Source organism: Sciurus vulgaris (assembly GCF_902686455.1).
Source record: "Sciurus vulgaris genome assembly, chromosome: 6".
In the NCBI taxonomy this organism is placed as follows: Eukaryota; Metazoa; Chordata; class Mammalia; order Rodentia; family Sciuridae; genus Sciurus; species Sciurus vulgaris.
Genome location: NC_136466.1, coordinates 36903947 through 37042259, shown reverse-complemented (window position 1 = coordinate 37042259; position 138313 = coordinate 36903947). Strand labels below are relative to the sequence as shown.

Genomic DNA, 138313 nt, shown 5'->3' with positions numbered 1-138313 from the left:
ATAACAGGGGAACTATTCCTAAGTAGTGGAAGTTCACGGGTTAATCAGACCAATGACTGAGGAGGAAGTTAACAATCTAGATTGTGAAAGGGTGTGGTGGGGGAGCAGAATCGGGAGAAATGGCTGCAGTCTTGTTCCCTTCAATAAGAATGGAATCAATTATTTTTTGCTTAATAGTTTGTAGCACATTGAGTGTATCATTTTCAATAAACTGCTAATACTTTCATTTTTTTGTAATAGGAAAAATAAGGTCACTAACATTTTAATGATGAAAGAAAATTGTGCTTAGTAGTCATAATTAGCTCACAATTCCTGACTTGGTAACAGCTAAAAGGAAAGGAAAAAAAAAAAAAAAAAAAAGCTAAGAACCTTTCTGATTACACTAATTTCCTGGTTGTGTTGATCTTTTTGACAAAGGCTAAGCAGCAAGAAGTGACCACTTTCATATTTGTAAACCTACTAAATGAACTCTATCATTCTGGCTCTCATTTAGACCATCTTATAAGAGCAAGGGAAAGGAGCACCACAAGAAAAATAGAGGCATTATTTCACAATTCTTTTTATGAAATCAAGAAAATCAAAACCCTCAGTTCTTAAAAAGTTCTTCCTCTTTGGATGCAGAAGTAAGCAACAGAAAGTAAGCCCAGGATGGGAAGGCATTCTAACTTGAATCTTACAAAGTTTGTTGATGAGAAGGTGATCACAAGGTTTGGATTCAGTTCCCCAACACAGGTTATGCATTGAGCCTAGAATTCAGAGTCCTGGAACAGTGAAAGTTAGGGCTGGGCTTTTGGCCCAGAAGTGCCTTCCTGGTCCCGTTGGGAGGTGGGAATAGGCCCCTTTCCCTGGTCAGTTGGATCAGAAATGTGAGTGGCATGAAAAATACACAACTCTAATGACACATCCAGTGTATAACCATTTATACATATTGAACATGAACATTTGGAGGATATAAAAGCAACTGAGTGGCTCAAGCTAACTTTTTAAATGAGAGAGTGAACTGAAATATAGATTATGCCAAATATACTGATGGCAAATGCAGTTTTAGAAAATTTTGCTTGTGTGTATATAAGTATGTGTTGCATGTGTGCATACCTAAGCACCTATGCATGTCCCCTAACCCAAGATCAGTGACAATGCTTTATTTGTAAGGTTTAATACAAGGGCAGTGAGAGTGAGGGGAAGGATGAGAGGCATGTAAATTTTGATGGTTTATAACGCTTGTCACTGCATCAAAATGAGTCACAGAAACAGTCCCAAGACTCAGCAAGTGCACATTCTTTTTTTAAAATATTTTTAAGTTGTAGATGGACACAATATCTTTATTTATATTTTTATGTGGTGCTGAGAATCAAACCCAGTGCCTCACATATGATAGGCAAGTGTTCTACCAGTGAGCCACAACCCCCACCCAGCAAATGAACATTCTTGGTCATGTGGTACATCTTTACAGAGGTTTGGTGGACAACATATTATGCCTTAGAGATTTCTATTGAGTGAAAAAAGAAAGGGAATCACCAGTGTTTGCTATTAAAGTGTTAAAGAGGTATGTAAGCATCTGCTATTATTTTATTTGAGTAAATATTCATAATACAGAAACAAAAGACAAGTCAATTGAAGAAGAATCAATCTGCATCTGACAAAAATATAAGCTTATAAGTAGCTAATATGCCAAATGTATTTCATGATGGAAATATGTATTCACTGTTTGCCCAGTATGGAACCTGACCTGCCATCATGCACCAGAGCAATGCAGATAATAAAGTCAGAATCCCTGTCCTATGAGATCACTGTCTAATGCTGCTATTCATCCTCAGCTATGAAGAACATTAGTCCATGATTTCTTTTTTATTTATTTATTTATTTATTTATTTTTTAGCAAACAAACTGGTGAAACCCTCTTTTTCAGGTACAGAGAGCCTGGCCTACACAGGGGACAGATAAGCTCAGTCACAATACCCAAGGACAGAGACGTCTGCAGGAATACTGTCCTGCAGAGACAGGCCTCACCCTCTGCAGCCTGGTTATCCCCTATACCACATTTCCAGGGGGTGGGGGATATGTGAATCTAAATATTTGTCTATTTTCCCTTTCCTCATCTTTCCATTTACTCTAGCTGATTTTTTGATTTTGTTGTTTTGTTTTGCTTTTTGTCACAGGTTAATTAATCAAAATAATAATGCTACAGACAACTGCTCTATCATGTTTTGCAAAATTCACCTACTGGAGAAAATAGGAAGCGAGAAAAAGCCATCAATACAATGAGGTAAAACACCATGGTGGTGGGCCTGTAGATGCCTGGAGGGGAGAGAGCCCCTTACTGGTTCACTTTATCCTGAGAAATAGGACACCTTCTAGGATGGCTGGGAAGAAGAATATGGGAGGTTTGGGGGGGCTCTTAGCATCAGAAGGAGAAATGAAATGAGATGAAGAAATGAAATAAAGGCATAAACCTGGAGAAAGGGAGGTGAGAAAAAGAGGGGAAGTGAGAGAGTTACAAGAATAAAGCACAGCAAGACCATGAGGTATTGCCAGTTTTTGTCTCCAAAGCCTGGGTCTTTTTTCCTTCTCAGAATTGTGGAAACAATAGTAAGACAGAGCGTCAACTGAGCAGTGAAAATTTTTATTCTTAACTCAATCTATAGAAATTCCATCACTCATATCTACCTGCTGTTGAACATCCCCTTCCTGCCCCTGCCCCACCTGTCTCCAGGAACTGGAAAACCTGAAGTCTCTTAGAGAAATGGACATTGTTGAGGTCTTTCTTCACCTTCTTTCTGCTGGTGAGGGCCGACAGCCTGGGCTGATTGAGAGAAACAATGAACAAAGAGGTGAATTCACAGTGTCACAGTAATATATAAGACAGCAGAGTATGATTTTTTTCAAATAATTATTTCCAGAAAGATTAATAACTTTTTTTTAACCAAGATGCAAGAGGTTAGCAGATCTCTTAGATCAGGCTCAAATTGACTCAGGACAAACTTATGATTTTGGCAGAATTTTTGTGATAGTTATTATGAGGCATGAAAACCTAAGAATCCTTCCTTTATAACCTCCTGATTTATTTAGTTTTGGATAGGGCTGACATAGTGACTCCATCTTTTTTTTATTTGGTTCTTTTTAGTTATACATAAAGGTAGAATCCATTTTGACGTAATCATACAAGCATGGACTACTTTAAGTCAGACCACAGAAACTCTCCTTCCCCTTCCCTTTCCCCTCCCCCTGCTCCCTTCCCCCTATTGATCTTTCTGCCATTTACAAATAGTTATTATTTTTTAAATTAATTTCTTGTGGGTGTACATGATGGTGAGATTCACTGTGGTATATATATACATAGGAAATTTATTTCAGATTTATTCCACTATCTTTCCTTTTCCTATCCTCCCTCCCTTCCATTCATTCTCCTTTGTCTAATCCATTGAATTTATATTCCCACACCCTACTTTTTTGTGGGTTAGCTTCCACTTATCATAAGAAACATTTGACCTTTGGTTTTTGGGAGATTAGCTTATTTCACTTAGCACAATAGGTTTCAGATCCATTCATTTACAGGCAATAGTCATATAGTCATTCTTCTTTATGGCTGAGTAATATTCCACTGTATGTATGAGTGTGTATATATATATATGTGTATATATATATACACACCACATTTTCTTTATCCATTCATCTCTTGAAGGGCACCTTGGTTGACTCCATAGCTTAACTATTGCGAATTGACCAGCTATAAATATTGATGTGGTTGCATCACTACGGGATACTGATTTTAAATACTTTGGATGTATACAGTGGAGTGGGATAACTGAGTCAAATGGTGCTTCCATTTCTAATTTTTTGAGAAATCGCCATACTGCTTTCTAGAGTTGTTACACTAATTTGCAGTCCCACCAGCAAGGTATGAATGTACCTTTTTCCCCACATACTCACCAAAAACATTTATTATAATTTGTACTCTTGATAATTGCCATTCTGGCTGAAGTAAGATGAAATCTCAGTGTCATATTTTTGTTGTTGTTGTTCAAATTAGTTATACATGACAGTAGAATGCATTTTAACACATCATATATAATGGAATACAACTACTCATTCTTCTGGTTGTAAATGAAATAGAATCGCCCTGGTCACATAATCATATATGCACATAGGGTAATAATATTCCATTCATTCTACCATCCTTCCTACCCCCATATCCCCTCCATTCCCTTCATTCCCCTCTGTCTAACCCCAAGTACATCTATTTTTCTCTTACCCCACCCCCTTACTGTGAATTAGCATCTACATATCAGAGAAAACTCAGTCTTTGGTTTTGGGGGATTGGCTTATATCACTTAGTATGATATTCTCCAGCTCCATCCATTTACTGGCAAATTCCATCATTTCATTCTTCTTTAAGACTTGGTAATATTCCATTATGCATATATACCACATTTTCTTTAAAGGGCATCTGGGTTGGTTCCATAGTTTGGCTATTGTGAATTGAGCTGCTACAAACCTTGATGTCACTGTGTCACTATAGTATGCTAATTTTAAGTCCTTTGGGTATAAACTAAGGAGTGGGATATCTGGGTCAAATGATGGTTCCATTCCAAGTTTTCTGCGGAATCTCCATACTGCTTTCATAATGGTTGCACCAATTTTCAGTCCCACCAGCAATACATGAGTGTATCTTTTTCATCACATCCTCGCAAACACTTACCACTTGTATTCTTGATAATTGCCATTCTGACAAAGTAGTTTCTCTAATTGCTAGAGATGTTGAACATATTTTCATATATTTGTTGATCAATTATATTTTTATTCTGTGAAGTGTCTGTTCAGTTCCTTAGCCCACTTATTAATTGGGTTTTTGGTTTTTTGGTGTTAAGTTTGTTGAGTTCTTTATATATCCTGGAGATTAGTGCTCTATCTGAGGTGCATGTGCTGCCTATCCAAGAACATGGGAGATCTTTCCATCTTCTAAGGTCTTCTTCATTGCCTTTTTTCTTTTTTTAATTTCTTTTAAGTTGTCAGTGGATCTTTAATTTAATTTATTTATTTATATAGGGCACTGAGAATTGAACCCAGGGCCTAACACATGCCAGGCAAGTACTCTACCACAATTCTAGCTTCAATTCTTCATTTTCTTTCTTTAGTGTTCTGCAATTTTCATTTTGTTAGATTGATTCCCAAGTTTGTTTGTTTGTTCAGGCTATTGTGAATTGATAGTTAGTTTTTCTAATTTGTTTCAGCTAATTCATCATTGATGTATAGGAACACAATTGATTCTGAGGTGCTAGTTTTGTAGTGGTAGTAGTATCCTACTACTTTGCTGAGTTCATTTATGAGTTCTAGAAGGTTCTGGTGGGGTTTTTGGGTCTCCTAAATATAGGATCATGTCATCAGCAGAGATAGTTTGAGCTTTTTTTTTTTTTTTTTTTCCTATTCATATCCCTTTAATTTCTTTCTTTTGCCTAATTGCTTTGCCCAGAGTTTCAAGGACTATGTTGAATAGAAGTGATGAAAATGGGCATCCCTGTCTTGTTTCTGTTTTTAGAGGGAATGCTTTCAGTTTTCTCTATTTAGAGTGATGTTGACCTTGAGTTTGTAGAATATAGTCTTTATAATGTTGAGGTATTTTTCTTCTATCCCTTGTTTTTCTAGTGTTTTAAACATGAATGAAAGCTGTATTTTGTCAAATGCTTTTTCTGCATTTATTGAGAAAAACATGTGATTGTCTTTAAGTCCATTTGTTACACCAAAAATTTTTTAAAAAAGTAATAGACCCAAAGATGTTATCACATAAACTTTTTAAGAAGTCAAGAGTACTTCATATTTAGCAAATCAATGTAGTATTTTAATTTGCTTATAAATTGTTTAGATGTTTTACTTTAACATAATTTTTAGATTACCCATGAAAATAAAGATATTAGACAAGCATAGTTAATATTTTAAGACTTTTTTTTCTATCAGTGAAAAACTTCATAAGCTATGGACATTAAATTTTAAACATCTTAAAAGAGACAAACCAAATCCTGTTTGCCTGCCACCTAAAAATAAAATATGTGGGTTAAAAATTTCAATAATTTTAAAGTGATCATTACTGTTATTTTACCAACAAATTCAAATTAACTTATTTGTCAAAGATTTAAGTCACATGAATTAAAAAGCATCTAATTTTATGTCCCTTTAAATTTATAATTGCTCAGTTATCTATAAGCCAGTTTGGTACCTAGTGAGCACAACATCCAATCCATGGGTACACAAACATACATAAAAATAGGCAGAAAACAAAGATTTTATAGTTTGTTTACCAGGTATTATATCCCCACAGGTACAGATGCTACTTCACAGGGTGACTGCCAGTGACATTGAGCCCTCAGGAAAAGGGAAACTTTAAGTCCCATCACCTCCTGAACTAGCAAGTATGCAGAGAATGAAGTTAGTGAGGCAGCAGACATTTTTGGCTGTACCTTGAGCTATGATTACCTTTATACAAAGAAGGAGTTGGATCTGAGTCAGGGAACCAAGATGATAAGGGAGAAGAGATCATCCCTGAAATAAGATCTTACCGTACATTGTATTGTGTTCTTGGCTTTTGTGTTGTGCATGAGAGGATCACAGACATGGAACTCATGAAAGTTTATTATTATAATAAACATAATAATAAAGATTATTATAAAAATTATTAAAGTTTAACTTTATAAATAAAGTTGTTTATAAATAAAGTATGTTATTATAATGAACTCATGAAAATTTATTATAAGAAAAGGAAAATGGTAGGAAACAACCTTAAGGGAAAGAGTTGATGGACAACTCACTTTTTTGTGAGCTCTGTCCGCCCCCCCCCACGCCCCCACACCCCCCGCACCCCCGCACCCCCCGCACCCGCCCCCGCAGTGCTGGAGATTGAACCCAGGGCCTTGTGCTTAGGAGGCAAGCACTCTATCAACTGAGCTGTCTCCCCAGCCCCAAGCTCAGTTTTATCATAGTAAGAGGGGAGGTTTCTAGAGAACCCTGCCCAATCTTAACTTTTGACTGACAATAAGATTGCATCAGATTTTGAAGTCACTATTTTGCATGTGTCTACCTAAAGGCAATTCTTGATCATTTTCATTTGTGTAAAGGTCCTCTTTCATCTGGTCCAGCACAGATCAGTGTAACTTTTGCTTTTTTTGTTTGTTTGTTTGTTTGTTCATTGGTTTGGTTTGGTTTGGTTTAGTTTTTGATTGTTTTAGTCAGTGAAATTTTTGGACACACATCTTCAACCCTAATAAGGAAGAACAGCCCTGGAAATAACAAGCTCATTAGTCAAGGACTATGATATACTGCCATCTTTTTAAACCACATCTGTGTCAGATGGCCTCTTATAAGCTGCTTTAAGGAAGATGTGCTCAACACATTCTTAGCAATCTAGGAAATGCAAATCAAAGCCGCACTGATATTTCATTTCACTTCAAAATCAAAAGCATCAAAAATGCAAATAACAATAAATTCTGGCCAGGATGTGGGGGAAAGGGTGCAACTATACATTAAGAATACCAAACAACCTTTTATTTGGGGAATACTTCCTCACTTTGCAGGGGAGTATACTTATACATTGTTGGTGGGACTGCAAATTACTACAACCACATTGGAAGGCAGTATGTAGATTCCTCAAAAAATTAAGAATGTAAATACCATAAGACTCAGTTTTCCCATTTCTTGGGAAACCTCATAAGCCATGGACATTGAATTTTAAACATCTTAACACTAGACAAACACAATCCTGTTTACCTGCCACCTAAAAATAAAATATGTGGGTTAATAATTCCAATAATTTTAAAGTCATCATTACTGTTAGTTCTCCAAAAGAGAACTAAAATCATTATACTTTAGCAATAGAGTCACATCAATGTTTATAGCAGTACGATTCACAATAGTCAAGTAATAGAACCAGCCTAACTCTGTCCCTCAATAGACAATTGGATAAATAAAATGTGGTATGTGTACACAATGGATTTTTACTCAGTCTTAAAGGAGAATGAAACTATGGCATTTGTGGTTAAATGGATGGAATTGGAGAATACCATGCAAGGGAAATAAGTCAGATTCAGATATTTGAGGGTCAAATATTTTCTCTCATACATAGAACCTAGAGAGAAAAAAAGAATTTAAAGGGGGAATCTCATGAAAATAGAAGGGAGAATAGTGGAGTATAGAAAGGGGAATGAGGAGGAGGGGAAAGGAATGGGAAAGAGAAGAAACAACAAAATTAAATTAACCAACTATGCCATGTGCGTGTATGAACATATCACAATGAGTTACATACACTGTTATGTATAAATACAATGCACCGATTAAAAGATAAATAAGGGAGATGCAGAGTGGATCCAGTCAGCAACCCTCTACCACTCCCATAGCCCAAAAAGAAGGCAGTGAAAGAATAGCTGAGCAGAGAGGTGGGTGACAAAGTAATACTCTAAAATTCAATATTAGATAATGTGAGACTTGGAGGAACTTGGAATTTGGTTATTGGAGCAGAAAATAAAGACAGAATCCCTTGATCCCCAAACCCTGACCAGGGTGGGGTCAGGGTGGAGGGTAACAGAGAGAAAGAGGGAGAGGAACAGCCCAACAACAGCTGGGGGGAAAAAAAAAACAAAGCAGACCAAGTTAATGCAGGACAGAAGCAGCAAAGAGAGTCAAGAATTCATGGTTCAACCCAAATGTGGACTGAACACTATGCCAGGCAGGGCAGCCACTTTGTAGAGTTCACAGCAGCCAGTCTGCCTAGAGTAAATTAAATCAACACAGGTTCTCCTCACCTTCAGATCATAAAAAATAAAACCAGAGGGAATATCTCTGAAGCAGGTTCTGTCTAGAAGGACTTTGTAGAGAGATCACTGCTAGATGAAAGTTTACTGAAACCCCCTCCCCCTCACTGTATAAGGGGACTAGGGTAGAGCTAATCCCACAGCAAATCACTCCTGGGGAGAACTAGCCCCAACCTCCACAGGAGCTCAGGCAAAAGACTGCCCAACTGACATCCTACCTCCATCACAGTGAGCTTCACAAGCCAGAGCAGAGGCTTCTGTGCCACAGATGGCCCACAGAGAACCTGCACCCATAGGCCCCACAATTGCAGATAACCACCAAGTGCATATATTGTGCTGCTCTGTAGAAGTCACAGCAGAATGGAGTGGTCACCCAGGATTCACAACCACCACAGGCAGTAGGAGCTCAGGCGCAGGCAAGCTAACAAGGCCCTATCCCAGTCACAAGGATGGTACTCGACATCAGCCAGGGTGGAGGTTTCTGCCCCACAAACCACCCACAGGGAGACCACAATCACAGGTCCCACACTTGCAGACAATGACCAAGTTCTGTGCCACTTTAAAGAAAGCTCTGTGGAAGAGAATGGGCACATGGCATTCCACAGCACTTGCAAAAAACCCTGAGTCCTGCATCCTGTGCCTCCACACCCAGCAGAAGCAGCCAGCAGATGCAGCATAGGCCCCTCGAAGCAAGCAGATTTGGATCCTTGGGCTGATAAACAAGAACTGACTGGTGAGAAATTCATAGCAACTAGGGAAGTAGTTCCTGTGCCCCAACACTTCTAGGAGGATCCACTGCTGGGATTCCCAGAGTTTCCAGTTAACTCAAATCTCATTCAGAAGCATGGAAGCACATAAGGCAATTCCCAAGGATAAATTCAAGCTTCCAGCAGAGAACCATGCACATACACAATTGCAGTAGACCCCATAAAAGGCTTACAGAGGAGTACCCCACAGACACCAGTCACCAACTAGTGTGCCCAGAAACAAGCCCACAGATAGGGATTAACTTGGTGTAACTGTAGGCAAGTAGAGTGTGACTAGAGATGGGTGAGTGGGGACATGCCTTTCGGGTTTATATTTTGTCTATGGCGAGGGGACCTTAGTATCTGTCTCTTTTTCTCTCTCTCTCTCCTTCCTAATTATTATGTCCTGAACTGCTTTTCACCATCATCCTCTGCCTGTCCTCAGGCCCAGAGCACTGGAATTGGCCACCTATGAACTGAGACCTCTGAAACCATGAGCACCAAAACTTTTTCTCCTCTAAAATTGTTCTTGTCAGATCTTCTGGTCACAGCATAAAAAAAAAAAAAAAAAAAAAAGAAAGAAAAAAAAAAAAAAAAAGATATACATTGTAGTTGAGGGGGACTGACCTGAGTGATTCAGCAGAGAACTGATGGACTCCAACAATTCCATGCTGTCCCACAAATTGCCTATGGTACCTTCAGTTCCTGAGAGGCTGTCCTTATGAAGAAAATCGACAGATTGGCTTAGAATATGAATGGCACATCTTGCCTTTTTTCTCCAAGATTGGTCCCCAACAGAAGACCCACAATGCCAGCAATGTGAAGGTGAAAAAGAGGCACATTTCCTCTACACTGGTGAGTTGGATGGGTTCAGAACAGTTTAATTATTGGGGTGCTGTGTGGTGCTGAAGAAGGTCAGAGAGAGAACCTACTGTGAATACTCCCCGAGTGGAATAAGCTAGGGCCCAAGTATTTCTTCCCTGTTGTTAGGGTTCTCCTTCAATGTCATTACATGAGCAGGATTATTAACCAAGTTACATTTAGAAGCCTGTCCCTTACCTGCTCCAGAAGGGTGATTGTGTTCAGATGTCAGTGACCCTCCTGGTATGTTACCCCCCAACCACAAGGGTCCCAGCCCTCAGGCCCTCTGTGGTACTCACATTCAGCTACTCAAGCCTAACCCCTCAGATGCCTGCAAACCCTCATCACAAATGGTTGTATGACTCTACCCAGTTCTGGGACTCCCCGCCTCTACCAAACAGCTGATATGCAGAAGCTCCACACAGAACAGAGCTCCTCTGTCCAATACTCAGTGCTATTCTCTACCCTGGGCCAATGCACTAGTTTCCTCCAGAATATTTGGGCTCTAATTGCTGTCTTCTTCAGATCTCAGATTCCTCTGAGTTCAGGAGAGTATCACGGATCTTGGGGTCACCCTTTTCATCTCCACGGAATTAACTGACACTGTCCTGGATGATGTACTCATTTGGAGGAGCAGGCCTAATGTCCCTGGGCATGAGAGAAGATGAGTTCCTGGTCTGTATTACCAGTTCACCCTAAGGCTAGAACAATGCTCTGATTACCAGGGCAAGGCAGGGTGGCTGGATAAAGTATGAAATCCTGAGCATCGCCTGAGGACCACAGGTGGTCTGGCTATCTTCTGAATGCCCTGTCTCTGCATTCCATCCACAGGGCTCACCCCAATCTCTGGGCTGCCCTGTGCTTCCTGCAGAGTACCTACCTTCACACAGGGTATTCCCACTGTTGCAAGAACCCTTTCCTTGGATGTACCTCTTCACCCTCCTCTTCAGCACTACAGCCTAGTAAGAACTTCATGACAGAGCTTCACTGTCCAGGATCCTGCTAGCCACTCTTGGGATTCCCCATCCCTGCTCATCTCAGTATGACTCAGGTTCCCAATTACCCTGTCCAGCACTTAAGTGATTTCTCGAATGTCCATGATCCTCACTATGCTGCATGTTCAGAAAGCTCCTATCACAAACAGGGACAATAGTGGCACATCCCAGTAACTCTAGCCACTCCAGAGGCTGAGACAGGAGGATTGAAAGTTCTAGGCTAACCTGGGCAATTTAGTGAGACCCAGTCTCAAAATAAAATGAGTCAATTAAAAGGCTTGGGATGTAGCTCAGTGGTTAAGAACCCCTGCATTCAATCCCCAGTCCTGAAAGAAGGAGGAAGAGGGGGGGGAGGAGGGGGAGGAGCGGGAGGAGGGGGAGAAGATAGAAGGAAGGAGAGAGAGGGAAAAGAAAGAAGAAAGAGAAAGGAAAAAAGGAAGGAAGGAAGGAAGGAAGGAAGGAAGGAAGGAAGGAAGGAAGGAAGGAAGGAAGGAAGAAGGAAGGAAGGAAGGAAAAGAAAAAAGGGAATCCCCACCACACAAACAGGAATCCACTTCATGCTTTGACTCTAACACTTGCTGCTCTGCCTCTGCAGCTTATTTTAAAACACGTTTTCTTTCCTTTCTCTTCTCCCCCTCCCTAATCACTGGGGAATCAAGATTAGCCTTCTTCCTCTCCTAGGCTGAATTATTTGTCCATCAACTCACAGACCAAAGGAGTGAAGGAATCCAGACTTTGTCACTGGCACCTGCAGATCTAAGAAATGACTATTTCCACTCTCTCTCAAGGCTACAATTGAATTGTGACCTCTGACAGGGCACACCTGGAGTGTAGTCTTTGCATCTCCTCTTTAAAAGCTCACTGTTCCACTGGTGCTTAGAATCACAACCTCTGAGACAGGAATCTGCTCTATATTCTCCTTTGCTAGCAAAACAATAAAACTTCTTTTTCCTTTTTCTCAAAACTTTGTTCTTGTTATTGGATCATTGTTGGGGGAAAAGAATTGAGCTTTCAGTAACAATACCATGTCATGATTCACCACTATTCTCAGGTTTTGGATCTGTGCTGGACTGACTGACCTACCAGCACACATGAGGAGGTGAAAAGTTAAGTTTCTACGGTGGCCACGACTGGCTGTGTGGTCATAGGCAGTGTAATGTATAAAGCTGCTTCCCCGCCCATCAGGTACAGGCATTTTGCCCGCCTCCCAACCACTTGTCAATCTGTGAACATCCTAGCTAGCTATTGGTTCATCAGTCAGCTTGCAAGTATCCTTCTCCGATATTGGTCTCCTGTTAGCCCGGCAGAATTCAACTGTTTTACTGTAGCTTCCTTGCCATCTTTTTCCATTCTTCTTCTGTCTGTCCTACACACTTTTCTTTGTCCTCCTGGCTCTCCACTCTCTCTAGCACGCACCCTTTTCTTTTCCTTTCTCTTTTCCTCTCATTTTCTCTCTTACCCTGCAAGGAGACACTGTTTGCTTAATAAATTCCCTTATGTGATTTCCCGTGTCCAGCATGGTTTTCGTGGGATTTCTTACGGTGTGGTTTTCGTGGGCAGCCCTTTAACTTCTGGATGTATTTCATATCCTCCTTCTAACAAGGTGTCTGGGAAGTATTTCCCGTTGCTGTGCACAGACTTATAATTTATATGGGCCAATCCGCTGAATGTACCACCACAAGCCATATAGGAAAAGATAGTATTTATTAAGACATATAAAGTATATACAAAAGGAAAACCATCCCAGGTAGCATACCAACTCAGCACCAGAGAGACATCACGGAAAGAAAGCAGTCTTGTCACCTTTGAGTTCTTCTCATCTCTCTTAAATACCCTGGAGTAAACATACAAAGTTATTGTCTGGAGCCATTGGGCTCAGTGCTATCAGTATATTTGGTCTCCAGACCTGGATCTGGCCAGGAGCCAGGCCTTGAGAGCAGAAACCAGATGTCTTTAAGTTTTTTTTTTGTTGTTGTTGTTGTTGTTTTGTTCTCGGGCAGAGAGCTTATCTGTCCTTGAATGGGGGCACTGCCAGACCACTGTTTCTTATGCAAGTTGTTTACTCCTTGCCCTGATTTCACTTTTTTAAAGCTCTCTTAAACAAGACTCCATTTTTCTCTACACAAGGCAGGTTTTATAGATCAACCAGATTTCTGTTTACCTTAGTGAAACCAGCCATTTCTTCCCTTCTACAACCATAAAATGTTTGCTTCATCTATGAATAATTTCAGAGATACTATTGACATCCAGAAAGAAAAGCTCTTGCCAGGCACAGTGGTGCATACCTGTAATCCCAGCAGCTCGGGAGGCTGAGGAAGGAGGATTTCAAGTTCAAAGCCAGCCTCAGCAAAAGTGAGGTGCTAAGCAACTCAGTGAGACCCTGTCTCTAAATAAAATACAAAATAGGGCTGGGGATGTGGCTCAGTAGTCAAGTGCCCCTGAGTTCAATCCCCTATAACCAAAAAAGGAAGAAAGGAAAAAAGAAAGAAAAGAAAGAAGAGCAAGCATTCCAGGGCATTTGTGGATTTGTGGTCAGGGGACAGTCCCAAGGCAGAGATCATTTTCTGGGCCTTTGGCCAAAGAATGCTAACTAATACCAAGTTATGAAATTCTTCTGCCAATGAGAGATTTTGAAACTGCTTTTCCATCTTTGAGTCCTCCTGGGGTCAGAAGACAACAGCCGAAAACCCTTTGCTGAAAACCCTTTGCAATGGGATATGTTTTCACCTTGGGCTAACAGTGAGTATTCCACATGGGTCTTCCTGAATAAGATGAAGGGAAGAGAAAGAGAATCCAGTTGCCCACCACTTGCAGACACAAAGGAGGGAGTAGGCATCCCACAAATCCACATTGTTTCTGTCCCCAAGATCTCAACTGAGCTGTCTGAGTAAGCCACACATGGTCCCTCTATGTGAGAGAGAGTTACCACACTAGGGACCATTAGGATTGCCAATGTCTCACCTGAGTGTGCCATTTCCTAACCTTGATAGTTTCCCTCACTCACCCCCACCATTCTCACAGCAGGGACAGTTGAAGGAAAGAGAAAAGGCCAAGAGTCTCCTGTCCCTACTGAGAAAGAATTCAAAAAAGATAATAGATTTCTATTTTATAAGAATCAGGGGTTCATTCCTGCTGATGGGCAGAATCACAGCCTTTGAGATAGGAGTTCCTGTGTTTCTCCTTTGCTAGCAAAGCAATAAACCTTTTTCCTTTTTCTCAAAAAAGAAAAAAAAAAAAAAAAAGAATCTGAGGTTCATTGACTGATCACAGCAGTGCATGCTTATAAACCCAGTATTCAGGAGGCTGAGACAAGAGAATTGCAATTTTGGAGGCAGCCTCAGCAACTTGGTGATTTGTTTTTAAATTTTAAAATAAAAATGACTGGGGATGTAGATCAGTGATAAAATGCCCCTGGATTCAATTCCCAGTACTGCCACAAAAAAAGAAAATTATGGACATTATGGACATAAACACTGTGCATAAGAATGGGGGAGAAAGGGATGATTGTCAGGGACCTAGTTCCCGGCCACATCTGTCCACTTATGCAGTAATTCATCACCTGGACAAGCATGCAGTGGTAGCTTGTGCTCTCTGTGCTTAATCTAATCCACTTTCTCATGTTCCAAGATCCAGAGGGGAACTCACATCCCTGTGGTACAGAAGTAGTAATTAACTTTTAGCCTTCTGTGGTAATCTATTTCTGTTGTCATTGTCCTTATTTTCCTGTGTGTAGTTGCACCTCTCATAGTTGCCTCAGGGTAGCCGTAACAGTTGATCAACATTTCAAGTGTTTAGGGAACCCTGGTTCAAGTCCATTCTGCACTTGCAGTTGTCTGGAAAACCTGTTTCACTAGCACACCACTCATGGCTGAGGCCGTGCTGCCCAGAGGGGAGCTGTGGGGCCTCCCCTCCTCTCCTGCAAAAAGAAGCAGACTCCAGTCAGATGCAGTGGTGCACACCTGTAATACCAGTGGCTCCGGAGGCTGAGGCAAGAGGATTACAAGTTCAAAGCAGCCTCAGAAAAAGCAAGGTGCTAAGCAATTCCATGAAACCCTACCTCTAAATGAAATACAAAATAGGGCTGAGGATGTGACTCAGTGGCAGAGCACTCCTGAGTTCAATCCCTGGTACCCAAAAAAGAGTGCGCAGGCTCCTCTCTGCTTCCAAAGTTTGGGTAGGGGATCAAGTTTCAAGTACAACAGAGACTGTAGAGAAAGACCTAGGTAAATCTAAATAATTCTGAACAGTTCCTCTGCTTGATGCTAATTGTATTTCCATTTATCTGTAGAAGAAATCACTCTGCTTAACTCAAATTCTTGCAGACTTTCCTCTACAGCTATACCTTTCACTCTCTACCCTTCTTAGAGGACTCCTGGAGAAGGGGCCAATCTTAAATGTGATGTGCATTGTATAGTGTGAGATGTTCTTGCAAACCTATGTGTTGTCCTTGAGCATGTGGTCTTCTAAGTCTTGGGACTAGAGGATATCAAGAGAGAACAAAGCATATGGGGAAAAAAAAAAAAGATTTGTTATGATTATGACTTCTCTGGAGTCTTAGCAAACCTTCACTTTTGGATGCTCTTTAGTTCTCCCAAGTGGAGACCATAATTATAAAGGGTTGTGGATTCAACTCTCACCAATTAGACATGAATAAGTTTAGTAGGTCCTTTAAGAGCAATGGACAGGGCTGGGGATATAGCTCAGTTGGTAGACTACTTGCCTCACAAGCATAAGGCTCTAGGTTCAATCCCCAGCACCACCAACAAAAAACAAGAACACAACAGGCATGTGTCACCTGTATGTCAGGTATGTTAGGGTCTTGCTCACCAGGTGGGAAGGATTACTATAAGAAACACTTCTTTCTTTTCATATGATAATCTCTCATATTGAATTTGTTACTGTGCATGACCATTATTTTAGTAAAAATTAATTTATTAAAGACAATTTAAATGAGGTAACACATGAGCAATCACTGAAGTGGAGTGATTGAGCATTAAATTTGGTCTGAAGAATAGAAAGTATTTAAAAGCAGGAGATTGGTAAAGATAAAAGAGCCTGAGCTGGGGCAAATTTTACATCTTGTCTAGAAGTCCTGGCAATACCCACATCTAGAAAGGAAGAGGTACCTGTCTGGCTCTAACCTGGGGCAGCATCTGAGGTTCTGTTTTTCCTTAACATCAAATCCCAGCCCTTCCCTGGGATACTAACTTTTTGTCCTTTCCTCTCCTGACTTCTAGTGCCTTCTACTGTTCACAGCCATGATCTTCCACAACCCCTAATACAAAAGACTTATAATTTGGCCTCCAGTTTTGACAAGTTTTGTAAAACATCCAAGATGGAAATCATTGTCCTCTCTATAGAAACCATCATTTTGATTCAATCGCATCTGGAGGAAGGGGACATTCAGGACACAGTTTCTGCAATCAGTGATGTATTGAAAGACATCAAGAATGCCCCTCCAAATGACGGGAGAGTAAGACAGAGAAGCCCAGTTTTATCAATGCTCTGAGGGGTGTGGGAAAAGAAGAAGGTGCAATTGCCACTGGGACAGTGGAGAAAGCCATGGGAGAATTCCTTATGAACACCCAAAGTTTCCTAGTGTGATGATATCAGACCTACCTGGGATTGGGACCCACTAACTTCTAAGCACTAAAGTATCCAAAGAAAATTATGTTTGGTGAGCATAACTTTTTCCTTATCATCTCTGCTATATGGGTCAGATAAAACGATGCACAGCTGGTCAAAGCCTTTGCAAAAATGAAGAATTTCTACTTTGACCAAAAATTCACAGGGACATATACATACAATGAAAAAATGTGTAAAACTAAGACCTTCAGTTAGAACAATTTCCTAGAAGAGTTATCTGAGATGACTAACACAGCTGCAAAAGGCCAATGCGAATGGTGCTCCAGTCTTCTTAGTCTCCAGTATTCATGTGTCTAACTATGACTTTCCTATGCTAGGGAACTCCCTTCTGAGGGATCATCCCGCTCACGGCATCACAACTTTTTGCAATGCCTGTCCAGTGTTACTGAGGACACCACTGACCTAACAAGGGAGTCCCTAAAACAGAAGTTGTGACTGGAAGTTTCAGATGCTGGAGCATCAGCCCCCACCCCTTTTGTGAGATTCATCAGTAATAATGATGGAAAAGCTGGAGGGCACCTTAACCTTCTACAGGTCTTACTTTGGGGTGGATGATGCATGACTGGAAAAACACAGCTAAGGATGTGTATGTGTCAGTGCAAGAACTCCAACACTATGTTGAGAGGGATGAGTCTTTACGGGAAAAACTGATTCAATGTATTGAGAAAGTTTACTGTCATATATAGGTAAAAATAACAAATTAAAAAAGTGAAAAATATGTATGCAAATCAATGGGGACCAAATGGATTAGCTTCTCTTTCAGGTCACTTATTTTCCTGAAATAATTGGCAATAGTTTTACAGACTGCTGCTTACTGATGATCTAATTCTCTAATCCTTATTTTCTCTGCATCAATGGGACTATTGGATTCTAACTGAGTGATTCAAAAAATAATCAAGATAATAAATAGCATGTCTTGACCCCCCCAAAAAAAATGTATTGAGAAAGTTTGCTCAGTCACTAGATGACTCATTGCCATGGGGCTCAACTTTAGAAAGACCTTCTGTATGTAAAATCATTTCCTTGAACCGTGGCAAAAGATGCCATAGTTCTTCTTTAAAAAAGAAGAGATTTCCACCACATGTCTGTAACCTCAGAAACTTGGGGGCCTGAAGCAGGATGATCACACCTCCAAGATTGGCACCAGCAATTTAGCAAGACCCACAACAACTTAACAAGATCCTGTCTCAAAAAAAAAAAAAAAAAAAAAAAAAAAAGAAAAGGAAAAAGGACTGTGGCAAAACACCCCTGGGTTCAATCCCCAGTTTCAAAAAAGAAGAGCTTTGCACATTTGCACAGAAAAGGTGGGCTCTCTACAGGTCTAACACTACTGGTTATTGAAGGAAAATGGGAACAGTGAGACACCTGACCCCAGTGGACCCTATCATTCAGTCTGGGACCAGGTGCCCCAGTGGTGTTAGACCACTGTTCAGCAGGTCTGGTCCTTTTGCCCTCAGAAGAGATCCCAGATATATATATATATATATATTTTTTTTTTTTAAATCCAGGGGCACTTTATCACTGAACTATACCCCACCCCAAGACCCTTTTTATTTCTTATTTTTTATTTTTTGAGACAGAGTCTCGCTCAATTGCTAAGGGCCTCACTAATTTGCTGAGGCTGGCCTCAAACTTGTGATTCTCCTGCCTCAACCTCCTAAGGCACTAGAATTACAGGCATGTTCCACTGCACACAGCGACCCCAGATATTTTATGCTCCTACTCCTGGATCAATCCTCACCTTATTGCCTTACATTTGAATCAGTTATAAAGACTCAGACTGAATCTCCCTCAGGAATATAAATGAAGGGGATGTGTAATTTGATGCTGAGAAGTGAGATTCTCTCTCACTGATACTGCTACCCTGAATCCAGAGCTGATTTTACAGCAGTTATAATTTTGAAAAGTTGTTATTCTGAATTCCTAGCACCCAGTAGACACAATAAATGTTTGACGCATGCACAAATCCACAGTAAATGGTAATCATTCCTGATGGTCCCTCATCATGTTCCTATCTCATGGTTCTTCTCTCTTCTTCCTGAGCTTGTCATGTTATTTGACAAGACTCTAAAACTTAAAAAATGAGTAAGACATCAGGTCAGAAGTAAAAAAGAATATGTAGAGCTGAGAGAAAGCTTTCAATTCTGTGAATTTTCCAAATTAGAACCTAGAAGTTATGTGCATGCCTTTAACCACTGCTTCAGGTGACTGATACGTGGAGATATCTTGTGATGGAGAGTTGTAATGACTTGCTGATTCCTAGGAGACCCCTTCAGTTTACTGGTTCACCCTTTGGGTCCTGCACACACTGTTCTCTGTGCCGAAGACTCTCCCCAAACCCCTTCATTTTTTTCCCTATCTCTCAAGCCTGTGCTCAATGACCCATCACCAGGGCAGCTTTCCCTGGCATCAACCACCAACCCTGAGAGCAAAAGCAAATGACCACTATGAGGCTCCCCCTTGCTCCTCTAGCTTCCTCCGTTCTTTAATCAACCTGGTAATGCTTTTGGCACAGAACATTCTGTGGGACTAGGTGTGCAGATGTAGGTATATCATGCTCATCAAGTTCCACACTCCAGGAAATGAAACAAACTGAGAATACAATGTGAAGGAGTCCCCTGGATTGTGCAGAGTAACTGGATGCCCATAGTTGTAGAAGAATATAGAAGAAAATCTGGGTGGAAAAATTGACTAAGTATCCAAGTTATGAATAGATATCCATATATATCTGGGAATGATACATATTTTGTCAGGAAAAAAAGAAAAGAATTGGAAAGGTATTCAAGTTTGTCCCTTATGGAGTAAATGTTCTATGAGTTAGAAATGTGACTAGCTCTTCAGATGGCACAGTGGGAACATTCATAACATACCTGTTCTTCAACCCCAGCACTGCAAATGCCCCAGTGTACTGTTTTCCAAACTGAAAGATAAAACTTTGAGGATTCGGCGGAGAAGTTTGGACATTTTATTACTTATCCACTCCTCTATGGTGGCAGACCAGGATAAAATGGAAGATTACCTTATGCCTACCGGCAGGGGGAATATACAGGAAAGATTGCATGCAAAGAGCACAGGTGGATTTTTTCCAGTATTTTATAAGTACATTTCCTTTACAACCAGAGTCACTCTGCTTAGATCTTCTCCCAAAGATTGTAGACAAGGGAAGTGGACAGTTCCTGCTCTCCATTTCCCTCCTCACCACTTTGTTTTAGAAAACTTATCTCACTGCAAGCTTTCCTAGGCACTGATTAGTGTTTAGCCCAACACCTGTGAAGGTGGAAGCTGGAGACCCTGAGGACAGTAGAGCAGCTGGAAACTACACAGTTTATACTTCAGGCAAGTATAAATGTAGGCCACCTTATGAACTTCATGTCCTGGGGAGAGTTCTATGCACTGATAAAGATTCCTGGAGACAGGGGGATGCAGGGTGGGGTAGATCTTAGCATGCCAAAGGTATGCTTTTCAGTACCTTATTGTAGAAGTAATATACCCTGATGCTTCTCTGACTAAGGAGGGTGTCTTAGGAAGTACAATTTTCTGCCCAGCATCATACTCTAGAACTGGTCATGCTGAGTGATTTCGGGTAGGGTACTGTGGAGCTGGGAGGTGACAGTCATAGTCAGGGAATAATTGATGATGATGGGGGCTGTATTCTCTGAGTAGATTCTCTCCAGTATCCCACCTGCCCTGGCATGTATTTCCCTACTGCTGTTCATAGCCTTGGCCACGGAATTTGCATTGGCCACGGGACTTGGTGGAATGGCAGAGAATTGAAGAGCAAAGTGAAAGAGTGAAATAGGCCCCAGTGGCATTAGCAATGGGGTAGTTGCATTTGGCAAGTGAGATTTCTTCTTGTTTCGCTCTGAGGGTTAGATGGGGGCCATGGTAAAGTGTATTTTATTTGTGTCTTCTAAATTGAGAATATGGTCAGGCCAGGCTCTTCATGACCAGAACTTGGTGGAATGGCAATCAGATTCAGCAGCACTACCAGAAACTTCCCTGGAGATACAAATGAACCTCCATTATCTCACTAACAGACTGGATATTTCCAGATGTTTCTATTTACAAAACACTTCCTTGGCTATTCTCTTTGTATGGGCAAAAACATGGTGCCCTTTACCAACCTAGCCTGGGCTCCTGGATCCCTCTCTCAGTCTGCCTCTTCTGATTAGAGTCCCCAGTCATTCCTCCATCCCCCTTCAATATGTGTAAGGCAGGTGGTAGACAGCAGCCTTAACTTGAGTATTGGCCTCAGATTCCTAAATAACAGCCCCAAACATTTATTGAACACCTACTGTGTACCCTGCATTATACCAGACTTTCACATTATATGTGTCATCTCAGCTAATCATCCCTCCTTCCTGTTAGGTCGGAATTTGAGCAACTATATGAGGGAGTGCGGAGCAACTGAGGCAAAGGGTAGCATGCCACATGGCGACCAATCAAACAGGGTTAGAAAAACTCCACTGACCCTTACCTCCCCCTATCACTCAGCAAAGACCTATAAACATTCCATCCTATAAAGATGCCAGGGAGCAGAGCCACCGGATTTTCTCCAGCTCCCTACCCTGACCTGTACCCCAGGGGCTGGGAATGTCGCCTGAGAGCCAAATTTCAATAAAGCTTGCTTCGGCTGCTTTCTGTCCGATTGTATTTGGCCACTAGCTGTGCCCCCAAGTTTACACTTCCTTTCATTTTTTAATGTTTTCTTTGCTAAAGTCCTAGTAGTTTACAATTCATAGCTGTGAATAGTAAATTTCCAGGAATTCAAAGATCAGATGTACAAAGGAGTTGTTTTTCATAAGCAACTGAATAGCTCTTTGTGAATAATCTAGCACCCTCATCTAACCCTCAGAGCATCCTCCTAAAGCCTTAGCAGGCAATTTGGGTGCTCCCCACCTTACAGAGATGGTTGGGGCCCCAACTGGCTGGTGGGAGTGCTGGTTGAGTGCCCAGGTGCTCTGGGTTCACAGCCCTCATAGCAGAAACTCCCGGGTGTGTAATTATTCCCTGCTAAAGTTTTGCCCCCAGAAACCAGGGAGAGGACAGGGACAGGGAAAGAGTCTTCTTATTCTAGAAGAGGATCATAGGTCTAATCAAGGCTAGGAATGAGGTGAATGAGAAGGTATGCCCACTCACTCTTGCACCCCATGAACGCAGAGAGAGGGTGGGAAAAGACCCTCTTCAGGAAGATCCAGCACCCTGCATATAATGTCCTCTTCCCTTCCCCTAGCACCTTTCTTCATGTGGGTAAACCACACTGTGAGCATCCCACAGGGAGACAACGCTGAAGTTCTGGGCTCATGGCTTCCTACAAGGGACTTCTCAGTGATCTGGCTCTACTACAGAGTCCCTGGTCAAGGATGTGGAACATGTAGGAGACAGCACGTGCAGAAATGGGAGGTTCTGGAGGTGTCCTGGAGGAGCTGAGATACACCTACCAGGTAGAAGCGCAGAACTGAATAAGACCTTCATTATGGCCTCAGGAGAGATGACAATGGCAGAATAAACACTCTCAGTTCTGTCATATATAGGGGCTTCTTGGGACACAGTGTGTAGTTAGAGGAGCCCCTTCCTGGACTGACTGGGAAAACCTCCACAATGTTGGGTCCCCCTCTTATTCCACAAGCCTAGCCATGCACTCAGCTGTATGCCTGATTCTACACCAGTGGGGGTCTCTAGGGCTTCTGAGGTTAAGAATTTGGTCCTGGGGATGGGATAACTGGCTTGTTCCTCCTGCCTGGGAGAAACTGACTCAGAATGACATTGTTCAACTTCTGGTTGGCTTTAGAGCATGTGTCCTCCTCATCTTCCTAATCCTCCTTTCGACTGCGAAGTTTTGAAATGTATGGGAAGGTGGGTTTCACATAGAAGGGAAGAGCAGCATCCTGCTAGTGAAGCCAGAATCAGGGACAGGAAATAAGTGTAGGAATAGGGGATCAGGTCAAATCGAGAAAATGGAGGCCATGAGAGTCATCTGCCTCTGAAGTTGGAGACTGCCCCTGAGAGAATGGAATGTCAAGGATCTTCGGAGCCCATTAATTACCAAATTTACCCTTGCTTGCCAGGGACTACAGGCAAAGAGCTGCTAATTAATGCCCCCTGGGCCCTTACCTGACTGAATCACTTTGTTCCTCCCCCTGTCCATTCGCTTCTCACTCTATGCATTTCACCTGCAAAACCAGGCCTAGTCAGGTAGGCAGGAAGGAGAGATAAGGGGGGAGAGAACTGGAGAACAAAAGAGACCTTAACATATAAAAGATATAGGACGTGCTCACTTCTTGGGATTCTAGAAGATCAACCATGGCCCCCTTCTCCCTCCCAGGAGAAGTCTATTATTATGCTTTTAAATAAAACCTGCTTAATATGCTTGCCTTGGCGTGCATCACCGGTAAACAGCGGTAGCACTAGGAGGCAATGACCTCCTAGTGAAGACAGTCTGTGACCACAGTCAGCAGGTCCTCTCTGACCAGTGAGCTTCCTCCCAAGAGAAGCTGGAAACAGCTCCTCCTCTCTTTCTTCCCATCATCTCACCTTCTAGCCCCCAATCCTCTCCCTAGCATTAAGGGAAGCAGGTATGGGCTTTATCACAGGAGTAGCCAAGTAGCGTCACTGTTTAGAGTCAAATGATGATCTTCCTGGATTGGAGATACTTGGGACCATCTGCTCACAGGTTATAAGTCCTCTTTGTAAGAAAAATGTGGCTCAGTTCGGGTCCCAAGACAGCTCAGACCCTTAAATCCAGGGAAGCAGGAACTCTGGGTACTGTCGGGCCACTCTGGACATGGGAACTCGCACTAGAGATTTTATTAGGCGGATGACTACAGCCTCCAACAGGGGCTGGAAAGAAAGGAAAAGAATGGCGGACGAGCTTCTCCCAGATATTGGAATCTCGCGCGTGCTGGCAGGAACCAATAGTGGAGAAGAATACTTGCAAGCTGACTGATGAACCAATGGCTAGCTAGGATGTTCACACCCTGACAAGTTAGGTTGTAAGTTGGGCGGCAGGGAAATGACTGCCGCATGAAGGGCGGGGGAGCAGCTTTATATTATATTATACTTGTCTCTTCCATTTTCTCTGTCCTCTCTTCTGGGTCAGAGAGAAATGTCCAGTTCCTGACACAGGTGCTTAAAGACCACACTGTAGGCAGAGGCAGGAACAGTGGATGACACCTCTCTGGTCACACAAAGCAGGAGGAACAGATGTGCTGGCTTGCTCTTTAGTACAGAGCTGGCCCTTTCTAAAAGACCTGCCAGTTCTGAAAGGCTATCTGCCCACAGACTTGACAGGTCCCAGCTATGCCCTTTGTTATACAGGGGACAGGTTTGTGCCATAAAACATGTTTCTCAAGTATGAGGTTGCCATGTTTTTGTCAGCTTCAGGGTCACAATAACTTTTCATTTTCACCAGCCAGGAGCCCTCATCTATTTATATTCCTCTCTCTCCTTCTATACCCACCCAACACCCAACATCCCTCCTGTCTGTGAACCTGGATAAACTTCTCTTGCCTCATCCTTCTCAAAAGGTGAACTAAGCAGACTCAGAGAGATGAGGGAGGCATGAGAGAAGTCAAAAACTTCAACCCAGAATATAGGTCCAGGATGGAGAGAAAATTTTCTTTGTGACTTTCCCTGAAGACACAGTGCATTAGAGCCACTTTACATTATTCAGCAGAAACACGCCCTATACCATCTTTCTTCCTTCCTTCACCCCTCAAAAATCTGGGGACTAGAGAAATGAGGAACCGTGGACGGGGACCCTATCATTAGTAGATAACACCTTTGCAAAAGATTATAGAGAATGATAATTTTAAAATTCCCACACTCCTAGCTAGGCATGGTGGCACACACCTGTAATCCCAGCAACTCAGGATCCTGAGGCAGGAAAATCTCAAGTTTGAGGCCAGCCTCACCAACTTAGCAAAACCCTGTCTCAAAATTAAAAAATAAACTGGGCACAGTGGCGTATACTTGTAATTCCAGCAGTTTGGGAGGCTGAAGCAGGAGGATTGCAAGTTCAAAGTCAGTCTCAGAAACTTAGGGAGGCCCTAAGCACCTTAGTGAGAGACTGTCTCTAAATAAAATATTTTTTTAAAGGGTTGGGGATGTAGTTCAGTGGTTAAGCCCCTCTGCATTCAATCAATAGTACCAAAAATTAAAATTAAAATTAAATGTGAAAAGGGTTAGGGATGTAGTTCAGTGACAAAGTCCTTCTGAATTCAATCCCAAGTAACAAAAAAATTAAAAATTAAAGAAAAAGTTCCCACACTCCTAATGTTAAATTCCATAATGTAGTCATTATGGAAAATTGTACAGAAGTTCTTAAAAATAGAACTACTGGGGGCTGGAGGCAAAGCTTGTGCTTAGAGTTTGCAAGGGTTCAATCCCTAGCACCAAGAATTAAATTAAATTAAAATAGATTCTCCGTTGCTGGGTATATATGCAAAGGAAATGAAACAAACACCTCATAAAGGTATCTGAATCCTCAGACTCACTGGAGCATTATTCATACTAGCCAAGATTTACAGTCAACCTAGGTGTCCATCAAGGGACAAATGGATAGAGATATTGTGGCAAATACACATGATGGAATACTATTCCGTTTTTAAAAAGAAGATACTGCTATTTATAGCAAAATGGATATAAGTAGAGGACATGATGCTAAGTGAAAAAATTAGACACAGACAGAAAAATATTGTAGGATTCACTTATATGTGGAACCTTTAAAAATCTGAATACATAGACACACAGAATAGAATCATGGTTACCAGGAGTGAGGAGGAAATGAGATACAAGCTAAAGGATACAAACGTGCAGTTACATAAGTCTAGAGATTATTATATTATATACTGAAAATTTGCTAAGAGATTTTAGATGCTCTGAACACACAAAATAACTAATATGGTGGTGATGTCTATAATCTCAATGACTTGGTAGGCTGAGACAAGAAGATCACAAGTTCAAGGCCAGTCTGAGCAACTTAGCAAGACTGTCTCAAAACAAAAAATAAAAAGGACTGGAGATATAGCTCAGTGGTAGATCACCCATAATTGCAATTCCCAGTACCACAAAAAGAAAAAAGTAACTATTTGAGGTGATGGATATGTTAATTTTCTTGACAGCATTAATAATTTCATTCTATATATCAAGACATCATGGCATGGACAGGGGTTGTGGCTCAATGGTAGAGCACTTGCCTAGCATGTGTGAGAAACTAGGTTCAATTCTCAGCACCACAAATAAGTAAATAAAATAAAATAAAGGTCTATCAACATCTAAAAATTATTTTTTAAAAAAGGCATCATGTCATATGTACAATGAGAAATAATAGAGGCAGAGGGGACAAATGGGTAAGGAGAGGCAATGCAGAATAAATTCTTTAAAACTTCTGATATGTGCATATACTACAGGGAATTTTGCCTTTATTCATAAGTAAAATGAGGCAATCAAATATGAATAAATAGATGGGCAAATAGAAGTCTAGTAGAAGAGAGGAAGGAGAATGGGCAGGGGGAGAAAGGGAGGGAAAGGGATCATGAACTGAAATCAAATTCCATGCATGCATAAGTTTGTTGGCATGAAACCAACTACTAAGTATAATTGTAAAGCTCTAATTTAAAAAAAATCAGAAAATAACTTATAAAAAAATGATAGAATAGGCTGGCATGGTAGTGCATACCTACCTGAAATCTCAGCTACTTTGGAATTTGAGGCAGGAGGACTGTGCAAGTATAAAGGCCAGCAATTCAGCAATGCCGCCATCTTAAAATATAAAGGAGGGGGCTGGGGATGTAGCTCAGTTGGTAGAGTGATTGCCCTGCAAGCACAAGGCCCTAGGTTCAATCCCTAGCACCACAAAAAAATAAAATAAAATAATAAAAAGGAGGCCTCCCAAGGGATATAGTATCCCTAGGTTTAATTCCCAGTACCAAAATAAAAAGAAAGAAATAAGAGAATAAAGCTCCCACATGCCTAAGAAAAGACAGATTGTTCTGTAGCCATAGAAACAAGGAACCACCAGAACCTGTTTTCAACCTGTGCAGAGTTGATTTGCCTGAGTGACCTTACTTCTGAAAGTCAGCTCATTAGCAACCAATGTACATCAGCCACTACCTTCAAGCAGAAAGTAATCAAGTTTCCTAAACACTTTTAGCTTTCAAAATCCCCCAATACCCCCTATGTAAAATTATGATTTTTAATTTAAAAAGAAAAATGAAAAAAAAAAATCCCCCAATACTAAGTATTGTGAGCCAGCAGGGTGGTGCATGCCTGTAAATCCAGTTACTTAGGAGGCTGAGGTAAGAGGATCACAATTTGGAGGCCAGTCTGGGAAACTTAGTGAGACTTTGTCTCAAAAATTAAAAATAAAAAGGTCTGGGGCATGGTTCAGTGGTACAGAACTTTCACTAGCATGCCCAATGTCCTGGGTTTAATTCCCAGTTCTGCCCCCCTCCCCACCTCACACACACACACACACACACACACACACACACACACACAAATTAAGCATTGTGATTCCCAAAAATCTTTATTAGGTCAGTTTCAGCTTTGCTCAAAGAGACTGTCTTAAAAGCACAGTATCAAATGAGATCCCTTCAATGAGAGTCTAGGTTCCTGCTGTGTTCTCTCTGCATATACTACAGAAGCCTGTGGAAGTCCTGGCCAACAGGAAGCTTGGCCCAATGTTCAAGTGGAAGTAATTAATGTTGCTGGTACTAACATTACTGATTTCAGAATTGTTGACTTTGGAGGATGGGGGGTAGGGGGGTGGCTGATACTGGAGAATAAACCCAGGTATGTGCAACCACTTAGCCACAACCCCAGCACTTTTATATTTTAAGAAAGGATCTTGCTAAGGCCTGGATAAGTTGCTAAGGCTGGCTTTGAATGCACAATCCTCCTGCCTCAGCCTCCCAAGTCACTACAGGAGTACGCTACCTCACCCAGCTGTTGACTGTCTTATTAACTGACTTGTTTTTACTGTTTTAGCTATGAGGCAATTAACTCTATTTTGATGAGGAGCTTCCCCATCCTGCTAACAGCAGACTAGAGATTCTGCCCAAGTTACTGGGTCCTCAGCCCAGATAGGTAAGGCATCCACATCTTGGGATCTGAGAGTCTTAGATGCAGCTACAGGTGAATTCAGTCTTCAGTTTCCAGTGGAAAACACTTGTAGGAGAATTACCCTGGATATTTGGATAGAAGCACAGTGGTGAGAATACAGCCAAGGCTGGGGGAGAGTTGGCCAAATCCCTGGAACAGGAGCCCTAGAGAAGTGTCTCTCAGCTAAGACTGTGAAACCAGACAAAACACAAGGGGCCTAGTGGCAACTTCAGAGGAAACTTCCCTCCATGGAGATGCAGGAGTGCACAGGCAAGATGCCTGGGTGGTGCCAGACCTGTCATAAAGTCCTTCATAAGAAGTGCTGGGTGAGGCTGGCCTCACAGATCTTTTTCTCTTCTTCTCTCACAAAGTCAGTCTACCATTGCTATCACTTAAATGTCTTCTGGACTTGATCATCACAGTGGGGCTCCTTCCGTTCCCTGGTGAACACTAATCCACCTCACTACTTTTTAAATGGCATTAGCGGGATCGTCTCGTTTCAAGAGGTAGTGAAGCATGTAAGCTTTATTTCTCAATTATCAATACTATTGGTTTCTCGTTTTCTTGGGTTTCTACTTCCAAGGACCAACGGAGGGAAACGCAAAATGGAAGAATACTGCGACCGGCAGCTGGGCCAAACCCTGGGGGCATTCTCTACTATTCTGGTCCGCACCCCTCCCTGGCCAGCTCCTGGGCGTTCAACGAGCCGCGAAATTGACAGCGAAAGGGCGCCAGGGGCGCTGCGGTGTGGAAACTCAAACCCCACAGCACCAAACTGTAGGGTTGGGCCCTCCCAGTGCTGAGCTTCTGTGCTTCTGCCTATTTCTCCTGAGGCAGGTCCTGCGGTGAGACGTCAGCTGTACTCGCCGCCAGGCCTGGTGCCCCAAGGTCTAGGACAGGACCCGCGGCCCAGAGAGCACGCGATGCTAGAGGCCCGAGGCTACGAGGTCCCAGGAGCGCACAAGTCTAGCCGGGCCCGGCGCTGCTGCTGCTGCTGCTGCTGCTGCTGCTGCTGCTGCTGCTGTCTGAGGTGGTGCCAGAGCGCACAGCAGGTCAGAGGGGGAGACCGAGACAAATGAGGAGAGGAGCAGGGGTCAGGGACCTCCGATCCTTTCCCATCCCGGGTTTGGGTAATGATGACTTGGACACCCCATCCCCAGTCTGAGAGGAGACGACGGCCTGGAGCCGGCTCCTCTTTGCCACCTCCCACTCTGTCTTCCCGAGCCCGAAACATCCCTGTGGGTGGGGGCCACAGGAGGCTGGAGAGGAACGTTGAATAGGTGCAGACGGTGACCCCATCCCTTCTGTAACTTAGCCCGGGACATAACTTCCTGAGCAGTTAGTGGATCCCCCTCGGATAACGTTGCCAGTGCTTGACTACTGAGGCGGGTGCTCCTGGAAGGCCCTGGGGGAAACTTTGTTGGGAGGCGGTAAGGGTGAATTAAGGGCAGCTGGCACTTTCCCTTCCACCGGCCTAAAGCAAGGACCGGTCCAGAGCGGTGGGGCTTCCAGGCCCCCTGTCCGAAATTAAGGTCTTAAGGAAAAAGCCCTCTTTTGCGTTCCCTGGGCGCTGGAAAGTGAGAAGGAACATCAGGGGTTTTTCTGACCTCCTCTGGAATTTCCATTCTTTCCCAGTTTCAGTTTTGTGTGCAGAGCTGGCCGACCCAGCGCGCAGGCATGACCACATCCTGGATTCCCTGCCGCACCCACAAGACATACCCACCTCAACCGCACAGATAACACAGGCCTGGAGAGAAGTCCTAGCTGGTGTCCTTTATGCCAGGTTCTCTCCTAAGTATTTTGCCATTTCTCTCGTGGAACATAAAGTCATCCCTCGATATTTTGAGGAGAGCTGGTGTCAGGACGGCCCAGGAATACCAAAATCCATGGATGCTCAAGTCCCTTAAGTAAAACGAGGTAGTATCTGTATATAACCTCCCTTATATTTTAAATCATCTGATTATAACACCTAACATAATGCAAATGCCACGTAAATAGTCCTGCTGTATTGTTTAGGAATTGAAATTTTATATATATACATGTTTAGTACTGATGCGATTTTTTTTCCCAAATATTTTCCATCTATGGTTGGTTGGTCAAATCCCAGGATACAGAACCCTTGGATACCCGCCGACTTGTCTGTTTACAGATGACTAAAGCGGGGCCCAGTGCAGACGCTAGGTGGCAGCACGAGTATTTGGAGTCGGAATGTCTACCTGTTTCTGTGCGGTGGAACTTTTTCTCAGACTGTTTTAGCGTTTAATATGTAAAGTAAAATACACAGGATTTCCAAGGAGCCCAATTACGTTGCAATGATGCTATTTAAATTTTTTAGCTAAAAAAGATAATTTTTAATTAAAAAAATAAATGTGTGATAAGTAATACATGTTACTCTAAGTGAGCACATTAAATAATGCATTAAATTAGCAATTTTTCACCATTTGGAAGCTGTGAGAGGGTGAAGTGTATTTCCAGATGTATACAATAACTGTCATGTGTTTCAAAAGCACTCTGGTTTCTACCCAAGATCACTGCACAGGTTCTACTTGTCCTACTGTGCTTTCTTGTCTTGGTTCATCATGGGATGTGTGAAAGAGTAGAGAACCCCTTATAAAAAGAAAACGGTAGAGACCCTCTGATATAGAACAAATATATCTACTTAAGATTGACCAAACCAAAATGAGTGTGAATAAAATCTTTGAGTTGTGCTGACTGTGGTAAATACAAAGACAATACCCGAGATAAAATAATGTGGCCATCAGTTAAGGACATTGTGACCATTTCTGTGAAGCAACCCATCCCTTCTGGGGCCCCAGAAGCTGCTGGTTTCAGACATGGGTAGTCTGGCTCCCCCCAGCCTAGCTCACCCTGCTAACCCGCCAGGTGCAGCCTGAAATAGATAAGCTGGAGCTGGATGCTTGCATTCCTTGGTGGGGGGGAAGGCCTGCCAAAATATTTTTTATGGTTTTTCACTTTAAAAACCAGCTTGCTGAAGTCACTCACTATGACTGCTCCAGTTGGAGTAGTGGTCCTGACATGTCAGTTCGTTTCTTTCTTTCTTTCTTTCTTTCTTTCTTTCTTTCTTTCTTTCTTTCTTTCTTTCTTTCCTTTTCTTTTCTTTTCTTTTCTTTTCTCTTTCTCCAAAATAAACTTTTTTCCTATTTTAGTTTCTGGTGGTCTCACTACGCGTCGATGACAGGACCCCACAACAGAGGAAAGGCTAAATTTCAACTAGAGATTAGTGAAAACAAAGAGGTTATCTTTTCCTATCCAAGCTGACTCTCTTAAGATTTCAAGTTAACACAACCCCAGAGATCCTGGATCCCTCTCTCTTATGGTCCCTCCCTAGGATGCACACTCAGGTGATGCCAGTTCTGTGCAGTAGAGATACACACAGGCCCTGTAGCCTTACTGGGGCATTGGTCAGGGCTGCCCACTCCCCCAAATCAAGGAGGAGAAAAAGAGTAAAGATCTAAAACCAGCCTTGTGTCAAAGTATAGGAGTGAAATGGAAGGAAAGTGGCTAAGGTTCCCATCAGGGACTCCGATGCCAGAACAGAAAAGCCAAGCTTTTTTCTTTAGGAGGTGGGGAGTGAAGAAGTGACATGGGGAGATCTACAGAGTGGACGGTGGCTTTAGGGGAGCAGATATCATGAGTGCAGCATTAGGGAAGTTCTAAGCCTCATAGCACCCTGTGGCAGGGATTTGGCTATTATCCCCATGATAAGATGGGGACACTGAGGCTCAGTGAAGTTACCAAAAGCTACCAAAAGCTGAGCAGTCACATCATTGATTAGGATATGAACTCTAGCATGCTGACTCAGGATCCCTAGCTTCCCTCCTCTTTGACTAATAAATATCAGAGTTACTTCATCAGACTGCACTGCAAATGCCATGAATCTATAAGGTATTTCCCCTTTTTCTGTGGTTTTGCTTTCCGTGGTCAACTACAGTCCAAAAATATCAAATGGAATATTACAGAAATAAACCATAAGTTTTTAATTGTGCAATGTTCTGAGTGAGAGGGAAACCTTAACCTTTTCTTCCCAAAATGTGTTTCCCCCAGCCAAGATCAGGGTGTTGGTAGAGATGCACACCCTCTGGAGGCTGTAAGGGAGAATCCATTTCCTTGACTTCCAGCTTCTAAAATTGCATTCCTTGTTATGTTATTGGAATTAAAGGTCCTTGGTGCTTACAATTCCACCGTAATGGTGAGACATGAACTACAGGAAGAAAACAGGTTTATTCAAGGGTGACCCTGAGGAAGATAGAGACATTTTCATCTTAAATCTTCATCTTCAGGTAACTCAAAAGGCTTTTATTGAAAAAAAAAAAAAAAAAGAGGGTACTTTGAGACTATGGGCAGGAAATCTATAGTGCTAGGTAGGGGTCTTCTGTTTCTATGGTTCTATTGACTTTTCTTCCTCCTCAGAACATCAAAAGGAAATTGGACCTCTGGGGGGGCGGGCAGTATCTGCATTCTCTTTTCAGACAGAGTTCGTCTGTCTTCAAGTCAATTCATGAGCTAAGGAAATGAGTAGAGAAGAGGCCATTACCTGAAGCCTCTGTTCAGAATTCAAAATGCCATGTGAAAGGGATGGGTCATCAAAAGATCTGGGGAAAGATTAGGGAAAAGGTTGGGGTGGTAACAATTGTTAAAACATCTTACAGAGGGAACTCTGTTTCAGCCACAGGGTTCCTCTCCTTGAGGACCAGTAGTCTTCAATCGCAAAAGCCTTAAATTAATCATATCTGTAAAATTCCTATTACTGTATAAGGTAATAATCACAGGCTCCAGGGATATCTTGGAGGGAAATCATTATTCAATCTACCACACTATGAACATGAAACCCAAAATGCACAGACATCTCACTGCTTGGGAGGTTCAGCAGCAATCCAAGGACACAGGGTCATTTGCTCTCCCTCCTATCCAGGGCAGGCAGGGTTGCTAGAGATAGGAACCAAGGAATGGGAGATCTAATGTACAGTATGGTGACTATGAAAGAATGGACATTTTTTTAAGCTGTCTATTTTATCTCAACTCCCTAAGGTCTCCCTCCCAGTGACGGGAACAAAGCCCTTAAAGCTGTTCCAGGAAACAGCCCCAAACAGAGAGTAGAAGAGTAATTGGAGCAAGATAGTATTCAGGCAGTTAAGACACCAGAATCTACACCCTGTTGTAAAACATTGTGAAACATGTTGTATGTTATCAGCAAACCCAGACCCCCTTTGAATTTTCCCGGCAGCATTGTTCCCCTTTTCCCTTTCATGTGCGACCCCTCCCGATGTGTGGTTTCTGCCTTCATAAACCTACAAGATTTTCTGCTAGGGACTCAACTCCTCGACTCCTGCATGTGAGTCACAAGTTTGGTCCCAGCGCGCTGGAATAAACACCTCTTGCGGTTTGCATCAAGTGACGCCTCCTGCGGTTGATTGGGGTTGCCGTGGATCCATGGGACAGAGTTGGGGTTTCCTTTTTGGGGGCCTTACAACTATAGTTAATAATATTGTATTGCAAACTTGAAATTTGCTAAGAGGGTAGATCTTAAAGTAAAAACCAAAGGTAACTATAGGGAATAATGCATATGTTAATTGTGATAATCAGTTCTATTGTGTCACAACATCACATATATATATATATATTACATTTAATGTAATCCTTAAATATACAGTTTTTTGTCAATTATACCTCAATAAATCGGGGTGGGGGAAGTCAAAACAAAAATAAAAACAATTTAACACGTGTGCCCAGGACTAGGTAGGTGACCATAGAGGAAGAAAAAATAAAAGGAGCTGCAAGTAGCTCAGTAGGAGAGCTCTTGCTTAGCATATGTGAAAGCCTGGGTTTAATCCCCAGCACTGCAACAACAACAACAAAAGCCAAGAAATGGGTCATGGTGACAAAAAGCCCCAGACTTGGTTCCTCCCAAGTTCATCAGGTGCATGACACACTGATCTTAACTCTTGTTTTTTACAAAAATAGCACCATGAGATAGATCCCAGTCATTTTGTTACTGGAATCAAAGGTTCTGCTGCTCACTGCTCAACCAAAATTAAAAAACAAAAAACAACAACAAAAAAAACCAAACAGAGATTGATGCAGGGAAACAGGTTTATTCAAAGCCAGACTTGAGGAAGGCAGAAATATTTTCTATCTCAAATCTCCAAGGGAAGGCCGGGAGGTCAGTGAGGGAACAGCATTTTGTGAGGGGAGAAAAGGAGGTATAATGGAATAAAAGTCAGGAAATCCCTGTGCTGGGTGGGGGTTGCCTTCTTCTAAGAGTATCATGTCTTTAGTCTCTGTTTCCTCTTCATCACACCAAAGGGAACCTCAACCTCCTGGGGCCAGCATCTTTCCCAAAGAGGAGAGGGTGTTACAGAGGGCTCTACTTAGAATTTAGAATATTATGTGAAAGAGAAGGGTTATTAAAGATCTATAAAAGATCAAGGGAGGGGGAAAGTTGGGAAGAGAGCAGAGGAGGAAGAAATAGAATTAAAAATCATATTCCTGAGGGAAATGAAGAAAATAATTTCGCTTAAAAAGTGAATTACTCTGTTAAAATTTCACATTCAGGCTGGCCCATGCTGATGGCAACTATTCACTCAAATACCCCTCCGCCTTGACCCCTCTTCCCCACATGAGGTTTCTCCAGCCCTGAGGAGGCAGTTCCTCTTTTCCTGCTTACAAAAAGGCAGCAGGATCTGGGAAGAGAATTCAGGCATTGCCCCACCTCTTTCTTGTGCATGCCTTTGAATACTCTACTCGATTTCCATTAGTGTTCTGAAAAAACCTGGGTATGAATGAAGGGTTATGGAAAATAATATTCCTGCAAGATAGCCTCCTCCCACAAGAAAAATGGAGAAAGGTGCAGCTTGGGAGGAGAAATTATCCAAGGAACAATGGATCCTGAGGGAAAGGGGCAGATATTGAATGCTGGGCCCTAAACCTTGACCTTCCCCCATGGCTAATTAGTCCTAAATGGAGGCACAGCAAATACCAATGGACAAGATTTAAGTACTCATCCCTCAGAGTCTAAATTCTTATCTCCCCAGTCAACGAGTTTCAACCTAAATTAAGGTTTTAACCTGTTCAACTAGTCCCTGATGGTCAAATCTGCACATATGCAGCTTCCAATGATTACATCATTGTACCCATCTGTAACTGATGGCCATTTTTAAAACGCATTCAGAAAATGTGTCCTGACGGTGCCCAAGTCCGCGAAGCAATAAAGGCTTCTCTGAATCATTTGAGGTCTGTTTCCCGTTCCTGTGAGCTTACCATGAGGACCAGCCTCAAGGTGCCATGAGACTGAAGAAAGTTACACAGATCTAGGATTGCATTGATTGTAACTTATTGGGAGACACACTGACTAAATCCTGGTCCTCAGTGGTAGCAATACTGTAACCAAAAACCAATATTGTCCCCAGTGCCAATTCAATAACGAGGACACCGTTTTGAGAAAAATAAAATGAAGTTTTATTGCTTTGCTAGCAAAGGAGAAGCAAATGGGACTCCTGTCCCAGAAGTTGTGATTCTGCCCATCAGGAGGAATCCCTTCAAAGGCTACATTCCAAGTGTGCCCTAACAGGGGGTCCCAGAGCATCCTGATGGTGTTAACTTTCACTTATTAACTTGGGAGATACTCACTTTCTAGATCCTGAGGCAGATATCTTCTTCCTGTGGAGCACAGATAACTCAAGGTAATCTCGTTCCCCGCCCCCAGGTTAGGGAGGGGGAGAGGGATAAAAGGAAAAGGAAAACCTGTCCCTTTTAAAGATAAGCTTCAGAGCTATCTTCAAAAGGTGAAGTGGACCACCTTTTGAATTCCAGCAATTTGGGTCAGAAAAGGGAGACATATTTATGAGTTAGGACAAAAGTAATTTCATCTTGGCTAAAATGTACCTGATTTATCTTAGGATAATATCAAAGTCAGGTGCATCCCTGTGTTACAGAGGTAGGGCATTCTGGAAAACTGAAGCATCGCAAAGACCCCTCCTTCAAACCCTAATTCTTGCAATCAAGTCAAAAGATTTCAGACATGTTGCTCAGATTTACAAGAATGAGTTTATTGAAGGGATAGGAAAAGGGAAGGGGGACACTCTCCAGGGAATGAGTGAGTCCTCTCAGAGAGGAGAGAGATAACTTGCCTCTCCTGTGCTCCATTTTTATTGGGGGTCCCAGGGAAATTTCCAGAGTTCCACCCAAGTCCACCTCTTGACTTTTGACTGACAGAGTGACTACAGACTTTCAAGTACTTATTGCCATGACAATGTTAGGTTCCCTTGGTCCATGCTAAGCAGTTCTAATTAGATACTTAATCATTTTTACAGGTTTTGTGCGTAGGAGGAAGTCTCCTTATCTTCTAGTCTCTGGTCTGTGAAAAGGGTCACAAATGATTCTCCCTTCAAAGTAACTTGGGTTCCTCTTATCGATGTTTTTTTCTGCCTAAATTTTTTTGCAGATAACAGGAAGTTTTGTGACGTATCCTGTCCACTTAGGCCAAGCAGGTAAATTGCTTTTTGGCAAAGAAAGCATGTGGAGGTCAGCACAATGGGTCCATTTTATAGAATTATTCTCTTAACCTCATTTTCCCACCATTCTTATCTGTCTGTCCTCTAACACCTGCAGCCAGGATCTGGTTGTAAAGCCCTACCTACACAGGACTCTTAATGGTCCTATCTATCTATCTATTTTCCTTCAGGAAAACCACTAGGGTTACTCAAAAACAATTATGGCAGTTATGACCCAAAGTGGCTGCAGTCATGAGAAACTGAATCATAACAACTAAGCCTCAGTTTCCTCTTCTGTAAAATGAAGCCAATCACACCATCCTCCTAAGTTCCTTGCGAAGAGTAACTGAGATAGTGAATAAAAAGCAGAGCAGTGTAGGACACATAGCTATCACTCAAAAATTAGCACTTGTGATTTTCGTCACTTCCATTTATGCCTTTTTTCCCCCCACTTCAACGAATGCAGAAAATAACTTCTCACTATATGCCAAGTATGATTTAAGGGGAAACAGCAATTATAGTCAGATGTATTGCCCACTGTTGATCCCAGATCTGCAAATGCCCCAAGCATACTAATTACCAATCCCAAAAAAAGAACTTGGAGGACTCAACAGATAAGTTTTGGACATTTTATTATTCAGGCACTCCTTGGTGGCTATAGGATGGATGGCCTACATGCCTTCATGGAGATGCTACCCCACACCTCAAGCAGGAGTATATGGGATAGGTTGCATGCCTACTGCACAGATGGATTTCTTCAGATGTTTGTAAGTACATTTTTTTTTTACTTTACAACAAAGGTCACACTGCTTTGTTCCTCACCGAAAGATTGGAGACAAGGTGAGCAGCCAGTTCCCTTTTCCATTTCCTTCATTATCATATTTTGTCTTATTCTTTTGCCCAGAAGGAGGTGCTTTCTCAGGCACTGACTAGTGTTTACGCTAACACCCCCCCTCACAGAGGCCATAATCTTTACAGAAAGCACAGAGCACTCACTGTTAAGGCCCCTCTGAGGGATGTCAGATTGGAATCAGTAGAACTTCCTGAAGGAAAGGACACTTGAGCTGTAAAGAGAAGGAAGAAAAGAAATTGGCTGAGGCAAGAGAGGAAGGAAAATTCTTGGGGCAGAAGAAATAGCAGGTTCAGAGGGCCTGGGTGGTGTTTGGTGTGGCCAGAACACAACAAAGAGGCAGTAAATAGAGAGTCTTAAGTGTGGAGATGTGTCTGACTTCTGCCACATGTGACTGTTTACACATGGGCACCAACTGTGTGCCCAGTGCTATTCTGGGCAAAACATGAGAGATTTTATAATGTCCTAACCTTGAGTAGCTGACATTGCAGGGGAAAGCCTGACCATTAACAAGATAAAGTGCATATCTGAGATGGGGTTTTAGTACTCTGAAAAAAAATAATGCAGAGATGGGAGGGCAAGTATTAAATAGAGTAGGCAAGGAATGCCTCACTGAGAAAGAGACATTCAAGTAAAAACTGTTTAATTAGGTAGGGGAGTGAGCCTGGGATATTTCTGAGAAAACTGAATTTTTTTCCTTTTTCAGGTGAGCCTTGATGCCTGCTAAGCATGTACTCCACCACTGAGCTACACCTTCAGCCCAGTGCAGTGATTTTTTTTTTTTTAAAGATATAGCATTGTTTTAGTAGCTGGAGTCAAGACTGGCTGCGAATAGATTTCATCTCTAGAAACACTGAATGGATGTATTGGGGTTTCTTAGAGACATGGTAGTCTTGAGGCAGCATTTGAAGTTCAGAAAAGATGGAGTAGCAATGTCTGCTGTGGGAGATGGAAAAAACAGGGAGTGGAAATTAAGATGCCACCAACTTGGGCTGGGGATGTAGCTCAGTGGTGGAACCCCCACCTAGCATGGGAGAGGTCCTGGGTTTAATCCCTGGGACTATTTTAAAAATAATAAACCACCAACTTGGCAAGATGATTCTAGCTAAGAATGATGAATGACCTTGATCAAATTTCTCTGGAGAATGTTTAAGTAGGCAAACACTCTACTACTAAGCTACCCTTAAAATTCCCAGTTTTTTATCTTGCTGACAGAATACTCTTTAGATAGGTTTCTACCCTTCACTCCATCTTATTACAAACCTCATGCAGGTCCCAGCTATGCATTGAGACCATTTTGATATTTCTACAGGGACCCATTCTCTTCACTACCACTACCTAGCCCTGTCAGAGACAGGCCCAGGCCTCACCAAGTTTCTGGCTGTAGGCTATGTGGATGACTAGCCCTTCATCTGGTATGACAGTCACCGAGGGAGGGCTGAGCCTCAGGCCCTGTGGATGGCACCAGTAGATGCCCAGTACAGGGAGACAGAAACCCAGAGGCAAAGGGCCTGGGAGATGTGGACGGTGATGGGCTACCACAAACCCAGTGGCAGTACATGGATAACCTGGTTGCTCATGGGAATTATCTGGGTAGCTTTTTTTTTTTTTTTTTTTTTTCTTTTAATGCCAATGCCCACCCCACCATTTGGAGGCCCCATAGGTGGCAGGCTTTTCCTAGCTCTTATGGACTCTGCCCTGTGGCTCTCAATAACCAGGGACTTTTGGCCTGCATGCACAGGCACATAGAGTGCTCAGCGTGTGTTTGGCTATATGATACATGAAGATGGCAAGTCCTGCAACTTCTGGCATTTTTGGCTTCGATGGGCAGTTCCACCTGTCTCTGGACCTAGAGACACTGGGTTGGGTGTCAGCAGAGCCGGTGGCTGTGTGGACCAAGTGGTGGTGGCAGACAGAGTGCTGCTATGCAGAGTTATGACAAAGCCTACCTGGAAGGCCTCTTCCTCACCTCCCTGCACAGGTACCTGGAGCTGGGAAGTCAGAGACTTACTTGGAGAGGAAAGGCCCAGTCAGCAGCAGCCATGCAGAGAGAGTCATATACTCCGATTCACAAGAGCTGTCCCACTTCACAGAGAAGCCTGGGAGGGAAAGGCTGTGTCCTCTGGGAGGAGCCCACCAGGGCCCAGAAGGAGGCCCAATTAGCCAACAGCTTCCTCACATGGAACAGGACCTTAAGTCCTTGCTCCAGGTGTGATAGAATGAGGAATTCTGTATCTTCTGCCCCACAGCATTGTCTTGGGCAATGAACTCCTGTCTGTAGGCATCCTCTAATCCACCTCAGTTCTGATGCTGTCTACCTTGAAATAGTGCCAGACTGAAGGCTCAGTCTCCAGGACTATTTTCCCCACCCCTATTTCAGATGCCAGACTCAAGTTCTGTATTTTTTTTACCTGTGCTTCTGACTGACAAACCAGCTATAAATTAGGTTTCTCACAACCCACTCCTTGGGTCTCATTAATTTGCTTGGGTGGCTCACAGAACTCAGGGAAACATTTATGTTTATGGATTTATTACAAAGGCTGTTACAAAGGATAAAGATGACGATATGTTTAGAATACAGAATGAGAGCGGGGTATGGAGTTCCCATGATCTCTCCAGGCCTGCTACCCTCTGGGAGCCTTTATGTGTTCAGCAATGTGGAATCACTCCAAATCCTGTCCTTTTGGGTACATGTGGAGACTTCCATTGCATAGGAACTGTTGATAATAGACTGGATGGGGAAACCCATCATGGCATGTCTGCTGCAGCATTTTTCTTGGCCTCTCTGTGTAACACTCTTCCCTCCAGTATATGAGGCAGACCCCTTCTGGAATGACAAAGGTAGGTCAGAGAATTTCTTTATAGCCAGCTTCAAGAAAGATGGAGAAAGATTACAGTTTCTATAACCAGCTGTAGGGAAAAGAAATTCTAGGCAATCCTGGGGTGTTGGTCCTTGGACATCTCATTAAGGTAGTGGCTAGAAGGAGCTGGCCCTGGAGGCTGAGCACATGGAGAAACACCCCAGTGGGGATGTCTTGGGAAGGGAGTTATGAGCAGGACATGCAGATGAAAACCAAATATATATTTCAGAATAGCATATAATAACAATGCCCACTTCCCCAAAGCTCCATGTCATTGTGTGTTACACAAGTGATTGTTGAATTCTCACTTAGCACAAGACATGTTCTAGACCCTTTAACAGGATCATCTTATTGAATCCTCAGAACAACCCTGAAAGGAAAGAATGATTAATCCCCCATTACGCTTTAGGAAACAGAAGAGTTAGAGGGCTTCCCTCAGGTCACCATGCTGGAAAGAGTTCATGCTGGGCTTCAAACTTCTCCCCATCCTAGTTCTAAGGTGAGGAAGGTATTATCATCCTTGCCTTTATTTAACAACCACTTGTTAGGTACCTACTATGTGCTGGAAGTCAAGAATAGGTATATAAAGTCTCTGGAAAAAAATTCTAGGATCTCTGAGTGAAAAAGGTTGTGGGTATGTCCACTCAGAGGTTGAGAGTAGGAAGTCACATCCCCTTTGGGAATTTTCAGGGCAGTGCCCCTTTAGGATGAGTAGTAATGGGTCATCTGTGCCTGCAAAGTTCCAACATGAGTGCCTGTCCCCACCTTCTTCCTGTCCTCCACACTTAGAAGATATCAAAGGCATAGAGATAAAGCATGAGGAATAGGCAGAGTAGGTGCTCACCAGCCTTGTTCTCTCCTTTTCCTGCAGAGACTCCTGTGGTGCAGATGAGACCACCCAGGATGGGACCCTACTGAGGTGCTGGGCCTTGGGCTTCTACCCACCAGATATCTCATTGAGCTGGTGGCTGGGTAGGAAGGAGCTGGTCCTGGAGACTGAGCGTGTGCAGACATGCCCCAGTAGGGATGGCACCGGGTGCCACTTGGGGAGGAGGCCTGGTACACCTGCCATGTGCAGCACCCAGGCTTGTGCTGAGGCTTGGGGTGAGGAGCTGGGCTTAATGAAGAGTCAAGGAGGGGAGGGTGCCAGAACACCTGTAGACAGCTCCATGGTCTTGGGGAACACACCCTTTTCTCTGCCTTCCTTAGACTCATCCTCTCATGGCAATGGCATAGTAGTTGGTGGGATTATCTGCATGGTCCTGGTCACTGCTGGGCTGGTAGCTGTGATACTGAAAAAGAAGTGTATTCAAGGTAAATGGAAGAAACAAAGGTGTAGGAGGTCCTCCTGGCTGATCCAGCCCTGTAAGGACAAATGAGACCACTGAGTCTGATCTTATAAAGGGCCCAAAAAGAGAGCAAAGAACAAAGGTGGGAACTCAGGGACACCTTGCCTCCTTTCTCCCACACCTGCCCACCACCCACCTCATCTGTTTTGTGTTCTTTTTCCCCACAGCCAGAGATAAAAAGTTTTATAGGCAAGCCCCAGTGTATTTGTAGGCTGGATGAGTTATGGGGAGGAAGCCCCACATACTCTCAAGCAAAGCTAAGATGCCTTAGAACCAAAGATGTTGGGGGCATTGAGAGAGGCACTTCCTCATCTCTAGCCCTCACCTCAGTCTCTGAACCCTCCCACTATCCTAGACTACTCCTGACAGGAGCCAGCAATTCTAAGCATTGTTAGGGAGAGAGCAACTTGTGTCATTTCCTTCCTTCCTCCCTGCAGGTGGGACAGGATATTCTTAAATCCCAAAGCCAAGCAAGGGCAGAAATTGCTCAGACTCTCTGCTGATTCCAATTCACCATTACGAAATCAAGGAAGTATTTTGTAGGGGCGTTTGGGGTTCCCTGGAGGCCTCCTAAACTGGCTGACAGCTGTGATCTGACCACAAAGAGCTCACCCTCTTCTCACTTCTGTCAGCCTCCTTATACATGATCTCTGCCACTGAGATGGTTTTGCCATTCCTGAAGTCCTTCTAAAAGTCTAATCATTTCAGGTCTCCGGATGTAGCTTAATGATAGAACATTTGCCTAGCATGTGTAAAACCCTGGGCTCCATCCCCAGCACTGCAAAAAATAACAACAAAAATCATTTCCTGACAGGATTGGAGGGTAAAAGGACAATAATAACAATTCCTCTGATCTGCTTCCTACTTGAAAATTTGTAGAATGGTTTCATGTTACATGTATATCACACTTGAGCCTCATGGGCATCCTGTGAATCCATGTTATTCTTATCTCCACTTCCCTGACTTGGAAACTGAGGCTCTAGGCAGTTAAGGGAAAACTGGAACAACTGTTAGTAGGAATTATGGGGACAGTGTCGTGGCATCCATCTCTTAACACTAAGAAATCTAGGAATATGTGCTTATTTTTAGAAATTTCTTGTATGCATATATGACCCCCTTTTGTAAAGAAAATAGAGTGGTCAAGGTGAGAGTGTCTTGTTTACATGAAAAATTCAGATGCACAAATGCACAGGAGCAGGGCTGGGGATATAGCTCAGTTGGCAGAGTGCTTACCTCCCAAGCACAAGGCCCTGGGTTCAATCCCCAGCACCACAAAAAAAAAAAAACAAAAGCAAAACAGATGCATAGGTACCTGTAGGTAGCTGGAGGATGGAAAACAACACACAGTCCTATTTCCTGTAGTTTTGAATGTCTTGAGTTTTACAGTGAGCACATTACTTTCTATAATAAGGAAAATATCTGTTGTTGCTGTGTTATGTGGAAATGCTTGTTAAGTATGTGACCCAGGAAAGGCTCAGCCCCACCTTCCAGTGGATCAAAACCCTCATGTCTCCTTTGATTATTTAACAACAGTTAGGTGTTGTCGCTGGCTCTTTGCGGTTCCAAAATCCGTGGATATTTGTCACCGCTTGCAGCAACAACTTGCATGGGTCTTATGGGTGGTGGAGTGGAAACTGAGGCACTTCTATCTTTCTCTTTAGTGCGCTGCTTTCTTGCTTGTTTGTTTATAGAGGATAGAGGAAATGAGGTTCACTTGCTTTGAGAGGAGAGAGACTTTGCTTAAGAGAGACTTTGAGAGGACAGACTTTGCTTAGAGGAAGAGAGATTTGCTACGCCTCACTTAAGGTCTGCTGCTTACTGGTGCGTCCTGCATCCTGTGAACTAAGGGTGTGTCTACCTAAGGTGCCCTAGCGATGCATCTCAGTTCTCTGTTCTGCGATCTGCCTTCCGCCGCTTTCCCTACTCGCTGCTGCCACGCCTGTGTCTAGCTGCTTCCATGTGTTTTTTTCTAGCTGCTGTGTGTGTCTTCTTCTCTGGCTACTGCCGCACTGCGTGTCTTCTGCTACTGCTTTTCTGCTAATGGCTGTTATTCGCTGTCTCGCTCCGCCTACGCTTCTATCACCTCCAGGAGGCGGAGAGCAGGGCCACGCCTCTTACGCAAAGATTAGGCGAGATGCTTGAGCAGGCAATTAGTGCTCGAGGGCACATGCGCATACATTGTGTGCGTGGACGATAAAATCACCTGAGTGTGCTTATGTCAATTAACCTCCTCGCTGCCGATGTGATCAACATGGCACAGCCCCCAACAAGGTGTGGTGGCATACACCTGTCATTCCAGCTACCCATAATGGCCAGCTACTCAGGAGGCTGAGACAGGAGAATCACAAGTTCAAAGTCAGACTGGGCACCTTTCTGGTGAGATCCTTTCTCAAAATAATTTTTAAGAAGGGCTGAGGATGTAGCCCAGTGGTAGAGCCCTTGCCTAGCATGCACAAGGCCCTGGGTTCAATCCCCAGTACCAAGAAAACAAAAAGTTATATAGTCTCACAGGCTTTGTGATATGCAAGGGGCTAGTGGGCTGGAACAGAAAGGATGCCAGGGACCAGACAAGTGCCCCATTGTTATAGGTCTGCTGGATTTCAGTGGATAATGGACTCATGGAGGAGCCTCCTCTGCCTCTTCTTCATCATGTTCCTTCCTCCAGCTGGAAGCCTACCAGACCCACCTGTGTGACAGAGCCTTTTTTCAGGAATTTCTGAAACCTCTGTGTTTCACTTCTCTAGGAAACCAAAGCCCAAGAATGTGAAAGATTTTGATACTAGAAAAAAGTTTCAGTCTGTGCCATGGCTGGCAGGGCCTCAGCAGTGAGCTAGTAAGTTAGAACTTATTGAAGGATGGCACTAAAATGTCTGTCTCGGTGACACCAAGGTGTTCTATGTATATTCTGGGATTGAACCCAGGGCCTTTTACTTTCAAGGCAAGCACTCTACCAACTGAGCTATATCCCCAGTCCACTTTACTTTCATTAAGTTGTTTAACCCTTCTAACATGCCACGTGGAAGAATAATCCTGTGCTACAGGTGAAAAACCAAACGTTCAGAGAGGCTGAGCCATGGGCAGAGCTGTAATGAGACCAGGCAGTCTAACTGCCATCTGTATGATTCACCACTGCACCAAGTCTTAATGACAACTATGCTGTTCTATAAATGTGCAGTTAAGGACAGGTCTCCAATCCTGTACTTGCAACTCTAAAATGTAAAAACATCCAAAAGCCAAGGGTTTCTTCTTAAATTGGGCAGCAAACCTGACCTGAATAGAAGTGAGATTATTTATACTCTTTATTTCCTCTAGTGTGTCTTTTTGCAATTCTTTACAGAAATGCTGGTGTATTTGATCATGGGGTGTCAACCCAGACCCCTCTGGGGATGTTTCATAATATTCGGCATTTATACCTGATACCTTTCTAATATGCAAAGAATTAGAAATACATCTGGTCCAAAGGTTTCAAGTAAGGGATTATGGATCTGTATTAATAAAGTTTTGCAGTAATAAACATATTTTATTTTTACTGGTAGAAACATAGTAGTCTGGCTGGATGGTAGGAGTGGAGTCCAGCTCAAAGACGAGTCTGGGAATGAGTAACCTGGTAGACCCATGGAAATCCCTCAGCCCGATAAGCACTTTAGGACTTCCTGAATAGAAGCTGAGTCTTCTTCCCTGATTAGAAAGAGTGGGGAAGCAGTGTCTTAAGAGAGAAGCAGGTTGGAGGAAACTGCTGGCTGACCAGTCTTACTTCACACTGATACAGCTGTGTCACTTTTCTGTGCCTTCCTCCCAAGACTTCAGACCCCTCTGAACCCCTAGACCTGCAGCTGCTTTAATCTACCCAACCTAAAAACCCTAACCCCTGGGTCCTTTATAGGTAAGCATAGACCTCAGACTGGCATCTTGCATGGCTTCTTTCAGTGCAGGGGGTTTATAGAAGGTCAGGGAGTTTTTGGACCATGGTGGGCCTGACCCCTATGATTGGCTTATATAAGTGAGAGCCCTGGGAAGGACCTGGAAGTTTCTGTCCAGTTCTGCACTTTTCCATGTCCAGGACCCTGAATGCCTCTAGTGCTGAGGGTTCCCAATAAGGAAAAAAGGCAGAAAGGCCATGGCTGTACAGTCCCATGATGGCCTCTGCAGGACTGTAAGGATAAGGTCACTTCAGTCTTCTGAATGGCCTTATTGGCTACTTATTTTAGAAACTGCCTGAACAAATCTACAACTATCCTGGATATCCATCAGCAACCCTTGCTTTGGCACCTCACTGCCTTTTCATGCTGACTTTCCCACCTTGGTAGTCAGTGCAGGCCCTTCAGCCCACAAGGCCTCCTGCCTTCTCATCTAGGCATGACATTTGCATGGAAGCCACAGGACCTCAAGGCAGGGGGATGGTGGACAGAAGGAGGGCTGTGATCAGAAGGAGAGGGGATGGTCACTATAGTGCCCTCCTGGCCTAAGGAATTTTCTTCCACTTAATCTTCAGTCTTATCCTTCCCCTCCTGGAACGTCCCTAATCCCAACTTCTTGTCCCCAAGAGTTCCCAAGGCACCCTAAACAACATCTGCAGATAGAATCCACCACTCCTGCTGCTAAGGGGATTGCTGTCCTCAGCTTCAGGCAGTGTCTACTCCTCAACTAAATTATGAGACCCTTAGCAACTGGATATCACTTTGACTATTTTTTTTTTTTTTAATTGTAACTTTACTTAGAGATTAGTTCAGTGCCTTACCATGGACCTATTAAATCCATTTTGGGTTTCAAGGAATCCTAGAACATCTCTATAAGACTCTGATAACTTTGCACACTGATGTCCCTCAACTCCCACCCAATTATCATGCTGCCTCCCTCCCACAGTGTCATGGTTTGGATGTGAGGTGTCCCCCAAAAGCTCACATGTGACACAATGCAAGAAGGTTCAAAGGAGAAATGATTGGGTTGTAAGAGTCTTAACCCAATCAGTGATTTAATCCCTTGATCGGGTTTAACTGAATGGTAACTGAAGTGGTAGGGTGTGGCTGGAGGAGATTGGAATTGGGGCATGGCCTTGTTGTATATAATTTGTATCTGGAGAGTGGAGACTCTGTCTCTCTGCTTCCTGATGATGCAAGCTGCTTCCTTCTGCCACACTCCCTTGCTGTGATGTTCAGCCTCACCTTAAGCCTCTAAGTAATGGAGTTGGCCTTCTATGGACCAAGACCTCTGAATCTGTGAGGCCTCAGATAAATTCTTCCTCCTCTACAGTTGTGCTGGTCAGGTCATTTAGTCACAGCGGCAAAAAAAGCTGACTAAAACACACAGGTTTTGCAGCTTTTTTTCTCCCTGTGTTTTTGTGAGCTTTTCATCGCTGGGAAAATATTTGAGAAAGACAACTTAAAAGGAGGATTTGTTTTTGGCTCATAGTTCCAGAGGTTTCAGTCCATAGTCACTTGGCACCATTGTTTTGAGGCCTGTGGCATGGCAGAACAACACAGTGGAAGCATGTGGTGGAGGAAATCTCATGGCAGCCAGGAAGCAAAAAGAGGAAGGGGTTGGGGTCCCCATATCCCTTCCAGCAGCTACACATCCAATCACCTAACTTCTTTCCACCAGGCCTCACCTCCCAAAGGTTCCACCACTTTCCAATAGCACCACAAGCTGGCAACTAAGCCTTCAACACATAGGTCTTTGCGGGTGCCTAAGATCCAAACCATAGAATTATGTTAACACGTCCCTGCAGGGAATGTTCAAAGACCCTAGCTTAAACATCGTCAGCTTGCTGGGGAAATAATCTGCTGCAGACTGGGACACAGAATGTCAAAGGTACTCTGTGTTTTGGTCAGGACACAGAAAGAAATTGGGGCAAACTAGAGGACACCACAGGACCCCCAGAGTATCTATAATTTCAGGAATAGGAGGCAGGAGGGCAAGTGAGATCTCTGAGCACCTTTGGAAGCACAGAAGAGGCCTGCAAATCTGGCAAGGTCGTGATGCAAGTTTTCAAGAATTTCTTCCCCAAAATCACAGACCCTGAAAATAACAATCCTCCCACGCAGCAGGATACCACCAATTGGTCACTGCTGGCACTGCTTCCCTCCCTTGACCCAGACTGGACTGGCCTTGGGATCTCACTGTAGGGAGAACAGGGGTTCTCCTCCATTAGTGGAGTGCCAAGTCCTTAGGCAGCCCTGAGATCCACCTGCTATTGACACGAATCTCTCCTGCTAACCACTCTGGAGTTTAGTTTACAGCAACTTTTTGGGCCATCATATTCAGAGCAGTTTCTTGCTGCTCTGGTAGCTGGATGATTTGTGGTTATGTGAATGAATTAAAATTCTTTTTAGTTATACATGACAGTAGAATTGTATTTTGACATATACATACATGGATTATAACCTCCCATTCCTGTGGCTGTACATGATGTGGAATTACACTGGCTGTATATTCATATATGTCTCTGTGTGTGTGTGTGTGTGTGTGTGTGTGTAGTGCTAGGGATTGAACCCAGGGCCTTGTGTAGGCAAGGCAAGCACTCTACCAACTAAGCTATATCCCCAGCCTGTCTATTCATATAAGAACATAGGAAAGTAATGTCCAATTTATTCTTTCTGAATGAATGTATTTATTCATGAATAAAAGTGAATTGTGGACATTCAATGGATAATATTAGAATCCATATCCACTAAATGGAAGGCTTTCTTACATTCCTACTGTTTCCTACCCTGGAACAAACACCTGCCCTCCCTGTAGCCTTCTGGAATTCTCCAAGTTCAGCTTCTGATCACCCTCCAAGATGTCTGCTCAAGTAGTCTTCCTGGATGTCCTGAGATTCTCCATTGCCCACAACCATGTCCATCATGGTGCCATCATGAACCCATTCACCCAAGTCAGGCAATAAAAGCAGGGCCTTGGCCAGGTAGAGAGACAAGCACAAAGGCCAGCAGAATCCCTGGGCTTTCTTCCTTCTCTTAACTACTTAGTAAAGCTCAAAGACTGTGGTGAAAATGGAAGAGTTACTGAGAACACAGGCTCTCTCACCTGTGTCTTTTTATTCTCTTTGCTCCTATACAGGCCCATCATCAAATACAATTGGTCCTCAATTGGAACCACAAGTTCCACACCCATGGATTCAGCCAACCACAGATCTAATATTCAGGATGGATACTGAATTGGTACAGAATATGTACAGATTTTTTTTTCTGTTCTTTAATCCCTAAACTACATAGTACAACAATTATTTGCCTAGCATTTACAATGTATTAGGTGTTGACAGCAACGTAGAGATGACTTAAAGTATTTGAGAGTATGTGTTTAGGTTATATGCAAATGCTATGCCACTTCATATAAAGGACTTGAGCATCTGACAATTTTGGTATCAGTGAGTGGTCCTGAAACCAATTCCCCCTGGATACAGAGGGATGACTGTAGTAAGATCCAGAACAGAGCTCACCTTAAGGCAAACAGCTGGGGAGGTGAGGGTCAGCCTACCAGCTGCCCACACCTAAGGTTGAACCTCCTTAGCCAGAAATCTTTGGACCCCCCTCTTCCACAGTAATAGAACTATGTGCATTCCCATATTGTCCCTAGTAATGTGCATAATTATAAAATGGTGATTCAAAAGATTTGATCTGCAGCATCACACACACACACACACACACACAAAAGATGGTGATTCTGAAACAGAACCAACCACTGACCAGGTCTGAGCATCAGGCATGAACACTTTTCACCCCTCCTTTCTCTCAGTGCCTCCAATCAAGGTGCCCCAGGACAGGATATGGGGGGGCACCATACTCCCAGTGTATCTTAGGTATTCTCTTTGAAGGACGGACACACACACACACACACACACACACACACACACACACACACATACACACAGAGTGACATTTATGTGAGAAGGGTGCCATCCCTACCATACCTTCTCAACTTCCATTTTCTGGCTGTTCTATCCATAGCCTGCCAAACAAGAAGTCCTAAAGCCTAATTCCTAAGAGTTGTGAGGGTCTTACCAAAGGGGAGCATGTTAGAAAACTAAGATGAGGAATGGGACCTTTCTTCTAGGCTGTTCCCTAAATCCACAATTAAAGGCATAGAAAAACAGAAACACCCAGTACCATTCTTTGGAAGAGAAAATAAACATCATCTTCATTAACCTCCTCATCATCCCAGCAACTGGGATAAAAGCTATTGTTAAAGTCTTCCTATTTTTATTTTCTTCCATGCTGGGGATTGAACCTGCACATTCTAGGCAAGCAATTAACCACTGAACTCCATCCCGACCCCCTAACCTTTCTCATTGTGAGCTGTCTTGCATTGAGCAAATATGACAAGAAAAGCTAATGCTTATATAGTTCCAGTATGTGAAATTGTAATAAGTGGGTTTCATATTAACTCATTTTACATTCACAACAACTTGGTAAGTATCATTCTTATTTCTATTTTAGGATGAGGCAACTATAAGACAGAGTGGCCACAGGGCCAGGGGTGTAGCTCAGTGGTTAAGTCCTGTCCTAGCATGCACAAGGCCCTGAATTTGATCCCCAGCACTGCAGAGAGAGAGAGAGAGAGAGAGAGAGAGAGAGAGAGAGAGAGAGAGAGAGAGAGGAGAGAAAGAGAAAGAGAGAGAGAGACAGACAGACAAGTGCATGCCCAGAGTCCCACAGCTAGGGAGCATCAAGGCAAACAGCTAAGGTTGCATCCCCAGTGTCTCAGAACCTTGGTAGAAAACATCGGGTGCTCAAAACATGCTAGCCAAGATACACAAATAAGATAGATGAGAGGGAGAGGCAGAAATAAATGAATGAGTTGATGCATATATATTAGATACATAAAGGCCTCAAAGCATCTATGTAACTCCCAGGGTTCAGCTCCCAGTTCTGTCACCCACCTGATTGTGTCACTTTGGGTCAGTCACCTAATCATTTTGTTCCTCATTTTGTTTCTACATCTGTAAGATGGAGTAATAATGTCATAAAGTTATGGGAGGATTTTATGCCTTGATAACTGCAAAAGTGCCTAAAAGTTTTTAACACAAAGCTATATGAATATGTAAATTAAAACTACATTTCATCATTGGAAATAAAGTCGTATAGAGAGGTTTTTCTACTGGGAATAAAATGTGGTGAGTGAACTACCACTTTCAGTCAAGATGGACCAACAGATCAGATTTCACCTGAAAAAACAACAAAAAAAAAAAACTTTTGGTTTTCAAGACACTTGATATCAAGCAAGGAAAACTGATCTGAGAGAGGCAACAAGGTAAGTACTATAATTGTCCCAACTTAGTGCCTCAAATAAATGTAGGAAGGGGAAACCCAGGCAGAATCAGGCAGGCTCCTGAGTTGAGATGGAGCTGAAACTGGGTGACCAAGACAGCTGGAGTTCATAGGACAGGGTAACAGAGGAAAGAACTGCAGGATTCAGAGAATCTGAGAGGCCACTGAACTCTAGTCCTGAATATATCTCACTGCTGCTTTTTTCCCAGTGTCTCTTGGATAGTGGGCACAGGTGGCCCTGAGTGTGCCAGGTGTACCCTAAGGGCCTGCTCCAAGAGCACCTTCAGCAGAGCTCCCAGCTGGGTTCAGGAGAAGGCTAATAGTCTTTCTGCAAATAGAACAGCTGCCTGATTGTGAGATGCCAAGGTTGCAAGAGGACTGAAAAATACGCCCCTCTTCCATGCTGGAAAAGCTCATCAAAGCTTCACAAATATAAGAGGGAATCTAAATGAAATCCCTCTAAAGCTGACACTCAGATTTATAAAGGAAAGAGGTTTAGTTGGCTCATGGCTCTGGAGGATGGAACGTCCAAGAGGACATGCCAGCATCTGCTCAGCATCTGGTGAGGAGCGCGTTCTAGCTGTATCTAAAATAGTAGAAGGCATCAGATGGCAACAAGGAGCAAGAAGGCTGGAGAAAGATCACTTTTTTCCTGTTGGTGCATTATAAGTATACATAATAGTGGGATTAATTGTGCCATATTCATACATGTACATGATATAATTTGCTTAGTCTCCTTTGCCAGTACTTTGCTTTTCCCTACCCTCTTCCCTCTCTCTGTTCCGCTTGCTCTGCTGCTTCAAAAATAATCCATCAATCCATTAGTCTATGAATGGGTTCATCCAGAGCCCTCAAAAACCAATCACCTTCAAAAGGTCTTCCCACATATCAACACGGCTATATTGGGACCAAGTTTCCAATAATGCACTTTTGCGGGGGACACATTTGAACCACAAGAGGTAGTAATTCAGGAAGTAAAAGGAAGATGAAAAAATAGGCACTCAACTTTACAGATCCTCATTCGCCTAGATATTCTTCTTTTAAATACTTTCTTAGAAATTGATGGACCTTTATTTTATTCATTTGTTTATATGTGGTGCTGAGAATCAAACCCAGTGCTTCACACACACTAGGCAAGTGCTGTACCACTGAGCCACAACCCCAGCTCTGCCTAGGTATTCTTGAGAATGAATGTCTACTTTATGTTCCTTTTAGGTCCCTCTATCTTCCATTCTTATGCTTCCTCTATCCTTTTCTCATTCCTACCTGAGCTCAGCACCTGCCTCTTCCCTCAGTCTTCTCCCTAGCTCCTTCTCCTACTTCATTCACCTCACATATAACCCCTCTGTGAAAGTTGGAAGCTGAACCCAGGGCACTTTACCACTGAGCTACATTCCCAAACCTTTTTAATTTTCTATTTTGTGGAGGGTCTTGCTAAGTTGTCTAGGGATTGCTAAATTGCTGAGGCTGGCCTCAAACTTGTGATCCTCCTGCTTTAGGCTCCCAAGCTGCTGGGATTATAAGCATGTGCCACCACAACTGGCTCAGTTTCAATTCCTGTTGTTCAGATTCTGCCCCCACCTCACCTCCATGTCTACTTGGGCTCAGTCCTGACCTCCAGGAAGGCTCCCTGATTGCATAGAAATATTTTTAAAATAACATGAATAGGTAGGTATTCCATCTTAGGCAGATCAAGTCTGGGTTTAATTCCTTTTTCTCCAGATACCTGGAGATACCTAAAATAACGTGGTAAGCTATATACTACCCCAATATCCAGATTACTTCACTCTATTCTAAGTGGGAGTCTCTGAAGCTGATTCATTACAGAAAAGAAATACAGCACTAGGTCATGAGGATATGGAGATAAGCCCAGAGGGCACTGTTCACTTTATGGATGTCAATTAATCCTACTGCACAACAACCCATGAGGTGTGTTACGGGGGTTTCAGTCACAGCCCAACTGGATAAGAGACGGGCTAACTACTGGAGGACATCATGCCAGCAATAAATCAATTACCTATAAACTTATCTAGTCAATAAACACACAACAGCCAATACTCTTTTCAACTGGGAGGGTGTCGCTGGCTCTTTGTGGTTCCAAAATCCATGGATATTTGTCACCGCCTGCAGCAACAACTTGCACGGGTCTTATGGGTGGTGGAGTGGAAACTGAGGCACTTCTATCTTTCTCTTTGGTGCACTGCTTTCTTGCTTGTTTATAGAGGATAGAGGAAATGAGGTTTACTTGCTTTGAGAGGAGAGAGAGAAAGACCCCGCTTATCAGAGAGAAAGGAACTTTGCTTAAGAGAGAAACTTTGAAAGAAAGACAGGCTTTTCTTAGAGCTTAGAAGGAGAGAGGCCTGCCATGCCTTAAAGTTGCATCCTGTGAACTAAGGGTATGTCTACCTAAGGTGCCCTAGTGATGCGTCTCAGTTCTCCATTCCGCAATCTGCCTTCCGCAGCTGCCCCTACTTGCTGCTGTGTTTTTCCCTCTGGCTGCTTCTAATGGTTGCTGTGTCCCTGTCTCGCTCCGCCTACGCTTATATCACCTCCAGGACGCGGAGAGCAGGGTCACGCCTCTTACGCAAAGATTAGGCGAGACGCTCAGAGCAGGCAATTAGTGCTCGAGAACACATGCGCATACATTCTGTGCGTGGACAAGAAAAATCACCTGAGTGTGCTTATGTCAATTAACCTCCTCGCTGCCGATGTGATCAGGCGCCATCCCGGCACCGCCAACATGGCACAGCCCCCAACAGGAGGGGATGTGACAGAGCAGGCCATACCAAATCTGGCCTCTAACAAGATGAAATAGCCCACCTCTCCTTTATTTTTTAGTCACACAGGTAAAGGGCAACCGGGAGGGGCTTCTTCTGTGATGAACAGGATGAAGTGGAGTCAGGGGAGCCATTTGCTCAGAAAAACTAGCATATCCCCAGATGGTAAACCACTTCCACACAGGGCCACCTACACTCCAGCAATCTGGAACAGTCTCTTATGACTGCCAGTTCCTGGGAGTCAGGCCTCTGTGTCCCATGGCTCAACTACGTCTGATTCTGCTAGATATGGATGGCTCCCCACAGTGTGTGCTACCATCATCTTTATTTGACACATAGGAAAACTACAGTACAGAGATGTTAAGAAATTAAGCTAAAGTCAACATAGAGCAAGTGACAAGAGTTAGGATCTGAACACAGCCTGGTACCAGCCTCAGGAATAATCTCCTCCAGGAGGCTATATCCGGGCAGAGAACTGAAGGATAATTAGTAATATCCAGATGAAGCAGTGAGATGAGAACCTTCTAGGTGGGAGAATGTTATAGTTTGGATCTTAAATACCCCCACCCAAAGTCCTATGAATTAAAGGTTTGTTCTCTAACCCATGGTATTATAGGTAGGTGGTGAAACCTTTAGGAGGTGGGGCCTAGTGAGAGGAATTTAGGCTTTTGGGGGCATACCCATGAAGGGATATTAGGACCCCCCTTCCTGCTTCTCTTTTGCCTCCCAGTCAAAATAAGATGAGCAGATTTGCTTCATTGAGTGCTACCTGCCATAACATTTTCCTTCAATACAGTCCCAACAAAGTACAGTCACCAGAGTGAGCACTGCCAGTAATAAAAGAGAGGAGCAGGGTCCCGGTAGTGGATGATAGTCATGGAGGTGTGCTACTCTGATCTTCCTTCAAGAACTTGCCATTCATATTCAGGGGATGGAGATGAGCCAATGGGATCAGCTCAGGGACTGCAGGATCTGCCACAGAGTTCAAGTAGAACTGATACTTTCCCCAGGCAGGCCCCAGCCAAAGACTAAGATTTTTATACTTTGAGTCCTTTTGTTCCAACCAAATCTCAGTCAGAGCCTATTTTATAATGCAGACAGAGCTGCTCTAATTGAAGTAAGAGTGGAAGACCCAGGATTTAACTTCCTGTGTTTGCAGGACTCCAGGGTTAATCAAGGCAAAGCTGGAGAAATGATTGCGAGCCACTGAATGAATTTTTTAAAGACTCAGAAGTAGACTTTCAGGGGATGTTTCTGCTGGCTGCAGAATGAACTGACATGAGAAGGTATGTGACTTTAGGAAATTTTTTGTGCAGTCTGAAACTGATGGGAGTGAAACTGGAATGAGAAGAAGAAAAGAATGGAGATGAGGTATTGAACTTGAGGAGGGGAAAAAAATCAGCAGAGCTGTATAGTTGGAATTTATTGAGTTTATTTATTATTTGCTCAGCAGATATGGAAGGAGTGTATGCTGTGTGTTCAGTACTAAGAAAGAGGAGCTGGGATACAATATTGAGCAGATCATCCACACTCTGTGAAACTTAACAGCTTAGCTCAGGCCCAGAGATGGAGAGGAAAGGTTTCAGGGTGTACTGAGGGTCTATTTAGGCAGGTGGCATTCCTCACCCTAAACAGTTATCAATTAGGGGAGTAATCAATCTAACAGGTTTAAACAGCATTTTACTGAAATAGAAAGGAAGTTTTCAGGAAGCCTTAGATGCCATGGGGCAGGGGGAAGAGTTTTCAGAAATTTTATTTCTGTGTGTGCAAGTCTTTATTAGATTAGTATGTACAATGCACTTTTTTTTTTTTACTACTAATAAAGGAAAATAAAAGGAAAAAAATCTTGCAAAACCTTGAGTGAAGGATGATCCTTGAAGGGACAAACCATGACTCAACTCATTTTTGTGTTTCTATCTGTGAACAGACAGAAGTGGATAGACAAATGGATGGATAGGTTACCTGTCATTGGGTAGGCACCAAATGACTATTTAGGCTCCCTCTCCAAGCCTTCCTACTGGCTATTTTTAGTGTGTAGCCAAGATCACACACAGATTCAGCATACATACTCAAGGTCATAAACATCTGCTTGTAAGCATGCGCCTACTAATGTAACCTGTTGGCAACTGTGCCTTCTTTGTCTGGCCTGCATATAAAAAGGCCTATGGAAATGGCTCAGGGAGCTAAATGGAACTGTCTGGGGGTTGAAGCTGGAGCTGGAGGCTGGCTAAAGGTTGCTGCCTCCCCCACCAAATAAAGCATGTCTACTATTCCAACTGCGTCTTGCATCTTCTTCCACCTGCCGGGATCCTGAATCTGTTCCCCAGGGTCTGAGTTTCAGCATGACATGTGTGTGGATGAATGAACAGATTAAAAATGAACGGGGACCGAGATGTAGCTCAATGGTAGAGCGCTTCCCTTGAATGCTCAGGCTCTGGTATCCCCAATACCAGAAGAAAAAAAGCGTGGATGGTTAGGGAGATAGGTTCTGAATAAAGAAATGAGTGAAAGATGAATGGAAGGATTATAGATGTAGGGGAGGCGAAAAGATTAACAGAAGTCGGTGTAGGGTGTGTGGAACTTGCGGTTTCCTAGGTGTGTATGTAGAGTGGAAATGGACATAGATGTCAAGGTCGTGAGAGAGGTCAGTGTTCGAAGACTGAGGCTCCTCAGGTAGCAAGAAAACAGTGAACTGGTTTGAGAATAGTTGCAAGCTCAAGAACTTTCGGCATCACCACCTACTCCGCCCATTTCGAGCTCTACCCCGCCCCATTTCTGCAGGCCCAACCGGTTTCCTGTAGACCCCGCCCACAAGCTAGGATGCCGACGGCCTAATCCTCCCACAAATCCCTCAGGCCTTCTGACTAGAAGGGTTAAGCAACGCGCAGAGCCCTCCACTCGAGCTTGGCCGCAGCGCTCACCACCCTTTGGGCTCCCTTTCCGGATACCTCCTCTCTGGCGTGGCCTCTCGCTCTCGGCGTCTAGCAGGCTGGAGTGGACTTTACGTGGTCGGTAGTTTAAGTAGATTCTGCGCCTCCTCCCGTTCCCACCAACCAGTCTTCCAATCGGGTGAGGCTTGATGGACTGCGTCTTCGCCTGCAATACCATGGAGATACGGTCCTCCGACCGTCTAGCCCGTACCCTCTTGATTGGCTGGGGGGGTCGCTTACGTAATTTCCGGTCGCCCGGATCGGAGTAAGGAGCTACCGCAGCCGAGTTGCGCGCACTCTGGTGAGCAAATCCCGAGAGCAAGGAGACGGGATTTGAGACTACGCCGAGGTTCCAGCGGATTTGGGGGTTCCAGGCTCGTTTTGTCCCTGGTGATCTCAGCATGGTTGTGGTCGACCGGTGGATCTTATTGTGGCCCTGAACTGCGGAGAGCCTGAGAAAGGAGATCAGGGCTTTACCGCAGGCCTTAGGAGAAAAATCAGGTTGAGTCACAGCGTAGCTTGGAGGCAGGCCTGCAAGTACAATCCTGCTCCTTAGTTCCAAGATGTTGAAGGCCTCAGCTTTGTCAGATTGCTGACTATGCCAGTACTCCCAACCCCAGGCAGACACTTAAAGAAGAAGCCTTAAGTGTCATCTGCCATCTGCCTAGATTACTTCAATAATCCTGTGTCCATCGGTTGTGGGCACAACTTCTGCCGAAGGTGTGTGACCCAGCCGTGGGGCGAGGAAGATGAGGAATACCAAGGCGAGAAGATGAACGGAGAAAAGGAGGAGGCAGTTGGGGGGTGGGGGTGGTCATCGGTGGATGGGTCTCCCTAACGCAATTAGGGAGTTCTTATATCATGGAAATGCTTTTTGTTCCAAAACCGAGAGGATGATGAACTCTTGGTTGGTGACGATTGTGTAAGTGCACTATGTAAGACCAGGAGGAAAAAGAGGAAGGTCGGAACCTTAGGAATGGGACATGACCTGAGAATTGATATCTATCCAGAAAAAGAGATACTAGAAGAACACGAAGAAGACCATGAAGAGCTGTATCCTGATACCCACTCGCCTTCCTCACCCCCTCCACCGTAGTTCACTTGTTCTCCATGCCAAAAGAGCTTTATATGTCGCAGCTTTTTTTCTAACTTACAGCTGGCCAACATGGTCCGTATAATTCGCCAGATGTGCCCCACTCTTGATGGACGAAGTGGGGAGAACGAGCTGCAAACACCAAGAAGCCTTGAAACTCTTCTGTGAATTGTACAAAGAAACTATTTGTGTGTTGTGCTTGAGAATCCAGGAGCCACAGACAGCACAACCTGGTGCCACTGGATGGAGTGGCTCAGGAGTACAAGGTGAGAATAAGAAGGCAATGTGAGGGAGGATGGAAGGGTAAAGGGAGTGGCAAGGAAAGAGGGGGAACTTGTTAAGAGTGGCATCCCTTCCACTGGAAGGTACTTGATAGTTGAACTTCTCTATATTCGGAGGGGAAGGGAACACAATGAAGAGAGATGGGCATTGTGTGGACAAAGGAGACAAAATCATGAAGGCTAGAGCAGTTTGGCTTCCTCAGAGGAAACTGAGCAGACATATGGCAGTCATCAGAATTCACTCTTGGGAATACTTTCAGCTTACCTAAGAGTAAGGGGTATGGGTATCAGATATTTAGTGCTTGATTTTCCTGTAATGTAAGTCTTGAACGTAACTTGATCAAGTCTCAGGGACCCTCACAGACAGGAATAAAAGACCATAGTAGATAGTAGATGTTTGGAACCTCAGAGCACAAACAATGTCAAACAGATGTTTGGTATTGCTAGACAAAAATGCCAGATGTGAATCTTGGACTAATAGGAGCAACTGGCTATGCCTCCCTCCCAGTATCTGGAGTTGCTTCCCCACCTTCTGTAGGGTCCTTTTCACAGTAGGAAATAAAGTCAGAAAGAATTCCTTGGCTGCAGAGACTACAAAGATAGAGCAAGAAAATACTGAGTAAAGCCTATATATAATCAATAAGGAATATTGGTCAAGTAGTCACATTGGACGTGGTGTCGTTTATACAGTTATTTCTATCGCATATGCAGTACAACTACATTGTTTTGAGGTCCGTGTTCTTTTAAAAATTTAAAAGACGCTTTTTAGCTCTGAAAAGCTGACTTGTTTACATCTTCCTTTTAGCCTATTCTATGAGTTCACGCTCATCTTGACTCTGCAAGGTAGAATCAGGAGTATGAAAGGAAGATCATTTAAACTGAATGTGGTGTTGCCCTCCTGTAACCCCAGCTACTGGGGAGACTGAAGCAGGAGAATCACAAGTTCCAGGCCAGCCTGGGCACCTTAGTGCTGCCCTGTCTCTAAATAAATATATAGAAAGTAAGATCATTTAGATTTGACCATGGGCACCATTAGTTGGTGTCAGGCTTTAGCAGATGGGTATATAACAAGAAAATGAACAAAGATTTTCATTCACTGGGGCATAACTGGGTGCCTTTATTGCTCTGCCGCCCTGTTGCTGCCAATAAAATCATTCCTCACTCTGCAATAGGACACATGATTCCATCATAATACTCCTTTTTTTTTCTGTTTTCTCCTTTGCAGTAGCTAAAAATGGCATCCCCCTACCAAATTTTTCAAGGCTTTTAATCAAGCACATATTCAAGTTATGATGCAGAAGATAGGGTTAACTTCTTATATGCCAGACACTTACAACAGTGGAGTGTTCTGGAAAGTGTAATGTTCTGCAGCTTTAAGATTGAATAGTATTAGAATATTAACACGAATCTTCAAAGACCTTGAAAGTAGCCAGATGCAGTGGAGCATTGTCATCCCAGCAGCTGTGGAGGCTGAGGCAGGATTGCAAGTTTAAAACCAGGCTTAGCAACTTAGCAAGGCACTAAGCAACTCAATGAGACCCTGTCTCTAATAAAATATAAAAAGGGCTAGGTTCAATGGTTGAGTGCCCCTAGGTTCAATCCCTGGCACTCAAAACCAAACCAAACAAACCATAAATGGAAAGATAATATTAAATAGCTCTTTTAATTACAAAGGAGAAGAAAATGGAGGAATTTATGATACCTCAAATTCCAAGTTCTGCCATAACTTTGAGAGGCAATTAAGGAATCCCAGAGTGTCTTCATTTACTTCTGCAGTATTAGCTCTGAATTAATGACGAAGTTTATCAAACTTCAGCTCATCCTTTGTTGCTATTATACTAATGACAAACCTGCTTTGCTGACATTAAAAATAAGAGTCTGAAAACTATGGATGTACTATTTTCACTGGCCTTATACTTGACCACTAAAGTACATTATGTATCAAATGAACTGATTTGGAGGAAAATAGTTGGTTATTGTCTACAGCAAGGCCATGTTTTAGATCTGGATTTTTGTCCAAAAAAATGAAGAAACCTGGTGTTCATGAAGTACTGCAGCAGTTATCACCACTTCCATCAATTATCTGCCCATAATCCACTAGAAATCTTTCAGCTTTGCTGTCACTGTGAACTTCTGCAGAGGACAGTACATTCCATCCTGTTTGCTTTTGAAGGTCTGAATGTCATTCAGTGTTTTCTGTTATATACTGAAGTTCCTTAATCAAAGAGAACTGTTATTCAGCCAAGTTTATGAACAGAACAGCCCCAACATGAAACAATAGTGAAAAAGAATCTATACTTTTTAAGATTTAAAAAAGTAAAATTTTCAGCAATTCTAACAAACTGGAGCATAAAATGCATTGACCCTGAAATGTCAATGGGCAAACACCAACACTGTTTATTATGAAATATTCCAAGCAAAAATATAGCATATAATGTATATATGAGCAAATTCATGCTAAAAAGTGTCTAATATTCTTGGCCAAGGACCAAATTTGAGAACCAAAATCATGAGTATTACTTCAAGGAAAAATGTGAAATATTCAGAATTACTTTGGGTGATATGTTCCTGACCTTATTCTTAAAACCTACAGGTATAGGGCTGGGGAGATAGCTCAGTCAGTGCTTGCCTTGTAAGCACAGGGCCCTGGGTTTGATCCCCAGTACCCAAGGGAAAAAAAAAAAAAAAAACTACCTGTGGTAGTTTGGGAGAAAATTGTGTTTCCAGTGTTCAGTTCACATTGGAAAAGTTTCAAGGAGTTTATAGAACTTAAAGAAACTTTGACTAGAAACTTCCAGATAAATACTCTAGAGAAAGTTGGGTATAAAAGGTCTAAACATGGGAGGGGTGCGGGGGAAGGGAAAAAAAAAAATAACAGAATGAATCAAACAACATTGCCCTATGTAAATTTATGATTTTTAATTAAAAAAAAGGTCTAAACAGATGAAAAGGCTTTATTTCATTCCATTCATTATTCTACTTTGTCCTTAAATCTTAAAAGCTTTATTATTATTTTATTAATATATATTTATTTTTTCCATCTTGTATACAACCCAGGAAGTTTAGGCTTAACAGTGACATGGTTATCATATCACCTGAATAAAATTATTTCCTCCTAAAATTGTCATTGCTTTGATTGATTGTCATGATGCTTAATTTAAAATTTTTATGAAAAGTACAAGTATATTACAAAAACACTGAAAAAAACTAGCATAACCATATACACTTCTGTTTATTGAATGTCTTCCCTATTCAGTTTGGCTGTCAAATGCTGTATTACAAATCAGACTAATTTTTTTTTTAGTACCGGGATTGAACCCAGGGGCAATTAACCACTGAGCCACATCCCTAGCCCCTTTTTATTTTATTTATAGTTATGGATGGACCTTTTTTTTATTTATTCATATGTGGTTCTGAGGAGTGAACCTAGTGCCTCCACACATGCTAGCAAGTGCTCTACCACTGAGCCACAACCCTAGCCCTCCCTAGCCCTTTTTATTTTTTGAGGCAGGGTCTCACAAAGTTGCTTAGAGTCATGCTAGGCTGCTGAGACTGGCTTTGAACTAGAAATCCTACCTAGGCTTCCTGAGCTGCTGGGATTACAGGCGTGTGTCACCCCACCCAGCTAGATGAGAATTTTTCAATATCAGCATTATTGGTGTTTTGAGCATTATAATTCTTGATGGTGGTGGGGGTGTAAGATACTTAACAATATCCCTGAACTCTACCCAGTAGATGTAGGTAAGTACCCCTCCACCAGTATGACAACCATAAAAGTCTCTAGACACTGCAAAATACCCCCTGTGAGATCATTGAAAAATTATCCCCAATTGAGAACTGCTAGTCTAGATTTAAAACATGATCATATTCAGTGCAAGGTTAGGTGTTCAAATGTGTTCGGTGGAAGGACAATCTGGCCTAGCTAATACCTTATTAACAGTAGACTTAGTATCAGTGGATTAATGGCCACTTCTTCCAGTTCTTCGAATGGAGGTGGTAAGTCAGCAAATCTTTTTTAAATGTTAGAGCTGTTCATTTCACTTCCATTTGAGAAAACAAAAACCATAACAGATAAAGCAGAATACAAAAATCAAGATCTACAAACTAAGAGTAATAAAAGTCAATTGCTTCAGATACTCCTCAATTTCAATGGGGCTATAGGGCAGTCTTGTTCTGTTTTGTTGTTTTAAGTATTATACCCAGCCTCTCTGCTTTTGCCATAGTGGGGAATATCCCAGGACTGAAACATACATCAGCCCTAAAGCTCTTCCTTAAAACCTAAAACTCCTCTGCTATACCTCCCAAAACACCTATAGTTTGGGGATATTTTTTGTTGTTATTGTTTTATCACTACTGGGGAATAAACCTAGGACCTTGCTCATGATATGCAAGCACTTTGCTACTGAGCTCTATTCCCCAGTTCCCCCACTCCTTTTTTGACTAAATCTCACTTGGTCCAAACTGGCCTCAAATTCCTGGTTTAAATAATCCTGCCTCAGCTTCCTCAGTAGCTAGGATTATAGGCATGCATAACTGATTTAAGCATTAACTTTAAGCTGTTTCCACCCCCAATCATTGACCTCTTCTTGAAATTTTTTCCCACAGCAGTTAAATTATTATTTATTGACTGGTAAAATGAGGCTACAAGAAGGGGAAACAAGAACACTAGCCCCCTATATTAAATCTAATAGGACTTTCTGCAGTGTTAAATCAGATTAGTGGTGTACACCTGTAATCCCAGTGATCTGGGAGGCTGAGGCAGGAGGACCAAAAGTTCAAGGCCAGCCTGGGCAATTCAGGAAAACCTGTCTCAAAAAATAAAATTTAAGAAAAGGATGGCAGGGTGGAGCAGAGTAGCTCAATGGTGAAGTGCACCTGGGTGCAATCCCCAGTACCAAAAGAGAAAGAAAAATAAAAACGTCCTGCAATGATGATAGTGTTCTATATCTATGCTATACAGTATAGTAGGTACCACTAGCTACTAGCTATATATGATTATTTAGTGCAAATCAGGAATTGGATTTTTAATTGTTTTTGAGTAGCTACATATGGGCAGTAGCTATTAAAGCATTAAATAGTACAATTCTATGCCAACAAGGTAGGTTGAACTGTGGTTCTTCCTAGGACCCTCAGTAGTTGAGCTCCTAAGCATGGGGAAATTAGTTTATCTCTACATTGAAAGTGCAGGAGATGCAACAAGATTTGTTATCGAGGGATATGCAAAGGAAGAAAATCGCCCTTAAGATGCTATTTCCTATCCCAATGAAGGTGAAAAATGGATGCCTCAGGGATTTGAATTAGAAACAGTTCTAAAGAACAAGGAGGCTCACCCCTACATAGCTATCTCCCCTGTTGAGTTTCATACTTAGGCCTTCCTATCCTGTCCCTCATCTTAGAGGACTGGGATCCAAATGGAGGATTCAAGTAGCATAGAAGAGGATTCCTAGAGATCACATCCCCTTTTATTCTGACATTTCCTTTCCTCCATACAGTGAAGGATAAGATTTCTCAGCAGATCCTGGCTATTTAACCTAAGTGTGAGCAAAGACGACTATATGAGAACTTTTCAGTTCATATACACTTCAAGCAAGCTAGCCAGCTTCAAGATTCCATTTTGGCATACACTCCACACCTTAGTTCAATAAGAAATTCTGTCTGGGGAAAAAAAATCTTGGATCATCTTTTGTTTCTCTACCACCTAAAGCTGCTTTAAATCCTTTAGCAAGGAAACCACAAACTTGCCTTTTTCCCACATTTCTTATAGTCTTGTTTGGACTATACCCACCTGCCTGGACTATCCCCATTTTTCTGGCTTCTGACTAGACATCTGCTATGGTGCCCTGGCTTATACCACAGTTCATCTCCTAAGGAAGACCCAAGAGAATGCCTTAGGATCTGCTTTCTGAGAGACTGTTAGACCTCATATTTCTAAGACGGTATTGTAATACTGAGAAAAACCAAAGTTGAGTTTTTCCTGTACTTCCAACAATCAACACTGAATATATCTATGATCTTTGGTCACCAAACTGGGGATTTCTCCCCACCAGCAACCACTTAATTCAGCAGCAGATTCTCCAACAGACACCAGCTAGGTATCCTCCAATTCAATTTAGATACTAACTACCTGGAGATAATGCCAGATTCCACAGGTTGATTTCTAAGTCTCACAGGACCTCCCCAAAGTCAGACACTAATTACCAAGTAGCAGGTAAGTCATCACCTATACTTCTGACAGGCTACACATGAGGATTTCCATAAGCCCCTCCTTAGGTTCAGCTAACTTCTTAAAGCAGTTCATAGAACTCAGAAACATATTTACAGGTTTATTGTAAAGGATATTACATAGGAAGTAAATGAACAGCCAAATAGGGAGATGCATAGGGTAAGGTATGTGGGAAGGGTTGAGGACCTTTCATGTCCTCTCTAGGTTTAGGCCCTCCTACCCATTCATTTTAGAGGAGTGGGATCCAAACTTGATCAGGGCCACCTTCCTGAATCTGTTTAGATATCCAAAATTCAGTCAGTTCTTTAGGGTCTTAATGAAGTTTCATTACATAGGCATGATGAACAACCATTTGACCATTGGTTTATCAACTCAACCTTCAGCCCCTCTTTTCCCTTCCCAGAGGTGGGGAGGGATGGGATGCTAGGACTGAAAATTCCAACCAATCACAAAGTTGTTTTCCTTGGCAATCAGTCACCATCCTGAAGCTATCTAGGGGCTCCCCAGTCATCAGTCATCTCATTAACACACAAAAGATACTCATCACCCTGGAGATTCCAAGGATTTTATGACATATATGTCAGGAAATAAAGACAACACCAAATATATATTTCACAATAACCCAGAGGGACACTGAATAGTTACCAAGAGACAGGCATTTTTTAAAATGGCATCTGATCTCTTCATAAAAATTTATCTGATGCCACATCTCACCTCTCACTAGGAGTATGGAACAACACCTATATAATTGTACTCCCATGTTTCTTGTCTCCAACCTTTCTGTGCTTAATTCTTTGGGACTCAAACATTAAGTAGTTTCTAGAGAGAGAGACCAATTCTAGATGCTGCTGTAAAGTTGGCAGAGTAGAGATAAGAGAGATGGATTCAAAGATGTTCAAACCCTTAATCATAATGCTTTTAGTAAGTACTCAGTCCTTCCTTCAGTGCAGGTGAGTAGGACTCTTGCAGCCTTCCCAAAGATCCTCCTGTCTTCAGCTCTTGGTTGAACTTACTTCTTGCCTCAAAAGTAGGTTTTGTTTTTGTTGTTGTTTTGATACTGGGGATTGAACCCAGGGCTCTCTAACACTGAGCTACATCTCCAGCACTTTCTGTTTTTTATTTTGAGACAGTCTTGCTTAATGGTTGAGGCTGGCAATCCTGACTCAGCTCCTGAGTTGCTGGAATTATAGGCATGCAATACCATGCCTAGCTCTCCTGCAATGGCTTCTTAATTCTGCTTTTTTCTAGTCTTATCCCTCCAATCTAGCCTTCGCTTTAACAACATGGCAAAATCAAGTCTAGGCCAGAATCCTAGAGACTGCCTGAAGCTTCAGGACAAAATTCAAAGTCCTTAGGAGCAAATGCCTTCCTGATTGGGCACTTTGTCTCCTAACAGATCTCTCTAAGTCAAGAATCTGAACCCATGCTGATTCCTCTGCTTGGAATGTTCTGCCTTAGCTACTTGCCCTTTACTATTTTCCACCTGTAAGGGCTGGATACCAAGATTAAAATCTTCCAGAGCCCAAAACCCAAACAGAAGGAGAAGGAGAAACAGACCAGTCCCTGTTCTCATGGGACTCAGAGCCCAGAGGGACTCAACTATACAGAAGTGAGGACCGGTGACACTATAATCACAGTTACAAAAGCATGTAACTAAGGAAACTGATCTAGACCTGAGGGTCAAAGAGGGCTTTCCAGAAGAGGCAAACTGAGCTGAGACTCCAAGAAAGCTTAGATTTAAGAGGAGGAAGGTGGGATGTAGTAGTCCTTCAAAACAATGTGTATAAAAGTATGGGAGAGAACTGATAAAATGGAGGAGCAGGGCAGGTGCAGCATGGCCACGAAACCAGTATGAATCATGTCAGAACCAGTCATACTCATTTTGCAGTATGACAGTAAAGATTTTGGTCGTTGTCTTAAAATACATGGAACCAGCCCTGGTCTTTTGGTAACCTTTTGATCCTGGCCAAACCTCTCAGCCTGTCACCTAGCTACACCAGTCCCCCTTCAGCATTTGAGGGAAACTCACCACTGCTCTCATAGTCCTAAATGCTTGTAGGAGGGGTTGGAGGCCACTGCTCCTGGATAAGTCACGGACCTCTGGCAGGGAAGCCTGAGTGGTTAGTTCCAACTGTTTGGGTCCTATGGGCTCCTTCTAGAAAAGGAATAGTGAGCAGGCATGGTGGTGCACACTGTAATCCCAGAGGTTCAGGAGACTGAGGCAGGAGGAATTGTGAGTTCAAAGGCAGCCTCAACAAAAGTGAAACGCCAAGCAACTTAGTGAGACCCTTCTCTAAATAAAATACAAAGTAGGGCTGGGGATGTGCCTCAGTGGTCTGGTGCCCCTGAGTTTAATCCCCAGTACCAAAAAGAGAAAGAAAAAAAAAAAAAGAAAGAATAGTGAGATTAGCTGAGGTTGCTGAGGATTAAACTCAGGGACACTCAATCACTGAGCCACATCCCCAGCCTTATTTTGTATTTTTATTTAGAGACAGGGTGTCACTGAGTTGATTAGCTCCTTGCTTTTGCTAAGGCTGGCTTTGAACTCACTATCCTCCCATCAACCTCCAAGCCACTGGGATTACAGGCTTGCACAACCATGCCCAGGGTGTGAGGTGTAGGGTGTAAATTAAGTGTATTATGCTGCACTGTGAGGCATTTTCTTCCCTATGGACGTGATTGAAAACCTTGCCACCACTTGATCCTAATAGTTACCATATGCTACCTGATTAGAATACTGTCCAATTTTCCCCCATTGGTTACTTTAAAAAACCTAATTAGAATTACCTCCACTGGCTATTTTAGAATACCCAACCTGAGACAGAATTTATCCTGGGCCTTAAATCCTCAGTGGTGGGAATTGTCAAGGTAATAGGACTTATGGTAGGTAAACAGGGTCTTGACTCATTTCCCGTCTTGTCCTCCAATGGCATTTTTCTTGTACCCTGCCTCTACCATCTTGGCACCCCTGAATTCCTACCCAATAGAATGAGGGATCTCAAAAGGAAAAAAAAAAAAAAAGCCTGGTGCGGTGGTATATGCACCACTAGCTCAGGAGGCTGAGGCAGGAGGTTTGTAACTAAGGAAGTTCAAAGCCAGCTTCAGCAGAGACACTTCAGTGAGGTGCTCTCTCACTTCAGTGAGACCCTGTCTCTAAATAAAAACTACAAAATAGGGCTGGGGATGTGGCTCAGTGGTTGAGTGCCCCTGAGTTCAATCTCCCATCCCCCCCACCCCCGCCACAAAAAATAATCGTGGGTAACAATGTGACTGCTCATTGCAGTAAGGAGTGGAGGAACTGAGTTCTTGAGTGCTGCTTATGAGTGAACAGGGAATCTCTTGCACATAGAATTGATCAGTCTACACTGTTTGGCGAGTGTGGTCCTTGACTTCTCTTTTTAGCTTGAGTACCCAGGGAGACAGGGAAGTGTTATTGTGACCCAAGTCCCGGGCAGTAAACTGGTTACTGGGTCGGTGGAGACAGGGGCCTTCCACAACCACCAAAACATAGTGGTTTGAGGTAGCATTTAATATTGGAAAAATGAAAAGACAGCCATTTGGGAATGTCAAGGAGGTAAGTGATGTTTAAGTCTGGCCCCTAAGAGGACAGTCATCAAAACTGTGCAGGAGCACTGTGAGGACTGCGCAGTAGGGGATCTCAAAAGAGACTGCCAGTAAGGTTTGCTGCCAAACAGAACAAGCATTCTTGTGCAAGGGATCCTGGCATATTCTGCAAGCCTGGGTAGCCACACTTGAGATGGCTTTGCCTCAGTCACAGGCCTAACTGATGCCTTCCTGCCCCTAGGCATTCCAGTATGTGTTTTCTATGTTGAGTGCCCCCTATCTCCATCTCATTGCTCAGTCCTCTGATAAACCAGCACAGGATATTTGCACTGAAACATTATTCCCCCCATATACCCACTGGGTTCTCTCACATCTGCATGTCTTAGACTCCAATCTTCCCCCTTAATCCTGCCCTTTTTCCCTTCATAGTAAATTGCAAAAACAAACAAAAACCATCCTTTTCCCCCCTTTTGTTCAGTTGTTTCCACAAGACTTAAAACAGCACAGTACCCAAAAGGCGTTCCCTAAATTCTGAAGTATTTTCTGCCAAGTATTGTTTTGGGATGGAGGTACTACTATTATTGCCAATCTCATTTCACAGATGAAAAACCAAGGTTAACATTACTTGTGTTACAAATAGGAAAGTAAATACTTATGTGTAAACTCTGACCCTTTATTTGCATAGATATTAGTGGTTCCCTTTATTTGCATAGATATTAGTGGTTGCTATCTTACCGACCTATGCTCCTCTTTAAAAAAATATTTGGAACCAGGTGCCCAGCGCCTTCCTGCAATCCCAGCTACACGGGAGGCTGGGGCAGAATGGAGAATTCAAAGCAAGCCTCAGAAACTAAGCAAGGCCCTAAGCAACTTAGCAAGAGTCGACTCAAAAATTAAAGAGGAGGTGGCGAACGCCTGTTAATCCCAGCAGCTCCGGAAGCTGAGGCAAGCAGGATCATTAGTTCAAAGCCAGCCTCAGGCCCTAAGCATCTTAGTAAGACCCTGTTTCTAAATAAAATACAAATAGGACTGGGGATGTGACTCAATGAGTGGTTAAGCACGCCTGGGTTAAATTCCCAGGACCACCCACTCCAAAAAAAAAATTGGGGCGCAGGGGGTGCGGGGCGCAGCTATCTGTTATAGCCACGGATGCATGACAGTGGGAGATATAACATTTTTAAGGAAGCTCAGTTGAGCATAAGGTCAATTGGCAGCCAGGCAGGTATTCCGCTGCTTCCCTTCCAAGCACAGCTGGACTCCTGACCCGCAGGCTTTTATGTGGGATGGCCAGACCCACAAAGGGCTTCCGATTACTCCCCAGAAGTTAAAGCCATAAATACTTGCTCTCCAGGCCTTTTAGATTCTGCCAGACCTCTCCACGCTTTGGTCTACGCCAGAGCAGAATGGCGGTCTAGCACCACACAGGCCAGGGTTCATCCAGGATTTTCTGCTCCTCTCCTGTTTAGAATAGACCTGGAGCGCCCCAGCTAACACCATCAGAGCATAAAGCTCTTGGCTGCCCCCTGTGCATGGAAATCTGTTAAGCACGGTTAAATAAAAAAACGGGGAGAAAAAAGCTTAAGCACCACTTTTTTCACTCTCCAGGCTCACAATGCTGAACTCAAACTCCCTCAGCTTTGCCTTCAGGGGAACCAAGCGGAAAGGGCGGAGCTCGCGCTATGCCACGTAGGGGCGGAGAAGCAGCTGGGCTAGCCTTATGGGAATGTGCCGTATACTTCACCTCTTTAGCTTCTATATCGCGCTCTAATCATAGTTTTAGAAGCTTTTTTTTAAACACCGGCTAGTGTTTGTTTCGGAACATATTGGTAGAGCGCTGACAAGTTATGTTGCGTGGCGGAAGACACCATGATGTGCAATTAAACCTCGCTCTTCCTACTACTTGACGTCGCCATCTTGAGTAGAACTGAATTATGGGGGCCGCCATTTTGCTGGACCAGGAGAATATTTCCGGTTCCGGAGGCGAAAAGAGCTCTCTTTTCCTCTGCAGGGCTGCAGCGCGGTGGCTGTGGCCCTCGTCTCTCTGAGCTATCTGGTGCCATCCTCGTCGCTGCGGCGACACCTGCACCCGCTGCTGCCATGACTGAACAGATGACCCTTCGTGGTACCCTCAAGGGCCACAACGGCTGGGTAACTCAGATCGCTACCACTCCGCAGTTCCCGGACATGATACTGTCCGCCTCTCGAGGTACGGGCTAAGGTACAGGGCGAGACTGGGTGGCTGTGGGGTGCTCTTGTCTTGTGACTGGGCCAGTGGCGCGCGAATTTGTAGGCCTAATCTCTGGCTCACCTCCCATCAGGTGTGGTCAAATGTCTCTAGGGGGCTTCTGGCCGGGCGGAGCGATGATGACCCCAACATGCCATCTGAGTGGCAATGCTGAAAACCAGAGGCTGTTTCTGAGCTGCCGCCCGGCCCTAGATTCAGTGGGAATGGGTGGACTCCAGAGGGGCCTTGTGACCCACATCTCCCAGCCTGCCCTTTCTGCCCTCACTCACTCCCTTCCCGTGTATCTACTAAGAGTTTGGAAAGGTCTGCTGCTTTACCTCAGTTGCCACACAATGAAAAATTGTCCAAGGCTAGGACAATTTTTGTCTAATTTTCAAACTTGTTGAATGAATCGCTTTTCCATAAAAGCATCCAGTTTTGTAGCATTTGATGAGACAATCAGCATTGATTAGTGCATTTCTGTCAGCCCTCAAAAGTAGTCACAGGAGGTCCCCAGCTACTCATCTCACACCCCAGCTGCTGTTGCCCATTCAAAGAAGGTGCAAAATAAATGTTGTATTGACAAGACTTTTGGGAAAGAGTAACCGTAAATTTCTGACACCTGATTGTGGCACATCTGGCTTTAAATCTGTCTGCCTCTGTCTGCCATACTGGGTCATTCAGTCCTGGGTATTAACTGCACTCCTAACCTACAGTTCCCCTCCCCACGTGTCCTTAAATTCATTCTCTTTAATCCACCCACAACCTGAGATAACTTGAGTTATACATCAAGAAGTGGTCTGAGGTGGTTTCTCATGGATTTTCCTTCTCGTGTTTTACTTTCTTTAAGATAAGACCATCATTATGTGGAAGCTGACCAGAGATGAGACCAACTATGGCATCCCACAGCGTGCTCTGCGGGGTCACTCCCACTTTGTCAGTGATGTGGTCATCTCATCAGATGGCCAGTTTGCCCTTTCAGGCTCCTGGGATGGAACCCTGCGCCTCTGGGATCTGACAACGCAAGTAGCTGCTCTGGGGGAAATCTGGGCAGAAATGAAGATGCCATCAGAATGTGGTTTCCCAAGGGAAATTGGTCCATCTGGGAAGGATAAGGCTAAGATTCCTTAACAAAGATGGTTGCAGTTGTTTGACTTTCTTCCTTGCTTTTGTTGAGTTAGATACTTGATATTGCTGAGAACTGATCTAACTGAACATTTTTGCCAGGTACATAGTTTGGAGTTGGCAAGAGTTTGAATATGTTTGAAAGCTCGCCTGGATGGTTAGGCACTGATAGGTGTAATGGAGGATCCTGGTGATGACAGATGACATTGTCACCCAATCCCCACAAGGAAATGAGGACATGTCCTGCAATTCTGAGTGGATTCTCTAGCATATATTCAGCCAAGGGCTTGCTTTTATCCAAGCCACATCTAGGGTTATCTAAGTAACAACCACTGGGTCAGGAACAAGGCAAGTAAAAGGATATGACTATGGAAGGAAAAAGTTTGCAGTTTGTCTAGAGAGTGACCAAGTTCTCCCTCCCAGGGGCACGACCACAAGACGATTTGTAGGTCATACTAAGGATGTGCTGAGTGTGGCCTTTTCTTCTGACAACCGGCAGATTGTCTCTGGATCCCGAGACAAAACCATAAAGTTGTGGAATACTCTGGGTGTATGCAAATACACTGTCCAGGTAAAGTAAGGGCAGTCAGAAAGCACATGTTCAAGGTTCTCTCCTACCCTTACTCTTATTCTTCTCCTCTTGTGATGATTTTAATTCCTATGTGGAATCTAAAGGTTGTTTCTGGGGGTGTAAATGCAGTGCTGCAAACATTGATCCCACTGATGAGGGGTGGTGTTTAGCATTTCCTGGGAATGTTCTCTTATTTACTTATGTCCTCTGTAGGATGAGAGTCACTCAGAGTGGGTGTCTTGTGTCCGCTTCTCACCCAACAGCAGCAACCCTATAATTGTCTCCTGCGGCTGGGATAAGCTGGTCAAGGTGAGTTTTCAAACTGTGCAGTACCTTTATAGGACAAAATGTATGCTTTGCTCCCGGTTGATCATGGATTCTAACTTCAATTTTGCAGATTACCTCAGGTGACTTTTTGCTCTTGCTAGTATTTTCTCAGTACAGGCCATTAATTTTTGACATTTGATCTGAAGTAGCTAATCATTTCACAGTTGACCTTAACCCACTTTGTCCCATAGTCCTAGATGTGGAACACATATAAAAACTCATATTTGTAAATAATACATAAACTCCAGAGTATGGTTTCCAAACTATTTTAATGTACTTGTGTCAGTTTTTTGAAATATTTGCAGAATGGAAAATTTGGAATTTTCATGAGTTAAGTTACCAAGATGCATTTGTATTAGCCTTTCCATTTTGTTACTGATAACAGTGATAAATAACTGTTGTGCCAAGGAATGATTTTATAAGATGTTATGCCTTTTTGTTAGACCTGAGCCCTCCAGACTGCCCAATCTTGAATTACATCCTTCATCAATGAGCCCCTATCTTTGTAGGTATGGAATTTGGCTAATTGCAAGCTGAAGACCAACCACATTGGCCACACTGGCTATCTGAATACCGTGACTGTCTCTCCAGATGGATCCCTCTGTGCTTCTGGAGGCAAGGTATTTTGGGACTAGGCATCTACTCAGTGGGGAAAGGTATCTTAAAGAAAAAACACTTTGTCTTTGACATAAAGTGACAGTTAAAAGATTAGCCAAGTTGTTCAAGATGTGTTTCTGAAGATCATTTTCTGAAGCTACAGATAAAACATACTGTTGAAAAGTTTTGTCTCTTTGAAGGAATATATGAGATTAAGTTATCAGAGGCACTTGATAGTTGATGAGATACCATTCATTAAAGGAAAAGCTTAAAGAAGTGATATTTTGCTGAGCACAGTGGCACATGCCTATAATCCCAGCATCTCAGGAGGCTGAGGCAGGAGGATCACAACTTCAAAGCCAGCCTCAGCAACTTATTGAGATCCTGTCTCAAAATAAAAATTAAAGGCTGAGGATGTGGCTCTGTGGTTAAGCATACCCCTGGGTTCAATCCCTGTACAAAAAAATAATAATGGTACTTTCATTTTCAGGTAGTCAGGGTACTGGGGGAATTGAGTCTGACAAAATCTTGATATGAAAGGGGTTGGCATCTGAAAGAGGTCACATTGCCTAACTCTTCTTTCATGTCTGCCCAGGATGGCCAGGCTATGCTATGGGATCTCAATGAAGGAAAGCACCTTTATACTCTAGATGGTGGGGACATCATCAATGCCCTGTGTTTCAGTCCCAACCGCTACTGGCTCTGTGCTGCCACAGGCCCCAGCATCAAGATCTGGGTGAGTATGGGCTGTATGTATACTGAGTATTTGGATGCACTGTCTCCACCTCCTCACCCCCACACCTACCCTAGCAATGTTGTGATTTACTATATGTTGTTTGAATCACTGCTGGGAGTTGTGCTTCCTGAGCAAATACTGATCATCACACTGAAGGTTGGGACCCAAAAGGGTTAAAAATTACTCAGAAATTTCTGACAGTGGGGAGACATTTGTTAACTACCAAAATGGATGACCACGTGTATCAGCTTTCTCAACTTCAGCATAATGCCATTTTAGTCTAGATATTGAGGGGAGGGCTATCCTGAGCATTTTATCATGTTTAACAGGATCCCTGGTGTCTACCTACTAGATAAAACTTTAGCAAGACAATCATGACTACTGTTCTCCATAGTAGTAACTGATACCTGTAGGCAGTGCCACATGTCTGGTCAGGGGAAAAATCTTCCTGTTGAGTGTCTAAATTACAGAAGGGAATTTTGAGAAGGAAACTAGCTAGCATGGGTTAAAAACAACAACAACAACAACAAAACCAGTGGCCTAAGTGTCGTCTTTACTCTGGTTTTGACCTGTTCCCCAGGACTTGGAGGGCAAGATCATCGTAGATGAACTAAAGCAAGAAGTTATCAGTACCAGCAGCAAGGCCGAACCACCCCAGTGCACCTCTCTGGCCTGGTCTGCTGATGGCCAGGTAAGTAGGTCTATCCTCCGATGACCCAGCTTCAAACTTGACTCCTTTATTCAGCTATTCATACTGTCTAGTCTGACAGGCATTAGACTAGTATCTTTGATATAAAATGACAAACATAAACCAAGTTAATTACAATAACCTCAGTTGGCTGTGCCTGTGAATGCAGAAGGTAGTGATTACTACTAGCCTTTGGCTAACACCTTAACTAAAAGTTTATAAATGTCTGAAATATATTCATTTATTTATTTTTTTGTTAAACTGGGTATTGAACCCAGAGGCACTGAGCCACATCCCCTTGCCCTTTTTGAGACATGGTCTGGCTAAATGGCTGACGCTGAACCTCCTGCTTCAGCCTCCCTAGTCACTGGGATTATAGGCATGTGCCACCACACCTAGCTGTTTCTTGCTCTAGGAGTACTTAATTGGTAATCAGCACCTGCAGTCTGGTGTTAGAAAAGGGGTTCTTAAAGGAAAGGCCATCTTTGGGACTGCAATTTGTGGCTAGACCTTGACCTGTCTGTCTTTTTTCCCCCCTATAGACTCTGTTTGCCGGCTACACGGACAACCTGGTGCGAGTATGGCAGGTGACCATTGGCACTCGCTAGAAATTTTATGAGCTTCAGAAATTAAAAAAAAGAAAAAAAAAACCTGGTTTTCTACAACTGATCTCAGTTCTTTCAAGAAGTGTCTTTCTCTAATAAATGAAAAAGTTACTTATAGGTTAAAACAGACTTTAGTTAACAGCACTATGAAACTTGAAGCAGAATCATAAAACTTGTGAACCAAGTAAAATGTTCACATTCAAAGGGAATGTCAGTTTGTAGGTTCCCTTTATTGTTGGGTCGGCATTAGATGTAGCATATGCAATGGTACATAAGGAATCCTATCGGGTCAGATAATCATGGCATTCCTAGAGAAACTTTGAGTGAAAGGGACTGATTACTTCAAAATGGTAGCAGTTCATTTAGGAATGGCAAGTTTCCATAGCTTTCCCCTCATTCCTCTAAAGGTACAATCAAGAAATGTTTAAATTATCTGATCTCCATTAATTTGGATTCTTTAAAAAATTTTTTTAAACTAGGCAGTGCCTTACCAGAAATATTGCTACATTTTTGGTGCTAGGTTTTGAATCCAGGGACATTCTACCATTGAGCTGCATCCCCAGTTTCTGAGTCAGGATCTTGAAATTGCCCCAGCTGGCCTTGAACTTAAGCCTTCTGGTAGCAGGGATTAGAGACATGTACCACTACAGTCTGAGTATTTGGAGTTTTTGGTGCTAGGACTTGGATCTGGGACCCAATGCAAGTGGTACTGAAGCATGCTTAAAGGTCTGTATTCATTCACCTTTCATTTCCTGGCTTCTCTGCTCTTAAGGATTAGGGTACTTTTAACTTCAGCTGTGAGCTTGGACTGTCAATACAGTACAAGGTGGCAGGTGATCTTCAAACACATTTTGAATGTTGTGCCAGTGAATGGAGTGTTCAGATAGAAAATTTATACCCCAATCTTTGTTGAAAAAGGAAAGAGCACTCTTCAGTTCTACAACTTACTGGGGAAAGAAACCACTTGTCATTTGCATCCTCATCTCTGCTCATCTAGAGAGATGGACTCCACAAAAGAAGGAAATAAACATTTTTATTTCTGCAACACAATCCACCTTCCCTTTCCCCCAAGAACATGAATTGACCTCGGCCATCAAAGCAGAGGGCAAAAGCTGATAAGTGACAGAAGGCAAGGGGTTACTAGAAAAATAGATTATACCCAAGGCTCTCCTCCCGGGGATCCAAACCCCTGTCCCTGTCCCCAGGCTCCCCATCAGGCTTTGCCAAATGGAGGAAACAAAAGAATGGGGAAAGGCTGGAAACTGACAAAAGTAACTCCATTGAACAAAGGGTTAAAGAAGCCTGGCAGTGTGAAAAGACAGGGGTAGGGTGAGTTGAGCTTTGCTCCTAGATTCAGTGTTGGAAAAGGGGGAGAAAATAATTTATTGGGTGATGTAATGGTATGTAGTTTCAATCATGTTGACCATCCCAGATCTCTCACTGAAGCTAAATTCTGGCCGGTCTATGGAGGTAGAAATTGGGGATGGAAGGAAAGTTTTAGAATCCCTCCAATTTCCCCAGGAGAGTAGACATTTCTTTACCCAGCTCTACCCTTTTGCCCAGCCTGCCTCCCTGAAACAACTTCCAAATCCTTAGCTAAAAATTGCACCAGAAGATGGAATTGGAATGGGGATGTTATGAGTCTTGCCCAAACCCTCCAGCCTCAGAACTGAAAAGGTTTAAGAGTAGGGGTGGGGAAAAAAGGAATAAAATTACAATCAGTTCTCATCCCCCAAAGTTAGACCCCAGGGCTGGACTGGGCTAGGCAGACAGGAAGGGAAGACCAGGCAGCTGTTCTCATTATCAGGGACCCATGCAGACCTGTTGGACAGACAGTAGGTGAGAGTAGGCCGAGCTTGAGGCCAGGAAGGTTCTTTAGGCTCCTAGAGGGAGAAGCAGGGGCCTGGGGTCAAGGGGGAGCAGGAAGCAACGCAGTAACAAACGTGGGAGGAGCCTTTCAGCCCCAAACTTATGGGCCACCATCCACCACCACCCGCCCCCCCAGTGCTGACCAGAGGGGCCCCTGCGGGTGGTAGGCTGATCAAGGGCAAAGCTTGATGCGGGTGCCCTTGGATAGCACCCGGAAGAAAGGGAAGACACGCTCGCCCAGGAAGGCAGCTGAGAACGTATGTACGTGGGCTAGAGTCTCCGCATTGTAGAAGCCCAGGCGCCCGGCCTCATAGTCCAGGTATACACCAAAGCGCCGTGGTTTCTCACTTGGACTCAGCAGTGTCTGCTCTGTTGAGCTCTGTGCCTGGTAGCGTTTGCCGTTGGTGCCCACGCACCACACTTCCCGCTGGAGCAGGGGCTGCTGGGGCAGATGGAGCCGTCGACGGCGATGGTGATGGCGTGAGGAGCTGGCATCCCCGCTGCCCAGAGAGGACCCCCCGGAGCCCACCTTTTCTTTATGATGGGTTGATTCACGGGCAGCACCCACCGCCCAGCCCCGCCGCCCGCCCACCTCTACCTCCCAGTAGTGCCGACCAGAGCGGAAGCCCTGGGCCCCCAGTACGCAGCAGTCAGCCGAGAAGCGCTTGGGATGGTCAGCAACCTCTTGCCGCCGTTCTGCCAGGCGGACCCCCCGGCGGTCAGGGGACAGCATCAGGGCTGGGTGAGCCGTGTCAGGATCCAGCGTCAGGTCCACTTGGAAGGAGGGAGGACAAATACGCCAGGGCTGGAACACTATTCTCCATCAGGAACCAACTCCACAGGTTCAGTCTTTCCTGCTGTACTTTCCTTCTCCCCCCAACCCCCCAATGACCCCATCTAGCTCTCCTCAGCTCCTCCCCATATCATCCTAGAGGACAGGTTCATGTTCCCATGGGTTCCACCCCTTTCTCCAATCTCATTCCCAGGAAACCTGATAGCCATTATCCCTGTCCCTGGCTGTTCTTGCCACCTCATCTGTCCTGTCCCCACCTCCACCCCCAAAACCTACCTGGGTATGACAGAAGCTGTTCTTGGCTTGAAACTTCAGTGTGGTCTACCTATAGCCTGAACCACCTTAGCTCCCTGCACTAACCCCTACAGCCCAAATTCCCTCAGAACCCAATCTCAGGTCTTTGAAGGGAAAGGCAAAGGAAGGTCATACAGGTGACCTCCCTACCTCTCGCAGCCTGACAGAACATCCGGCTCATTTTCCTCACGATGGCATCTGTCAGGAAGTCATGGCTATGGGGTTGGCACGGGTCAGGGGACCAGATCTCTGGGGGCTGCAGCTGTACCTCTTCACACCTGGAGGAAGGGGACCGGGCAGGGGGTGGGACCATGATATTCCCGGAGGGAAGAGTAGAAGCTGAGGGGAAGGAGAGGAGGGTCCAGGAGGCAGAAACTCAGGTCCTGGGGAAGGAAGGAGAGGAAAGGGATACCCAAGAGAGGCAGGGATGGGGAACCAGATATCACTGGGTCACAAAGGGTAAAGTGGGAACACACCTATTGAAAGTCTCCTTGATGTCCTGGGAATAACAGAAACAAAAAGAGAGGGAGAGGGAGAAAGAGACAAAGAGAATGTCAGCTGGACAGAGACCATTGCTTTCTCCCAATCTCCAGCCAGAGAAAGGTCTGAACTTGAACAGGAAGGGAGAAGCAGGACCCTCAAGACCCTCAATAAACACGCATGTCTTATCAGACATCCTGTCTGACTTTATCTAACATCTCATCCTGCTGAAAGCCCAGTAACAGAATTTTCATAATATGATTTGGGCACCTTTTTTAGAATGTCACTGCTAAAAATTCATTCCTCAACTCTCATTTAAACCCCTCCTTCTACAGCTAAATCTTCCTTTCATTAGGTATAACTGTTCAACATTGTCTCCGCCTCAAAAAACACTTTTGGTCTTCAGGTTAAAAATTGTTGTGGGTTCTTCCGGTAAGAGGAGGCAGCTCTAGGCAGGGGTATGGTGGACACAGCCTAACAGGGCAAATAGGGAGCTGGGGAGTTGAGAGGCAGGATTGAAAGGAGCACAGTGCTCACCTGTAGCAGTCTTAGGCCCCCCTGCTGACTCCGCTCCTGAGCCTCAGCCAGCAGGCGGCTCAGCTGGGCAGCCTGTTCGGCAAGGCGGCTGGCCACTGTTCCAGCACGTTCCAACTGAGCTTCATGCATCTCTCGGAGGCGCCGTTCAAGCCCTGCCTGCTCTTCAGCCAGAAACCGTGTGAGTCGCCCAAACTCTGAGGCCACAGCTGCCAGCTCTGCCTTCATCTGGCTCTGCAATGATGCAAAGGGGATGGGAGATATCACTAAACATATAGAAAAGTAAATATCCTGTTTTCTAACTGCTGTCTCTCAATCCAAGGCAAAGGAGCTTTATGTTCCTCAAGTCCAAGAAAGACCTAGGTATCAGAGTTCCATCTCCTTCCCTGGCACCAACTTCTGAAGGCTTATCTCTACCTTGTCTACCTAACCTGACTTGTCCTTCAGGTCAGGTCTAAGCTTACATATTCTGAGAGAAGCTTTCTCTTTCCTCCAGATTTAATCAGCATCATCTCCATAAATATCACTGTTATCTTTCCATGGCATATACAGTATTGGAAATGTTATGTTTACAATGAAGTATCTTTTAAAATTATTCTCCCCAGCTGCACTTAAGCTCCCACCATCAAGGGTTATGACCAATTCCTGTGTCTTTGTTTGCTAAGTTGTCATCAGATCCTGCAAAGTGTCAACTGAAAAGTAGGTACCTGGTAAGAATTTTTTGACATCAATAAGTAAGATAATTCAGGAATCAAGACAAAAACTTAGGGTTCTCATATGTTGCTATTCAGTGACCTTAGAAAAGTTACCTAAGTGCTCTAGATCAGTAATCAGCAAACCTCTTCAGTAAAGATTGGGTAGTATTTTACACTTTATGAGCCAAGAAGCAAAATCAAGGATATTATGAAGGTACCCTAGATATTCAAGGGGAGTTGGTTCCAAGATCCCAAATTCCCCAAGCTTCGGGCCCTTACATAAAATACTATTTGCATATAACCTACACATACACTCTCATATATTTTAAACATCTCTAGATTACTTATATTACCTAATGTAAATGCTCTGCAAATAACTGTTCTATTATATTGTTTGGGCAATAATGACAAAGGAAGAATATCATGCATGTTCAATACAGATGCAATTTTTTTTCCCAAATAATTTTTTCCTTTTTCCTTTTCCACATACTTTGAATCCAAAGTTGGGTGAAAGCATAGATATTTAATGCACAGATACAAAGGGCCAACTGTACTTAATATCCTATAACAACTGAAGGGGGGGGAAACCCCTCTTGCTTAGTTCTATCCTATTTGCTTGAGCTGGGACCATCCTGGGTGATGGGCACACTTTTCACCCATGACTATCAGTTGGAGCCATTCTCTGGGCAAAAATAACTGGCCAGAGTGGGGAGGGGATACTGGCAGGACAAGTGGGTGAGGGAAGCAGCCATCCATCAGTTCTCCTCTCTGCCCAAAGATACTCAGGCCCTGGCACCTCTCTATATTCTAGAGACCCCCAAAGTATCAATATGGACAGACACAAGATGGCTCTTTAACTCTCAGACTAGACAGCAATGAATATGGGTCTTCAAAGTGACAAAGCCCAGACGCTGGCTGGGGAAGTGCATACTGGGAGGGAAGGGAAGAGGGACAGAAGATATCCTAGTTTGGTTTTTGAATCTCAGTGCTAGTCCATCCCAACAGGACTTGCTGCCCTCATAAAAACAGGCAGAGGGTTGGGAAGTGGCAAGTAGGTGAAAAATATGACTCTTTAGGGAGGGGTCAGCAATAATGAAAAAGGGCAAGTAACACTGAACTAGGAAATATCAGTCTCTGCAATGCTAACATTCACTAATTCCTCCGTTTCCTTCCACACCTCGGCCCTCTTCTGGGACAAACCTCCCAGGATCGCATCCCTTCACCATCAGGGATGCTCTGCCTACCATCTACATCTACGCTGAGACTGGGGCTTCTCTCACAGCTACTGTGTGGGATTTCCCCCTTTTGCCCTCTATGCCATATAGTGTTGAGAATTAGGTGTCTAAGTAGAAAGCTTTGCTCTGAAGCCGTGGGCCAGGTACCCAGCCTTCCCAACCCAGGCATCTATTTTCGCTCCATTTTAGAATCTAGGAAGGAACATGTCTTCTCACAGCACCTTGTGCTCCCTCCCATCCCCGTATCACCTCGTGTCCCTGGGAAAGTATTTACACCTCTCCCACATTTGGCTGTCCCCTTTTCAGGGGATCTGGTCATCACCTGTGGACATGAGCAGGCTCATCTTCCTTGCCCTGACCATAGAACCAGTCAGCCCTTTCAAGGACATCTACCCACCTTCAGCTCTGTCACCCGCCTCTCCTCCTTGGCCTTCATCTTCTGCACAGCCTCCAGGTGCTTCCTAAGAGGTTCCACATGCCCCTGCAGTTTGGTCTGAGGGAATGGGAAAGAGAAAGTTAGAGGTGGGTGTTGTACTTCAGAGCCTGATATCCCCACCTTAGGTGTCAAGTAAACCCCTTTCTCCTGTCTTCTCTCAATGATGACAAAGGCCTCCAATCCTCCAAAGAGGAGGTCCTATGGCTACAGAGCTCTACAATCAATAGTTAGGGTGGACATGGCTTGAGCCCCTCAACACATGGAAGTCTTTGCATGAGTGTCCTTTCCTCCTTATAAGTCATCTTCATCTCTGAATACCTTTCTGATTATTTTGTACCCATGTTAAGAATCTTTCAGTGTTTTGGAAATGGTGGATTTCCAAAACATTGACCTTTGGAAATCCACCATCCAAAACACTGACCCTACATTTCTACCTCACCTCATCCCTTCGACAGTCTTACATTTAGTCACATAAAAGTACTTATCTTTTCCTGAATCTTTTCTTTTTTTTCTTTCTATTTTTTGGTACGGGGAATTAAACCCAGAGGTGCTTAACCACTGAACTACATCCCTACCCCTTTTTATTTTTATTTTGAAATAAGATCTTGCTAAGTTACTTAGGGCCTCGCTAAATTGCTGAGGCTGATTTTGAACTTGTGATCCTCCTGCTTCAGCCTCCCAAGCTGAGTATAATTTCTTGCTGTTCCCCTGCCTGGGATTATCCTTCTCCACCTAGCCCAAGGCATTCTTCCTTTAAAACCCAGCACCCTGACTAAGCCCTTGGTTCTTCCTGTCCAACTTCCTCTGTGATCCCAAAGGACCTGGAATAAAGCCTTTACATTACTTCCCACAAGTATGCCTCCCCACCAGACACTGTACAATCCCCTCCCCACTTTACTTAATTTCTATCCTTCTGTTTGCTTTCTTTAACAGTCAATCACTTGCTAAATGGAAGGCAAAAACCCTTTCTTCTCTAAAGTTATTAACTTTCACAGCAATTAGGCAGATAAGTGTTTGTGTTCTACTAATTTATAACTGAGTCTTTTCCTTTCCTTCCCCTGCCCCCCATCCTTTCCATACTGGGGATTGAACCCAGAGGCACACCACCACTGAGCTAAGATCCCAGCCCCCCAGCCCCCCACCTTTTTTTTTTTTTTTTTTTTTTTAATTTTGAGACAGGTTCTAAGTTGTTCAAGCTGGTCTCCTACCTCAGCCTCCTGAGTAGGTATGTGCCATCATGCCTGGCTCTGAGTCTGTCTTTAAAGGGCTATTAGAGACACCAGAATGAGTGAATAAGTCCAACTTATTTGCTCTCTCTCTTTTTCTTTTTTTTATGTCTTATATTTCTGCCTCGCTCCCTCCTTTTCCTGAGGGGATAATACAGGGTGGAAAATCTTAAGCCTATACTCCAACCAGGACCTGAATATAGTTGGGTGATCTGAGGCAAGTCACACTTCTAGTTTCCTCAGCTTAAAAATGAAGATAGAATCTGCCCCACGAACAGTATACTTAGCACAGTTTCTGGCATGTGGTCAAAGACCTGCAAATGCTACCTAGTATTTGCTATCTGTTGTCAGATGCCAGTAATATCCTGGTAATGATCCTTGAACTAAAGAGGTTACAGACCCAGATTACAAAAGGCAGTTGTTGCACAAGCGTTTGAAGAAAAAAAAATTATGGTAACAATAAAATGGCAGTCCTTCCATAACATGAAAATAGCAAAAACTACACAAAATTATGCATTTTGATATTACTCCCTCACACACCTGTAATGGGGATTAAACACAGGGACACTATAAATACTGAGCTACGTCCCCAGCCCTTTTCCTATTTTGAGACAAGGTCTAAGTTACCAAGGCTGGCCTAAAATTTTTGATCCTCCTGCCTCAGCCACCCAGTAGCTGAAATTACAGGTGTAACCACAACCAACTTATATTTCTCTACTGTACAATCAGTATTTTTACTCCATTAATTCAGAATTTATACTACTTAAACTTACGATTTAATATTTTCCGTAAATCAATGACAAAAAAATTCTTTTTTTTTTTTTTTTCTTGTGGTGCTGGGGATTAAACCCAGGGCCTTGTGCTTGCAAGGCCAGCACTCTACCAACTGAGCTATATCCCCAGCCCTCAAAAAAAAATTCTTAAGCACAAATCCAAACAGAGTATTATTTAAGAGAAATTTTCAAGGACATTTCACTTTTTAGGGGTTTAACTTATACATCATTTGTTATTATCCATTTAATAACTATTTCTACAAAACAACACTGTGCATGTGTATATCTGTAAAGCATGTGTATATCTGTAAAGAATAAAACTAACCACCTATAAAATAATCTAAGCCAGAAAAGGAATCACTTGAATTAGATTTACATAATAAAATGTATCTATATTTGCTGTTTAGTTAAGTCAGACTAAATGTGTTCATCTGGCTTTCCAAACAGTAGAGCCTGATAAATTGATCAAGGAGAAGGATTATAACTTCTTTTAACTCCTCATCCACTTCAGAACCTAGTACAAGAATTTCTGGCAGCAGCAGGCATTCAACAGATGTGGTTAACACAAATTAAAATTGTGTTTCAAAAGCTCTTTGGAAGGGTGCTACAGCTTAAGGATGAAGGGAAAATGTGTGGAATGACCATGGACACTTCACCCTAGGTTCTGGTTAACAAAGTGACCACACATCGTATGACAGGTTCAGCTAATCAGGAGCTGAGAGGATATAAAAGAGAAGGACATGCCTGAGAACCCTGCCCCATACCAAAATCCCAGCTACTTGGAAGCTTGAGGTAGGAGAATTCCAAGTTCAAAGCCAGCCTTGGCAAGTTAATAAGACCCTGTCTCAATAAAAAATAAAAAGGGCTGGAGATATAGCTCAGTGGTAAAGTACCCCTGGTTTTAAACCTAGTACCAAAAAGGGGTCAGGGGGAAGACACAAACCTTCCACAATCAACCCTTAAAAGACAGGGCTTAATGGGCAGCAATTCCCTCTAGGCTAAGCTTTCTAAAGATATTCTCCTTTTCTTTCTTTTTTTTGCGGTGTTGGGGATTGAACCCAGGACCCTGTGCTTGTGAGGAAGATATTCTCCTCATTGATTCAGAGCCTCTCTTCTTTTTTTGGTACTGGGAATTAAACCCAGGGGCAATTTACCACTGAGCTACAATCCTAGCCCTTTTTATTTTTTATTCTGAGACAGGGTTCTAAGTTGCTTAAGACCTCACTAAGTTGCTGAGGCTGGCCTCAAACTTACAATCCTCCTGCCTCAGCCTCCTGAGTTGCTGGGATTATACATGTGCACCACGGTACCCCACCTGTTTCAGAATCTCTAGTGGTAGGAACCCCTATACTTTTTTTTTTTTGCAGTATTGGAAAGTAAACCAAGTGGTTCTCTATCACAGAGCTACATACTCAGTTTTTAGTTTTAGTTTTTTATTTTGAGACAGGATCTCACTAAATTGCCAAAAGTAGCCCAGACCCTGCAATCCTTGTGCCTATGTTTATGCACCACCATGCCCCTGCCCACTGTACTTTTGAAAACTTCCTCTGGTAACTAATAATCAGGTTTGACAAACACTGTTCAAGGAGATGAGGCCCTCCTCCAATAGCAGCACTCTGTGTTATTTGAGGTTCTTGTTTTTTTTTTTTTTTTTTTTTTTTTTTGGTAGGTTTGTCTTAACTGTAACACTCGGAGTTATTACTCTAAAAGTGAGGTAATGATAACAAACCCTAAATGAAGTTGCTGAAGGAATCACGAGTGGGTATAAAAACACAAGTTATAAAACAAAGTTTTGTGCAGACTACAGAGGCTACCCTCTCTTCCTCCTGGTTCCACTGCTTCAAATCCACCCAGGCCATTACAAAATTGTGGTATTTGGCCTGGCACAGTGTTGCTCGCCTGTAATTCCAGTAACTAGGAAGGCTGAGACAGGAGGATCCTAAGTTAGAGGTCAGCCTCAGCAACTTGGCAAAGTTTTAAGCAACTTGGCAAGAATCCTGTCTCAAAATAAAAAGGGCTAGGGATGTAGTTCAGTGGTAAAGTGCCCCTTGGTTCAACCCCAGTGCCAAAAAAAGGCAATGCGATTTGTGCTGGGTATCTCCCAGAAAAATCTCTTTTCACCTGAGAGTTAGGATTCGAGGTAGGGAACAAGACCTTAATCAAAGTAAAATTAGCACAAGAAGAAAGTTCACATGTCAGAAAAGTCAAACTAAAAACAAACATACAAATGGTGATGACGTTGTCACAGGTAGACCCCAGGGAGAGGGACGGCCATAACCAAATCCACAATTTGCTAAAGCTGTGTGGCCCACTATACAGTACTTATACCTTCCTGAATGTTTCCCAAATTGTAAAATGAAAATGGAAAATCTATCAAACTTACAGAATGATTTTAAGTTTTAAGTGATAATCCATGAAAAGTGCCCAATTTACATAGTAAGTGCCCAGTAAATATTAACTATCAATTCTGGAGAAATTAAAGTTCAAAGATACTCAAGAGACATGAGCAAGATTTGAGAGTGAGGCAGAACTAGATCTTCTGTCTTAAAAGTCATTCTCTTTCCGGTCAGTACAACAGACCTGTGCAGAGCCAACCAAAGTCCTTGAGGTGGGAACCAAGCCATACCCGGGGTAGGTATGGAACCAACAGGAGGCAAGTGCTAGGGGATCTGACACTAATATTTCTATGTTCCTGTTTCATTCAGAGTCCTTCCTTGTTCTTTGAAGTCCCATTTCTTTCCACCCCAAGGGACTCAGTCAAGAACAGACTTAAGACTCACCCACAAGAAAACAAGACTGCTAGTAAAGTCTTGCAGACCTGCCACTTGCACCTCTACACTTAGCAACAATGGAGGTATGAAAACCAGTGCCCTGCTTCCCAGAAGATGAAGCCCATGATCTGGCATCACTGGCTTTGCCGTATCTGCTTCCTAGGTCTGCTTCACTGTGTATGCTTTGTCTGTGTACAGGAGTCTTCTAATTCTAACTCACCCTGGTGCCTATGCTTGGAGTGGGAAAATCAGCTGGCCAGAACACGAGGTACTCTGAGAGGTACAGATGTTTCCTTTTCCCAGTTCCCCTTAGGACTTCTCTAACCTCACTAAACTCCATCTGCGCTCTTTATTTCTCTCACCTTGTACTCCTGTACCACCTCCTCCAGTGGGACCACGCTGTGCTGTTTGTGGCTCCTAGATTCTCGGCACACCACACAGATAGCTTCTTCATCCACCTCGCAGAACAACTTGAGGGCTTCTTGGTGTTTGGGACAGATGCCCTGCTCATTCACACGGCTCCCTCGACCAGGGGTTGGGTGCATCTGCCGAATCACCTGAACCATGTTGGCCAGCTGCAGGTTGGGGCGGAAGCTCCGCCGAGGAAAGCTCTTTCGGCACTGGGGACAGGTGAAGCACCTCCGAGGGGCTGGAGGCGGGGGCAGTGGGGTGACGGGGTCTAGCTCCTCTTCCTCGTCCTCCTCCAGCACTTCCTCCTCATCCTCCTCGTCCTCCCCCCTCAGGTCCTCCATGTCCCCCAAATAGTAGTGCAGGTCTTCCTCCTCGTCCTCCTCCTCCCACACGTAGTCCATGTTGTCCCAGTTGGACCCACCCATGCCACCGGTCCAGAACACACCCTCCTCTTCCTCCTCGACCTCCTCCTCCATGTCGCCCTCATAATCTTCGTCCCGCATGGGGGTGTCCCACCCCCCGCCGGCACCCACAGCCTCCACTTCCTCCTCCTCTCCGTCCTCCTCCTCCTCCTCCCGGTCCAACTCATCCCTGTCCTCCTCATCCTCCCCACCCCACAACTGGGTTACACACACTCGGCAGAAGTTGTGCCCGCAGCCGATGGACACCGGGTCCGTGAAGTAATCGAGGCAGATGGCGCACACCGCCTCCTCCTGAAGGGTCTGCACAGGGTTGGGTGTCATGGCAACGGCAGCCATCTTAGTGTCCAGTCAGCCAGTGTAGATGTGCGGTGGGGGGCTCGGGGGGGGCGGGGGTCTTCCCTCACAGACGCCCTGGCGACCCGGCCCCACCCCCAGTCCTGCCCCTCCACACCTTGCCTCAAGCGCTGCCAGAGAAATGTCCTCCCGACAACCCACCCCTCCAAAGAGTTCCCTACTCCCAGACGACAACCGTGTCTCTACGAGTGGAGGGGACAGAGCTGAGAACCACCGACAAGTCCCTCAGGTGGCCCTGAGTGCAAATCTGCCCCAACGCTCCCCCGGCCTCCTCATAAACCCCCGCCCCTCCTCACTTCCTGGCCCCGCCCCCTAACTTCCGGCCTCCCTCCCGATACTTCCGGCGTCTGCGCACCACCCAAGCTCGCGAGTTCCCTCCGCGATCCTGCTACGCCCCCATCTTCCCCCACTCGGGGCCCCAGGGCGACAGGAAACGGCGAGGAGACACTCTAGCAGACACTAGGGAACTGGGCGGGAAGCTAGGACCGTGGAGGCCCACGTCTCTGTGATGCAGGGAAGTCGGGAACGCGAACAGAACAGAACGACTGCCCACCTCCATCCCCCGCCACTAGAGAGAAACTACAGGGGATAGTGGGAGCGTTTGGCAGCTGTCTGCTCTCGGTGCTATGACCGCATCGGCCAGGCGCCATCCTACCGGCCAGGCACGGACGAGTGCAGCAAGGACTTCCCACAGCCGATGCCGGAAAGAGAGAGGCAGGCCCGGTGAGCGCCCTGAAGTACTTCCGGACCTTCTAGGCAGAGGACTTTGTTGTTTGACACTCAAGAGGGTCCTTTCGAGTCGGATCTGGAGGCGGGGCCTGAAGAAGTACTGTGGGAGTGGAGCCAGGCGTACCACCCTCCTCTTACTACAATTGGCTTTTCCACTCCCATTTTAGAAACTCCCAACCGGTCACAGTCACAACGTTTGGATGAACTTCCCTAATAAAGGAAGAGTGACAAGTTATTACATCCGTATTCGCACAGTGGAACGCTCTTTAGCTGTAAAAAAAATCCTTTCCAGAATGTATTATTAAATTTACAAAAACCAAGTTACAAAGTGCAGAACACACTACCATCTGTTAAAAAACATAACCAAAGGGATAGAGGGTGAATGTAAAATAAATTGATATCTTTATATTCCTGCGCTTACTCAATAGTTCCTACCTCCGAGTTTTGTGAGAATTAGTAAACCTCATGTAAATAGGTTAGAACATTGCTTAGCACATGGTAAGAACGATATAAGGGTTAGCGGCCCTTTATTATCATTGTTTTATGAAATTATACTAGTAGTTTCTCTAGAGAGGATGAAAGCAGTAAGACACTTTTCCGTACTTGTAGTTCTGTATCCTTTGAACTTTGAATCAAACCCATTTATTGTCTTAAAGATAATTTTCCAAGTGTCATTGATTCATTCAACAAATACTTTTTTGAGCTGTGCGCCACTCGTGCTCCGCACCAGAAATACTTCGAGATTTGTATTCATGGAATCCCAATTTAAGAACAAGGGATAGACTTGAACTTACAGGACTGGTTTTACCTGAAAGAATCCTGTCCAGGGTGCATTGGTAAAGATGCTCAGTGGTTCCCCAGAGCATCTATGCCAAATAGATTCTTTGTACGATAGAAATAATATTTGATGCTTCATTTAAATATTTTTTAATGGCGGGAGAAATTACTGGACCATGATTCATGTACAGAATACCCAGCGGGTGATGGACACAGAGATGCCAGGGTGGGATAGGTGAAACTTACTCTGTGGAAATCTTCAAGTGCACACCGTACTTCCTTAGGAGGTGGGCCGGCGCCTGTGAGGACGTCTATGTGAACGCGTCAAAACCACAAACCTTCGTGGGTAAAATATTCTATGCCAGGAACTGCAGGAGCTTCTGAGACTGAGAAGTTGGGTCACAGCAACCGGACACAACTTGGCGGGCTCTACACGGGCAGAAGCCCCCTTGTTCCCTTGGAACTCCGCATTTGGCAGCTTGCAAGTGTCTCGTATCTACAGCTTCAGGAATATGACAATCAAGCTCTGTCTCGCGGAGTTTCCGTAGTGTAGTGGTTATCACGTTCGCCTCACACGCGAAAGGTCCCCGGTTCGAAACCGGGCGGAAACAAGCTGGTTTTTCATCTTTTTAGTGGAGTCTGATTTTTTCCCCTTTTCAGTGGGATCCTTACTGTGCCCGGAGAGAAAGCTGTCATGTGCAGAGAGCGACATGTCTGCGTTTATCGGTCCTTGTCTATGAAGAAGATGGGCAATGAAACAGGACTAAAGCAAAACTAAACACACCTCCAAACAAAAGTCCATGTCTCATCCCTCACCTACTTGGTCCCCCCCCGCCCCCCGCGCCTTTTCCTGTACCAGGGTTTTAACCCAAGGACGCTTAATCACTGAGTCACATCCGCAGCCCTTTTTGTTTTTTATTTTGAGACAGGCTTTTACAGACTTGCTTAGTTTCGCTAAATTGCTGAGACTGGGCTTGAACTTGGAATCTTTCTACCTTAGCCTCCGGAGCTGCTGGAATCAGTCTTCCTCTTCACCTCAGAAGCCGGTGCTGCAACTTTTTTCATGTCGAGGAATTTGTAAGCTTCAGGTTCCCAGACTGTAGTGCCTAGGATGGAGTCTGGCACACAGTAGGTTCTATGTAATCTTGTGAAGTTACTTCTCAAAGCCTACGTGTGCCTCCGCCAGTAGATCTCAGTCTCCTACAACAGAACAGGAAGGTAACACCAGGGCGCCCGGCTAGCTCAGTCGGTAGAGCATGAGACTCTTAATCTCAGGGTCGTGGGTTCGAGCCCCACGTTGGGCGAAGTGTCCTTTTGAAGGAGAGTGAGAGAAGATCCTTTGTTGCTAAAACAACTTGTAGATACTTTCCTGACCTAAAAGTTAAATGGATGGTGACTTTGAGTCCAATCTTAACTCTCCAGTACCTGAGAGAAAGACCTAAGTTGGTAAGTCCACACTATAGGGGGAATCCGTGATTAGGTTCTGCTAGTGTTAGGACCCTTTAGAACTCCCTTTCCTGGAAAGGGACAGTGTGTGATGGACTACTTCAAGCTTCTGATTATGATTAGTTTCGGGCACTGGTGCTCCCACCCCTCAGGCTTGGTTTGGGTTTTCAGTTAGAAAAGGTGCTCTGTGTGATGAGATTCTCATCAATTTACTTTGTTTTCGAATCAAATCCATCTTTTGAAGATATTGCTCCATACTTTCTAACCTCCACTTACTTTACTGCTACACATAAAGGAATGTAAACATGACCTTTATTTTGAAACATTGTGGAGAGCAGGCTCTACTCTGCACTGAGCAGTTTTCAGGCTGTGGCTGAACCTTTGTTACTCCTTTTTGTAAAGCAGTAATTTCTCATGAGCTACTCCATTTTGAGTTAAAAGTGCTGAAGTGGAATGAGTGCACACCTTGTTTATACAAATAAACACCATCTGGTACAACCATAAGGCATAAACTGATAAACTAATTGTGCTAATAAGAATGACCACCTGTGAAATTAACCAGATGTACCTGGATACAGGAACATAACAAAATCATATCAAAAGAAAAAACAGGCCCATGAGTTTATTGAACACACCAGACCACCAAATGAATCAACTCCCTCATTTGACCCCTCATTTGTCCACCCAGAGAGAGGACACAGTAGCAGTCTGACTCCATTACCTGATCATTTGTCATGAGCCTTGCCCTGGAAAATTGCCATAGTCAGGAACCTCCAAATTTGTGTCCTTGAGCTGTAGCCAAATGCAATTTCTCCTGCTGGTGAGGAACCACATAAGTCCAACTCCAAGCTCACAATTCAAACTGACACTATGAAAGTGTCATCCATTGGGAACTTAGCCCAGAAAATGTTCCTATTCTTTGATAATCCTGCACCCTTAACAAGTTCTTTGAATGGTTTGTATTCTTATCTACCTACAGTTATTACAGATATAATACAGTTATATCTGTATTCTAATCTGCTCTCTGCCTTTGCTCTCAGTTCAGCATTCTGAACCCCTGTGGCTGCCTAACCCTTTCTTAGCCTTTATGTAAAACACACATGTGTCACATGTGACTTGAGTTCTACAGATATTAAAAATTAAGATTGGAATAAACCCATGATTGCCCAGTTGTGACAACCAGGTGACCTGCAAGTATTCAGTGAACTGCCACTGATGAAAGTGGTACAGTCTGTGAATTTATTGTTATTCAATAAATTCCGATGTTATGGAAAGATACAAACTTGTTTGGTCTCTGTTAATGACATAGCATGCTCACAACACATGCTAACATCCTCCATTTACAAGTCACGATTTTTTTCCTTTGCTTCAGTTGAAATTCATTTATTTTGACGTTTTCTTCATCTTGCTTTCTATTTCCTGCAGTCAAAGTCTCCCCCACCAATACACCAGACCACAAGAGAAGTCTAGTAAAGCCAGTTTATTAAACTTGCTAAGAAAAAGATAGCATCACCTTCAGTCTCAGAAGTGTTAGAAAGTGTTTGATATTTACTCTATGAGGGTAGTCTTGCAGGAATGAATCAGAATTCATTAACTAGGCAGAGTTACTACTATAGTTCTAGTGTCACAGGAGAGTGGGGAGCTGAAGCTTCAAACCTCAATTCTTGTGTTTTGATTAAAGAAAATTTACAGTCAGACACAAAAACAAGCAAGAGAATTTTATTGTGAGTGAAAGTAAAATAAGGATGGAGCAAAGAACACTCTTAAGAAATTGTGGGGCTGGGATTGTAGCTCAGTGGTAAAGCACTTGCCTAACATGTATGAGACAGTGGGTTTGATTCTCAGTGCTGCATATGAATAAAATAAAGGTCCATGGACAACTTAAAAAAAAAAAAAAGAGAGAGGGAGAGAGTGCATAGTCATTTCTAAGCAGAGAATGACCAAGGAAACAATGCTGTTTCCAAATTTATTGCTGTTTGAATTCACCTTCCACGGTATTTGCCAATCAGGTGCTCATTTTCTTCATATCTGGGTGGAGTTTTTGACCCCCGTTGGTCCTCTCTGGAATTGTCATGATGGTCATCCTATTGGAGGGAGTGGGATTCATCTATAAGTCAATCCTATATTAATGTGCATATTTGGGTCAGTGACTAGTGACTAGACAAACTTTACCTTAGTGCACTTGCAATACTAAAGAAATTTTCCTTCTGAATTGAGAAACCTATGACCATAAATCCTAACTATACAATGACTTCAGTGAACCTGCCAGGAGTTAACCCCATTGATTTTTCTTATTTTTTAATTGGCTCCATTTGTTTCCACCTGTTTACTCTCAGGGTTAGTATACCTGTTGCTGTTCTACAAGTTACTTGATTGTTCATTAAGGTCAACTTCAAGGAAACCTCACAACCCTGCTCTCTTATTGGTTCACATTTCACTGCTCATCACTATGTACTATCTAACACTAGCACATACATATACTATTGTTAGATAGTAGTTAGTAATGAGGTCTCAATTTGGAATATACAGGTCTAAACAAGCTGGTGGTGTTAGAAAAAAGTTTGAACTGAGTATGTGTATAATAAACCACTAAAACTTTATTTTTCCAGAATTACTTAAGATCTTCTCTATGTCCTTCAGTATAATTATTTTTTTTCATTTGTAATACAGTTAGGTGTATCTGTTATTATTTTATTCTACTTTGTTTTCCCCCTACATCTGATTGGTTTCATTTATTTCTGCTTCGGGGTATGTTATAAAGGACAGTGTGTCCCAGAAAAGTATACTTAAAGAAGTATAACTCCATTCACATGATTCCATTCCCATCTACCAATCTCATTTGTTTCTAGTGTATTCTTCTGTTATTTTTCTTGAAGACATGAGTGGATAAATGTGTGCTTTGTCACATTATCTGTGGCCATTATATATTATCAACTGAAACTAGTAACTAATGGTTATAATGATTTTCTTAAACATCAGTCAGTCTTTCTGTTATTTTCTTCAACTGACTTCTCTAGAACTATTGATGAGGGACACTGCCTTGATTTTCCTATCCAGTTCATTACAATGGTAAAACCCTATTTTAGGAATCAGAACGTGCCACTTCAAAGTTTTAACTTTGACATTTCTGACACAAATGTTTGCAAGTTAATTTGCAGATTTTGGTTTTCAGGGTCATTTCTTATCACCTTTACTGGGACTGGAAAACTTTCATAAAAGCTTCTGACATTCTCATTAAGGGTAAGCCAAAGTGGAGAGGTTTCTTTTCTCTGTCCCCAAACAAGCCAGATCAAAACTTTTTGCTACAATTCCTTCTTTGCCTCCTCTTCAACTCTTTCACCACTGCCTTTCTGGGTTGGGTTTGAGATGACCCTCTAGGTAAGTGACCCATGACGTTCTAGACTCAAAGAAGGCAAGGCAAGCTTTCAACAATGTAGAGGTACTACAAGCAGATGAGACCCTGGTAAAAACTTTGGTCTCTACCCCCTTGGTAGTGCCCATGGTTGCTGAGGCAATGAAACCACTCTCTGATTTACATTTAAGTGACATTCTTTAAGGGATGGTGTAAAGAAGGAGTGAGACTGCTCAGAGAGAGAGACTGTAAGAACACAGCCATGTGTCCAGACAGGAGGCTGGAAGAACAGGCAGCAGCCAGAAGTAGAAGTGAGTGAAGGGACAATACCATAGATTGTAGCAGCTGTAGGATGAAGGGACTCCCGGATTTTTGTTCTAAGTGGTTTCATAATAGAGATCAGAGAATAAATAAGTTTGGAGGAGAGGGACAAGAATAGAGAAAAAATTTAATGAGTTCAATATTGAACAGGTTGGATCTGAGATAATATGTGACGTCTAAAGGACATGTCCAAGACATGCATGGATCTGAAACTTGGGAACGTGATCACTGCTGCAGCCACAGAGCAGAGATGTAGTTGGGTCACTGCTTTGAGTAAGGATTTGATTCTCCAGGGAGATGGCCTTGGGCAGATTAAAGGAGGAGTTGGGATAGGAGAGAAACAAGCAAGGCCAAGGAAATCCAGATGGGCCAAAAGAAGCAGATATTGTCAGAGTCAAATTCAGCACATGGTCTAATAAAAGAAGATTGTACTTCCTACATGGAATTGGGTCACCGAGGGACCCATGGTGACCTTGATCAGAGAGCTAGACTCAAACCGGATGGGCTCCCACTCTGCACCTTGGCAGAGAGGGGATTCTGGGTCACACACACATGAAGGATCCCTGCTTAGCTTAGGTCTCAGCCTCTGTGTCAAGTCCTAGCTCCCAAGATATTCCAGAATCAGCTTTGGAGACAGAAAATCATTTGAAGCACTGAACAATGGACAATGCTTCTAAACTTGGGTTCACGCAGAACTATATCTAACATAAGTTGTTCATCCCACCCATTGAATGCGAAGATTGATGAGAGTTTTGTTTTATTTTCTAGCAATAAGGAGAGATTGAACCCAGGGCCTCACACATGCTAGGTAAGCTCTCTACCACCGAGGCTCTCTACCCCAGACTTTTGATTTTATTTTTATAAAAATACTTAATATATTTAATTAAGTTTTCAAAATTTAATAAAAATTACAGCTTCGTTTAAATAACGTTGACAAAATTTGATAGTATAGTCTTTAATTTCAATTTCCCTTTATTTTTAATACTTTTGCTTATTAGAATAAACTTTTTGAAAGCATATATACAAATCATTTATTTTTTACTTTATATTTACATTAATTTTCATTTGACGATTGATTAAAAGTTCATATATTTTTCATTTTGTATTAAAAAAAATACCTGTCGATCTATACTGTCAATAAAGTACAAATTATGTAAACATTTAAAGACACCAGATCTCTTCCTTGGAACAAAAAACAACCAACAGGGAGGATTATCCAGTTTTAACCCTTGAAAGCCATTTCAAGCCTTTGCCACTCCAGAGCTAGCTTATTTAATGTTCTCCTTTTTGTTTAAAGTTCTCCTTTTTAATTTTTATTCATTTTAATTATTGGACACTCCTGAGTTCACTACCTGCTGACGGGTCGCTTTCTACAGTTTGATACATATGATCTGACACCGGCGAGGGGAACTTGGAAACCTGGGCGGTAACTCTTTACATCTTATAAATCTAATGGAAAAGCACCGTTCCCCTGTCTGTTTCCGTAGTGTAGTGGTTATCACATTCGCCTAACACGCGAAAGGTCCCCGGTTCGAAACCGGGCGGAAACAGGTTTCGTTTAGGTCTTCGCTTTTCTTTTTTTTCTTTTTCCCCAGCTGACTCACAACTTTTTAAGGTGGTTGTTGTTTTTCTGACGTGTGCACATATATAAATCCATGCTTCATTATAGTTTCATCTATGCTCCTGTCTTCCAACTCATTACCAGTTTAGTATAGGTCTAGCTCTGTGAGTGCCTCGAGGGTGGTCCTTCTGAGTCCTAGAGAATCAAATATATCCAGCATCACAGAAATGCCATGCAACGACAAATGAAATATTTAAAAATTCAAGAAATAATGGTTTGGAAATGTATGTGGGAAGTTCAAGCTGGTGGAAAAATTTTACAGGGACAACAGTGGTAGTAGTATCTACAACGTCCACCACGCATCCAGTTTCCCTCGGAGGAACCTAACAAAATGTGAGCTAGGTGACATCGCTGTTTCCGTTCACACTGGCGACGAAAGCGTCCCTAGACAGGTCACGAAAGGTGATGAACGTAGAGGAAAGACGAGACGGAGCTCAAGGACAGAGAAAGGGAAAGGAAGCAGGGTACAGAGATAAATTCAAGTGAAACATCGCTCGTTGGTCACAGATTGCTAGTGGCTGGGTGGAAAGAGAAAAATCTAGCGAGGCCTAAGAAGAGCCCCGTGTGTAAAAAACTCACGCGAGACGCTGTTGCACCGCACAGGTGGCGATCGCGACAACCAACCGCTCGAATACCACCCAAAGGGAGCCTGAGGTCTGTCTGTCTGTCTGTCTCACTGTCTGTCTATCATCTATCTATCATCTATCATCTATCTATCTATATATTTTTATATTGACTGGTTTCACTTCCAGCCCCGCAGCTCCCCACGTCTGCCCCTCCTGTCGGCGCCTTAAACTCCTTCAGTGCAGTCCGCCTGTTGTTTACTTTGCAAACCCCACCACTACTACTGTCCGCGCGTCCTAAGTGGAGGTGGAGAGAGGTCAAAAGGATCATCGACCTCTTTCGAGGTGTCACTGTCAGCCTCCTGCTTCACCAGTCTTCATTTGTAGCGCACCGCACTGGAGCGCGGAGAAGCCTGCTCCAGAGCTGGCCTCCAAAGCCGTCCAAGAAAAAAGGCAACTAAAGCTTGAGAAGCAGCTAGAGTGGCCCCAGAACCCCCAGTCCAGAGCGCCCAGCAAGGGGAAATGTCAGTAGATTCCAAATATGGATACTGCAACACAACCGGTTTCCACGCCTAGTTTTACATACCCAAAAGGTCAGACCTATGCTATAAGTAACTTAGTTCCCACGACTCCTTTCAGACTTGAAGGTCAAATAAAGTAAAACACCAAGGTAGTAGATGAAGTACTCTTGGAAGCTTCATACATCTGAAATGCAGACAAAACATAACCAAAAATAGCCTAATGGAGCCAAAATATGTTAGGCCACCTGAATTAGCATGAATGCTATACCAGTGTCATGCCCATTTTCTAATCATTACTCTTTCATACTGTAGCTGTGTACTGTCCTAGAATTCACAGAGAAGCCCCAGGAGCCAGCCTTGAAACTTAGAGACCTAAAGAGAAGAGGAGGAAGGATTCTGGACCCACTTTAGAATTGTCCCAGAGTTCTGTGATCCAAGTTATTTCCTCTGCCTGCCTCCACACACATATTTTGCTGACTTTTTAAATTTTTTGAAGTGAATTCCTACAGGCACCCCACTCTAGGTTCTGGACAGCCAGTGTCTTCAGCACCGCCTCCAAACTGACATCCTTGACTCATCCCAGAACCCTGGGAGGCCAGGCCCATAATTCAGCCTTTTGTCACTCTAACCCAAGTGGTTTTTGATCAATGTCTCAGTGAACACAAGGCAGTTCTCACCGGTTTTCCTTCTAGTGGAGATAGTAAAAAGCAACACAATTAACACCAAATGACTAGCTGGGCTGAGCAACATAATGTACTGGAAGCAGTCTCTTTTGAATCATATTTCATTTGGATAACACTTCACCTAACTTTTCATTATAGCTTCACAGCTTTCCTAGACTTATCTTGTTTTAATTAACTCTGTTTCTTCTTGACTGCTTATCAGTGCAAGCTCTTTTTATACTGCCTTTTTGTCTTTGTAGCATTGCTCTGATAGTCTGAAAGCACCCTTGTTTCCTGAAAGCCACCCATGCTTCAACCCCTTTGTAATTTTCTCTGCCCTGTGAGTGTTTAGGGAGACTTTTTTTTTCTCAGTGAAGAGTAACAGAACCAAATCTAGGTAGTAGGGCAGTGCATAGAGATGAAAATCCTTGGCTTCCGCCTTGCAAGTACCTAGAGAAATAGTTCAAAGACTTAAATTCATAAACTTAAGGATTCTATTTAATTGCAGCTTTGCTAGATCTCCATGGGTTTTAATTAATTTATTTTTGAGATGGGGGTCTCACTATATTGCCCAGGTTTAGTGTCAAACTCAATAACTCAAGTGATTCTCTCACCTCATCACCTCAGTATGGGTTTGCTTACCTTTAAAAAAAAAAAAAACTTCAACATTATTCCCTAAAAAATTGTCTATGTAGATTTTTAATCTCTCATTAGAAAGTAATCATATTCCCTTTTTCTTTGTTGCTAAAACTTTTTTAAAGAAAATTTAGAAAGAATGGTATTATGAAACCTCAAGTATGCATCACCAGTTTCAACAAATTTTATACTTCCACCATTCCTTTTTTATCTCACCCTGCTCTATACTTGCTCTTCTCTTTGTAATCCACATAGATCTCCTGAACTACCTTTTTATTGTCACTTATTGGCCATTGTCCTTTGACTCTGGTTGTTTTATTACTCTGCAGCACTTTGAGGTTTAGGAAAGAATATTAATAGCTACGAATTTCATGAATTGAGCCCTTACCGTGAACTTAGCCCTGTCTTAGGTTCTGGGAATATATTAATAAATTGCAATAAATCCGTGGTGTGCCACTGTTAAAAGGAAATTTCATTTAGTTATTCATTTACATTGCGATGAAAAATGCCCCTGCCCTCCTGAAGTTCACCTTCTGATAGGCTATTTAAATAACAAACAAGTAAACAGATATGGAAATAATCTCAGAAAGTGATAGGACTACGAGGAAATTAGTGAAGGTGATCTGATAGGCAAGTAAACAGAGGATAGTATTAGGGAAATGATCTAAGAAAGAAAGACAAATCAGAAGAGGAGACAATGAGCTGAATCAGGAAAATAAAGTCAACCTTCCAAAGATCTTGGGGAAGAAACCTTCATGACCGAGAACAGAGGGTTCAGTGGCTCTGAGGAAGAAACAGTTCCGTGGATTTGAGGGCAGAGGGAAGAACAGGAAGATCAAGAGGGTAAGAAGCCATACTTTCTTGAATCTATATTCTGATCACTCCACCCATGCCATTTATTGTTTTTGCTTTGCAAGTTTATAGAAAAATGAAGGACATTGGATCTGCACTTTTAGGGGATTCTCAGGTTAACAAGGCACACACTAAATTCTCAGTGCAGAATTTGTAAAGACAGATGCATGAGTATAGCTTTATTCAAAAGATTATAAATAAACAATACACCCAAGATTTCTAAAAGTGCTATGGATTAGTGACTAGAGCAGAAAGTCTAACGCTCAGATATGGCTGTCTACTTCCAGCTGAGTGGTCTAATATCTCAGTGCCTCCATTTCCTCATTCAAAAAATGAAGGTTCAGAAATACAAAGTTTGTAATTGTAATTTGAATTATCTAAGACAATATCACCAACTGCTTAGACATTCAGGATGACTCTATTTGGTAACATTAATTCATGGAAGAACCAGTGAAAGGGATTTTGCTTTTTGAAAGGGATTGTTCTTGTTTAAAAAAGTACTAGCTTTATAGAAAAACAATAGAAGCTGGTTACTATGTGGGACATACCTATAATTCTAACCTCGAGGGAGGCTGAGGTGGAAGGATTGCAAGTTCAAATTCAACCTGGGCAACTTAGTGAGATTCTGTCTCAAAACCAAAATTGAAAAAGACTGGGAATCTAGCTCAGTGGTAAAGTAACCCTGGGTTCAATTTCCAGTACCAAAAGCAAACAAAACAAAAACATCCCACCAATATTTGAATTTAAAGCCTTAAGATACACTAGGCTTTAACATTTATAGTCATAATAAATTGAATTTCAATCACAAATACAGTAATTGTATTCTTTTCAATGTTGACAAACCACCTCCCTCCCCTTAGAGACTGAATATCTCACATGACAGTGATAAGCTGAGAGGTTTCCCAAAATATCCACTAATTTTAATCCAGTTGGTCCTGATACAAAATAGAGAAACAGGTCATTTGGGGTCATCTTTTTGGCTACTCTTCCTGTTGCAGGCATTCCTCCAGAGTTATGTTGCTGTGGTTGATATTTCAGTCTCCTTTTTGCCCCCAAATCACATTCCTCAGAATACCAGTATGTAAATGACACCTGCCTTTTATCTAGGCACTTATATCCTTAAACCCATGTGTTATATGAACATCAGTGAAATAATGAAGTTAGCATTTGATAATGGTTTATTCATCTCTCCTGATGCTACACAGACACTGGGAGAATGACTATAAAAGAGATATTGGCTGGGTTCAGTGGTACGTGTTTGTAATCCAAGTTTCTTGGCAGGCTGAGACAGGAGAATCGTAAGTTCAAGGCCAGCCTGGTCAATTTAGCCAGACCCAGTCTCAAAATAAAATAATAAAAAAGGGCTGAGAATGTAGCTCAGAGGTAAAGTGATTGCATAGCATACATGAGGCCCTAGGTTCATTCTCTAATACCATAGTGGGGACAGGATACTAATTACAGAATAGTCATAGATATGCTGAATGAAGCAATTTTTAAATAATGTACATATAAGTTATATATAAAATTAATCTTGTGGACCGTTTCACAAAACACATCTGTGATGTAATACTGTATATATGCTGCATATGACACAAAGGCCACATGGAAATCAAATACCAATTTGATTTCTTATATGTAATTGGATTCTTCCTGCCCAAGGAAGAAAATTTGCAGAGGAAGAAGAAACTGAACAGGCCTTTTCAAGATGCCCTGGCTTTGCAAGTGGAGAAATGGGTCTGAAGAGAGAAAAACAATGTTGTCATACCGAATTGGATAAGAAACCACAAATGAAAGCAGCACTATAACTTTTAAATTTTTTATCTGAGTACTCCCCTGTTAGTGGCAAAAAAAGGATTATAGTTCTTGGTGTAGGTAGACCTTCTGGTGGGTATTATCTTATCGGACAGGTAATGAGAGATATTGATAGTTTTAATGGAGGAAGTCACATACTTAGGTTTATTGCTAAAATGGCCCTTTTGACCCCAGAATAGTCGAGAACAGGCAATCTTATTTATGGCTAGCAGGAGGAAATATCAGCCTGTAGGATCCACAGCTGGGTATTTTATATATTTCTATAAAATTATAATTACATATAAACATTGACCCAGCATATCTTACTCTGGGAATTAACCCCATAGATATATAGTCCAAAGTGTAAAATAATAATTGCTACAAGCTTATTAACTTCAGCATTAATCATAATAACAAAAGATTGGAAACAAAGTAAATGTTCATCATTCATTAAGTATCAAAGTTACAATAAATATCAAATTATTGAATATTAATTTCCATCAGAATATTATATAGCTACAAAAAAAGATTGAGGAAATTTTTAAAGTCTTGAATAGATTTACAAAACCTAACAGAGCCATAATTATTTTTTTGTGTAAAATAGAGGAAAATAAAACTGAATTTGCATAAAAAAATTTGGAAGAGTGTATGTATATATATACAAAAATTGTTACCTAAAGTGGAAGGAGAAGAGGTAGACCATATTCACTAAATATCTTTATAGATGTTAATTTTTTTTTGAATCACTGAATGTATTTAAAAGATAATTTAATAAAATGCATTTTGTTGACTTACTAAATAAAATTGTTGAACAAACATTGACAATTTTTGGTTAAAAATAGTCTCTAACATAAAATTTCATCTTGCACACTAAAATTCACCTGTCATAATAAAGAGTTCATTTGCAAATCAATATTTTTCTATGACTAACAATCACTACTAGAGAGATGTTCAAATTTTGAACTAATAATATGTTATCTACTTAAAAGGTTTTTAGAAAAACCCATTTTTTGGTGCAATCTCTGTGGAAAATAGTATGGTGATCATATGCAGTAATTCCACTTGTATCTGTACACCCATCTTCCTAACAACATTCAAAATAGAGGAAAGGTGAAAGGAACCAATTATCTATATGTAGATGAATGGGTAAAGAAAATGAGACATATCCCTATAATGGAATATTATTCAGTCTTAAAAGGGAGGAAATTTTGACAGATGCCACCACATGGATGAACCTTGAAGATGTTATTCTAAGTCAAATAAGACAGTTAAGAATAAATACTGTGTGATTCCTTTTCTCAGAGTAATGAAATCCAGAGACAGTTATGGTTATGCCAGAGCTTGGGGGAAGAAGGGAAGAGCGAGTTAATGTTTGAGTACAGTTTCTGCTGGGAAGGATGAAGAGAGACCTGGAAATGGAAAGTGGCACGGCAATGTGCATGTTGATTATGCAACCGAATTGTACATTTGAAAATGGTTAAAATAGGGACTGCAGGTGTAGCTCAGTGGTAGAACGCTTGCTTAGTGTGCTCAAGGACCCAAGTGCGATCTTAGGAAAAAAAAAAATTAAAACGGTCAACTTTTAATGTGAAGAGTACAACAAAATCTCTCTACCAATATGTTGCCAAATAACGCACGGATCAACCGATAAACACGATATTACCACAATCACAGGAATATTAGGTGCTTTAGAGTTTTCAGAAGACCTTCTATAAGGAAGGGACATAAACACATGAAATATCGCGAGCTGTAAAGCCACCTGCTTTCGAATTACTTAGTATGATCGACCTCTACCTGGGGGCTAAAACTTGCGCCCAACGTGGGGCTCGAACCCACGACCCTGAGATTAAGAGTCTCATGCTCTACCGACTGAGCTAGCCGGGCTCTTGAAATATAGTGCCTCATTTCTTTATCTTTGATTGAAATTGTATGTGATTCCAGATTGAAAGATTTACTTGGAATTTGATAGACTCAATAAAATACCTTGGAGTCTGAGAAATTCAAACTCTGTGGTTTGTACCTAATCCTCTCTCCTCACACTAACGTCTGTTTTCTGCTTATTATTAGGACCTAATCTATTTACATCCTCCGCGAAGCCCACCGTACTTAGATGGAAAAAAATAAATGCATCAAGATATCACTGGAATGATACTCAACCTGAGGATTTGCAATCAGGAAAGATAAGAAGTGCCTGGAGGTCAAAGGAACGCTGAGGTCCCTGAGAACCCTTTCCAACCTGCGCGGATTCCACCCTACGGGTGCTCTGCAAACACTATGGATTTCTAAATTTTTTGGACATGGAGAAAAGAGAAAGGCCGAGGGGGCGGAATAAGAAAAGCCACAAAATCGTAAGTGGAGATGCCGGGGATCGAACCCGGGGCCTCATACATGCAAAGCATGCGCTCTACCACTGAGCTACATCCCCATTTGCAGCAACTGCTCTCTCACTACTCACTTAACTGTCACTTGACGCAAGGCTCAGAAAAGCAGATCTAGACAGCGAGAGAGCTCAGCAGCTGCAAAATCCCGGTTCGCAGGTTAGCTAGTTGTTCTAATGGCTCTCAGCTAACCCTAGACAAAGGGCTCTTGAAGCCGGCGACCCAGAGTTCGGACGGAGCCTGGATAGGAACGTGGGGGACAACGGTAGAAAAAGAAGAGGGAATCGTCAAACACCCGTAAGAGGGAAGTAAGAAAGACTGTGCAGAATGTTGTTTCATTTCTTTAAAGGGGAAGATAAAGTAGTAAAATATAGACTATTCGAATAAAGTAATCCAGAGCGCAAAATTAATTGCTTGAGATGGGTGGGGGTGGGGGTGTCGAAGGCACTGTTCACTGCTTTGGGCGAATTTTCCACTATATTGTGTCTTCTGAATTTCGAACCGCAACAAACCAACAAAAAGTTTACTGAATCACTCTGGAAATTGGAAGTTCAACTATGAACAAACATAACACAGTCCATGCACTCAGATCTCCCATTCCAGAGGATAGAGTGCTAGCGAGAAAATGGATTCAGTTTTAAGGAAGAAAGTGTGGAAAGAGACGACTTTAAACAGTGTGTGGTTGGGTTAAGCTCCATGGAAAACGTGACATTTGAAAAAAGCCTTGAAGGAGATAAGAAATGAGACGCACAGATATTTGGAAGAAGGTAGGTGAAAACAAAGGAAACAGTCAATGCAAAAGCCATGAAGTAGGAGTGTTTATGACATATGGCTGAAATAAACACCAGAGAGTTGTAAATAAGGGCAGAGTCTCAAGCGTAGGCCTAAGAAACACAGAAAGGGTGGGTGGGGCCTTTAGGTTATTGTAAAGGACCTCAACTTTTTATTTCCCCACATATTTAATAGGTGCTTTATAGTTGCACATAATGGTGGGGTTTGTTGTTACATATGCTCACAATAATTTGGTCATTCCTCAGTATTTCCCCTTTCCCTCTTCTTCCCGCTTCCCTTTCCTCTATTCTTCAGAGATCCCTTTCATTTTCATGAGACCCCTCCCACCTTTCTTTTCCTCTTTCCTCTCTAGCTTCTGCATATTATGGAAAACATATGATCTTTGACCTTCTGAGTTTGGCTTATTTCACTTCACATAATGGTCTCAAGTTTCATTCATTTTCCTGCAAATTATGTAATTTCATTTTTATTTACAGCTGAATAAACTCCATTGTGTATATGTATACCACATTTTCTTTGTTCATCCATTGATGGACACCTAGACTGGTTCTATAGTTTGGCTATTGTGAATTGTGCTTCTATAAACATGAGTATGCATGTTATCACTGTAGTATGAGGATTTAAATTCTTAAGGAAAAATACCAAGGAGTGGTCATATAGTGGTTCCATGCGTAGTATTTTGAGGAACCTCAATACTGATTTCCATAGTGGGTCGGACTAATTTACAATTCCACCAACAGTATAAAAGTGTTCCTTTTCCTTTATATCTTTCTAGCATTTATACTGTTGTATTCTTGATGACTGCCATTCTGACTAGTGCGGGATGAAATCTTAATGTAGTTTTGATTTGCATTTCCTAATTGATAGGGATTTTAACATTTTTTCATATTTATTGGCCATTTATATTTCTTCTTTTGAGAAGTATCTTTTTAATTCATTTGCCCATTTGCTAATTGCTTTATTTGGGGGTTTTCATGTTGTTTTTTGAGTTCTTCATATATTCTAGATATTAATCCTCTGTCAGAAGAGTAGCTATCAGACTTTCTTCCACCTCTGATTCTCTGATTCTTAATTGTTTTCTTTGCTGTGCAGAAGCTTTTTAATTTTATGCCACCCCATTTATTAACTCTTGGCATAATTTCCTGAGCTTTAGGTGTTCTATTGAGAAAGTCATTGCCTGTACCTATATGCTGGAGTATTGACCCTACGTTTTCTCCTAGGAGTTGATGTTTTCTAAGGATCTCAACTTTCACTGATTTCACTGATCTCAACTTTCTAAGGATTTCAACTTTCATTGGTAGCTACTGGAGGATTTTGAGCAGAAGAGGGTTGGGATATATACTGTGAAGTCATCAGCACCAGAAGGTGATCTTGATGGTCAATTTAAGAAGAGATCACAAGGGAATGGGTATAAATAGAAGCCTAAGGCCTGAGCAAGGGCAGGGAGAGGAGCAGAAAACCACGAGGGGACTAAAAAGAAAGTAGGGAAGACCACAGACATGAAGAAAGTTAAGGAAATGTAGGTGCTGAGAAAAAGGTATCAGGAAGGAGGGAGCACCCTAAGATTAGGCCTGGGCCTTTGGGTTAGAATTGCATAGGTCGATAAAGACATCTACAAGACAGTTTTCTGAGGAGGGTAAGGGTGAACAACTGATCCTAGTGGTTTCCAGAGGAAATGTGGAAAGAAGGCATGGAAGCAGATGATACTGGCAGCTCTGGAGAAGCCCAAGGAGACCCAAGGAGCAACAAAGAGGGTGGCGGCTGGAGGAGGGTGGGAAGGAATAACAGTGAATAAAGTGAGAAAAATGATTAAATAAATTAATTGTTCAAAAAACGAAAGAATAAAGAAGTGGGGAGGACAGTTGTAGGAAATGTAGCTACAGAAGTGGAAACAAGGCTACACTTAGCAGAAGGGAACAGGGCCAGGTTTCAGACTCTAAGTTTAGCTCAGCACAGGGTCAGGATGAACCAGCTGTGACAGAACCTGACACCGTGGCCTTGGGCGCCAAGCTTTCTATCCGACCATGCAGAGTCGGCCTTAGTTTGCAACTGGGAGTGACTCCTAGTTGGACTGGTGCGCTCACCTGTCCTGGCCTGTTTCCAGATGCTGAATGGATCAGGTTGGGCAGCCTGGAGCCTGAGGAAAAAAGCGACAGAGGGGAGGCCTCTGGCCAAGGTGGGATTCATCTGTTGCAGACTAGAGCAGGGGGCGTAGAGCGCGGCCCGGCATATGAATAGTTCTGGGCTTCCCTGCCAGCCACCTACGTACAGCCTCCTCTCCCAGCGACTCCCAGTCGGGTACACCCTCAGCTTACGTCTCAGCCTGTCGGGTATCTGCCCCACCCTTCCTCTCCCAGTGGGCCCTCGGAGGCCAGCCTGTACCGCCGAGCTCTGAGCTCGGTACAGAAGTCGCCGGATTCAAGTGCATGGAAGGCGCCCATGGCTGCAGTAGGGCCGCGAACCGGCCCGGGTGCAGGGGCTGAGGCTCTGGCACTGGCTGCAGAGCTGCAGGGCGAGGCAACGTGCTCCATCTGCCTAGAGCTCTTTCGGGAGCCAGTGTCCGTCGAGTGTGGCCACAGTTTCTGCCGAACTTGCATCGCACGCTGCTGGGAGCGCCCCAACCCCGGCACCTCAACCGCGACCCGTACTCTGCCTTGCCCGCTGCCCTGCCCTCAGTGCCGTGAGCCCGCACGCCCTAGCCAGCTGCGTCCCAACCGGCAGCTGGCTGCAGTGGCTACGCTGCTTCGGCGCTTCAGCCTGCCAGCGGTTGCCACAGCGAAGTGTGGGACCCCGGAGGCTGCGGCCTCGGCGACGATTGTCCGGTGTACACTGCACGGAGAACCGCTTAAGCTTTACTGCCAAGACGACGGACGCGCCATTTGTGTGGTGTGCGACCGCGCCCGCGAGCACCGTGCTCACGCTGTGTTGCCACTAGACGAGGCGGTGCAGGAGGCCAAGGTGAGCTCAGGTCCCACCCTTGCAGGTCCCCAGGACCCTCAGCTTTGATCCAATCCTCTTGTCCAAGCGGTACAGAAGACGGTCAGGCAAGCGGGAGGCCAGGAGAGCCCCTTTCTTCTTTCTCCTATCCCACGCCGCTCAGCACTGTTTCTTCTGCTGAGCTCGGTTCTCCCTGCCCCCTTTCCTCACCACCCTCGGCGCCACCTCCCTCTCCCCAGCACACCGTGTTTCCCTCTGAGCAGATACTGGGTAGCTTGCGTGACGCCCCCAGGGCTTTGGCGATTCTTTTTCCTGTCTATCCCCAGCCAGTTCAGCATTATGGTAGCTCTTCACCTCCGCCAGAAGTTCTCTGTCACACCCACACATCTTCACTCTCATACCTTTCCTTGGGCGTGGCTCTATTTAAAGTCAACTTCATAGGGGGTCCAGAGTGACGACCTTCCCAAGATGTCGGGAGTGGAGTGTGGATCGTCTGGGTTAAGTGGAGTGCCTAGAGACGTCTGGGCTGAGCCTCGCGTGTGGATTCTGGGTGCCTCCGCCTTGACTGCTTTCTGGGGTGGCATTATCAGGAGTGTGCGGAGTCCTCCCGGAAACAATCTCCAGTCTTTACTCGGCTACCCATCTCTAATCTTCCCACACTGGGGCGGCGAGGGGGCGGCTTTCTGCTAGTGGGAGGAGAGCACAAGCGTGTTTGGGTTTGTGTTGGGTTGGGGGCACATGTTTCGGCCTAGATTGTGCGGCAAGTTTCTCTTGGGGAATTGTGACTCTTGGGCGTTTTGAGTTACACTGCAGTAGCTCTGTACCCCTAGGTGTAGCCAGCACAGACTATATTCATCCCGACATCCAAAATGATTTCTACCTAGCCTCCTCCTCCATGAGCTGAGACTTCCCTTTCTCAGGAAAGGCTCCAGGAAGGCACATGTGTGTGTCTTCCGTTTCACCTGCAGGAGCTCTTGGATTCCAGGCTGAGGGCCTTGAAGAAGGAACTGGAGGACTATGAAGTGTTTCGGGCTACGGAAGAGAAGGAGAGCAAGGAGCTCCTGGTGAGCCCCGTTGTGAGATAATACAGGGCTACCTACTACGAGGGCTCAGGGTGCATGCGTGGTGTTGGAGTGTGTGCTTGTGAATTTCAAAAAGATAATAGGGTACATATTACACAGGTTAACTGTATAATTTACCATACAAACCCAAGCTTTTGGAAGTGAGGAGTACTAAAAAAATTGTCATAGAAGATCCAGCCTAAACTGGATGTGTAGTCACTCTAATTTATATAATATGCCAATTAGGGCCTGTGGAATCCTTTTGTAATTGAACACATTAATATTTCTTCAGAGAAACATAAAATTCATATTAAGAATGTAAGTACAATTGTCACATATTAGTTGAAGTCATGTTTTTCCAACAAAAAGAGTAGTGAAAGACTTTTCTGTTTTGTTTCTTTTATTATTATTATTATTATTATTATGAAATTGAGGCTAAGAGAGAAGGGGCTCTGGAATTATCAGAACTGCTCTTGGCTCTGACATAAGACAGAAAGTTTGGGGACTTGAGTATTGTACAGCTGAGGGTGCTTCAGCACCTCTCCATCTCCCACTTAGAATGAAATTTTATCTTTCACAGAAAGAAGTTTTATCTTTCATTGAGTGGAACAGGAAAGTGAAGTGGTTTCATTTTGGTTAAGGTGGGCAAGCATGAATCTCTATCATTTTTTGCCTTGAAAATTCAAGCTCAAATAAGTAGGTATTGAAATAAAGGATCTACCAGGGCCTATATGTTATGGTGTTGGGAATTTGGAGGGAGATTATCTTTTTATCCTCAAGGTCAGGAGGGATTAGAGGAAGACCCTCAAATTCATATAGCCTAGGGTCCTCTCCTGACCCTTAACTGCATCTGTTATACCTACTTCTGTTGTGCTTCCCAGACCTTCACATCTGATCATTTACTTCCCTCTGTCAGGGAAGAAATAGAGGTTTATTTAGCTCCCAGTTGGGGAGGCTGGGAAGTCCAAGAGCATGGTATTAGCATTCACTTTGCATCTGGTGTGTGCCTTATTGCTTCATGGTAACATGAAAGAGGGCACCACATAATCAGAACAAGAGTGCTAGCTCAGTTCTCTCTTCTTCTTTTATAAAGCCACTAATGTCATCATAATTGAGGCCCCACCTCAAAAGGGAGGCTCCACCCTTATGACCTCACCTAATCCTAATTACCTCTAAAGGCCCTACCTCCAATGCTGTGGGAAGCCTGGGGAACCATGTTCTGAATCCAGGTCTCTCAACTTCAACACCCACTCAGAGTCTCCTCTTCTAACCATCTCTTACTCTTCCCTAGAGTTTTCAGGAGAGAGGAACTCTGACAATTGAGCTTGTTCTGGCAGGACAGAATCCTTCCCACTTGTCACTGGCCATGAGAGGCCTTGCTCACGATATGAGTATGCATGCCACATTAATGTTTATGTAAAAAATCAAGAGATCAGGAGTGAGGGTCTGTATATAAAAACAGAGGAGTAAAAAATTCCATGTATGATGTTAATGGCAAGAATGGGATATCAAGTTTGCACACAGCTTAGTTTTACTTAGGTCTTTATAGGTGCACTGTCACCTCTGGTGTCTTATTTTTCTTTCTTCTTTCCTGCAAATCCCAAGTTGTGTAATTTGAGTATGTGTTACTATCATAATCACTAATCATAAAAGGTCATATTTAGCTGGATATAATGGTATGGGCCTGTAATCCTAGAGGCTGGGGAAGCTGAGGCAGGAGGATCCTGAGTTCAAAACCAACCTCAGCAACTTATCAAGACCCTGTCTCTAAAAAATATTAAAAAGTGTTGAGGACGTGGCTCAGTGGTTAAGCACCCCTGGGTTCAATCCTGGTATAAAAAAATGTGTTTTTTAAAAGAAGTAAAATGAAGAGTGACTGTTTGAGATGTTTGAGGGTGATGAAATAAATGGAGAGGAACACACAACCGCAATTTAATATTTACAGTGAACCCAGCAGGCATTTTATTATTCTCATTTTCCAAATGAAAAAGCTGTAACTTGTGGTAGTTCTGGAGCAGGAGTTTGAAGTTGCCCTACTTTAGGGATAAAGCCCAGGTCCACAAGAGGGAGGTTCTGTGGCAGGAGAAGAAAAGAGCATATGTTGAGGATGCAGCTTGCAGGGTGTTAGGATATTTAAAATAGAGTATGTGTACAACCTGTGTTTGTGGGTGTGCCTCTGATCCCCAAAGCAGTGAGGAGGATGGAACCCTGCCCTGTAAAATGACTCAGAGGTAACTGTGTAAAGCTTATGTCTCAGTGCTGAATGTCCAAATCTTCCCAATCACTGTGCCCTATCCCTGTCTCCCCATCTCCACCCTACTCATCAACTCCTCCTTCTGGGACAGAAGCAGATGGCAGCTGAGAGAGAGAAGGTAGGGGCTGAATTCCAGGCACTTCGGGCCTTCCTGGTGGAGCAAGAGGGCCGGCTCCTGAGCCGCCTAGAGGAGCTATCCAGGGAAGTAACACAGAAGCAGAATGAGAACCTGGCCCAGCTCGGGGGTGAGATTGGTCAACTCTCCAAGCTCAGCAGCCAAATTCAGGAGACAGCTCAAAAGCCTGACCTTGACTTCCTCCAGGTGAGTCTGAAACTGAAGGTAGGGAACAGTCAGATCCTGTCAGTTTCGTAGAATCACATGATCTAGAGCCAAAAGGAACTGAAACAAGGTGCCCTGATGCCCTGATTCTTCTGGAATTGGAAATCTAAAGGGTTGTTAAACAAACAAACAAAAAATTCTTTTTCGGTGCTGGGGATGAAAACTAGGGCCTCATGCATGTTAGGCAAGTGCTGTACCACTAAGCTACATACCCAGTCCCTTTGACTGTGAGCTGCAATAATATATCTTACATTGTGTTCCAGAATTCACATCCTTGGGATAAAAGTTTCAGAAAATTATATTTATATTTACCTTGATGTTTTTTATTCTATTTCCTTTCTTTAATTTACTTTTTCTTAGAAATAGGTACAATCCACTAGATAAACTTCACAAACTACAAATGGGTCAAGAACAGTCAGGTAAAAGACACTGGTCTGAGTGACCTGCCATTGCATAGGGGCTGTGACTTGTCTCGGGTGGTTTCAAGAACAGAAGCAAACATTGGGTATCTCCACCAGATGACTCCACTTTTGATTCTATGACAAAGAAAGCCTTTGCAGGGCTGTGGTAAGGACTGAGGGGTCCACCAAGTTGAGGAAACACCCAGAAGCCATCTATAACTGGCTAGTTGACACCTGGTATTCATGAAGGCAATAGGGCATGGTACACATGCTTATTGTTTATTTTCTTGGAGTCAGGGTAAGGGACAAGTTTTGTTTTCTTAGAAATGAATGGTGGGTACCTGATGCTGATTTGGTTTTCTTCCATTTTTCCTTCCAGGAATTCAAAAACACACTAAGCAAGTGAGTGATTTCGACAGTTTCTTGGATTTTTCTAAGCTGACTATTCTCCATTTCCACTCCTCTCTCTTCATCCCTCAACTCCTGCTCCTTCTCTCACCTCCTGATTCCCACCCCCCTCCCACTTCCTTGCCTTACCTGGGTACTTTTTTGTGTATGGTGCTAGAGATGGAACTCAGGATATTACACATGAGGCACCATTGAACTATATCCCCAGTCCCAGCTCACCTAGGTACCTTCTGAAACAAATGCCTGCCTACTTGGCCACGGGTATTCCTGCATGTGGTCTGTCTTTTCCACATTTTTCTGTCAAAAGTACCTCACCACATGTGTTAGTTAGCTTTGCATTACTGTGACAAAAATACCTGAGACAGTCAAAAGGAGGAAAGGTTTGGTTTGGCTCATGGTTGGCTCCATGATTTTGGGGACTGTGGTGTGGCAAAAAAAAAAAAAAAAAAAAAAAAAAAAAAAAAAAAAAAAAGGAAAGATTATGCAACAGAGAAAGAGCAGGGAGAGGCAGGAGTCCCAATATCCCCTTCAAAGGCATGCCCAATAACCTAACTTCCTTCTACTAGCCCCCACCTCCTAAAGATTCCACCACCTCCCAATAATGCCACTGGCTGGCAACCAAGCCTTCAATGTGAGGGCCTTTAGGGAACACTTGTCCTAACTGTAGCAGCATCCTAATTGTGTTAGCCCAGTAGGAGCCGGAATATGTTCTTAGGACTTCTTCAGGGTTCCTGTCCTGTAGGTGCAGCAATGTGCCTGGCCCCAAGCCAACAACAGTCTCCTCTGAGATGAAGAATAAAGTCTGGAAAGTTTCCCTCAAGACTTTTGTCTTAAAAGGACTGCTGAAGAAGTTCAAAGGTAAGGGACTGGGTATGGGCTTGGTCATACAGCATGGGGGCACTAGTGTGTTTCTGACACTTCAGGGATACTAAGGTCTGCCTTTTCAGAAATTACATGAAAACAGGAGCTGGAGTGTGCATAGACCAGATTAGTATGGGATGAATGGGGTGGAAAATCTACTTGGGGGTTCCCCCAAATAGTGGCATGCAGCTTCCTATTGCAGAAAAAGGACTGAGGAGGGAGAAATTAGCTCAGATCAGCTATGGGCAAAAGAGGGGAGAGTTGAGAAAGAGGTGGAGCTAGAATGCTTAGAAGTCTGAACCCTACCCCCTCCAGTCCCCAATGCTTGCTGTGCCTGCACATCAGCTCTTGGCCTCCAGAATATCTGGGGAATGAGTGAATCGGATTGGAATAAATGTTGGAAAAGAAAGTATCCTTGCTAGACAATTTCCCAGGTTGTTCATACATGCTCTATTTTGTCCCTTTTTCTCAGAGGATCTTCGGGAAGAGCTGGAGAAAGAGGAAAAAGGTATGGATTGTGGTTGTGACAGTACAGATTATTTGACCATATAACGAACCTATTTGCTTCTGGTGGCTATCTCTCTGGTCTGTGCACACAGTTGATTCCTTATACCCACCTACCTTAGTGGCTTTGCTGTTCATCATTTATTTCCTCATTCTCCTGCAGAAAGAAAAGCTACAGGAGGGCAGGGATTCTCAGATATCCTGTTGTCTGTGGTATGCCCAGGACCTAAACGGTACCTGGAACATAATTATGCTCACAACAAGGGAACATATTTAACTTTTAATTATGGAAAATTAAAAACATTCAATAGTACAGAGAAGTGTGTATCAAATGTTATGGATCCATCATACACTTTCAGCAATTATTTGTCATAAGCACTGCTACCCACTGCTTCCCACTGGATTATTTTAAAGCAAATCACAGGTAACAAATCATTTCCATAAACAGTAAAGATAGATTAAAGAGATTGTCTTTTATCCCTAACAACCGAAAAAACATCATTACACCTAAAAATTAATGATTCTTTCTAATATCTAATGTTCTCATTTCCCCAATTGTCTTTTAAATTGAATAGGTATCCAAATATGTCCCATAAATCTCATTTGTTTTATTTCAATAATTACATTGTGAATGAAAAAAAAAAAAAGTAAAATACCTGGGAGGCAGGAGAGTAAAGGACCGATTGGGCATTGATGCTGTATGCTGGAAAGATTACTCGAGGAAGAGGAGACAGGTTTGCAAAGAAGGGAAGGAGTGTGGCCCCGGGAACAAAAGGGCTCTACTAAAGGAACCAGTATGGGGACATCTCTTCCTTGTCTCCGTCCTCCAGTGGAGCTCACCTTGGACCCTGACACGGCTAACCCTCGCCTCATCCTCTCTCTGGATCTTAAGAGTGTGCGCCTTGGACAGCGGGCACAGGACCTGCCCAGTCACCCCAGCCGCTTTGATACCAACACCCGCGTTCTGGCATCCTGCGGTTTCTCCTCCGGGAGGCACCACTGGGAGGTGGAAGTAGGCTCCACGGACGGCTGGGCCTTTGGAGTGGCCCGCGAGAGCGTGCGCCGAAAGGGCCTCACGCCTTTCACCCCTGAGGAAGGTGTCTGGGCGTTGCAGCTCAACGGTGGACAGTATTGGGCTGTTACAAGCCCGGAGAGGACGCCCCTCAGCTGTGGACACCTCTCGCGCGTGCGGGTGGCCCTGGACCTGGAGGTGGGAGCTGTGTCCTTTTATGCCGTGGAGGACATGCGCCACCTCTACACTTTTCGCGTCAACTTTCAGGAGCGTGTGTTCCCACTTTTCTCTGTCTGTTCCACTGGCACCTTCTTGCGAATCTGGCCTTGAGAAGCATCGCCCCGCCTCCTAATAAGAAGTCACTCCTGGGTGAACAACCTCCACCCCCCACCCCCCCCCACCCCCGCCCCCGCCTCCGCCTCCGCCTTCGACAGCCACTTGCTCAGTCTTGGGCTTGCCCTCCACACTCCTGCTCCAGGCAGCCCAAGAGAGGCTTGAAGAGTGATTGAGGAAAAGCCTCTGTAGTCAACCGGGACTAGGAAGAGATGCCTTGGATCTTTGGGGCCTGTTCCCTCCCTATTGATGGGCATATGGTTTTGGCCTGAACTGTGAAATGGGGATGCTGGCAAAAATCCCTACTCTTGACAGGGATGCTTTCTATCACATGAGGCTTACTGCCCTGATCTGGAGGGGCCTCTGGGTCCATGGAAAAATATTAAACTCTTGTAATGTTGCAAATGGATAGGTCTGACCCTGGGTCAGCCATGTTCATCATCACAGCAACAGCTCTGCTTTTAGAGGTCATGAGACCTCTGGATCCACCTGACCTGAAAGGGTTGTCTACTCAGGGTGGAGTATTGTACTCCCATACAAGAACAGTAAGAAGATAGTTAACCCATGCATGAGGGGAAAAGCCAGGATAAGAGCCTACAGGCTTTGCTCTCTCCAACTCCCCTTAACCTGAGTGATATGTGCAACCTTGACCACAGTGACTGTGTTCTCACAGATACCTAACCTTCCATTTTCCAATGTCAGAGTACAGTCTTCTTTGGGTAAGGAGAGCAAAGGTTCTGGAATTTTAAAACACAAGTGTTGGGGGCTGTGCCATGTTGGTGGCGCCAGGATGGTGCCTGATCACATCGGCAGCGAGGAGGTTAATTGACATAAGCACACTCAGGTGATTTTCTCACCCACGCACACAATGTATGCGCATGTGTTCTCGAGCACTAGTTGCCTGCTAGAGCGTCTGGCCTAATCTTTGTGTAAGAGGCGTGGCCCTGCTCTCTGCGTCCTGGAGGTGATATAAACATAGGCCGAGCGAGACAGAGATATAGCAGCCATTAGAAGCAACCAGAGGAAAAGACACGCGGCCCAGCAGTAGCCAGAGAAGAAGACACGCCATAGCAGCCATTAGAAGCAGCCAGAGGGAAAAGCACAGCAGTGAGTAGGGGCAGCTGCGGAAGGCAGATTGCGGAAGAGAACTGAGACGCATCACTAGAGCACCTTAGGTAGACACACCCTAAGTTCACAGGATGCAGGACTTTAAGGTGTGGCAGGCCTCTCTCCTTCTAAGCTCTAAGAAAAGCCTGTCTTTCTTTCAAAGTTTCTCTCTTAAGCAAAGTTTCTTTCTCTCTGATAAGCAGGGTCTCTCTCTCTCTCTCCTCTCAAAGCAAGTAAACCTCATTTCCTCTATCCTCTATAAACAAGCAAGAAAGCAGTGCACCAAAGAAAAAGATAGAAGTGCCTCAGTTTCCACTCCACCACCCATAAGACCCGTGCAAGTTGTTGCTGCAGGCGGTGACAAATATCCATGGATTTTGGAACCGCAAAGAGCCAGCGACACACAAGGTGACACTAAGAATTTTAAGATGCAACTAGCACCAGCATAGAAATACATAGAGCACCAACATGCTCCTGACACTTATATGCAACAGCAGATCATTCTGGGACCATGGCCTGCTCAGTCTGTGCCCTGGGAAGGTGTTCAGAAGAGACTAGCCTTGTTAACCTGTTGGCTGGATGTTTCCCAGCTTCTGGATGGCTGAATTTCTAGGAGGGTGGTTGAGAGGTGTTCCCTGCTTAGTACTCCTGTGGGAAAGGGAATAGGGACATGTGAACTCTTGACTCTTTCTTGAATCCCTTGGTCTAATTGTGGGAGGACAAGATGAGCAAGGGTTTCTGTTTGAGTGAGTGAGCTTAAGGAAAGAGGAGCATAAATACAAGTATTTGTACCTTAGATTTGTGGTGAGGTATATGTATATTTTGGAGAGGGCATTTATGAGCAGATGTATAGGCTTTAGGTGTTACAGACTTAGATTAATTTGATCATACCTTAAAATTGATTTGTTGTTGTTGGTTCCTGTACAGCAGGCAAGACACTGTCCCATAGGCAGACCCAGTTGACACAGAACCAGATAATCAGAATCCTGCATCCTGGGGACAAGACCACTTAAGAGTTTGGCTTAGAGCTGGAGTTGTAGCTCAGGGTTGAGCTTAGCATGTGTGAGGCACAGAGTTCAATCCTCAGCACTACATAAAAACAAATAAATTAAAAATAAAGGTACTGTGTCCATCTACAACTAAAAATATTTTAAAAAGGAATTTAGTCTGTAGCAGAACCCAGAGGGTGAATCCTATACATGGAGAACAGTTCGAGAACATTGTAGCCAATCTATGTATTTGTATACCTTGATTTCCACAAGGAAAACCCATTTCTAATGTTCAATTTTTAATTAAGGCACATGATGTTGTCCTTGAGCCCTAAGGTTATCAGAGTTCATATGGCTCTATTTTTTCTCCTCCTCCTCCTCCTCCTCCTCCTCCTCCTCCTCCTCCTTCTTCTTCTACTTCTTCTTTTGCATTACCTGGAATTGAACCCATGGTGCTCTACAACTGAGCTACCTTCCCAGCCCTTTTTAGTTTTTCTTTTGATACATGGTCTTATTGTCAAGGCTGGCCTCACACTTGTGATCCTCGTGCCCCAGCTTCCTGAGTTGTTGGGATTACATATGTGTGCTACCACACTCCTCTTATGTGGTTTGCTGATTATCACAGTTCTCTTTGTATCATTTAACAACTGTGCTGAATATCGCAACACATTACAGGCTACAGAGGGTGGGATATTTGATGGAAGTGCCATGTGTACATGTGAGGCCAGGACTGGGGGCTGTGGGGATAGCTGTTTGCATATATATTTTCAGCTTTTGTGTTTGTGATTGTGACTGTGTGTCTATCAGAATGTGTGCCTGCAGAATAACTACTGATATCTATATATTGGAAGAAATATATACAGTTACAGTAACAATCACATTTGGAGGGGAAGAAATGTTTTTTCTTGGACACCTGGGCAGCTTGGTGACTTGAATGACATGATTCTGGTATGAGAGTATGATGTGCATTTCCTTTTCCTATCCTTTGTGCATCATAAGTTCTCAGGGTCTCTGAGAACAATGATTGGCTTAACAGGCATCTTAGACTATCCAGATAGTTCCAGATCCACCAAGACTCTGCCACCAGATCCTCACAGGGTCAACATTCAGAAAGGTATCCAGGGATCTGCTTCTGGCCTGGTCGCAATGACCCGAGTCACCTGGTTTTGCAGAAACCTAGGTGAGGCTTGGCCACCAGGTGGAGCTTTGTAACCTAAGGTCACTACTTTTCCAGACTAGGCCTCCTGTCCCTCACCTGGACCCTCATCGTCTTTCCCTGTCCTCCAGCAGTGGGCTCCTTAGGGGCCCTGACAGAGCGGCTTCCTCAGAGTCAAAGCATGCCCTAAGAGTTGTCTTTTCCTAATTCTCCTCAAAGTGAAGCGGGGGTTAGGGACTACAGGTCTTGGCCCTGTCTTCACCTTGACACCTTCAAACACGGCTACTTTCAGACTCCCTCACTATTCACTCAGCCTGATCCTCCTCTGCTCCTCACCATCCAGCCCACTCTAGGTGCCACCTTAAGAGCTCTGACTTGAATTCTCTGCAGGACAGACCTACACACTTTTCCTACTTGTAGTTTTGACTGTTGGTCCCCCATCATCTTACAACAAGCCACAAACACCCTTCTTCACTCTTTTTCTTTATTTATTTTTATTGTAAACAAATGGGATACATGTTGTTTAAGTTTGTACATGGAGTAACAGCATACCATTTGCATATTCATATATTTACATAGAGTAATGATGTTTGATTCATTCCATTATTTTTCCTTCCCCCCCACCCCTCCTACCTCTCTTTTCCTTCTATACAGTCCCTCCTTCCTCCATTCTTGTCCCCCTCCCCTTCTTCACTCTTGTTTGCGCCTCTCTGCCGGAGGCCCAGATGCTCCTCGCGGCTCCGCCCACTGGAGAAACCGCCCTGCCCCTTCAGCCCCGCCCGCGCGCGAAGTAGGTCCTCTCATCTCAGGGCGGTCTCAGGACTTGTGGTGATTGGGCTTTCCACACACTTGATAAGGCTACATGCAGTTGGGGTGGCTGCTACTACTGAGCCAAATATCATTGGCTCTACTTCATCGTTACCATTTCTTGATACAGTGATCTGCGACTGCGCAGCGGCGACGATGGTTTCAATTGCTCGTGCGCAGAAGGCAGACCTGCGGTTGGCTCCATAGCTCAGGGGTTAGAGCACTGGTCTTGTAAACCAGGGGTCGCGAGTTCAAATCTCGCTGGGGCCTAACGTGGCAATTTTACCTCTCCGATATGCGTCCGCAACCCAGCAGCCCCTCCTTATTGTCACCTTTTTCTTGAAAAGCCAGACCCACTGCGCACTTCCCTATAACAGGTTCCTCTGTCCCCTCACGTCTTCCCCGCGATCACCCCCTTTCTTGTGGGCAAGGGTCTCTCTAGACGAGTTCATCGTGGATCCTTCCATTTTCCTCTTGTGGCCCTACTCCGGCCAGGGGCTCGCCCTTGTCTCTTTTTCTTCTGTGCTCGGTCGGATCTCATCACGTTTTCCGGAATGGGGACAACTCCCCTTTCCTGCCCGATTCCCCTTCCCACCAGGCACTTGTCTTCCTCCCCGCGCACTGGACGTTCCATCTGCCGCTCTGCTTGCTCCAGGCGGCGGTGGGTCCTCCGTCCTCACCGCCTTTGTGTCGTGAACATTTGCTTCTCTGGGAAATCGCCGTGCAAACAAACGTCCACATTCCTGACACACAAGTCCCAAGACTATCATTTTGTCTTATTTGCGTCCAGCTTTTTGAAAAAAACAAATTGTATACAACTGTATGCCGACCGTTTGAATTTTATTGATTTATGCTGTTGACGGAAATGAGCCTAAAATGTGACATCTCGGGAAACCTAACTGCTTTCGCAGTGTCAGGTCCTGCTACGCCCACTCCCAGGCGCAGGAATCCTCTCTCCAACCAGAAGAGCAAGACGCCACAGGTGGCTCGGGCTCAGGGTTAGAAAACAGAATCCCGGCCCAGTGCACCAGACGTCAGGGTAGGCATTGGAGTAGCGTGAACGGAATGAGCCGAGTGCGTGGAGAAGGGAGCTAGTTTCCAGACTTATTGATAGGAGGCACCGCTTTCCTCCTGCGGTCAAGCCCTCTCCCATCCAAAGAGCCAAGATTTTTGGGTCAAAACTTGGACTAACTGGCTCGCGATAGGCCAGGAGCCCGCGGGCACGTTTAGGAACTTGAGTGCCTCGGGTTCCTTGAAGTCTTCTACCCCGAAGGACTTGTACCGCGGAAAGATCACTTCATTGTGGAAGCTGGTTTGCAGGGACCAATGGCGAGCTATTCGGGAGCTTAAATAAAGACATCCTCTGGAATAAAACTAAAATCCGAGAGGGTGTGTGGGGGTAGGGATGAGGGTGTTGGCAGGTTGTTAAACAAGCTGGTGAATGAATCTCAGGCCTTCATTTTAGAGGGACTCAGAGTTTAGGCGTGACCGACAGTCCAACCAAGGGCGGCTGAGTACTCCATCAAGTCACCTGTTTCAGCCGGACCCAGTCCAGGAGGGGTACCCAGGAGGATACCCAGGCTCACGCCCCTGTCTTTTGGTATTGGGGGCGTACGGGGAGATACTTGGAAGGAGGAGGGAGTAGCTAGTGTGGAATAGTCACTTGGGGGTGGGTCGGTTCACTTGGGAAATTCATGGTGGAAAGAGTCGAAGGCGAAGGACAGAACTCAAAGGGAACCCCACGTGGAAGAGGCGAGGTGCGAGTGGAGCAGCCACGATTATCCAGAGTGGGAATAAAAAAAATGGACATTTTTTACTTAAGAGCAAGATAAACACCACCAGTCTCCCATACTGTATTATTTCTTAGTGATAAATAGTAATTGTGCATATTTATGGGGTACAGTGTGATTATTCAAAATGTGTACATTATGCAATGATCCAATCAGGATAATGAGCATATCCATCACCTCCTACTTTTACCATTTCTTTGTGGTGAAGTATTCAAGAACCTTTCTACTAGCTATTTTGGAATGTACTGTATGCTATTGTTAACTAATCACCCAACTGCACTGTTGCACACTGGCACTTAATCTTTGCATCTACTTGTAAATTTGTACCCATAGACCAACTCCTATTCACCTTTCCTTTTCCAGTCTCTGGGAACCGCTCGCTATTCTACTCTGTTTCTACCAGAGTAGAACTTTTTTATGTTCCACCTTTGCGTGAGATCATAAAGTATTTGTTTTTCTGTGTCTGTCATATTTCATTTAACAATGTCCTCTGGGTCCACTCATGTTGTCAAAAATGGCAGGATTTCACTCTTTTCTTAATGACTGAATAGTATTCCGCTCTGTATATACCACTGTTTCCCCCCTCCATACTGGGGATTGAATCCAGGGCTTCCTACAAGTGCGCTACCACTGAAAGGTGTCCCCAGCCCTCACTTTTTTTTTTTTTCTTTTTTTCTTAGTTTCACAACTTCTTTATACATTAATTCCTTGGACATTTAGGTTGATTCCAAATCTTCATTAGTGTGATTACTGCTACAATAAATATAGACGTGCAGGATCTCTTTCACATGTTGATTTTATTTCCTTTGGATATATGGCCAATAGTGTGCCTGCTGAATTTTATGATAATTCTATTTTTAGTTTTCTCTTTGAGGAATCTCCATTCTTTTTTCCATAATGGCTGTACTAATTTACATTCCTACTAATATTGTATGAGTTCCCTTTTCTCCACAGCCTCGCCAGCTTTTTTTTTTTCTTTAACTTTTTTGTTAATGTCCTAACCACTGTGAGCAATCTCATTTTGATTTGCATATCCTATGATGATCAACGTTGATCATCTTTTCATATACCTTTGGCCATTTGTTTATCTTCTTTGGAAAAATGTCTGCTCAAAGGTTTTTGTTTTAATTGAATTATTATTATTTTTGCTTTTAGAGTTTTGAGTTCTTCATATATTCAGGATATTAACCCCTTGTCAGATGCATAGTTTGCAAATATCTTCTCCAATTTTGTGTGTTCTCTCTCCGTCTGATATTGTTTTCTTTGCAGTGCAGAAGACTTTTGGTCTGATGTAATTCCATTAGTCAAGTTTTGTTTTAGCTCCTTGTTCTTGTGAGGTCCTATATATTAAAAATAAAAGAGCGCTTGTCCAAACAAACTAATGTCACAAAAACATTTCCCCTATGTTTTCTCCTAGTAATTTCATAGTTTCAGGGCTTATATTTATGCTTGTAACCCTTTTTGGGTTTTTATAACTGGTGAGATAGGGATCAAATTTTTTCTGCATGTGGATATCCAATTTTCCCATTACCTGTTATTAAAGGCACTGTCCTTTCTACAATATGGATTCCTGTGCCTTTTGTCGAAAATCAGTTAACGGCAAATGCGACCCACATTGTTTTACAACAGGCATTGGTGTAGGGAATTTCTCTGCAGGTGACACAAAAATAAACCAGTGGTTCAGCTTTGGGTGGATTATCTCGAATTTAACCGCAGGGAATCCAATTTACTATCTTTTGTTACTAAATAACCGCAGCACGATTAAGTTATTTTGGGTGAGAGCAAGTTCAAAGCAAGGGAAGAGGAAAGTGCCCGCGTAGCTTGGGCCTCTGTGCAGGAGCAGCTTCCAGCAGTCGCGGGAGACCTCGGTCGGGGCTGGGAGCCCCGCAACTGCACAATGAGTGTGTGCCTGCGCTCTCTGAAACCCGCCCTCCCAGGCTTGCCAACTGCCGTGGGCCCGTTACTCCCGAGGGGTGGGATTCCGGATCGTCTGTTGTTTCTTCATTACACTTCCCTACATTTTCTGAACATTTTGTAAATACTTATGTATTTGTTTCTTGTATTTTCAAAAAAACGATAAACAGCCCGGTCCCCTTTACCTGGCACCCCAGCCTGAAGGAGCTACTTCAGTTTCACTTCGCCTCTGGCGGCCCACAATACAGGCGGTCCGGCATCCCCTCCGAACGCTTCGATCTTTCCTGGAGCCTCTGGGCTCTGCCTGCCTCTGTATCCATCCCCTGGTCCTCAAGATTTGCGCCTCAATTAAGCTCCCTTGGTGGTGGTGGTGCTATTGGGGAGATCAGCCTCTAGAAGGGATGGATGCCCCTACCAACTGCTCCAGGTGTCTGAGCCGAGGCGCTCATTCAGAATCCATGGGATGTCAGCGGAGCTCAAGAATACCGAGTATTCACGCTGTGCCGAAATTACCTTGTGTCAGAGTTAACCGCAGACGCGAAATCAAACAGATATTGAATGGGCCAGGGACGCTTTGAGCCTCTGAAAAAAGTTTCAAACCTCTAGAAATAAAAATCAATTTTTAAATGAGGAAACCATGTCTATAGAATAAGATTCTAGATTGAGAGGCCTGCACCCGGCAGGCGGCTCGTTGGTCTAGGGGTATGATTCTCGCTTTGGGTGCGAGAGGTCCCGGGTTCAAATCCCGGACGAGCCCGCTTCTTTTAACATTGGTAATTTTGTCCTGGACAGTTCCTGGGAGTGTACTTTCAGTTCAGGGCTTGGTAATTTTGTCCTGGACAGTTCCTGGGAGTGTACTTTCAGGGCCTGGTAGTTGAGAATAGTTGCGGAGAGAACAGAGAATTAATCCATACTGTCTGTTAAAGAGACTCAGCCAGATCCTTATGTCTCCGGCTATGTGGATTGTCGGCTCTCTTGTCCCAGCCAGAACTCCACATCCCGTGAAGCTAGAGGATTGGTTGCTAACAGTCAATTATGTTACAGAGCGAGCCACTCCCACGGGTTTCCGTAGTGTAGTGGTTATCACGTTCGCCTAACACGCGAAAGGTCCCCGGTTCGAAACCGGGCGGAAACAACTCTCTTTTAAGGTTCTTATTTCCTGAATTTATTACACTAAAAGAAAGCTGGGGAATCGCCCACAGTTTATCAACACTGTTTTTTCAATATTTGCTCTCTGAAATTTATTATATTGAGAAAAGGTTGGAGAGTCTCTCTGAACTTACCAACATTCCTCCTAAACACCGGCGCTCTCTGTTCTCGCACCTCAACCTTCAGACTCCTGAAATTACTTTGGCTGTAGAGGAAGCTGGTGGGTGCTAAGCCTTTCTGCGGCATTGGCCACTTTGTCAAATGGCTTTTCTGACTCTCAGTAAGCGCGTGCGCGGGGCCAATGGTAATGGCCAAGGAGTCTTGTAAACAAGCAAAAAGAGTGATATCAGAGTTAAACGAACTGGCAGCGGTGGGATTCGAACCCACGCCCCCGAAGAGACTGGAGCCTTAATCCAGCGCCTTAGACCGCTCGGCCACGCTACCTAGCCGCCGGGAGGATTTTTTATGTATGTCTTCCTTCAATACAGGTAAAATCCCCCAGGGTCCTCCAGCAAATGCCCAGCTGGGGTGAATCTACATTCTGCACAACTACTTTCCATCGGCAGGATTTGTTTGGCTCCATCGGCGCTCTGACCGAGGATTCGCGAACGCAGACTTGAAGATCTGGTGGTATTTTATTTTGTTTTTGTTTTTCCGAGAAGGCACTTATTTACCTCTGGTTCCCCCTTTGAGAAGTGGGCGTGGCCACAGTGGAAGCCTTCTACACTCTCACTTTCAAAAGCCCATGAACATGTGTGGTTTTACAAATTAAAAAAGGAGGGAAAAAAATCTACACATTCACTACAATTTTTTTTAAATCCATATATTTATTGATCTTTTGTGAACGGTACTGATACATTTAGAGGTATCTCTTTAATGAGCACTTTGGCCGAGGCTTCAAAGGCCACCATTTGAAATGCAGCTTTGTGCTGCTTTAGGTTTCCACCCTTTAAACAAGTGTTTCAGCCCTAGACATCCGGTATGGAGAGGATCTTTGTCAAAACACGCTTGCATGCACAGTGCACGAGAATTTTTCTTGTATCCCGATTAGAAAAATTCTTTTTTTTTTTTTTTTAAAGCAAAATCTAGGAAAACCTGTGGAGAGAAAAATCATTCCTAAATCCACAACTCAGAGATAACCATCAATATTTGATGAAAGAATAAATAGTTTGTTTTACGTTTGATTTCTCCTCTACCGGTATGTCTATATTCTTAGTTGTGATTTTGCTGTAGATACAGACTTCAATTATGCTTTTTCAAACTTAGATTTTGTATCATTAATTCTTTCCAAACCTCATTTGGATGACTGGCTCAAATTCCAGAAAAGGAAAGGAGTCTGATTTCCATTTCCGGGGTCCTTCTTGGAATGGGAGATTTGAAGAATGGAGGATTAACTACTGGTAGAATAGAATATACTGGGATTACTGAGGCATCTTGGTGCAGATTTCTTCTTGATAAAAATTTCCTTTAAGTAAAGATTGCGGTGTGGTTCTTTTCAGGATATGTAACTGTCTTTCTGCTCTTAAACCCATGTGTGTCTTACAGACATCGTGGATATGGGGAAATCGTATTTCATCTTTTAATAACTTGACCTTCCACTTAGTGGGGACCATCTTAGCCTGACATTGAGGTCCCCTGTATAGATTAGGAACTGTATCTGTAAAATCACACGGAATTGAAGTGACCACAGTCCCTGTCATTAATAGGTTTCTTTGCATCAAGTTATTTCCCCAATGAGAGCATTAACTACTTAAGAGAGAAGGCAGACTTGGAATCTGGGGGTCCTTAAAACTTAAAAACAAACAAACAAAATGATGACCCCCCCCAAAAAAAAACTCATGATTTTTTAATTTTGAAATTCTTATAGATTCATAGATCATGGCAAAGAAATTTACCAGGAGATCCCATGCACCCTTCACCTGCCTTCCCCAACAATAATACCTCAGATAACTAGAGTACAATAACAAAACCAGGAAATTGACTTTGGAACAATCCACAAAGTTTACTCAGATTTTCTCCCATTGCACATGCATTCATTGTGTGTGTGGTGGTTTTCTAGTACATTTTATCACATATGTGACTTCCTGTAACTAATCACCATCAGTCTGCTCCCTTGGGCTACCTTTTTTTTTAAGTAAATCTATTATGGCATGAAGTAATATGTTATACACCAAATCATTTTACAGTAGAAGCATTTTATCTTATTTGCTGTTTTTATGTATGTATAAAATTTACATAATACTATACATACATGGATTAAACTTATTCTAAGGATCCCATTCTTGTGATTGAACATGATGTGGAGTTACACTGGTCATGTATTCATATATGTGCATAGGAAAGTTATGTCCGATTCATTCTACTGTCTTTCTTACTCCCAACCCCTTCCTTCCCTTCATTCCCCTCTGTCTAATCCAATGAACTTCTATACTTCCCCTCCCTACTCTCTCTTCTTATGGGTTAGCATCCACATATCAGAGAGAACATTCAGCCTTTGTTTTTTTGGGACTGGCTTATTTCACTTAGCATGGTATTCTCCAGTTCCATTCATTTACTTGCAAATGCCATAATTTCATTCTTCTTTATGGTTGAGTAATATTCCATTGTGGATATATATATACCACATTTTCTTTATCCATTCATTTGTTGAATTTAGGTTGGTTCCATAGCTAGGCTATTATGAATTAAGCTGCTATAAATATTATTGTGGCTGCATCACTGTAGTATGCTGATTTTAAATCCTTTGTGTATAAGCCTAGGAAGTAAAAGCATTTTATATATAACTACTGCACAACATTTTATGAACAACCAAAGAAATCATTGCATAGATAGCTTCAACACAAAAATGGATTGTAATTTTAAATCCATTGAATTATTTGCTACATAAATTGTAAAATATTTTCTTTGTATGAAATAGTAAAAATGGTAACCTTTCCCAGGCTAGCCCAGCATGGGCTACATATAATCTTATCAATCTCCTCTTGTTCCCTGTCCCCTAACCCCCGACTACCACTAATCAGTTCTATCTCTATAATTTTGTTACTTCAAGAATTTAATATAAATGGAAGACTACAACAAGTGGCCTGTGGAGTTTTTTTTTTTTTCATACAGCCTAATTTTCTTGGGATTCATCACAATTCTATCAATATATACATATATTTTATTGCCTAGTACTATCCCAAAGTCTAACTGTGCCACAGTTTGTTTAGCCATTTACCTACTGAAAGGTATTTGAGTTGTTTCCAGGTTTTAGCTATTACAATTACAATTGGTTTGAGTATCTGTATACAAGTTTTTGCATGAATATAGCTTTGCTTTTCTCTGGGATAAGTGCTTCAGCACAATTGCCGTGTCATATGCTAAGTGCATTTTTAGTTTTAGAAGAAACCACCAAACTATTTTCCAGAGTGACTGTATCATTTTACATTTCTGCCAGCACTGTATGAGAAATTAACTTTCTCTGCATCCTTGCTAGCTCAGTGTTATTACTATTTTAATTACACTTGTTAGAATTGGCATATAGAGATAATCTTATTTTATTTCCTGTATGGCTAGTATGTTGGATTTTTTTTTTTGTTTGTTTGTTTGTTTTTGTTCAGTACTCAGGATTCAACTCAGGAGTGCTCTAGCTCTGAGTTACATTCCCAACCCTTTTTATTAATTCATTTTTAATATTTTGAGACAAAGTCTTGCTAGGTTGCCAAAGCTAGACTCCAATTTGTAATCCTCTGGCCTCAACCTCCTTCAGTAGCTGGGATTACAGATACCCTCAACCACTCCTGGCCTAAAATTTTTAGAAACCACCATACTGTTTTCCATTGTATGTGCACTGTTTTATATTTCCACAAGCAATTCACAAGGGTATTGATTTCTCTACATTCTTACCAACACCTGGTTGTTTTCTGTTTTTTGTTTTTGTTTGTTTTGATAATAGCCATCTTAAGATGAGTGTGAGGAGACATCTCATTCTGGTTTTGATTTACATTAACCGAATGGTAGTAATGTTGATCTTCTTTTCCTGTGTTTGTTGCCATTTGTATATCTTCTTTGAAGAAATGTATATTTTAGTCCTTTGCCTGTTTTAATTACGTAGTTTGGTTTTTGTTGTTGAATTGTAGGAGTTCTTCACATATTCTAGATATTAATCAGTTATCAGACGTATGATTTGCAAATATTTTCTCCTGTGTTGTAGGATGCCTTTTTACTCTGTTGATAGTTCTAAGGATATGCTTCCTTATTTGTTGAATTTTTTTTTTATCATGAGAGAGTATCAAATTTTGTCAAATGCTTTTTCTACATCAATTGAGATGATCATGTGATTTTTTTCCCCCTTCATTCTGTTAATGTGCAGGATGTGTGTGTGTGTGTGTGTGTCCATGTTTGTGCTACTGGTGTTTGAATCCAGGGGTACTATGCCACTGAACTACCTCCCCAACCCTTTTTATTTTGAGACTGTTTCTCACTAAATTGCCTTGAACTTGTGATTCTTCTTGTTCAGCCTCATGAAGAAGTGAGATTATAGGCCTGATGCACTGAGTTTTAATAGTTCTTTATACAATATTTTAGCTATAAATCCTTTGTCAAATATATCATTGCAATTATTTTCTCCTAAATTAACTTTTGACAAAGGTGCAAATGTAATTCAATGAAGAAAGGCAATCCTTTTCAACAAATGGTTCTAAAGCATTCACAGGCAAAAGGATATGCAGCTCTATGCAAAAGAATGAAACTTGGGCTGGAGTTGTAGCTCAGTGGTAGAGTGCTTACCTAGCATATGTAATGAAGTGGGTTAGATCCTCATCACTATATAAAAGTAAATACATAAATAAAGGTATTGTGTCCATCTATAGCTTAAAAAAAAAAAAAAAGACAGAACCTCAACTGTGTTAGTCAGCCTCTGTCACTGTAACAAAATACCCAACATGATAAACTTGATAAGATGAAAGGTTTGTGAGTTTCAGTGCATGGTTGAACTGTTTTTGGGCCTGCAACTAGGCAGCACATTATGATGAGAGCACCTAAGGAAGGAAGACTAAGGAGAAAGAAGGAGACCAGGGTACCACAATCCCTTTCAAGTGCATTTTCTCAAGGACCTAAAATCTCTTACTAGGCTCTACCTCTAAAGTTTCCACAACCTCTAATAGTGCCATGCTGTGAACCAAATCTTTACTATGTGGACCTTTGGGAGGACACTTAAGATCAAACTATAGCATCAACTAAAACCTTACAGCTTATACAAAAATGAACTCAAAAGAGATCACAAACTTAAATTTTAGAAAACAATAGGACAAACTCTTCAAGACCTAGAGCTGAGTGGAATGAAGGCATTAGAAGAAAAATAACAAAAAAGATACCTTGGACTTCATCACAATTAAAAACTTCCCATGTGTTCATGATGCTGGTAAAAGGATAAAAAGTTACTTCTTAATAATTTATTTTTTTGGTACCAGGTATTGAACCCAGAGGCACTTAGTCACTGAGCAACCCCATCCCTTTTTATTTTGAAACAGACTCTCACTAAGTTGCTTAGGACCTTGCTAAGTTACTAAGGCTGACCTTGAACTTGTGATCCTCCTGCCTCACCCTCCCAAGCCAGTGGGTTTATAGGTGATCACCACCATGCCCAGCAAAAGATACTTTTTAAAAAGTAAAAACAAAACACCTAGAAAATCATGGGTAGCTTTATAAAAACAATCTTCAACTTGACCTTCTGAATACCTGAAGGAATCGCCTGTCTTCATTCCCCTGCCCACTGTGGTGAGGGATGTTGAACACAAGGGCCTCACACATGGTAGTTGAGTACTATACCACTGATCTACAAACCCAGCCCTCCCATCTCTTACGTCACAGATTAAAAAATCTATGAAAAAAGTACAACTCAGATTGGCTCTCCTGCATCTCCAGCCTCCATTCTCATGTTTATATACAAAGGAAAGAAAGACAATAGGTATGCCACATGTTTGACTGAATGAAGGTATATCCTTCCCTTTGACAGAGTGAGTCTACAGAAACAAATACAGAAAAGACATGTGCAGAAATTTCCCCAGCAGTTTTACTCATAATAATTCACATCTGAAAACAGTTCAAATGTCTACCACCATTATACTGGATAAATAAAATCATGTAGAGCCATATTTGGGATAATTGTGTCAGTGATAATGAACAATGTGAATGAATTTCATTAATATTGGGCAAACATAGCCAGACACGAGTCTGTATTCTGTTGATTTCGTACGAATGACATTGAAGCATCAGGAAAATGAATCTATCATGATAGAAGTTAGACATTGTTATCTGGGGGAAGGTGGTGCACGAATTGAGTTGGAAGAGACAGCAAGAAACTTAGGGGTGGGGAAATGTTCCTTCTCTCTCCCCAGGTGTGTGCCACTGAATCCAGTGGTTTCTTTTTTTTTTTTTTTTTTAAGGCTTAATATTCCATTGTGTGTATTTATACATTTTCTTTACCCCTTCATTTGTTGATAGATAATTTAATTTGTTGATGGATAATCTTGGCTATTGTGAATAATGGTATGGTAAACACAGGAATGCTGATATCTCTTTGACATCTCTTGACTGGAGATATAATATTGATAACTTCCTCTTCCTCTCCCACTTCCATTTGATCTCTCAAGGCCCTCAAGCTCCTGCACTCCACACCTAAATTAATGACTTTCTCATATCCCAACCCATTCTTTTCAGATGTTCCCTCTCTCAAAAAACAGTGCCAGCATGCTCTGGGCTTTCCAACCCATATGCACAACGTGCAACCCTAGAGCACTTCACTACCACCATCATCTGTCTCCAGAATTGCTGCCACAATCTTGTTAGGACTCCCCACACTCACTTATGCCAGTACATCAGAAAGGTATCCTTTTATATGTGTTCAAGCTCGTTAGTGGAGTTCAAAGAGGTGCATGGACAAAGCCCAGGATTTGTGAAATAAATAAAACAAAATATATACTCTTGGGGGACAGGGTATAGGCAACTAAGAGAAAACCAGAAGGTAGTAAGTGAATGTGAAGATCTCATCATCCACTGTCCTGTGTCTGGGTCTTCCTTTGAGGAACTGTATGCACTACAGGGACCAGGCATTTTGTACTTTCTGCCTTTTACTGTTTGTGGAATGGATGTGTATACAGACTTAATCCTTCCAAACCCTCTTTTAGTAGATGCCTTGTAGATAATGTCCCATCTTAATGGACATTTTTTTCACATAAAATACAATCACTTATGTGAAAGCACTCTTAGTTATGTCTTAATATAGTCATGTCCAAATCACTGCAAGCTCTTCAATCACATCAACAGTTTTAAGTTTCCTGCTTATAGCTTTTACCAAATTCTGCCAGCTCTACAAAATTCCATTTCAAGTCAGTGTGGTGATATGCACCTGTAGTCCCATCTACTTGAGAACCTGGGGCAGGAGAATCATGTGAGTTCAAGCATTCCATTTGGACAGTATACTGAGACTGTCTCTAAAATTTGCATAAATAAGTAATATTTCTAATTCAGCAGTAAGAAGCAACATCTTGCTTTTGGCGCCATCTACTGCCAATAAGTGTTTGTTGCAATGTTGGAAGACCTGGGGATGGCGTTGAGGAGCAGCGTGTGGGTGGGGTGGGGTGGGATGAGGATTATCTCTGTGGCTGTGGGCTGTGAATAACAGGTATGGGGAGAGGTCCAGGTGAACTCGGATGGGAAAAAATAATAGAACACATATTTTTTCCTAATCACTAACTATTATGAATGAAAGTTACAAAACACATAAAATCAGAAGGACCTTCATTACTAATAGAAATTACAAATGTTTTTATGTCACATCACAGTTGTTATAGATACTTTAAAACATTATGATCTGGGCTGGTGATACACATGCATGTAATCCCAATGACTCCAGAGGCTGGGGCAGGAGGATTGCAAATTAGAGGAACAGCAGCTGGGCAGCTTCACAAGACCACTGTTTAAAAAAAAAAAAAAAAGAAAAAAGAAAGAAAGAAAGAAAGAAAGAAAGAAAGAAAGAAAGAAAGAAAGAAAGAAAGAAAGAAAGAAAGAAAGAAAGAAAGAAAGAAAGAAAGAAAGAAAGGAAAGAAAAGAAAAAGAAAAAAATAAAGGCTGAGTATGTAGCTCAGTGGCAAAGTTCTGAATTAAATCCCTAGAACCATACATACCAAAGGGGAAAAAAATCATTTATGTTCCTCAGTAATTAAAAATGATGGTGATTTTTAGATATGCTGCTGGGACTTGTTATAGCTACATTACATAGTGGCTTAAATAATATTTTTGGTAAGAATTTCAAGAGTTGGGTTACTTTTTAACCTATGTAATTTGTGTACATAAAAACATTCTGAGAAGGGTTCATAACTTTCACCAAATTACTCAAATGGTTCAAGTGGCCTCAGAAGGGTTAAAACTCTTCCAAATACAGTTGGCCCTCTGTATCTCCAAGTTCCAAGCCCTCAGTTTCAATCAACTTAAGATAAAGAATATTTGGAAAAAAATTGCAGAACATGCACAGACTTTCCCCCTTGTTATTGTTCCCTAGATAATACAATGCAACAGCTTTTTACATTGCTTTTGCATTTTATTAGGTATTAGAAGTCATCTAGAGATTATTTAAATTATATGGGAGGATGTATGTAAGTCCTATGCAAATACTAACTCCTTTTACATAAGGGACTTTAACATCCATGGAGTTTGATATCCATGATGGGGTGGGGGTCCTGGAATCAATCAATCCCCCATGGATACCAAGGAATGACTACAGTACAAAAGAAGTGTTGGTCAAAGGTGTGTAGTCATGGGTCTTCCCTTTGATAAAGGGGCAAGTGACTTCCAGAAGACCAGAAGTGCACCAGATCCAAGGGTAGTCAGGGAGGCCTGGACTGAGATGAGCCTCATATTTGTGAAGTATGAAGGTGCTGGTGCTGCTTCGTTTTTGTGTTTTCTAGTACTGGGAGTTGAAGCCAGGTGTGCCCTACTACTGAGCTGTATCCCCAGCCCTTTTTATTTTTTTATTTTGTGACAGGGTCTAGCTAAATTGTCCAGGCTGGCCTGGAACTTGTGATGCTCCTGCCTCAGCATCTGGAGTGGCCAGAACCACAGACCTGTGTGATTACACTCTACTGTTTTTTTTAAAGGAAACTTTGTAACTGGTGAGCATAAGAGGTATGTGGAGTGGTCTCAGCTCAGTGAGCTTGATTCTTTTGAGCACTGAGCCCAGAGTGGGTTACAGAGGTCTGGTTCTTCTCAGTTGATGTTATGTAGTTAATTGATAGTGCTTGGACTATACATATATTATGGGCTCTAACAACATTTCTCTCTAGGCTTCTTTTAATTAATCTAAAAATACATTCTATAAGCTAACAAGGTATATAGATGCTAGTTAATTTGCAGTACTCTGATTTATTGGACCTTTAAAGAATTTAGGCCTGGGAGAAAAGGAGTCTTGGAAAGTAAAGGTGAAGATGGTCATAGAATTTTTAGATTTAAAGTTATAATCCCTCTTTTCTTCATTCTTTGTTTCTTTTTTACCTTTCCTTATTTCTTCTATACTACCTCAGGATGATAGCTTGCTTCCTCTTTCTTTTCACCTTGAGAGGCAACTTGGTTAAACTAGGAAGAGGGCCCTTACCAAGAACTGGACAATGCTGTCACCCTGATCTCAAACTTCCAGTCTCTGGAATGCTGAGAAATAAATTTTTTATTGTTGAAACCATCCAGGATATTGTTACAGCAAACTGAACTAAGAAGACAAAAATTCTCATCTGAAGAGATGGAAATTGGGCTGGGGAGATAACTCAGTCGGTAGAGTACTCGCCTTGCAAGCACAAAGTCCTGTGTTCGATCCCCAGCACAGCAAAATAGTAGGGAAACAGGTAAAGGCAACACTAAGTAAGTGGGTGTGGTTGTTCCAAGAAAAGTTTATGGACACTATTGTGGGAAGCCATCCTTGTTTAGCAGAATCAGACGAGGTTGAGCCATGGGACACAGAGGCCTGGCTTCTAGGAACTGCTGGGAAGCATGTGGTGCTGCATGGGAGTGGTTCCCTGTCTCCTCCTGGAATTTTCCACCTAGGAGAATGGTTTCCCTAATTCCACCCTATCCTGTCCTTCACAGAAGAAGCCTCTCCCATCCTGGCCCCTTTACCTGTATATTATAAATAAAAGAGAGTTGGGCAAGTTGTACGAGGCCAGAGCTGGTATGGACAGACCTGTCAAACCCCCTCTCATTTAAAAAGAGTATTGGCTTTTGTGTGTTTATTGAGTAGATAAGTTTTTGGGTAATAGAGTGATATACCACGAACATCATCCTCATCCAGAGAGGACCCCCACACACTATGATACGAATTTCATTTAATTTTCACATGTCACAATATACTATCCTCTTTTGATATTTTTCTCACCATTAAAAACGTCAAAAAAAAAAAAAAAAAAAGATGTCAGGCATGGTGGTATATGCCTGTAATTCCAGCAACTTCGGAGGCTGACAAACAAAAAACCCAAACACCCCCCCAACACAAAAAGATTTCTTCCCTTTGAGGAAGAATTTTCTATATCGAGTTGCTATATTTTGGGGGTTAGTGAGTTGCCTTGTTCAGTTACCATTGAAGACTTTATGAATCATATTCAGTGAGAAATTCCACTGACTCAGAGGAGCTTCTCAGAACAAATTCTCAGTTTTGTTTATTTATTTATTATTTGTTTTGTTTGCAGGATTAACACAGAATATTATCTGCAGAGTTTTACATCCTATGGATCTTCCATAACTTTTTAAACTAGTCCCTTATTCGTGGGCATTTGCTATCATAGCAATCTTAACTGCACGAGTTTTGGTTCCCTGCTGCCTGAGAAAGTCAATGAATTGAGAAGCAAAGTGACTGAGAAAGAACTTTACTAGCAAGGAGCTGGCATTTCTGGAAGATGTTTGGCTCTCACCTTCAATGACCTCCTTATGCCTTGCCCTAAGAGACAATCTTTAATATGATTTTTCAAGGGCGAGTATGGTGGGCACCTCCATTGTCAAATATTTCAAAAGGTAGTATCTTATGGTGTGTGAATTGCATATATCTTATTGAAAGATGTACATAGGTGTCTCAAAAGAAGATATAAATGATCAAAATTTGTGTTGATTAGAGTGACTAGTGTTTGATTTTTGTTGTGGAATTTCTGGCAAGCATCTTTCCTATTGTGGCCTTCTACCATAACCTGTATTATGATTTGGTTATGAGGTATCCCCCCAAAGTTCCTGTTCATGCAGGACTATTCAGAGGTGAAATGGTTGGATTATGAGCTGCTTCTGAACTGTGGTCCTTCCTGTTAGTGAGGTCTCTGCCCAGTGTCCCTTCATTGAGGAGGAAGCTGCTGTTCATCATTGACCCAATGCTGGAATAGTCAGTGCTATGTTATTGAACAATAAATGTTTGATAAGTAAATAAATGAATCCAACTTAACCCCACTGATTTTACATTTAGTATGTGCTCTTGTGGACTTGCTGCTTGGTCCCATGAATGATAATGCAGTATACTTATTATTCTTATAATCAAGCTGATTTTTTTTTTTTTTTTTTTTTTGTGGTAGGGATTGAACCCAGGTTCTTGTGCCTAAGCATATATGCTCCACCACTGGGTTACACCTGCAGCCAGAACTGTCTTTTAGACAGAGAAGAGCTAAAGAAACCAGAAGCAAAGTAAAAAGAGATTAGCCATTTCAAAGTTACTTTCCTTGGACTGGAATATGGTTTAACAGTAGAAAGCTTCCCAAGAATAATCCCCAGCATCTCAAAAAAAAAAAAAAAAAAAAAAGTTGCTTTGTTTTTAATAAGTTTGGAACAGGCAGACAGAACAACAGGAAAATAATTGATTAGTGTTAACATCAGGTTACTTTTTTATGTAAAGGATTATCATGTTAATTGAACTTGGCCTGGGGCAGGGTTTATACCTCATTGGTAGGGCCTATGCTTATTATGCATAAGGTTTTGAGTTTGATCCTCAGCACAAAACAAAGCAACACTTAAGAAATCCCACAAAAAAACAAAATCAAGCAGAAAGAAACAATAACAACAACTTCCATTACTCAGTCCAAGAATAAGTTACTGTTGTGACCTATGGAGAATATGACAAATGTTAATTGATGCTCCATGGCACATTGCTCCATGAAGCAGTGTACAGGCAGTACGATCTTGTGTTAGTAAACTAGCCTGCACTGTAGGCTTGCAAGTGTATCAGATCAGTCTATTCGTTTGCACCTCACAGGTATGGAAAGAATAAAACACCTTGCAATAGGTAACTGCCATAAAATGATGCACAGTATTCATCAGTGATGATACCAGAAGTTATCCAAATAACCTGCATTTGTGAGGGTCAGGTTCCCAACATAGTAGGCTATACTTTTATTTAGACAGTCTTCTGCCCAACAAGCAGTCTAGAAGGCAAATGACGGTGGACTTACTTGTATAATCCATGGCCAACTAGTGCTCCTTGCCTCTGATGTGACGTCTTGAGGAGCCAGCAGCAATAAGTTGTTGCTTGTGCCCCAGGTTTGTTTAAGAAAATGTTCAGTATAAGTGTTCTGTATTTGTAAACTTTATGCTGACCGCCATGGGCATAACAGATATGATTGCTGGTCACTGAGGGCCAGGTTTTCATTTAGTGTCCTCAGTGCCTCAGAGAGATGAGCAGTCCATCCCTGCAGTCCCTAAAGGCTTGTTTCAGCAGGCCATTCATTTTTCAGTTCATCTAGTTCCTGTTGGATTGTGAACAATCCATAATATTTCCCAGTCTTGAGCCCACTGTTTTAAGTCATGTCCTGTGAAATGGGTTCTTTGGTTGCTCTCAGTTACGTGTGCTATTCCACATGTGGTACTCGGCCAGATCAGTCCCTGAATTGTTGCCTTTTGATTGATTCTTTTGTCAGGGAAGGCTTGCATCAGGTCTATAACTATTTCCACAAAAGTCAATGCATATCTGTCCCCTTCTGATTATGGGAGAGGGCCATTGTAGTCTGTCTGCCATCACTAAAAAGGGATATCACATCACTTGATATGCGCCTTAATGGCATCCAGTCATTGCGGACAGCACTGAGAGCAGGAAACATGCAGCAACAGCATCAGATATCTTCGTGTGCAGCCCCCAGCATGTCACAGCTTCCCATGTGGTCTTTTGTCCTGCATTCTTTAATCTATGATGTAGCCAAGTGTCAGTCTCCTCTGCTGGAGTGTCTTCCAGTCATCTTATTTTCACCAACTGTGCAACTTTGGTCAGTGCTTCTCTGGTGATGGGTTCCATAGCAAGAAGCACAGCATAAGTAGCATGCAGTCTTTTTTCCAAAAAGCTATAACATTCTTCAGAACCCTTCCATTAATGTGACCCAAATACAATGGGGGTTCTGTGTCTTTTAATCCAATGCCATAAGGCCTGTCATCTGGAGTGACATGGATGGTAAGCTCAGTAGTTTTCTGTGTGTAATGCCCTAAGGGCTTGTGCCTGTTTTATTGTTCCATTGGCCTAACTAAAATCTTCAGTGTGCCAATTGGTCTAGTTCCACACTGAATCCCTCTTACACAAACTATATAGGGGTTATAATAACTAAGCCAGATGATGGATGAAAGCCCTCCATTTACTCAGTATCCACACAAATTGTTGTCTTTGCTTTACTGTATTGGGAAGGGGAAATATCTGAATTTTATCTATTACAGCCTGAGATATAAACTTTGTCTTATCCAACCAAACAACAGGCAAGAAATTTCACTGATAAATCAGGGCCCTGAACTTTTTCAGGGTTTTCATCTTCTTTCTTGCAAATGAGTCAAAAGCATGGGGGTAGGTTTTCTGAGCACAGAAAAGAGAATCAGATGTGATCATTAAATAAAGCATTGTTACTAGTGGAGGTCAGCCCCTGGATTGTTACCATACCATGACACAAGATGGGGCAATGGAGCTATCCTTGAGGTAACACCATAAACACCTTGTCAAACGGGAATAACTCTCCAGGGCTACTACTCTGCTAAAGAAGGCAAGGTCTAATATACAATGATATGTTCCCAGCTGGGCGCTGAGCTCTTCTAGAATGGTGGCTATTTGGGAACAACTACATAAAGCGGAGGGACCACCTTATTTAATACCCTGTAATCTGCAACCATGTGCCAAACTCCATCCCATTTTTTTTTTTTTTTACAGATTACAAAGGACTCTGGGTGAAGCAAATTATATTTACTTTAGCCAGTTCACATATGGTCTCTGTTATCTCTTGGCCTCCAGGGAGCTGATATTGTTTGGTGGCAACAATTCCGTCCAGTGCTGACAAAACAAAAGGGTGACTGTTTAATATGTCCTCTTAATATTGGCTTTATAGCTGACACATGCTTAACCTTCTGGCAATGCAAACAAACTCCCCTGTGGTAGTTTGTAGGCATTTACTCCACAAGATATCAACACTTTTACTATATATTTAGGAAAGGGGGCTATGAACACCAGTTAGGGTTAGGGTGGTAGGCATTTAAATCTGAGTCAACTTTACTAACTTACACTCTCACCCATCTCCCCTCCCCCAATTCATGTATAGCATTTAATCTGCCCAAAAATTTGTCAGGAATACCATCTGTCTACATACATTCAGCACCATGTTCATAATGCTGTTCTCTGTGAATATTTTTTGAAGACCAATGTAATGGTAATGGTAATACAAATTCTATATATGGCCCCTGTCTAGAGTCATGGTTCAGATTCCTGAACCTTAACCTTTTCCCTAGTTGTCCTATGCCCGGGGGCTCAAAGATTCCTGAGGGGGAGCCATGGGTTTTGCTTTCATTATGTTTCCTAATAGGAAAGGGTTGTCTTTGTCTCTTTTTGGAGTTCATACTACTTCTCTGATTGCTTTTCCTTTTGTTTCCTTATTTAGAAACTCTTGTCCTTTGGCAATTGCTTCCATGGCTGTACCAGGGCAGCATTAGGTTGTTTATCTATTTTCCTTCCATTTACTAGGGCTGCTATCTGTGGGAGACTCAAAGAGGTCTTTCTAGTTTGGGCTAGGTTTTACAAATTTCTGTTTTCTGCCACACTGTTTCTGTCTCTCTGAGATCTGCTATCAGTTCCACTGCCTGCTGAAGGGGCTGCCTTACTAACAGGGGAATATCACTACTAGAGCACCATGAATGGATGGAGGGTCACGTGTAATACTGCATCCCTCCTCCTGGCAGGAAGAGTCATACTGTCTGGTCCTGGAATAGGTTTTACATAAATAGTCTGTTTCATTCCCATCTCCTGCAAATCTCTCTGAAGTTTTTTCATAGAGGCCCACGTGCCTCTTTGCTTAGGAATAGCTCTTGAGCTTGGCCATGCGGTGTGAGTGGTGAGAAGCAGTCAAGCTAGTAATGACCTCATGCTTTCATCAATGGCAGTGGTGTAAGGCAGGCTGAGCAGTTATTGAAGCCATTTTAAACGGTTCTGTACCATTCACCATTATCTCATCTGCTCCAGTGTCCCCCAAGCAGAGGAACCATGCAGGTACACTTTTGTTTTTTTGCCTGAACTTGGACCCCATTGCATCAGCTCTTTGGAGGGTAAATACGTCTCTGGAGTGGCGAGCAGATCTTTAGGCTGCTGCTGGGTCTTTAACTTCTGGACCATTATCAGTCTAGCTTCCATTTTATTTTCATTTTCCATCTGAACTTCTGAGTCACTGGAACTAGTGGACTCCCTGAGTAGATTCCTTGACTGAGGGTCCCAGTTTTTATTAGTCATCAAGGCTCCAATGCAGACTCTGGGCCTGTGATAATTTCCTTAGTATGGCATAATGGCACACCATGACCTGCAGACCTGAAGACATTCATCTGCAAGTTCTAAG

The 138313-nt window shown here is 43.1% G+C and overlaps 4 protein-coding genes, 3 long non-coding RNA genes and 1 pseudogene across 20 annotated transcripts; 6 read left to right on the top strand and 2 right to left on the bottom strand.

Moving 5' to 3' along the window:
- Positions 1 to 19531: 19531 nt before the first annotated feature.
- On the bottom strand, positions 19532 to 57542 carry LOC306663726 (uncharacterized protein). Of its 9 annotated transcripts, XM_079144276.1 has the most exons (5): positions 56705 to 57522; positions 40257 to 40333; positions 37653 to 37721; positions 35794 to 35823; positions 34240 to 34497 (listed from the first exon to the last, which is right to left on the bottom strand). In XM_079144276.1, the coding sequence occupies exons 1-4, from the start codon at positions 57087 to 57089 to the stop codon at positions 35797 to 35799; spliced, it is 558 nt and encodes a 185-aa protein (XP_079000402.1). In that variant the 5' UTR covers positions 57090 to 57522; the 3' UTR covers positions 34240 to 34497; positions 35794 to 35796. The 9 variants fall into 9 exon arrangements, 6 of the variants coding, with proteins under 6 accessions (XP_079000401.1, XP_079000404.1, XP_079000402.1 ...); XM_079144275.1 differs by lacking the exons at positions 34240 to 34497; positions 35794 to 35823 and adding an exon at positions 19532 to 19963; XM_079144278.1 differs by lacking the exons at positions 34240 to 34497; positions 35794 to 35823 and adding an exon at positions 31252 to 32759.
- Positions 37911 to 39777, top strand: LOC306663417 (H-2 class I histocompatibility antigen, Q9 alpha chain-like; annotated as a pseudogene). The gene is made up of 2 exons: positions 37911 to 37923; positions 38798 to 39777. The product of its transcript is annotated as an H-2 class I histocompatibility antigen, Q9 alpha chain-like (transcript).
- On the top strand, positions 41668 to 50264 carry LOC306663757. The gene is made up of 3 exons (XR_013764519.1): positions 41668 to 43253; positions 43988 to 45500; positions 48815 to 50264. It is a non-coding gene; the product is annotated as an uncharacterized lncRNA (long non-coding RNA).
- Positions 57543 to 57729: 187 nt separating the features above from the next.
- Positions 57730 to 74780, top strand: LOC306663697 (small ribosomal subunit protein RACK1). The gene is made up of 9 exons (XM_079144239.1): positions 57730 to 58045; positions 69856 to 70053; positions 70922 to 71093; positions 71620 to 71767; positions 71981 to 72076; positions 72604 to 72714; positions 73287 to 73427; positions 74008 to 74118; positions 74658 to 74780. Exons 1-9 carry the CDS (start codon positions 57889 to 57891, stop codon positions 74721 to 74723), a joined length of 1200 nt encoding a protein of 399 aa, XP_079000365.1. The 5' UTR covers positions 57730 to 57888; the 3' UTR covers positions 74724 to 74780.
- LOC306663759 lies at positions 58052 to 61333 on the top strand. Its single transcript, XR_013764522.1, has 2 exons — positions 58052 to 60890; positions 60994 to 61333. It is a non-coding gene; the product is annotated as an uncharacterized lncRNA (long non-coding RNA).
- Positions 74781 to 75736: 956 nt separating the features above from the next.
- Positions 75737 to 87298, bottom strand: TRIM41 (tripartite motif containing 41). 3 transcript variants are annotated; one of them, XM_079144153.1, is made up of 7 exons: positions 86189 to 87298; positions 81018 to 81113; positions 78694 to 78924; positions 78153 to 78175; positions 77827 to 77954; positions 77188 to 77363; positions 76801 to 77089 (listed from the first exon to the last, which is right to left on the bottom strand). In XM_079144153.1, the coding sequence occupies exons 1-7, from the start codon at positions 86993 to 86995 to the stop codon at positions 76934 to 76936; spliced, it is 1617 nt and encodes a 538-aa protein (XP_079000279.1). In that variant the 5' UTR covers positions 86996 to 87298; the 3' UTR covers positions 76801 to 76933. The 3 variants fall into 3 exon arrangements, with proteins under 3 accessions (XP_079000278.1, XP_079000279.1, XP_079000280.1); XM_079144152.1 differs by having other exon boundaries at positions 75737 to 77363; XM_079144154.1 differs by lacking the exons at positions 76801 to 77089; positions 77188 to 77363 and having other exon boundaries at positions 77951 to 78059.
- Positions 87299 to 102698: 15400 nt separating this feature from the next.
- Positions 102699 to 103957, top strand: LOC306663764. The gene is made up of 3 exons (XR_013764527.1): positions 102699 to 102959; positions 103268 to 103429; positions 103807 to 103957. It is a non-coding gene; the product is annotated as an uncharacterized lncRNA (long non-coding RNA).
- A 797-nt stretch (positions 103958 to 104754) lies between these two features.
- On the top strand, positions 104755 to 114316 carry TRIM7 (tripartite motif containing 7). 3 transcript variants are annotated; one of them, XM_079144188.1, is made up of 7 exons: positions 104755 to 106412; positions 107360 to 107455; positions 109798 to 110028; positions 110827 to 110849; positions 111598 to 111713; positions 112189 to 112224; positions 113051 to 114316. In XM_079144188.1, the coding sequence occupies exons 1-7, from the start codon at positions 105894 to 105896 to the stop codon at positions 113560 to 113562; spliced, it is 1533 nt and encodes a 510-aa protein (XP_079000314.1). In that variant the 5' UTR covers positions 104755 to 105893; the 3' UTR covers positions 113563 to 114316. The 3 variants fall into 3 exon arrangements, with proteins under 3 accessions (XP_079000314.1, XP_079000316.1, XP_079000315.1); XM_079144190.1 differs by having other exon boundaries at positions 113113 to 113302; XM_079144189.1 differs by lacking the exon at positions 107360 to 107455.
- Positions 114317 to 138313: the final 23997 nt, after the last annotated feature.

Coding starts and splice junctions, on each gene's coding strand:
- TRIM41 (XM_079144152.1), bottom strand. CDS start 86,995: ATGGCTGCCGTTGCCATGACACCCAACCCTGTGCAGACCCTTCAGGAG. Junction 77,955..78,152: donor ATCAAGGAGACTTTCAATAG/GTGTGTTCCCAC, acceptor CCCTTCCTCCAG/GTGTGAAGAGGTACAGCTGC. Junction 77,364..77,826: donor GTTCTGTCAGGCTGCGAGAG/GTAGGGAGGTCA, acceptor CCTCCTTCCAAG/TGGACCTGACGCTGGATCCT.
- LOC306663697 (XM_079144239.1), top strand. CDS start 57,889: ATGGACGAAGTGGGGAGAACGAGCTGCAAACACCAAGAAGCCTTGAAA. Junction 70,054..70,921: donor GATACTGTCCGCCTCTCGAG/GTACGGGCTAAG, acceptor ACTTTCTTTAAG/ATAAGACCATCATTATGTGG. Junction 71,094..71,619: donor CGCCTCTGGGATCTGACAAC/GCAAGTAGCTGC, acceptor TCTCCCTCCCAG/GGGCACGACCACAAGACGAT.
- TRIM7 (XM_079144188.1), top strand. CDS start 105,894: ATGGCTGCAGTAGGGCCGCGAACCGGCCCGGGTGCAGGGGCTGAGGCT. Junction 107,456..109,797: donor AGGAGAGCAAGGAGCTCCTG/GTGAGCCCCGTT, acceptor CTTCTGGGACAG/AAGCAGATGGCAGCTGAGAG. Junction 110,029..110,826: donor CTGACCTTGACTTCCTCCAG/GTGAGTCTGAAA, acceptor TTTTCCTTCCAG/GAATTCAAAAACACACTAAG.
- LOC306663726 (XM_079144275.1), bottom strand. CDS start 57,089: ATGCTGAGATCACCAGGGACAAAACGAGCCTGGAACCCCCAAATCCGC. Junction 40,334..56,704: donor GAGGCCACGCCAGAGAGGAG/GTATCCGGAAAG, acceptor TTGTCATTCCAG/AAGGGGTCTGCCTCATATAC. Junction 19,964..37,652: donor CCCTCAGAGGGGCCTTAACA/GTGAGTGCTCTG, acceptor TTTATCTTTCAG/TTTGGAAAACAGTACACTGG.